The sequence below is a fragment of the Cuculus canorus genome, chromosome Z (genome assembly GCF_017976375.1).
Source record: "Cuculus canorus isolate bCucCan1 chromosome Z, bCucCan1.pri, whole genome shotgun sequence".
NCBI classification, from domain to species: domain Eukaryota; kingdom Metazoa; phylum Chordata; class Aves; order Cuculiformes; family Cuculidae; genus Cuculus; species Cuculus canorus.
Genome location: NC_071441.1, coordinates 475,023 through 588,080, shown reverse-complemented (window position 1 = coordinate 588,080; position 113,058 = coordinate 475,023). Strand labels below are relative to the sequence as shown.

The following is a 113,058-nucleotide window of genomic DNA, read 5'->3' as shown; positions in this document are numbered from 1 at the left end:
AGGGAAATAAGATTTTTGTCCTCTCTTCAGTGCAAAGGAGAAGAAAAACGAGTGATGGTTTAATCTTTGCAGACATGCGGTGTATAATACTGAGACTGCCTGCACACACACATACCTCTCTCTAGTCCTGCAACACGAAGCGCAGGAACAAAGGGTGCAGTGGGAAGAGATCGTCGGAGCGAAGGTAATTAAGGCTCAGCTGCAAATGACAGTAGAACTATGTGGCATTTTCAGACACGAATAAATCTAACACCAATGAACTTGAGGTTTGTCCTACTGCCGGGACAGAAGCGTTGGCAAGGGATCCAAAAAGTCCTTCCCGAAGCTGTCCATGAGTGTCCAGAGAAGGGACACGAAGCTGGGGAAGGGGCTAGAAAACAAGTCTTAGTAGGAGCAGCTAAGGGAACTGGGTTTTTTTATCCTGGAGAAGAGGAAGCTGACCTTATCACTATCTACAACTGCCTAAAAGGAGGATGTAGAGAGGTGGGTGCTCGTCCCTTCTCCCAAGTGGTAGGTGATGGGATGAGAGGGAATCATAGAATCATAAGGTTGGAAAAGACGTTTCAAATCATCAAGGCCTACCATTCCCATCTGCCACTAAACCATGTCCCTGAGCAACTCATCCGTCTTTTAAATACCTCCAGGGATCGTGATTCCACTACCTCCCTGGGCAGAGCAAGAGAACAAATGGCCTCAAGTTGCTCCAGGGGAGGTTCAGATTGGACACCACAAAAAATTTCTGCATCAAAAGGTTTCTCGGGCCCTGGCAGAGGCTGTCCAGGGAGGTGGTGGGGTCACCATCCCTGGAGGGATTTAACAGACAGTTGATGAAGTGCTCAGGGCTACGGTTTAGAATCATAGAATAGTTTGGGTTGGAAAGGAACCTTAAAGATCACCCAGTTCCAACCCGCTGGCTGCCGTGGGCAGGGACATCCCCCTGGATCAGGGGCTGCCCAAGCCCCATCCAGCCTGGCCTGGAACACCTCCAGGGATGGGGCAGCCACAACCTCCCTCGGCAAGCTGTGCCAGTGTCTCACCACTCTCATCATGAAGAAATTCCTCCTTATGTCTAGTCTAAATCTGCCCCTCTCCAGTTTATACCCATTGCCCCGTGTCCAATCACTACAAGCCTTTGTAAACAAGTTGTTTGTGTTTTTTTTTTTTTAATAAAAAAGTTTAGCAGTGTACAGGTACGGTTGGGCTCGATGACCTCACAGATCTTTTCCAACCAAACGATTCTATGATCCTATGACTCTAAACGTTTGCTGCAGCCTCTATCCTCGCGCTCCAGCTCAGCTGTGGACAGGGTGCCCTGTTCTTTGGGGGTGTCCCCGCTGTGTGGGGCACTGATTGGTGCAGGTGCTGCCCTGGCTGCTCCGAGAGACCCCAAAGCGGCGTCTCCTCCTAACAAACGTGTTTTTAAACATGTTCGGGCATGTGAGAGAACATCTTCATGCCTTTTGCTAAAAATAGACCTTAGACGGTAATTTTTCTTAGCGTATATGATACATAGGTCTGGCGGGATTAAACAAAAGGGGGAGGGTGGATGGCGATCTCTTTATTAGCGGTCTGCAGCAGCATTAATTAAAAATGGATTTCCTATTTTAGACAAACACTAATTTATTGGTCTTCTGTCCATCTTGTAAAACATACACAAATACAAAGTTGTAATTTCATTTAGCAAGTGGGCAGAAATTAAGGCAAAAAAAAAAAGGCACTAAATCATACAGCCAGCAGCAGGCTCTTTCTGAAATAGGGATGTTTCCAACCTGACGAGACAATATGAGTTAAGCGGTCCTTTTTGCATCCACTCATGGGAATCAGCTGCTGTGGATAGGCGAGTGGTGTTGCTGTAATTTTTGCTCCAGAAATAGATAAATAAAACCTCGCTTTGGTAATGATGCAGTACGCTGTGCAGGCTCCTTCCCTGTAGAGTCGCACACAAAAGCTGGGAGGGAGAGAGAGGAGCCTCCCCTCTGAATTTTGTGATCTGAGGAGGTCTGTGAAGATATTTTACCCATCAATTGGCAGCTGTGGTTGGAGAAATGACTCTTCCATGGACCGTTGCTTTCAGAAATTAAAATGATGGTGTAACGCAGATAAAGCAGAGGCATTTTTGCAATCTCTCCCAGCGACTGTTCCTTGGCTAGTTAACAGACCATCTATTCAGAAGCAATTTTCTTTGGGCTGAAATTATGTGCTGACCGTAGCAGATCACTTCCCATAATACCCCTTCCCCCACCCAACGCTAAATACAAACTGTCTCCTACTCACTGTATAATAATGTGAAAATGACTGTAATTTCGCAGATGAGAAGCAGCCCAAAGTGAAACGTGTCTAAACAAGAGGTCGATATTGAAAAATCAGCGCCATTATCTAAATCTGAAAAATACATACTGTAAAGAAACAGGAACAGAGATCCACAACTACGTAGGCTAAACAAAAGTGGTGCTGATCTCAAAATTTTTGCTAACCGCTGAGTGAAATCACCTAAAAGTTACCCTGTGGAACCCGTGATTTTCAGTACCTTCTAAGATTATAGATTACGTTCCCGCTCCGAACTGCAGATGTCCATCCCTGGGTACCGCTGGCAGTGTCCGCTGCCACCCCAACCACCACACTGGCTGGGAAGCGGCCCTAGTGAGGGCAGGGAGGCATTCTCAGCAGCATTTCTTGTTCGCACCGCACACGTCCTGCCATGTTTCTTTTCCGTTTGTAATCACTTAAAAATTAAACGTGATCGAGAGCCTCCTCGGCAATGAACTTTACCTGCTAATAAACCCTTCATTATCAGCCCCTGAAGGGGAAGCATTTTTACACCAGGAGCAACACAGCGGGTTTTCTCTGGGCTGCTCCCAGGCCTCCCAAGGGAGCGTGTACTGGTGACTCCGTTGCTGGGCTGGAGGGGCGATGGGAGCCTGGTGACGGTGACTTGATGGCATCGCGGAGCAGCCTCCCCCCACCTCTCCATCTGGCATCACCACAGCCAGCAGGTTTAGGAGGTTTTACTCCTCCACCATCTCCCCACTTATCACCACTTTGATGGGGACGCGAACGCCCGTAATTTGCTCAGCTGGACCAAGTCCAAAGAGATGTTTTCTCACCCTGTCACGGGGCGCAGGACATCCTAACTGCCACGCTTTGACTTCTCGCCGGAAACCCTGACTTGGGCAACGCGTGCTTCTGGCAAGAAAAATATCCCTTATCGATTTTCACAGGGAGATAATTCCCAGTGAGATCAAGGGAAAAAGAAGGGGGGAAAAAAAAAGGAAGGGGGGGAGGGGAAGCAAACCGTGCTTAAGGGCATGAAAAAGAACAGGGTCCAGGACAGCCCCCCCTCCGCCGTCTGCGAAGGGTTAAACGCAATTTAACGCAGCGGTGTAGCATAATGGCTCCCGACCTAAACAAAAGGAATGATTAAGGGGGATATTTTCGAGCTACACAAAGCCCGATAGGGAAGATTTGTGTTACTAATTCCTGTGAAAGGATGTTCACGTGGTGGTGATACGGTCGCTGGCATTCACAGCTCGGTGCGTGCGGCGGTAGATCAGCAGCCTGGAAACAAAAGGGTTATTTTCTACTCCCCCCTCGTCCCGACAAAGGAGGGGCGGGGGGGGGGGGGGGCCGAGGAAGAGAATAAACCCCGACCTGCCTAACTTAAGCCATATTGTAAAAAAGGACCACGGAATACAATAACGTGAGAGTGAATGGAAGAGAGAGGGCCGTTTCGGAGGGGCCGCATCCCCCGAGTGCTGCCCCGGTGTCCCCCAAGACAGGGTGCTCCCGGCCCCCAGACCCCTCCCCACGCTTGCTTTTTCTCCTCTGCTAAGCACAAAAATAATAGCCCATGTGCATCACCAGCCCTCTCGCTGGCTTCAAGCTGTTCTAATCTCGAATGAGGAGGCATTTAAAAATTATGAGTGAGATTCTAAATTGCCTCTTTGAAACCGGCACAGAAAAAAAAAAAAAACAACATTCATCATCGCTTCGAAAACTGCCCTGAAATTAAATTAAAACGAAATGAGGGAGTCTTCCTCCCAACGTGTGAGTCTTGGCAGAGAAGCTCTCCACCTCGGTTTGCTATTTTTCCCCTCCTCCCTCTCTCTCTCTCTCTTTTTTTTTTCCCTAAGCCCTAAATGTTATATGGGATAATTGAAATGGGAAACGTGATTTGTATCTGGCTGCAGCGGGAGGTGCGGGGCGAGAGGGGGGTGGGGGGTGGGGGGGGTGTGAGCCGCATGCCCCTGTGCACAAGCCGTGTGTGTGTGTGTTTCTGTCTCTCGCCGGCAGGCAGGAGGAGCGGGCGGACCAATCCGAGCGCTCGGTTTCATAAAAGCTGGGTTCCGATTGGCCGGGAGGGAAAGGGCATCGCGAACAAAGAAAAGTGGCTCGCAGGTAGGGGCGATCGGGTCCCGCTGCCGTGGGGCAGCGCCCCAGAGGTGCCCGCATGGGTTCTGCTCCGCTCCCGTCCCTTCCCGCACCCGCTTTTATTTTCGTTTCTAGAAAGAGAGGAAGGTTCATGGTATCTGGTGCTCTCTTCTTCCAAACACAATAAATTTGTTGAAGACATTAGGGTTTGGTTTTTTTTTTGTTTTTTTTTTTTTTTCCCTAAAATAAAAAGCGGCTGCAACCAAAACACACTCAATGCAGTTAGAAGGAAAAGGTCAACTCCATCCAATACAGACCGTAAGTACGGTTGCGTGGTGTGTCTATAGCACTTAGAGGGGATTCTTATTTATTTATTTATCTCTGCAAAGGGGAGCGTTTAGAGTTTTCGGGAGTTGAGATAATTAGATTTTGGGGGGAATTTAAAAAGAAAAAAAAAATCCCACAAGCAGGATGAGTTATTTGAGGGAAGCAAGAGGGTGAAAGCACTGTAGTCACACAAATCATACCTGACGGTGCACTCGGGGGGCGTTAAAGCCCTGCGCCTTTTGGGGGGTTTAACTACGCAAGGGGAGAAAATAGAAAGCGACACACTGGAGGGCAGCCTGCCTGCCTTTCCCCTCCCCCGGGGAAGGAGCCATGGGGCACGGGCAGCTGTCACACCGGGACGGGTGGGAACTTGGGGGGATCGCCCCTGAGGCTTCCCACTCCTCCCAGCTCGGGATCCCAGCCTCTTCCCACCCCAGCCTTGGTGTCCCAGACGTTTCCCACCCTCAGGTCTCCCAGCTGGAGAGCATGGGAAAGCGCCCCCTCCCCCTGCTGCCCGCCGAGATGGGGGTAAAAGCAAAGGAGTTCGTCCAGTGTTGGAGGCGAACGACAAAAGTGGTGGCTGCGAGCATTTCGGGTGTCGCAGGGCGCGTGCTCCGCGGCCACGTGGGGGGCAGCGGCGCTGGGAGGGCGGTCTGTCGGTCTGTCTGTCTGTCGCGGTGCGCTTTGGGTTGGTTTGTTTCTTTTGTGTGCGTGTGCGCGCGATGAGACTTTGAGCAACCTGACCCAGTGGAGGGGGGGAGAGCGGAGTGGAACTGGGTGATCTTTTAAGGTCCCTTCAAACCCCAAGCCGCGACTCGGCGCGTATTGGCTCCGCGAAGGCTCTTCGCGCGAGCCTGCGTGCTTTAACGACCGGGGGGAGCCCCCGCTCGCTCTCGCCACCCATTTTTTGTTCTCCCGGCAGCCAATGGAGCCCGGCAGCGTCACGCGGTTGCCGGCGAGCGCCCCCCGCCCCCCCCCCCCGCCAGCATCCCCCGCCCCCGCAGCGTCCCCTGCATCCCCCTTCTGCATCCCATCCCCCCTCGCTCCCCGCCCCCCCATCCCCAGCCACCGCCAATTCATTACGGCTTTTAGCTTCCCATCGCCGGCTAATTAAAAATACTAAGCTTAAAGCTGCGAGACTTGGGGGAGGGCGAAGGATGGAAGTAGGGCTGCGGGGTTTTTGCCGAGACAATAAGGTGGGAGCGATCTGTCCTGAAAAAAAAGGTCGACTGCTTTATCTCTTTGGACTCTAATTACTGAATTACTTACCGCATGACTGATTAGCCCGAGCTCCTAGGTTTTTCATTACTATTTCAATTTGGAACTCTGATCTGTGCCTGTGCTTTTGCGCTTGCTTTTTTTTTTATTTTATTAGTATTTAAAAGGAAAAAAAAAAAAAAAAAAGCTGAGTTGTTGTGTCTTGTTCGCCCTCCCCTTCCCGAAATCTTATCCCTGGGAAAATTTACTCCGTTGGAGAGCACGCTGCCCTTCCTCCACTCCCACAAAATGTTTTGATAACCGGTTTATCAGATCAGTGATTCCCCCCGCTCCTCCTCTTCCTCGCCCCCCCTCTCCCCGCCTCCCCCCCCGTTTCCCCTCAAGTTACTTCAAGAAATCAGATCTGTCAGGACGGGCGAAAAAAATGCCACTTCCCAACTAACAGGCGGAATCCAGCCCAGATTTTCAGTCCTTTCTTCTTCTTTTTTTCCTTCCTCCCTTTCACTAATTTATCCCGATGTTAGCACATTCTGTCTTGTAACACCCGGGCGCCTGTAGGTTTGTTTCATGGGATCATTACTTACTGATCAGGATGGCTCCCAGGTCCGGGGCTGAAGACGGAGTGTGAAGTTGGGGATACATTTATTTTATTCTATTTTATTTTTTATTTTTAATTTACTGTGATGATTATTACCTCTCGGTGCTTTTTCAGGAAAAGCAAACAAACAAAAATCTGGTCTTTGATGCTTCAATTCTGAACGTGAAATATTATCTACGAGCTGGTAAAGTTGTGAGGCTCAGCATTATTTTTTTTTCCTTTTGATTTTTTTTTTTTTAAGGAAGGAGAAAAAAACCCTAAACAAACTAAAAAAAAAAAAAAAAAAGGACTTCTGATCCGTGTGCCAAAGTAGGGGGAGATATGTTATTGACCGATTTATACTGGCTGAGATGATACTTGCTTTCTACTTCTTGATCACTTGCTCTTTAAGTAAAATGAGGCACAGAGTTGTTGCTGAGACGAGTGGAAACAGCATTTTGATTTGCTGGTTTAATTAAAAAATGATAAAGGATTAAAGGTAAGCATTATGCATATATATGTATAAATATTTCGACAGTCGACTGTAAAAGGGAGAGATCCCTTTAAAAATCGTTTTAACTAAGCTTTGTCAAACACACACTCATTTGCGGTCACTGAGGCCACCTTGGTGCAGATCACTTAAAGTGTATGTCTTAATCAGTTTCCTGTACAGTCAGTAATACTATATTTAACAGACCTAACAATTGTGTGACCTAGGAGTACATTAGAACTGCTTTTTAGAACTGTTATCTTGACAATATTAGTTTTAAAGGAAAAAGACCTCTTTTATTTCTTTTCAGTTTTTTTTTTTAAGCTATGGAGTTTGATGTTTTCAAGTAAACATTTCTGTTTGCAGGTTGTTGTTTTTTAACAGAAGCTATATTGTGACTAGGAAAATTAGGTTTCCCACTTCCCTTAGCACTCCCTCACCCCTCAAGAGATTAAGGGGGGGTAAAAGATAATATAGGAGAGTCACAAAACTTCAGGGGTCTGGTTTAAAGCCACAAAATCCATGGAATGCAGCTAAGAGTGAATCTGTGTCCTTCCTTTTCTCCCTTTCGAGCCTAGGTGGTGGTCCAAGGGGTTGGATTACAACATGTGCTCCAACAGCTAGGCACCACTTCTGAGACTGTGTTTCCTGCGCTTTGTGGATTTAAATCATGTTGTTAATTTTTTCTTTCTTTTTCTTCCCCCCCCCCCTTTTTTTTTTTGTGGCCATGACTTTTTTAGAGAGATTGTGGATGTTGGTATACAACTAGATAAAAGATGCTTTCTGTAAAAGCATCATGGCCACAGCCTCCGGTTTAACAAACTTAAGAAAAAAACGTGGCAACGGTGAATGATTTTACTTCCCTTACCTTGCCCCCCTTTTTACTAGTTGTATTATATTCTGGTAACACCCAGACAAGAAATATTTGACTTTTCCCCTCTTTACAGGACAAGGTGGACATAGACTGAAGGTTGTGAACCTAGACACACCTGGGGAGGAAGACAGGAAGAGTTGAACTAAAGAGAGCCCAACGGAGATAAACGAATGTCCCCACATCTCCAAACGAAAGTTCATCGGATTTTTACTCTAGAGACCTCATCTTCAGGATGTCATTGAACATTTCTACTACAGGAAAAGGTGTGGATCCAAATGCGGTTGACACTTATGACAGTGGCGATGATTGGGAAATTGGTGTTGGGAATTTAATAATTGATTTGGACGCCGATTTGGAGAAGGACAGACAGAAATTTGAGATGAATAATTCTACTAATACCACCAGCAGCAGCAACACCAGCTCCAAGGATTGCGGGGGTCTGGCTTCCAGTGGGGCTAATGCTACCTCAGCCTTAGCTGATGGCCTAAAATTTGCTTCTGTTCAGCCCTCTGCTCCCCAGGGGAATTCCTCTCACAAAGAGACTAGCAAATCAAAAGTGAAAAGGAGTAAAACTTCTAAGGATGCTAATAAATCTCTGCCTTCTGCTGCCTTGTATGGGATTCCCGAGATCAGCAGTGCTGGCAAGAGGCAGGAAGTCCAAGGGCGCCCTGGAGAGGCAACTGGCATGAATTCAGCACTGGGTCAAAATGTGAGCAGTAACCCAAACGGCAATAATACCACCACCAGCAACACCACCACCATTGCCTCTTGTGGGAAAAACAAAGAGGAGAAACCAGGTAAAGCCACGGGCAGCAGAGGCTCCAAGCGGGATAAGGATGCGGGAAAATCCAGGAAGGACAAGCAGCACGACCTGCAGCAGGGCCACCCCAACAGTGGTGGGGGTGGCAGCAGCCAGGCTCCCCCCGGGCACCTCTATGGCTTCGGGGCCAAGGGAGGCAGCGGTGGAAGCAGCAGCCCCTTCCACTGCACCTCCTCTGCTGTGGGGGAAGTGAGCAAAAGTACCCCGGATTCAGGGTTAATGGGGAACTCTATTTTGGTAAAGAAGGAGGAGGAGGAGGAAGAGAGCCACAGGCGAATCAAGAAATTGAAAACAGAAAAGGTAGGACAAAGCTCCTCTCCACCTCTTCTCTTGTGTCTCCCTGTGTCTGTAATAAATGTCCCACAACTGTGTGTTTGGCTCCTGTGTCCTTCTCTCTGCTGTGTATCTGTGACAAGTTCTTCCTCTTTAAAGAAAAAAAAAAACCCAAAAAACAACCCTGAGACCTCTCCCCTAGACAGAAGATATCGTGTTTTGAATGTGCTGCTCTTCCATATGATGTCCTCTCCCTGCCCTCAGCCCTAGAGAGCGTTTCTGTTTTGTCTGTTCCTTGTGATCGCACTCGCCCAGAAGGAGAAACCCTGAGATGACCCTGACTGAGCTGCCCTGGGTTTTCGCAAAGAACAGCAGTGTTGGTGCTGGTGGGATGGCACGTGTTTTCCTAGGGGGGTGTGTAGCTTAGGTCCAGGAGCAGCGGGTCTTGTTGTATGTGCTGACACTTCTCCACTACACTGTTGGGGATTCGTGGACGTTCGTCTCCCCAAGCCTAAAGGGATCCCTCTCCCCTCTCCTTTGACCCCACTGTCTGGCGTTGAGACTGTGCTTGGGAAAGGGAAACGGGAGGCATTGGCAGAGTGCTGGGCTTCGTGGACGTGTTGGTCTTCGTGGAGATGCAGGATGCTTATCGTGCTGGGGGCTTCTGCGGTAGAGCATCCCAGAGGCCACAGAAGCTGGTGTGGAGGAAGGAGCGAGCAGACAGGCTGTGCCTCTCATCTTCAAGAAGGAGGAGGCTGGGAGGAGGGGGATGAACCGTGTGATGAGGTGCGTTTGTGCAAAACAGCTTTTGGAGCAGAGGGGAGCAGTTGGTCTCCTGTCTGGGAGCGCCTTCCTATCTGAGCCCTGCTCGCTGTTGGATGTGAACTACTCTTTTGTTGAGTGGTTGAAATGTATGAAAGAAGTCAGTTGAGGGTGTGTGTTTTTCTTCTATTATGTTAGGAAGGACAGTTTCTGTAAGAATAGATGGCCACAACTGTGTTCTTCAGGAAGGGGGGAGGAAGCGCTTGGCTTTTGTTAACCGCTCGTTCAAGGAGGTTCTGGTTTTGTCGGGAATTGTTCTGTCTGTAGGGCAGAAGGCGTCTTCTGGGGGACCTGGGGGTGAGCGCTGGACGTCCAATGACTGCTACAGGTTGTTAAACAAAGATAACCTGGTCTGCCTGAGGAATAAAGAGGGCAAACACTCCCCCCCCCCGCCCAAAAAAAAAAAAAAAAAAAAAAAGAACAATCTCAGGGTGTTAGATTGGGGCTTTATTGTCAGCTGTTGGTTTTAAATTGCCTGCTTTTACAACTTCCCTGACAGAGCATTCAGTGATGGGAAAACTTTTGGGTCGGTGTTAACTGTACGGTCTGCAAGTGTCTGGGAGGGCTGGAGGTCTCGGGAAAAGTTATATCTTTTTACGACCTGTTACTGGCTTTTTTTCATATTGTCCTGTTGAAGTTTTTGCAGTATTTAAATCTGCTAGAGGATTAGATTTGGGTGTTTGTGACGTCGGGTATTTGTTAAAACTGGAAGATAATTTCAAGGGCTTCTGTTCAAGGCAAGGAACGAATTAAATTTCATATTGTATGCATATTATTGCTTTCAAGATAGCATATCTGTGGATGAATTTGAATGAGCCTTGTGAGCTTTTCTAAATGCAGATGAGAAAACCAGATTGCTGTAATTCATGTATGTTTGCACTTTGATTTATGAAAGTTCTGTTTGCAGCTGAAAGGTGTGCTAAAATCTCATGGTTTCTTTATTAACTTAGTACAGTTGCCACTGGTCTTCAAATTGCAGTTCTCTAATCTGTTTTAACTATCTAGATAAATTGCCCTAATCCGGTCTTCACAATGGCTGTGGTTAAAGAGTCAGAACCATTTGATTGGATTCAGTGGCTGCCTGGAATGTGGGAGGTACTGCCCTTTTGCAACCCCCTTAGCCTTTTAATCTCTCAGCCAAATGTTCACATTCAACAATTTTGTTTAGCTGGCAATCTGAACATTTCACTATCTCAAAGGCTGCTGTCATGGCAACAGAGATTAGAGGGTGGTGTGGTTTCTCCCGTTTTGGTGTTCTTTTCACTCTCTAGTCACGTCACACAGGAAATTGTATGAAGGATCCATATACATGCAAGTCGTCTTACATGCAACTTAAATTGAATAGCATGCAAATTCAGAGCGAACATGTACGGAGCGGTTGAGAGGCAGTGGTACACTTCGTGTTGTGGCTGTTGCTCCAGGAGGAGGTTTGGAGCTTGCATTTCCAGTAACAGCCACTGCTGTTGGCACGCACCGACTTTCATATAGGCTTTACACATCAGAGTCGTGCAGCATTGACCATTGTCTGGCACAGTGCTGTACTTGATTGCTGTCTTAAACAACATCTCTTAGTGTTTCTCTTCCCCTAGGAATGTTCCATTCTAGATATATAATAATAATAAAGCACGTTGTCGACAGCGGTTGCAACCTTAAGCCCAGCCTGTGTCACTATTAGTGTCTTATGTTTGTTGTTCTGGCTTTTTTCCCCCCAAATGTTCAGTCATCACTAGAGAGGATTAAAGAGTCTTAAATTCCTTGTTTCTTGCTTTGTCTGTTTGTACGCTAGAACATATATGCCATACTTGCACAAAGCACCTTGTGTCTGTAGAGAAGTATGTTGTTTTTCGAGCCTGCGTGTTGAAATGTATTTCCAGTTATGTTGATGTTCTGAAAGGCATGTTTTATGAATTTGGATGTTGCCACTTAGATACAAATGAGTTCATGCCTGCTGATTTGAAATCTATAGGTTTTTGTATGTGGTATGGAATACAATATTGCAGTTGTTTACTATTTGTGGAAAGCTTGGAGCAGATTCCCAGGAGTTGTAGTCACTGTTTAGCTTTCACAGCACGCTTCAATGTCTATTTTTGGTCTATTTATTCTGTTTCCTTGCTGCAGAAAGTCATGTAAAACATGATAAATTGGATCTTATGAAGGCTAATTAAATCAATGACTGTGTTCTGCTGACTCTTTTATGCAGAAACCGCAAGTATGTTGTAAAAGTCGCCACTCCCCTAATATGTGGATGAAGTCAAAGTATGCTGTAATTCTAAGATGTTTGAGCTATATTCGTGCAGCCTATTTTGTGGTTAAGCCACCAGTGACATGTCTGAATAAGTAGCTTTGACAGGTAGGCTAACCACTCCTAAGATTTTTGGTGTTAAAACCTGTCTCCATTTTCCATTCCTCATCCATACTGTTTTTAGCACAGTCACTGACTGTTTGTCAGCACGAGCTCTTCAGCTGTTTTAGCTAAGGGGTTTTTTTTGTGTTTTTAACAGCTGTTTCATTGAAAAGTGCTCAGTGATCTACAATCGTTTGTTTTCTGTGTGTTGCAGGGAGACTTTGCCATTCAAAGAGTCATAATTTACTCTGCGATATGGAAAAAAATTGTATTTGAGGTATGAAAATCAGTATGTTTATATGAACAAAAATACAGAAGACACAGCTATAATCAGAGGTGTCTAGTTGCATTTTTTAGATGAATCAGTCTCGTGATACTCCAGGATTGAATTTTTGTCTTTTGTTAGATTATTGCTTCTCACTAAGACTGCATTTCACATCTGAAAGTTGTCTTCAGCAAATGAACGTGTTGGCTGGTATTGTTTGTTTTTATCTCCCCTTTTTTTTAATAGTGAGATTGTGTTTTACACCTAATGAGGAAACTCTGTGTGCATTTTACCTATTCATGTAAATCATTTAAATACATGCTTTGATTAACGATGTTATGGAGATATGCTTTTCATGTACTTTTCTTGCTGGCCTTGGGTGTAGTTTATTCACTGTGAAATAAAAGGGCAGAGAGGTCACTTGCTGTAATTAAAGAACAAAGTCTATTGTTGTTTGACAGCAAACTGTTTTGAAAGCTACATAAGGGATTTAGCTGTTAAAAACATTGATAACTATGGGTGTCTAACAATAAGCACAGCTCAAGGTTCTTAAAGTTCTGTAGTGCTGTCTAGTAGTGTGACGGTGCTTTTGGAGCTGGGTGAAGAGGTGTTGCCCTTTGGCCGAGGAAAGCTTTCCGTGTGAACCTGCTGACCTCTGCCAATACGTATGACCAGATCAGCTATTGAATTCCTGTGCAAAGAAAGAGTTAGCACAGCGCAATGGAGGCTGGTCTAGAACATTTATAAAATAAAGGAGGGAAGCCGATAACCTTACTCGGAACTGCTGGAAAAATATTTCACCTTGGGCATTGGTAATTTTACAATTTTAATAACTTCATAAATACCCAGTAAAAAGGAAAGGATTGATTGTCCAGATGTCATGAGGTTAACCACGTTCTCTATGTTAAAGGGCTTCCCTGCAAGACTGTTTTAATTATAGCTACATAAAGACTTGTTTTTCCAAAGTAGCATTTTATAGTCCCATAAATGAGATGTATGTTAAAAGCACTAAGCAAAATCTCCCGTAACCATAGAGGTGTTCAATAACCAGATTCAAGTAACATGGAAAGTACCATCTGTTCCTAGTTTCCAGCATGAAACCAGGAATTGAATAGCTGAGATTTGCTCATATTTTTCGACTCTCCTTTTTTTTTAAATTATTATTATTATTATCATTATTTTGGAAAGCACTTTATAGAAACTTTCTGAAATGCAATAATATGGGAGAGACTGTGAAAACACATGTTCGTACATACAGTTAACCAGTTCCACTTTCATTTAAAGAGATTTCCAGAAGTGATTCGCCTCCTGCAGGTGAGCACAATGAGGGTCAGTTCTTCAAAGGACTTACTATTTAGGTAGAACCTGAATTATTCTGTCAGTTTTTCCCTACGAGGTAGAAGGAAGGGGTGGGGGGAGCCCCTCAGAGGATAACTTTAGCAAGCTCTTATCAGTCACCTAATTGCGTATGATAAAACCATTGACTAAAATTTTCCATGCAGAGGCTTTTCTGCTCTTCAGAGAAGTGTGCTAGAGTGGTGACTGGGGGGGGGTGGTGGGGGGAAGGAAGGAAATGACGCTTTAAAAGATAACGGAAAGTTCTGGACTGGTAGGCAATGAGATTCTTGGCCGCAGCCTACCAGCCTCGCATAAAACGCCATCCGCCTCTGTCTGAGGGCTTTTACTGAAGCTAATGACTGGTCTTGTGCCGCCCTGAGATAAATGACATTATCTCTGAGTGGTCTGACAGGAAACAGACATGTTAATGGTTGAAGCTGCGGGGAGGATCTGCTGAAGCTCTGACAAAAGAGTAAAGCTGAGACCCTTGTTTGTGATCATTAACACGTAATCCATTCCAGCTCTTCCTACCAGGGCCTCGATAACTGGAAAGCTATTTTATCAACAACAACGTAAATCATAAATCTGAAACGTGTGGGTTTTCTTGCATGCCTTTTTCTTCTTTGTCTTTGCATAAAAAACCTGAATGATCTCGTGTTTGAAAGGTGGCATCTGCGGGCTGCGGCGCGTGCTGCAGAGCGCGCCCTGCTTTCTGTTAATGGGACACAGCCTTCGCGTGTTGAACGCACGTTCTCCTTTATTTGCTCTGTGTTAACCATGCGATTTGCATTTGGAAAAGTAGGCTAAATGCTGTTACTTCAGTGAAAGCAGACCTTGTCCTGTGCTTACTTTGTAAAACAGGTGTATTCAAAAAAACCCTAGCGGTTCACAGCAGTGAAAATTCTGTTTCCTTAGATAAAAGACGCTTGAAATTAGGCGCTAGGGTGAAACATCATGTTACCCATCATAAACTGTAAATTTGATGTTGTACAGGGCTGTTTCTCCCTCATGCTGTGGATGTCCAGGTATCCACCAGCACGCTCCGTACCTGCCGGCCCATTGGACAGCCATCCCGGGGCCTGTTGTGTGCTCTAGACCATGGTCTCCATGACCAGTAGCTGGATCTCAGAACATTGGAGTATGTCATGCTGCCTACCCAGGCCTTCTCAAGTGGAGTGCTAGACCGCATGCATCCTACTTCTTAACTCCATTGGGCAGGCAGGGGAGCAGGTGTGCGAGTTATGCTCAAAAAAGTGTTGGGCATGAGTTTAATAATGGGCATGGGATTATATCCCGGCACCTTTTTCTTCCCTCTGAGGCCACTAAGATTACACATGTCTAAAGGGTTCCAAGATCATCAAATGTTGTCTGCGAAACAGAGGATGAAGCTTGCCGGAACAGAGGGTATAAAGAAATGGAGCTGGGGGATACAGCCCAAGTATGCTTAGAATTAGAATTCCCTTCAAAACGTACGGTGTGTCTTGACAGCCTCTGCATGTGTGCTTACCCTTGGAGCGAGGTCATCATTGCAATGCTCATTATGAAGCGTTCCTTTTGTTTATGTAGAGTAAAAGAGTAAAAGAAGTCTGTCTTTATTCGCATCCGATGTTGAGGTATCGGAGACATTTTAGAAGCATCATCAGGATGATGGTCTAAGAAATACAAACATTTCTGCTAAAAGAAACACCACCTTTACTTCTGTTTTGTATAAAGACGTATATATTTTCCATCAACCACCTTTGAAAAAAGATAAGATTACTTCTGCAACTTCTTAGGCAGCTTTGAGTCATTGCCATACGCTCCTGTGTTTCTCAGATATAGTACTTACTTTTTGAATGGCATGTCAGCTACATGTTGCAGGTTTGTTCCATGGTGTACAGTTGGGATTGCAGAATATAACCTTGCACTGCTGTCAGCTGAGATCCTTTGTACAGGTGATCAACCACCAGGTTATTCTTTATGTAATATGCTTAGCACTGTACCAGCTTTATATTGCACTTACATAATGATCTAACGTACATGGTGATATTTCAGTGGGTTTCCTGAAAGACTGGAGGGATTATCTGACTTCTTAATTGTGCTTACAACAGAAATGCGTCCTCCTATGAGTCCTCAGAGAGGGTCACACCTGTGGATCTGTGGATGCAGGATTACCTTGCAGTCAAAGGACTGACCGTAGCTTTGCTGAAAACTAGTATTTGCTTTAGTGTTTGCTTTTATGTGTCGAGGCATAATGCTTATTTCTTAATAATAATCACAAAAGATATATTAGTCTTCTAAAAAAATAATTTAGAAAAGTTTGCTTATATGTCGTCTTTTTTTTTTTTTTTCTTCTTTTCAATCTTACGAACTTTTTTCTCCCCTTTGTGCACCACAGGTTTTCTGCCCAGTGGAGCTTTTCTGTGGTATGGTGTTTCACCAAAGTGAATAATAATACCAGTTATCATTTTTTAATTTGCTTAAAAATATGTTTGAAATGAGATAATTTTAATAAAGCTAATTACCATTTTTCATAGCAGGACTTGAGGGGTTTTCTGAAAATGAGATTTTAAATCACTCATGGGTTTTTTTTTTATTATTATTATTACATTCTTGAATTAAACCCACAATTTACTGCAGGCTATGAGTAGCCTTTTGGGCATATATGCAGATCAGACTGTGACTTTTGATTGTGCTGTAGCCACGGTTTCAGTAAGCACTCTCTATTGCATTTTCTCTTTTAATTCTGACTAAATGGTCTTGGCAATTGAAACAAAACCTTTACATTTGAATGAAAGATTGTAAAACAATTCAGAGTGACTTGACTGACAAGTAAGTTCTTTGTAATTTTTTTCCCCCTTTTTGGAAAAGCTGAGAGAAAATTCAAGGGACTGTGAATAGGTAGTTTCCTTTGAAACCCCTCTTTTCATGTACATGTACACGTACATGATATTTATGCTTCTATATAAGACTGCTCGATTGAAAACTTAAGTGAGTGCATAAGGTAGGTTGCATGCAATGAATTAGAATTGATGACTGCATGTATAGGTTTTCCTGCTCTAGGGTTGGTAAGGTGTTGATGATTCTGAAAACTTAAGCCAACATTCCAATTTAAAAATTGCCTTTTAGTGATGGAAGTTTATAATATATGTCTGCATTTCCTGTAAGCTGGCAAATCCTGCTAAATCTTAAAACAAGGAGGCAACATTTCTGCCATCTACCTGTAATATCTTGGAGGCTATTCAGACAAAAGCCATTGGGAATTGAATGAGAAGCTCTTTGTTTCAGTAATTCTGAAGTGAAGACATGCTATGTTGAATTTTATGTCCTTTATGATGAATGTTCCTCAACCATTTTGACTTGACAGTCTTCAGAAAAAAAAAGAAAAACACCGAACATTTGGTTCCCTTATTATCTCCTCCCATCTTCTTCTCCCCATTTTTGGGTCTTCCTAGCATAAATCTTGCTATTGGAACACCCCAGGTTAGCTGAGGGGTTCATCTCATGAGTATCTTCACCTAAGACTAATATCCTCATGGGGCCGTTTGACATATGCCTATAGTGGGATGTTAATACCATTTTTTGCAGTCAAAAGAGCAGACTAAAATCTGTTGACTGTGGTTACTCGGTGTTTTCAAAACACTGGTATTCTAGTTGTTGAATTATCTTGTCATGTTAACCAAGAAGCAGATGGCATTATGCCACAGAAGTGTATATTTACTTAAAGGAATTTTAGAGGGTTTGATGTGCTTTCTTTTTCTCTTATTTCCCTGCTGGCGTCTTTTTATTGAAGGGTAACATGAGGAGACCTAGTAGCAATTTTATTGCTTTCCCATAACAGTTTGAAATAATAGCTTGGTCTTTGGTTGCCAGTCAAGTTTCTACCAGTCAGCCTGATTCTGTTTTTTATCATGTGGTGGTGGAATATAAAAAGTGTATGTTTGAGGTTTTCCCTCAGAAACTGGTTCTGTTTTTTTCATTCTTCAGTTAGCAAAAGAAGACTAAGACTCAATTGGTCACACTTTTGTAAACTTGTGGAGCTCGCCTTCTTCATTCTGCTAGAAGAAAGTGCCATGTTTACGTTTAGTTTCCCAGGAAATTTTGAGGCACATCTGGCCTCTTCAGCTGTGTGAAGTTTGAATTTGCACACATTTAGTCATTTGCGTTAACCATGGAGTTTTTTTCAGGAGTTTTGTTTTGTCTAACCTGCAAACATAAATTCACTTTATTCACATGCTGCCTTTATTGATGAATTTCAGTGGTGCTGTACTATCGTAGAAACATACCCGTCACAGGAGTGGTACCGTAGGTGTCTGTCATATAATCGTAGCTTTTATAGTTTTCACTGCTTTGCTCGATCAGTAAGAAGAATGAAAAGCAACTCGTAATCTCCTTTCTCATAGTGCACAGGGCCAGACCAAATTATTTTTGGATTTCCTGCCACCTCCTTGGCTGATTTCTGTGGATGGCTTAAGTTAAAAGCAACAATAATGTTTGAATTGGAAGAGTTTGCTGTTCAGGTTTTCATTCTTCGTGGAGAACTGTTTATTTGTGTGTGGTTTGCCACACTACATAGCTAGTACTATCGAATCTGTCCTTTATTATGGGCTTATAGCAGTGCACTGATGGAAGTAGTTGCATGTTTTGGGGCTTTATGTTCCTGCCAATTCTTCCTTTTCGAAGGAGGGAAATGAAACTAAATCTATATGTCTGCAACAAAAGGTAATAGAAGCAAATACAATTAAAAATGGACTTCATTAGTCAGTTGAACTTCTAGCAGTTTTAAATCTAATTTAGTGCACGTCCAGGGAGTTATTTAGATTGCACTGATGATAGGGATCTAATATTCCAGTGGTATTTCTGGATATATTGAACATATTTGACATGAAGTTCTACTGGTTAATTTTTGCCCTCCATTTAATGTTAGGCAGTGTATGTATTGCACTAGAGCTCTGGAATTTGAAGGAAAAATACTGATGCAATTTGAGAACAATAAAGGTGGTTGTTCCACAGCCAGTGTTACAAAAAAAATAAATTCGTGTTCTTGGCTGCTTCAGTCAGTAGTAAGATGCAGTGTCATCTAATAGCGTTAATAGTTGCTGTATAAGGACAGCGTGTGTATCTCTATCTCTCTATCTCTCTATCTCTCTATCTCTCTATCTCTCTATCTCTCTATCTCTCTCTCTCTCTCTCTCTCTCTCTCTCTCTCTCTATCTCTCTATCTCTCTCTCTATCTCTCTATCTCTCTATCTCTCTCTATCTATCTCTCTATCTCTCTCTATTTCTCCATACTATATACATACTATATTTCTATATACACACTTATATCTGTATACATATATATATCTGTATATATATATTGGGGGGAGGTGTCTATGCCTGCGTACACATACACACGCATATGAAAACAGACCTTCTGCTGTTTTAAAATCAGCAATTGAGTTTTGGCTAATAGTCTATATTTACCTTTCATGTCCAGATCCTTGAACAATCTTTCCTGTGATGCTGCACCAGATGCCAAACACCGAAGGAGAAAGCTAGCAGCTGTTTCCGTTACAGCATTGGTACATTAGCTTGTACACTTTGTTTTCATTTGTATACGCCCCTTCGACCTTTCTTAATCACCTCTAAAAAAGATTTTTCCCTCCTGCCTCTGATTTATCTGTCTGCAGAGTTCTGTGTTATTCTTAGCCTGAAAAATATAAAATCTGTGTGATTCTTTTTTACTCTGAAGAGCTTAATGCTTTGACTCTTGCTTACAGTCAGCGAAGCCTTACAGTCCTTTCTCGAGTCAAGTGAGTAGTTCATTACATTATGTCTGTGTAAGCCCTACTGGAGACGAGTCTGGGTTACAAACCCAAGCCCAGTATCACCAATTTGGTTATTCTCGTATGAGAGGCGACTGTTTTAAGCTGAAAGAGGGGAGGTTTAGTTTAGATATTAGGAAGAATTTCTTTCCTGGGAGGGTGGTGAGGCCCTGGCCCAGGGTGCCCAGAGCAGAGGTGGCTGCCCCGTCCCCGGAGGGGTTCCAGGCCAGGTTGGATGGGCTTGGAGCCCCTGATCCAGTGGGATGTGTCCCTGCCCGTGGCAGGGGTGGGACTGGATGGGCTTGGAGGTCCCTTCCAACCGAAACCATTCTATGAACTTGAGCCACTGTGTGATTGATATTTACACACTGCCTGAACAGTGTTTTGTTCATTCTTAGTCTTTCCTTCACCATCTCTCTGAAAATAATAGTTTCATGGCTGTGTGCTGTTATTGCTGAGATATGACTGAAAACTGCGTGCAGTACAGTGAAGCACATTCATTTTCATCTAGTACCCGTTTATTGCCTTGAGCACTGTAAATCTGTCAGCTCTTCACGATGCTTTCACCTCTTTCTTCATTTGCTCCAGCTTCTAGTTTGACAACGTTCCCCTGAGGCAGATTTCTAATCTGCTTCCAATTAGTTGCAAAATGTGACTCAAATTTCCACATTATGGCTGCTGTTTTACTTGCACGCATACATCTAGAAACAAATTAATGCTCTTGAATATTTATTTTTGAGCCTTCAGGTTTACTTCAGGAGGAAGAGTTGCCAATTACTTTCAAACTACTTCCAAGATTTACATTTTTCCTTAAACTGAAATATTTATTATAGTTTTAAAATGCCTCTTACTGCTTAATTTTTGCAAAACCTTTTCAGCCGGTTGGTAGTTATTGATGATAGCATTGCATGTGGATACATTTGAAAATGAACAATGCTTCTGATTAAGGTTAAAATTTGCTTGTGATCGCTGTGCCAATTCAGATGACGAGGCATTTCTTTTCTGCAGGGCTAGCACAATTTTGCTTTTTTTTTTTTTAAGGTTTAACTAGTTTTTCAGGACAAACATGCTTATCTGCCACCTATCTGCCTGCCACCTATCACCACGTGCAACTTTAGAAGTTGTTATTTGGCTTGGGGGAGGGAGACAGACTCATTTGGTCTTTGGTGAGTCTTAATAGGTGTAGCTAATTAAAATCTGCATGTTTTTGTCCCTTTGTATTTGTACTTGCGTGTGGGTGCATATACATGTGTACGTGTGGCTGTACCTTTAAATATTTTATATAAATTGAGTTTTCACGATTCTCTTGTAGTGATCATATTCCTGCAAGCATATGCAGGAATATGGCCTTTAATGTCGTATTCCTTGGGGAAAAATTGAAATTTTGAGTGGAAATCTAGACTAAAACTCATGGAGGGGACTAAAATCAAAATCCAAGCGGGAGTCTGAATTTCACTTCTTGTTCAGGCAATACCGGCTATCAGGGACTCTGTGACAGTTCTGCTTTATTGCCTGTCCACCTCAATGCCTTATGTCTGTAGTTGCCTATATAGAGAAACACAGTGTATTTAATTCAAATATACCGGTAGCTAAATTTATAGATGCAAATCTTTAGTGGAGCTTAGCACTCTGTGGCTTGGCAGATTGATGTCAGCTGCCGTAATAGAATTTAAATAGGCTTGCAGAATTTCATTGAGAGTATATTGCTAAAGTTGATATTGCTAAGTACCTGTCATTTCTAAATGAGATTTACACATGTACATTTAGCTTTTCATTTACAGTAATTCACTTATTTAGAGACACATTTTAAAAACTATTTCATTGTCTTTACTGTCCTACATGGAGGTGGTAGCCTGGTAGCCCCATGTTGTATGTGCAGACATCTGAATGAAGGCAAACACACACATACTGTGCTTTGGTTCATAGTCCCTGAGAACTTATTTTCCACTAAGAACAAAAATGTGAAAATAGAGGTAAAGGAAAATGATCTTGATGTTATTTTGGTTTTTTCTTGGGTTTTGAGTAACTTTCTAACTCCAGAGATGAGAAACCTAACATGTTATTTATTTCTCTAAAGGTTTCACTCAGTCTAGTAGACTCTGGTGATTCACAACATCGTTTTATAAAGAAACAATATTTGCAAACATTGTGAAATTTTGCAGCAGCATGACTTTTTTTTTTTTCCCCCCAAGTACAACATCAAAGTCTTCGAGGTTCAGCTCTGTAGCCATGGTGAATTGCAGTTCCTGTGATTGTCAGTTGTTGAGAAAACAGTACACAAACAATTAAAATTGGATTGAAACGTATGTATTTGTAGCCTACAATAACTGACTTAAAAGACATTCAGAGTGTCTGTGCTAGACCAGGCTAGCACACTAAAGAAAACACCCCCACACATCCACATGTATGGGTACACACACACACGCAACCACACATTATTAATTTTTCAGGCAAAGGCCACAGTACTTCAGAGAAGCTTTTGTTGATAGCTTATAGTTTTATAAACTCTAAATGAGCTTATTGCCTTTTAACCAGCACTAAATAATAGAAGAACCTATGGGCCTCCACACTGGACAGCAGCCAAGCGGCCAAAGAAAGGAGGAAGAACTGAATGGTTTACTTGTAGAGCAAATCATTTGTTTACAGATTAAGACCTACTTGGTAGCCAAATCCTATGGACAAGGAGGTGAAAGAATGAGGCACTAAGGTACAGGAAATGAGCTTTATATTTTGTGACTAGGTCCTGCTATTTTTGCCTCCTCCTAAAGCAGAGGGAAAAAAATGAATTGTTTAACAGCAAAGACTGAGCAAAGTGCGCATATTAAGTAGGAACAAAAGGGTGGGAGAAGGGAAGTATTGATGCACTTTACAGGCTGACAGGAACCTGACAACTGGAGCTCCTTCCAGCTAAGGGGCACCAGTCGGTGGCAAAAGGAGCTGCCCTATTTTGTTTTCTGTCTGAATGGGGTGGGGGAGAAATGCCTCTATTAATATGAGCAAACATAATACATTTTCTTGAACCGCTCTCCCTGAAATGCAGTTTGGCTTGGTCACAAGACCTTTTTTCCCCCTCTCTTTTTTTCTCTTTTTTTTTTCTCTTTTTTTTCCTCTTTTTTTCTCTTTTTTTTCTCTTTTTTTCTCTTTCTTCTCTTTTTTCTCTTTTTTCTCTCTTTTCTCTCTTTTCTCTCTTTTCTCTCTTTTCTCTCTTTTCTCTCTTTTCTCTCTTTTCTCTCTTTTCTCTCTTTTCCTCCTCTCTCCTTTTTAAGTGCAAGTTTTTCAAATGGGCCTTTGTTTCACTATCTTAATTAATTACTTGACAGTTCAAATGGTTAAGAAGTGCTTATGGTGCCTGCTTTATTGTTGTACAACATTTTTTTAAAGACCCACTTATTGGTGCCTTGTAAATTTGAAGATATCATTTTCATGAGTCATTGGTTTAAAGGTCAAAGTCAAGAAAGCATTGCAGCAGAAGTGGAGTGACCACTACAGTAAAGGTTGTTTAAGCTTCTTCCTTTGAACCTCTTCTTTTTCGATAATTTAAAGCTTTTCAAAACTTCTACCATTTCAGCTGAATTTTGTGACGTCTTTACTACAATTTCATATGAAATTAAAATGAATTTACAAAACCTGACTAGGAAAAATTTATATTAGTGAAAAACATATCATGGAACAGAAAACTTTTTTTTCATACGGAACATCCCTGCTGTGCCACTAGGTTGGTAGGCAAAGATTCCTTGGAAAATGTGTTGTGACTGTGTGAAAATTGGCCATGATTTGATCAGATTATGAACCTTCTGAAGAATATGTTTGGCCTATGGAAAACTGACTGTAAATATTCCATTTTCCATCTTCAGTGGCCATAGTAACTTTACATGAGGGAGGGAGTAGGCACAGCTGAGTTTGGCAAGTTGTGCCTGGTCATTTGAAATCATTACAAAATATGCATTTAGTTTGATCACCTTTAAGTTTTAATGAAATGGACACTGAGTTTTTTTATCTTTTTGACTAATGGCAAGCTTATGTTAAGAAAAATAAGAAAATTACGAAAAAAAGATAAGTTATCAGTTGTCCACATTTGAAATGTAGTACAGGAATAAGAGAGTGTACATTTTTGTGTCCATCATATCCTAAAGTTTCCCTGAGGGGACAGGAAAAAAAGTTAATGAGCTTCTAGTGTAGCCTTTTAAGTGCTTAGCAACTCTGTGTTTTTTTTTCTTTTCATATTACTTCACTGAAATTTACAGACAGCATATAAAATGTTACTTTCTTATTGCATAGAAACAACCATGGAGAGTGTCCCCAGTACATTGTGCTATTAAAACCGTTTCTCTCTCAAACTGTAGTCTACTCAGTAGAAACTCTAACAGCAGTATTCTTCTTAATAGAGTGCTTTTTCTTTCTTTTTGTTTGCACTGTATTTCCCTATCCAGAGAATAAGTCTATGGTGAAGTGCATGTAGCTGTATTCACAACTAACAGGCGGGTTAACCAGCTGCATTTAGAGGCAGAATCTGGTTGCTTTTAAATGAGTAGCAACATAAGCATTAACTTCTCTGCAAGGAGAATGGTGCTCTGAAAGTTATGTGAGAATTTGGTCTCTTATATGCAGTCTAATTATATGGATATTTGTGTACGTTTATTTCCCCTTGGTTTTTTTTTTCCCTAGGCAATGGGTTGACTGTTCTGTTGGAACATTAAACCAGTCTGTTATTTGATATCTATTTGGTAAAATAAGAGTTAACATCGTATTTAAAGTGATTGAAAGTAGTGTTTTAAGTGACCCTTAAAGAACTTTACATTATGTTCTGGTATTGTGATTTTGCTCACATTGTACAGTTTGTATTATGTGACTGGCAGAGCTATAAAATGATTCTGTAATAGGAAATTTGCAATAGGAAATTTTAAGGCATAGACTCCTCCTGGTAATATCTTTTTTTGCATCTACTTAAAAGTACATAATTTTTTTGTTGTTATTGCTTCTAACAGATACACAGATGGTCTTCACCCTGCAGGTTAAAATGATAGCCTTGAAATAATGGGTGAGGTTTCATAAATTCTCAAGATAGAATTATTCTTTTTTGCAAGTATAGGAGATTTAACTATCAGTAGACGAATTCACCGCAGGCTAAGTTTTCCATTTTTGATCAATGTAGTGAAGTATGTCATAGGAAGTTATCTTTATCAGTAGTACCATATCTGAATGTTCATAGAGTAAATTAACTTCTCAGTCGCCTCTGTAGAGTAAAAAACAATAATTAATGAATGTTGCTCCAAATCTGGGTCTCAGTAAATTCAAACTTAAATTGGCATTCTAAGTCAGCAATTTAAGATGAAGAAATGATTTAATATCAGGATTTTGGGTAACTTGGTACAGGTTTAGTTTATTTTTTGTTGTTGTATTAGAAGCCAAGGGGCTGGTAAAATTCTTAGAAAAAGGAAGTTGCTGTCATGATTTTAACTTATGAAGATAAAAATAGCACTGGCCAATATTTATGGTGGTGTAAGAGCTCCTTTTCCTTATATTATGTTTATCCGCTTTTAATTATTTCAAGAAAAGCCATACAAATATATTACTTTCAGAACTGAGTGGGAGGCAACTCTAGATGTTTTTCAGTACTTAGAAATTTTCAGTATTTTGCAGGAGGCAAACCTTTGATAAGTTTAAATACAGAGGTCACAGTACACTTTTCTGTGTCCTAGTTGGCCTGCATTTGTATGGCCCATGGGTGTGTTTGATCTGATCTTGCTGCTGCTACACAAAGGAGTCACTGTGTTTACCTGCTGTTGTGAATAAAAACCAGCTCCATGCATGAGGAGCATGACACCTTTGTTCATTCTCATACTTGAAGTATTTTCAGTGTTTTGACTTAGAGAAGGTAATCTGATCTGGAAACTGAAAGTCAGGATACCAGGTTTTTTCAGGTAATTAGGCTAATTTGTTTTAGTTGTTACTAAATTTGTAAAGCAGTTACTGAGAGACTAGGCTATGAGCAGGGAGGAAATATTAGTTATTTTGAGACTAATTGACTCTCTTTTTAAACTATAGCTTCATTTAAAAATAAACTCGTAGCCTACTTTTGAGTTGAATTACTGCATTTATCCATCTGCGTTATGAGAGCAAACCATCATTACAGGCTTTTTGAGTAGGGAAACATAATTTCTTCAGTTTAAGTTATGCTGTACTTAGAGAAACCAGTACCACCAAGAATCCTTAGAGCTCTACAGAAATCCTTTGATATCTGTATGGGTTTGCCAGCGTGGATGTGAGCTATGATAAATCTTGTTTTCTTGATTTGCAGACACAAGAAGTCACAGTTTTGCTCAATTCTCTCACAAAGGTTTTGCACAGCTCTCTTACAAAGGCATATTTGCAAATGTCTTGGCTGTGCTGTAGCCTTTGCATCTGGATGTGTAGTGAAGCAGTTATTTGTGAGACGGGTGTTAATGGAGCCGTGAGTGCCAGGACCAAACTGGTAGCTGAGTGCCAGAGCGTGCCTCAGCCTGCAGGTATGGGTGGAACAGTTCTGTTAGACTTCTGAAAAGAAGACTTGAGCTGTAATTTCTTGTGGGGTTCTAACAACGTCTACCCAGAATACTATCAGTACTCATCAGATGAGTACTTTCTCATTTTGCCCTACTCTGCTCTGTGGAGGGAAAGTTACAATCATGTGCTTTGTCTAACCCGCTGTCCAGCTTGGCTGGGATGAAAGGTGAGGTTGCGTGGGCAGTGTGGAGGGAAAGGCAGTGCTCTCCAGAACAGGTGAGGTGGGGCTGATGACGAGTAGCTGGGTTTTATGGCCTCCTTTCAGTTTAGCCCAGTTGCAGCTCTAACAAGATGTGCAGCTCCAGACTACATGTGTACAGTTTATTTGGGCATTTAGACTGAAAGTTGCAATCTCCTGGTGAACCAGAGCAATCTATTAAAGAAAAATCAAGAGAAATGAGCACTGAAAGTCTTTTTACTCTGTTTTATCACATTGCCCGCTTTCTTCATGAAGGCCATCACTACTTTAATGGTAATCCTTTCTCCTCATTTCCATGAGATGAGTGATTATTCTTACTTTCATTTGCATTTGTGTGATACCAATTCCTTGCATTTTAATCTTACCTTGTCGTACCTTTTTATTTTTTTGTCTATCTTGTGCCATATTCAATGTTAGTAGAACAGGTGGAATATGGGGAGACCCTCCTGTCCTTTTGTCAGATCGTAAACATAGTTAAATCCTTTTCCCTGATGTATTCTGCCAGTTTCCACTGTTGTTTCCATGGACTTATTAACCGGTTACTGAGGATAGAAGATAGAAGTATTTCCAGATTGATAAGAAAATGTGTTGTGAATATGCAAAAATGTGTCTCGAGGGTAAGCTGTATAGCTGGAAGAACTCCATGAAGGCCTTCCTTTTTAAAAAGCTTTCATTAACCTGAAGGGACCATGCCTGTAGAAACCCGATTGATGAAATTCTTATCACCTTTGCTGTTCTGTCTTGGAAGTCTCCATTCAGGCCTCCTCCTTAACTACATTTGACACTCCTCATCTGGCTGTCTGGTGGCCAGGGGCTCTGGACCTAGCTAGGAAGAAAATCACAGAGAGCAAGAAGGATGGGGCTTATAGATATAATGGTAGGAGCTGGGACTGAGTCACTTGTAGAAAGAGACAAAGATACTTAATATATGAGGCAAACGAGCACAGTAACAACAAAAAGAGTTTCCAGACTGTTCTGCTTTGTTTAGCCTCATTAAAAAATCCAAAGAGTTGTATTAATAAGCCACAGGATATGTGCTTGGCAGAGTTCTATAGTTGCTTCCATGTAATTGAGCTTGAAGAATTTCTGCATGATTGCAGAAAATCTTTTGGTGTGATGGGTGTAGCTGTAAATCTTGTGGATTCTGAAAGTGGGGGCTCTGTTTGGTTTGCCCACAAAATCTGTGATGAGTTTAGTGGATATTAAAGTTTCTTTTGATTGTCAGTTTCAAAGTACGTTGAAATAATGTTTGTTCCCAAGCTTTCTGATAAGTCACTGCATATTGGTTAATTAATGGTGTTTATAGCATCGGCATGTTGTTCGATAAGCAAATCCTTGATGTTAAATAAACCATGAGTGTTATAATTTTAAAGTACAGCTATTTGACCTTTTAAAAGAGTGGCTTGTGTGCTGCCCCGTGCCACTGTTATAGAATCATAGAAGAATAGTTTGGGTCGGAAGGGACCTAACCCTAACTATTCTATATTAAAGTATTATGATGAATTAGAATCTATTAGAATGAGTTAGAATGTATTAGAATTAACTAGAAACAAAAATGTAGTAGTATGTTTTCTCTCTAATGAAAATAGATGTGATCTCTTCCCTGTGTGTCCTTGCTGTTAGAGTCGAGGTGTTGTCAGTATTAAAATTGGAGTTAACTGCTCCTCCTCAGTCATCACCTCTAGATAAACTTGATTTTGATTGTAACTTCACAGATTAGCAGTTCCGTACTGCCCATATTGCTCTCCAAAGCACAAGGGTAGCCTAAAATGGCTGCAGATTATGATGTATGGCTGCTCTTGTGAAGCTGCAGCTGTGTATCCCAAAGAGGATGTAACCATGCAGAATCGCTCTTTCAGATGGTCATTAGCGCTGCGTAAGTTCAAGCCTCTTTTTTCAGATAGCATTTGTTGTTCCTCGGTTCTTCGGCTAGTATGTGATGGCAATGTCATTTGCCAAGCATTGAACAACAATGAATGTTTTATTGAAGTACAGTAGTCTGAAGCGGTGCTTTTTTAAAGCTGTTTAACTGCTTAGTTTTCGTTTGACTGCTTCTTTTCATGCAAATGTGAGTGTAGCAGAAAAAGCCAATACATCGTCCTCCCTTGTGCTCGTGTGATGTATTGGACTGAGCTGAAGGCTTGCGTGTGGGGGAAGGAAACAGCGTAATTTGTCAGAGTTATCCACTGGCATCCTCTCCTACTCCAGTTTTACTGATCTTTCTTAATTTTGCTTAACACACGCAGGCTAAAAAAGCAGAAAGCTTTCTGCGTGGTATCTATGAAAAAGCTAGCCGTGAAACAGTCTCTTGCTTGCCCCCAAACAGATGGAAGACCAAATTCCAGATTTCTTTTATGTGAATGAAAAGAGGAATTAGGTCTAAAAATTTCAATGCAAGGTTATTTAGTTCTTCCGAGGATCTCAAAGCACTTGGAGGCATTATGAGTTAATTTCTGAAGGGCAGATTTTTAATGTGGTTAACACCTAACACTGTGGTAAGATTTTTGAACGGTCTAGCACCTACTTTTACCATTATGAGAGTCTGAGGGAAAGCCATGCACCCAGTGTGCTTTGTTCTTTTGAACATCTGGCCTCTTGTTTTGATTTGTGAGCTATTTTGAAAATCTGGCATCAGTTCTGGGGTTTGAGTTCTAATTAAATATAGTACACAGTCTGGCCGTAAGCTTCACAATACCCAGAGGGAAGGAAGGGGGCTGGGGAACTATCACCATTTTGTAGTCGGTGAAATTGAGATGGCGAGATCATAGTGTTACTGAAAATTGCTAATATATTTCCATACTGAATAGCTCCACCCATAGTGTCTCTCAGAGTCTGAATTCAGACCAAAATAAATGTGTCTACCGTCTCGGCATTCTTAGGTTTTGGAATCATATTGCAAATTATCTGCATGGGAATGAGCTGTACTATCCCATAAACACTGTGTATCCATTCTTACATTATCATTGGACTCTTTTAACATGATTCTATCGGACTCTTTTAACATGATTCGGGAACATGAAATAAAATTCACTTGTTTAGGGGCAGGGCAGGTACTGTGTTCTTTCTGTGAAGCAGTAAACAAATACTCAAAACTCGAGTGCTGTGGCAGTAATTAAACAAAAAAAAAACCAAACACATGGTGATTCTCTTTTAATTATAAATAGTATCATAAGCAAGTGGTCAGTCTTCAGGAGATGCTCGGGCTTCTCCAGTTTAGGGCAGCTTAAATACCTGTTTCTTTGCTGTATAAGAGTGAAGGATTTCCAGGATCAGGCCTACTATGATCACAGAACCCCGTGTTTATCTGATTCTTTTTGCCATTTTTTCTGTATGGAAGAGCAAGGTTGCAGCGTAAGAATGTTTATGAAGTTCTTTGCTTATGTTCAAAAATCCACCCACTCTGTCTCTATATTGCAGTTGTCTATGTGTGCTTTTTTTCCAATGTTTGTGTGTGTGTGTGAGCCTTTTCTTCTTTCTCTATACTCAACACACAGGCAGTGCATCTTTAGTTATCTTTGAGACAGTCTGTTCTGCTTGGCCATTAGTTACAGTCATTCTCTACTGATAAAGGAAGCTTTGTTCTCAATACAGTTTTAACAGTTACAATATCAGGCCCTGTCACATAAACATTGTTGACATCAAAGAGACTTTGCAAGCGCATGTAATTTTGCAAAAATACAAACTGAATTGCATTTCAGCTTTTGTATTTCTGGTGCCAAAAAGGAAAATTGACTAAGTTGGTTTTAGTGTCCAACAGGAGTGAAATTCCAGAAGAAAACAAAAGCAATGACAAGAAAATGTCAATTCTTCCTTTTTCAGTTACCTAAAACGCTAGTAATAATGCAAGCAAAGTAGCTCTTTTAATCTGCCAGTGGCCCTTTAATGTAATTTAACATTGATACAATTTTCTACATTTTCAGATGGAGTAGCTCTCTCAAAATTGAACTATAAGTATGCCATTAAATTAAGTATCTGATAGTAGAGGTTTTGAACTACTTTGTTTGCAAGTGGGCTTTGAACTAAAGTACTGTTACATATTGAGAACTGTTGTGTGCTTTTTATATTTTATTGTTGTACAGTATTTGCTGTAACCCATTTAAGAGTCAGTCCAATAAGAAAGAAGGGTAAGGTAGCAGAGGTGTAGTAAACACTGGTTTAATTTTTACAGCGCAGTTCGTTATACAACTATAAAATTGTGTGATTAGCTAAGTCATTAACACTGCCTTAAAGCAAACAAGTGTTTAGAGCTTGACACACTTAGTGCTGAAAACCTTTCTAACAGTGAATTTCAAAAGTAACCTGTGTTGTTTGGAATAAAGATGCTGCTGCTGTGCATCACCAGGAGCTCTGTGATAGGGCTATCATCCAATTATTGTATTGTAATGCATTCCCTGTTTTACAGCACTGGTGTCTGCATCACTTTGGCAGTTCCCCGAGAACTGTGCCATGTAGAACCTGCAGAGCATTTGTACAGGATCTTCACGAAAACCAAGTTAATTGTTATGTCCTGCCCTCGACTTTATGAAAGTGATTCTTTTCACTTGCTTTTAATCCTGCATTTATTGATAATGTGTTAAGAGGTGTAGTAAGAGCCAGTGTAAGAGCCATTAGAGTCAGTTGAAGTCTCCACTTTTCCAATAGGATCCCCATGATCCATGGCTATGTTAGGTCTTTACACTTTTAAATAAAAAATTTCAATTATGATTTAAGAGATCTCTAAGTGCCTGGTGTGAGGCATCTCAAAAGTCCCAGATTTTTGTACACAGACTGCTCAGTGCTTTTTTCAAAATGATGTCTATAAGTTGGAAACTTACAAAATCTTAACCCTGTTTTGAATACACTCTAGAAATAGATAAACAGACTCTCTCTTTAATTTGCTAGATAGTGGGAGGCCACTCCTGTCAAACTTGACTCACTTGGCGCATTACGTCCAACATTTGGTATTAGTTTGTATTTGTTCTTTCAAATTTGAAAACAATGTTAGAGAACGTTTGGAAGACAGATTTCCTGTCCCAGCCAACTGAACAAAAACATGGCCTCTTAATAAATTTAGCTTCTTTTCAATCCAAAATTCTTTTTGTTTTTGCCATTATCAGCTGCACAATGGTTGAATGACTTTCTTGTTTTGTGATGCACTTATGAAGTTACTGCTTTGGAAAACATCTGCCTGTTAAATGTCTTTCCAGGTTAGCTTTTAAGCAATTGAATCGCAACATTTCTATTCCTCACAGAATAACAGGAAAAGAGAATACCCTGAAATTAAAAGTTTGAGATGGCTGTTATAGCATGGTGGGTTTTTTTGGAAACATAAGAGAAACACAACCTTTTTGGATATATAAAAGAGAATCTTTTATTTTAATACAGTGGACATATTCCCAGAACATGTCTAGGATAAGATAAAAATATTTTTATATTTATGTCAGCTGCTAAGCCGCAAGCAATAGATCTTTAAGGACCTGGTGTGTTCCAGGCATTGCCTTTGCTGTGGGAAAATAAAGAAAGTGCAAACCTAAGTGAGAAAGGACTCTCACAGACAGTATTAAACTATAAAACATCAGTGTGAGTTTAAGATGTCACATGTCTCTGTCAACAGTTGCCATCTCCGTGGCTGTGCTGGCAGAATGATTGTGTGAGGGTTGTCTGTCCCCTTCGGTGCAAAGCATAACACTTAGCCTGTGGTTCCACCTCTGCAGAAACCAATTTCAAACTGAGCTGTCACTGTCACACTTTCCCATGGACCCTGGATAACTAACTGGCATGTCAAGATGAATCCCACCAAGTTGTGGGATTTTTTTTTTTTAGCTAGGTACAAGTTGTCTACCTATTATTGCTGTGGGAGCACAAGGACTGATACAATACTGTACTCTTAGTTAAAATTGCCATTACAAGTGTCCCTGAAGCTGTGAAAGCTAACATTGCCATGGTTACTTGAGCAAATAATCTGGAACTGACATCTCTTTACTCCAGCTGATGACTAAAGGAGCAGTTCTATAATATGAATCTGCTGCTCAAAATGCTTTCTACCTGTGAGTCCTTCCATGTGTGATTATGACCCTCTTAGTTGTGTCAATTTGACTAACAATATGCTGTCCTTCAGGATGAGATGTATGTGTAATATTCCAGGTAAAAACAGCTGAAGGGAATGAGTGTCTGAAGACCAAGGCAAAGTCGGAATTTATAAAACTGGCTCATCTGACAAAGAATGTCTGTTTTGGAGCTGTGCCTAGAGGTGTCATTTTCACATTGCTGGCTCTGGGGCAGCAGAGATGAGTCTGTAAGGTTCCTCCTTCTTGTCCTGTCTTTGCTCAGACAGCACAGTAATTGTTGGCAGTACGTGAGGTAGTTTATATACACGTAGCTCTGGAAAGCCCCCACAAATAGATTTATCTCTTCCAGTTAACACATCCTAAATACCATATTGGTAGAAATGAATGTACGTTGTTTACAGACAAGCTGTAAGACATTTTTAGACCCTTGAGTAGAGTCCAGACAGGGTAATTGATGACCAGACAATCATTGGACCAGGCTTAAAGGCTATCAAGTTAATACTGCTGCATTTAAAATGCCCGCAATAGGTTGTTTGAGGTCCATCTCAGTAGGCACTTTTACATTTGTATGGAAGAATGACTGCTCTCTTTGGAGGTGTATTCTTGTCTTGTGCCCTCCTTGATGAAAGCAAGAGGTTTACAACTATGAGATTTTTTTTTTTTCCACACATTTGAAGACCAAAATGGACCTGAAGATGATTTGGTAGTTTTTCTGCTTTAGTTTTTCCAAGTCATTAGTGAGACAGAGTAAATGCGTGTCTTGAAGGCTAGCTAATTTGTCTATAATAGTAAACAGCTCTGGTTTTGAGGGAGGGAAAAGCCATCAAACACTGCTGTGCATGGATGTTCATTTCCAAATATCTAAATAATGATTGAGGTTGCATAATTGGTACATTCAGGAAAGAAATGCATAGAAGTTGTTGCCTTTATGCACTAAAGCTTTTGCAGCCTTTCACAACTTCCCATATGTTAATGAAAAACATTTTCTCAGAAATTGGCAGCTTTTTGCTTTGTAGCTGATGCCAGCTTTTTTTCATGGACCAGTTCAAGGCAGAGCAAAGGGAAAAATGCCTTGTTTTAGTGCATGGATTACTCTGACAAGCTTTCACATTGCCCCTCCTCTTATTAATATTCTTTTTGATGTGAGCTTGTAAAACAGAGGATTGGCTGTTAATCTCTGGGATCTCAAGGGCTTTTGGCAGTGGCCCATAATTGATGTGTTCACATGGCTGTTGTCAGACTACTAATGATTAGACAGCAGTGTTATCTCCCAGCTAAATCAGTGTTGCTTGTAAATCACACTTGATAAACTGCAGTTTCATTTCTTCAAAGAATCTGTACATGTCTATGTAGTTTGATAGAACTGCCAGAGTAATTTCATGATTTCATGACAGCTTAGATTAAGTTTATTTTTTATTTCAGTTGAGCAAAATATTTGAATTTCTACCAAGCATACAAAAATGTTGCTTTTTGTTTGTCTTTGTTATAAGCTCATCACGCAGTGGATAGAATAGAAAGGGTATGTACAACTAGAGCAGAGAATAGGAGGTGCAAGTAACTGCAGAATAGAAAACATGAAAAGTGGGGTACTTGCACTGCTGTTTTCTTTTGCTTTCTTTGAACAGAAAAGAAGCTTCGTTTGCAGCAGGTGTTGATCACACTGTAAAAATAGTCTATGAGACAGTGTAAGAAAGGAGGAAGCTAAAGGTTAGATTGATATACTGAAATGCAAGGTGTTTCAACAATGGTGTCTGGGATTTTCTGGGTGAAATAGGGTCCTTTGCATGGCTCCATTATTTCTCAGCAAGACAGAGATGATAAACCCTTACTGAAACTCTGAAAATGTAAACTTTTTTTCTGTGTTTGGGTGCTTAAAGAGCATGATAATGAGGATCCCAAGGTACTATGGCAAAATCAATAGGGAAAAACATCTTTGAGGAAGGGAGGTGAGAACAGAGATCTCAAGGTGACCTGCTTCTAAGCCACGGAAAGGACAAGATGTGGCTGTCTGCTCTGTGGCCTGTAATCAGATGATTTGGTTCTGTTTAGTGTAGATGTACTCTTAAAAGAGAATTAAAGGAACACTAAACCTGCGTTTCTTCTCTTTGCCAAAACTGCACGACCTTAAACTGAGGCTGGTAGGTAAATAAATTTATAAAGGTGTTCCCTGCTGACTCCAGTTCTTATATTTGCCATCTTACTGCCAGCTTAATTCTTCAGTATCATTGTCACGGACCATCAGACTATTTGCATCAGTTTAGAAAAAGGAGGAAAAAACCCCCTGCAAATAACAATAGAACAATTTGAAGGGAGTAGGTATTATCAGTTTTCCTCCTCACAAGGATTATTTTGCTCTTAAAAATCTTACTGTACATATTTCAGATTTTTTTAGAGCTCTTGAAAAATTATTTGAACTGCTAATAACTTTTCTCCCTGACAAAACAAACATTACAGTCCAAATTCTGCCCATGGTAATGCTTCAGTGGAACTACTCTGAATTTACATCAGAGCAAAGGTGTACACCAGTCAAGAGAAAAGAGGCATAATAAATTGGCTTTCCCTAAGATATTGTAAACAACTCACACTGCATTTGAGAATAAAGATCAGATATTCAACACCAGGTAGTTGCAGGGATAACTGAATAATAGTGCCTCAGTTCCTTTTTCAGTAGAATTATCAGAGTGAAAAGGAAAACTGAAAGGTCATTTTAAAAGTGTGACTTGCTAAATAATCATGAATATATATGTCCCATTCATAAGAGTAATAATACTGTCTTGTTCTTTAAATGAAACTAGCATACAATATACACACATACAACAATATACATACAACAACCCTATGCAGTGCTACAGACTGGGGGAAGAGTGGCTGGAGAGCTGTACAGAGGAGAAGGACCTGGGGGTGTTGGTTGGCAGCAACTGAAGATGAGCCAGCAGTGTGCCCAGGTGGCCAAGAAGGCCAACGGCATCTTGGCTTGTATCAGAAAGGGTGTGACCAGCAGGAACAGGGAGGTTATTCTCCCTCTGTACTCAGCACTGGTGAGACCGCATCTCGAGTACTGTGTTCAGTTCTGGGCCCCTCACCACAAGAAGGATGTTGAGGCTCTGGAGCGTGTCCAGAGAAGAGCAACAAAGCTGGTGAGGGGCTGGAGAACAAGTCTGACGAGGAGCGGCTGAGAGAGCTGGGCTCTGCTCCCCAGTGGAGAGGAGGAGGCTGAGGGAAAACCTTTCATTACTCTCTACAACTGCCTGAAAGGAGGTTGTGGAGAGGAGGGAGCTGGGCTCTTCTCCCAGGTGACAAAGGACAGGACAAGGGGGAATGGCCTGAAGCTCCACCAGGCGAGGGTCAGGCTGGATGTCAGAAAAAAAATTTTCGCAGAAAGAGTCATCAGGCACTGGCAGAGGCTGCCCAGGGAGGGGGTCGAGTCACCTTCCCTGGAGGTGTTTAAGGAACGGGTGGATGAAGTGCTTGGGGACATGGTTTAAGAGGGTGTTAGGAATGGTTGGACTCCATGATCCAGTGGGTCCTTTCCAGCCTGGTGATTCTATGATTCTATGATTCTGTGAAATGTCTGTACTAAAAATTTGCAGGTGGTGATCTGGGCATCTTCCCAGGACTCTGCCAAGTGTTGGAGTTGACATACAGTTTTTCACATATGCAGCCTTTGGCAGAAGGGTATTGCTGGCAGCTGTCAAATGCTAATCTTTCCCACAGTAAAACTGTGTATGTAAAACGAGTGAATGGCTTTGGGAAATCCCAAGCATCTGAGCTAGAACAGAAGATACAAGAGAGGACAAGGAATTTTCCTTGCCTGTTGTTTTGCACCATTGTTTCTGCATTAGACCCTGCTCAAAGCTTTGAGTTTTCATCATGATCTTCTTTTGTATATTAACGCTTAAAAAAAAATTAACATTACTGTATCTGCAGATGTGGTGTAGATACAGTCACATGGTGTCTGAAGAGGTTTGGAGGTCTGCGTGCAGGAAGAACACGTCAAAAGATGGGGAGTTTGCAGAACTGTGTGTGTGGTACAGCAGCTGATGGGAGCGACATAGTAGATCTTGAATACAAGGGGGAAATTTTATTCTGTTCCTTTTAGTAAAAGATTAGTAGCATAGGAATAGTATTAGGTGGATTTTTTTTGCTTAATAACAAATATTCAATATCCACTAAACAGGGTGGATGAGGCTTTGAGCAAGCTGATCTAGTGGAAGGTGGGGTATAATCCAAATAGATACTACTTGTGTTGCTCAGTTCAACAGAATTACATGTCAGGTTTTTCATCCATACTGCAATATTTATAAAGCATAGGTGAATTTTATTATTCTCAAACATAGAGTTTTAAGTCTAAAATTTGGATGAAATCTGAATGTCCTTCATCTGTCTTTCGTATTCAAGCTGTTGTGATTCTCATCTAAGCTGGCCGAAATAAGTAACTTCCTTAGTGCCTTTGACTTTCCTGTATGTTGAATGTAAGGTTTGTCATAGTTTGTCTGTCCTATGACCAAAATTATTTTCTACTTCCATGTCTTGTAGTATTTCTTGCCTATTTTGTAAGCGCACTCTCCAAGGCACTGGCCTTTTCTTCCAACAATATGATGTAGAACATTTGTTTGCCAAAAATGCCTTTATTAGATAATAAGTATGGGTTTTGATAAGTAAAATAACTGTAGGTAATGACTGGTATTTCAAAGATATAATTAAATCATTCTCATGTAAAAAAGAATACTAGTTTATTTAAGAAAACAAAGCATTAGTTCCGTTAAAAATGGCATAAGAAAGCTTCTGGGTGGCCTCTTATGTGAATTCAGATGTAATAAATACTGAATTGAGATTAAATTGAGATTTTTTCAAATGAAATGACGGTTCTTCATAACTTATGTTATATGGTAGAATAACAAGGAATAGCTTTAGTTTTTGGATGTGTAAATTCTTCATGGGGTGAGGTTTGTAGCAAGAAGAGATTTAAAAATCGATGAATTGTCTAGAAATGCAGAAACACTCCTGGAACATGCAAACATTTTTTCCATGTCACATTCTCCCACATTTGTTTTCTTCCAAAGTAGTTTCATTGATTTCATTAGAAAGAGATTAGAATGAGGTCTTTTGGGGTCACTGTTGCTTTAGAAAATAAAGGTGGGGGCAAGCAGAATCTATATGAAAACAAGGTAATCTCCCTTTCCCCTTAAAATCTAAAGAATACAATTTGGAGAAAGCAAAACTTCCATATAGGGCTGAATTTCTTTATTTCTTGTTTTTACTGTCAGGCATAGTGATTCTGTTAAGTATTAGTTCATAACTGTAAAGAACTTGCCAATGTCGTTTTCAAGGTTGCAGGTTAATTCCAGTCTTTACATTGGTGTCTTTTTCTAGAGAAGAATTTAGTTTTGCAAAGCATCAGGCTTTGTTTTTAAGGTATAGACTGGAACAGGGTTTGGATCTTCTTTCTACATTCTTTCTACTAGTATATGTTCCCACTGAGAATGCTTACAGTAGATTTTTTTTCTCAGCTTTTAAAGCAGTGCCTTTTTGGATAGGCTTACCCTGAGCCTTAAACCTGCTGCTCTGCCTTTCTTCAGGCTGTTTATTGGTAGATGAATGAAATGGCTTTTGGCATGTAAATCTCAGAATCACCTGGTGGGTGACACTGCAGTGGTGTCTGACCCTGTTTGGTCTTAGATTGGTAGGCTGTGTCATCATTGAGATATATCCTAAAAGATCTACCTTCATTAATAAGGTGGAACTACACATACATTCACGGTTATAAATGTGGTAGCACACTTTAATGGGTCACATCACCTGTCCTGGCTGCATGACAGCTCTTTTCTAGTTTGTATTTTGTAATTTATGACAGAAACATTTCAGCCTAAGATACACATTCACTGAAAGTTTACAAAGTTGCAAAAAATGAAATACATTGAAACAGAGAACTTTTATTTGATAATGTGATAAAAAAATTATCTTTTTAAATCTCTGAGAAAAGTGATTTTATTTTGAATGCAACTGTGAATGTGCTACTGTCAGGTAAGTACCATGTCAAATAGGGTCATAGGTGTTTTTGGTTATCGCACTCTTTTTTCATCGAGGTGAGTTTTCCATAGGAGTACATAGAATCATATAATAGTTTGCGTTGGAAGGGACCTTAAAGATCATCGAGTTCCAACCCTCCTGCCAAGGGCAGGGACATCCCACCAGATCAGGCTGCTCAAGGCCCATCCAACCTGGCCTTGAACACCTCCAGGGATGGGGCAGCCACAGCTTCCCTGGGCAACCCGGGCCAGTGTCTCACCACCCTCATGGTGAAGAAATTCTTCCTAATGCTCAGTCTAAATCTGCCCCTCTCCAGTTTATACCCATTGCCCCTTGTACTGTCACTACAAGCCTTTGTGAACAGCTCCTCCTCAGCTTTCTTGTAGACCCTTCGGGTAGTAGAAGGTCGCTGTAAGATCTCCTCAGAGCCTTCCCCAGGCTGAACAACCTCAACTCTCTCAGCCTGTCGAGACATGAGAGACTGTCTCATAAAGAGATATGGATGGTTGTAATAGTAGTACATTGAGTACACTGATTTGGGAAGTCCCCTCAAATCTGTGTACCATCTTATGTGAGCTCAGCATTACCCACTGGGATATCTCTTGGGTGACAGGAAATGGTGTACAAAGAATGCAAAATGTTAATACTTTAGACCTAATTTTAGAAACTTTACACTGCATCAGGAAGATGAGTTTTGATGAGCAGGACTCAATTCCAGCACTTAAGGTGCGTGATTAGGAGAATCCAGCTTATTAGAAAGTTTTGCCTATATCTAGTTAGGATGATACTTCCTCTCTTCTATGCCCTCTTCCTTGTACTGACTAATGTTATAGAGCTACCAAAATGAATATTTTTTGTCACGTTCACATAGAGGGATGTTCCGTGGAGCACTGTCTACATTGTTTGGCAGGCATTCTTCATTTTCTGTGAGCTCTCTACTACTAAGAGCCATAGCTCCCAGATACAGTCAAACACTTGGCAGTGGAAAGCTGCCATCAATAACGCTCCAGCTTTGTAGCCTTTGTCACTAATCAGCTCTTAAAAGCTCTTGGAATTAGGTGAATGAAGAAAATATTGCTTGACTATTTCTGTCTCTTTTTTGGAACTCTTTGATTCTGTGTATAAAAAGAGCATCTATGTAAATAACCTTCCTCAGATTTAGATTTTCATTCTCATATTGGAACCTCTTGTGATAAACAGCAAGGCTACTGCTCAGTATACACCAACACCTGGGAATAATCATGCAAAAATAACAGTGAGAAACTGCAGAGCATCTGTTCTTGACATTAACTTTCCTCAGTTTGACAGCCTGCCACCACCAGATGTTAGTCTTATGTGCCTTTTTTTCCACTGGAGATGGCGGCCTTCCTGCCTCTCTCTTTGCCTCTAATAGCTTACATCAGTGCCCTTTGGAGAATTCATGAAAACAATTGTGTCACCACAATGGTCAGGAAGAACCACCACTTTGCTGTGCTGACGGTTACCATTATCAAAAAAGATGGGGTAATTTTAAAGCATGGAAAACTGGAGCGATACTTAAGCTCAGCACAGTTTTTTTCTTATGAGTAAGGTCGTATTTGTGCAGAGAACAAGAACCTTGGGGACCATATATATCCACTTAATTCTCAACCCAAGGCTTGGTGTTTTAATTCACAGAGCAACTGTCCCTTTTACTTCAGTAGCCACTTTTTGGCCTTATTCTGTGTTAGTGTTTCTAATGGAAAACATAAACGTTTTAATAGCAGGTCTAAATAAACCAGAACGGAGTACAAATATTTGTTACAAAAACCGTAGTAGGGTACACTGTCAGATCCATACTTTCAGTCGCTCCTCTTCACTGTTTGTAATACTTGGAAAATGGAAGACATATCTGCCAATTTAGTCTACATTAATTTAAAACACTGGCTAGTTAAGTATGATAATAGCAAGCGTTTTGGTTTTTCTCTGGCTTTGTGTCGAGTGTGTGTTATGGAAGGAAGAGGTACCATGTGTAGCAGGAGGTTTTGCACAGCTTTACAAAACACCATTTAAGCTATCAAACAAGCCGTTTGTCAGCATTTCTTGGTTTCATAAAGGGATGTGGCTTAGCTTTTCTTAAGCACTGGGCTCTATTTACCAGTGAATTACTGATCTTGGTTCTCTTCTGGCTTCAAGAAAGATACATTAAGAACTCCTCTAAATTATGCCTGGGGCACGCATTGACCTCACTTCATTGACAGAGCCCTGTCCTGCAGTCAGTGCCAGGTCACAAGGCTCTGTGCCATCCAACTGTTTGCCTCCACTTGGCATCAGATGGCCAGAATTTGTATAGCATAGAATCGGTGTCCTCTCCATATGAGGGATAGACAGTTATAGTTTAATGTTATGCTATTAGATAGTGCAAGTAACAGCTGCTGGTAGGGGTCACTTGATATTTGACTTGCTTGTGTCCATTCAAGTCTGCTGTCCAAAGCGTTCTTGCATGTGCTTTAACTCTGCAATTGCTATGGCATAAAGAGAAGAATAAAGGAATCATCACTTGACTGCGTTGCTTTTATGCCACAGGAACTCTGCTTTACTCAGTAGATTTTTGCTGCTATTAGCAGGTTTTTACTCCTAATGGATGCTATGAGAATTCATGTTTTGCTCTGATTTTTTTTTTTACTTTGTTCTGTCTCTAACCTGAAGATTATTTTAGTCCTAAATAAAAAGAACACTCCCCCAAAGTGAGGAAGAGTTTGGATGAGAAAGTGGTTATAAGTCTCTCCTCTTTCCTCCCTAGTTCTAGTGTAATTGAGATCAGAATGCAGGCTCGTCATACAAAAATCATATAAAACATTTTTGTTAAATATTTGACACACTTAGGGCTGGTGTGAACAATTAAAAGTGTTGGCTCTCAGTTTGTATGTAGGAAGGACGCTCAAAGCAAAAGAATAGTTACAAAGGCGAATTGTAACAACTGTTAAAATTTCTTTGAGTTCTTTTTAATTTTGGCTTTCGATTTTATATTCTCATTATGAAAAGCAGCCATGTGATGAAGTGAGCTGATCTGTGATACGAAGGATATATAATTAAAGGATAATACTATTTTAGTCCTTTCTTCCTATCCCCATTTGCCAACTTGGCTTTAAAAGAAAGCAAAATTAGCTGTGATCCACATTAAGATACGTTTGTACTAAACCTAGATGACAGTGTACAGTGACTCGTTATGTCTTTTCTGTTAAATGTCCTTATGTGGTCCAAAATGAAAACCAGCATAGACTTAAAGATGTTTGATCATCTGTTTGAAAGCAGCAAGAAGGCAGACTTTTTTTTTAAATAATTGGTTTGAAGAATTTCTTAGTGTGGTACCTATAATCCAGTAGGACAAATACACACGAAGTTTAGGTGGTTTAGCTGTTTGAGTGCACACATGCATATCCTCATTTAGCTGTCTTCCATGTGACAAAGGACCTTATGGCCTCAGTAAAATATTGAGAACCCTTTAGGACAAATCTGCATACAGAAAATCTGCTAGTGCTTATACTGGAAGTCATATGGGAATAATAACTTCTTCAGTTCATATCTGGTTATTGTCTCTGTGTGAATTGTCTGTGTACAGACTGATTGTCTGGTGAGCTGTACTCTTCCAAATGTGCATTTTAGAAACCCTGAGAAATTAGATGGTTTGAATAGATTCTTGTGAAAGTCCTCATCTATTGCTTCCAGTAGAAAGATGTAAATGTTATCAGTAAGCTGTAGGGAGGGTGATCCTGATGTATTTTAAATGATTGGATGACAAGAGATTATATTTGATGCCATATGGATATTAAAATTGTTCAAAGTGCTAATTTCTTTATGATGCACATGAAAAAATGGCATTTATATGTCTTTGTACTGTCTTTATAAATGTTTTTCTTTAAATAGAAAATGAAGTTCCCAGTTTGCAAAGCTAATTTCCATCCACAAATCAGTCTCTGTCAGCGCCAAGAAAAAAGTGGCCTTAATCCTCTTGTTTTGAAAATTTATTATTTCCTATTAGCAGTCTATGACAACAGGGAATTGTCTTGTAGAAACTTAGCAGTTTGCCTTGTTTGGCATGATAGATATTTTTGTACTTTGTTTTCCATGTGCAGCATTTAGGCTGATGTCAAAAAAATTAAACTCATAAAACTGAAATTACCCGTGATACACCAAATCCCTACACCAATTGGTATATACACCAATGCATACACAAATGCAGTCTCAGCAAACTGGGGTTTCTTTTTTTTTTTTTTATTTTATCTTTCTTTTTTTGAAATCTCACAGCACCGTTATAGTAAGTTTGTCTGTTGTTTTCAGGTTGATCCCCTGTTTACAGTGCCTGCACCTCCACCTCCGATTTCCAGCAGTATCACACCTCAGATTCTGCCTTCCTACTTTTCCCCATCTTCATCCAATATTGCAGCACCAGTCGAGCAGCTTTTGGTACGGACTCGTTCAGTGGGTGTAAATACTTGCGAGGTTGGAGTAGTAACAGAACCCGAATGCCTTGGACCCTGTGAGCCTGGGACCAGCGTGAACTTGGAAGGAATTGTGTGGCATGAAACTGAAGAAGGTAAATTGTTTTTTCCATTAGGTTTGTCTGCGAGATATGTTAATGAGGAGGAGACTTTGCTGTATCTGCCTGGGCACTAACAAAGGGGCTTGCTAATGTGTGGGGACACCACCATGTACAATGGCAGTCAGAGCTTTATAGCTCAGTTTTTCTTTTAAAGCAAATGACAGTTTATTTTATTATTTGAGCAACTATTTTTCAAGAGACCTACCGTGTAATCCCAGTTAGCAATAGAATCATTTCCTGTTGCTATATTGAGAAAAGCATATGAAGAAACAGCTAATAGAATAGCATAAATGTGCTGTTTGGAAGTACATCATGAAGGGCGTGTATGTGATGAAAGTGGATATATGAATAGTTTAGATGAAAACTTAAGAAGCTGAGTATTTTGGAATTCAGACGCTGTGATCAAAACCGCCACCATTATATAACAGCAGGAGCCCAGAGACCCCACAGAAATTCAATTTGATGTGATTATTGTTTGCATTTTGGTTATTTGAAACATGATTTAAGAGGAAAGCATTCTTGCTCAAAGAGATGTGTTCCATCTGATAAAGAAGTACTATCTAAACCAGAATGATTTCTTTAATATCCTTTGAAGGCATCTGGCCAAGTAGGAGCGCCGGAGAGCTTTGGGGAATACTCAGTGTTGATTTGCTATGATTTAGTACAAAGTAAGTAGGAAGAGGGTTATGCTGTGATATGCAGATCTTTTTCCATTTTGGTTTTCAAAAGCTCATTATTAAAATAACAGCTTTCTCCTGTTATTGCTAAAAATACTGCATGTGTACCCAAAATTTCTGCAATTTTTGATTTAACAATAGCGGATTTCTTCAATTATAGTAGCGTGAGAGTCTGTGATTGTCCTTCTGTTTGTTTTGAGGACTATTTAATTTTTAGTGATCTACCTCCCTCAACAGAGAAAACAAGATTATTTACAAAATGATATAATGAAAGAATACAGCAGTGCATTGCTTCATGATAAATCCCAACATCCTTCAGACATACACACAATGGCATTTGGTCCTTTGCAGTGATATATAAGACCTCACCAAAGTGCTTTACGCTGTCCTCTCAAAAATCAATGGAGTTAGATATACTTGCTTTTATATGCTTACATCCATCCATCTTTCTCTCTGTGTATGTCTACGGCAGATTCATAAGGCAGATAGAGCCTTTTAGATTGTTTTTAAAGCTTAGCATAAATTCTGTTTTAAAATATCCCGGCAGAGATGACTGTCCTTAGCAGCTCCAGCATTCCTTGGCTAGCCTGCATTAACCAGAGTTGGAATGTGTGGGCGTTAACTGTGTTGATATCAAAGAGCAGTAGCTCTTAATAGTGTTATTCTTGCTGAATAAACTAAACTTCTGACCCCCACTGAATTTAAGAAGCCTGCCTTGTTAAAGGTTTGGCACCAGAAATTAAGTATTAAAAAAAGCTCATTCTGGTCAGGATGACATTCCATTTACCAGTTTTTCTCAGCACTCTTTTGGTTTTAAAACTGATATTTAATAGAAATTAACTCCCTTAACTTTTTCCTACTTTGTCTAAAACAATTTTCTGACACAACTTGGAGTTCAATGACGGCATGTTTGAGTGAAATGGTTTTGAACATGCCTGCTTTCACAGCTTTACAAATGCTGTTCAGCAACACTACAACTATAAGTAACTACAGTAATAGATAAAATGGGCTTTTAAAATACTCTAGAAATACAACTAGCATGTCGATTAAGAGAATTGAGATTACTGATGTGATTTTATATTGTTTGGTTTGTACTGTGCTCTTTGTGTTTTACTGTTTCAGACCCTGCTGAAGAAGAAAATAACATAAATTTTACTGTTTTTCCCAGTTTTCACAATCAACACAGTATTATGAAAAATGAGTTCCTAATCATCATTTTTGCATTTTAATTAAGTTTTGACATTTGGAGCACACATAAATGTATATATTTAGCCGTTTTCAAATTTTCTGACATGTTCATGAAAGCAGCTCTATAGCAGCTCGCATGAAGCCATTTCTGCCAAATTTTAGAAAACAGGTTGCAGATGGGTCTTCGAAGATCATCAGATACTCGTTTTCTCCAGATACAATTCGGATTTTAATAAGGCCAGAACATGACCTTTCCTAATGTCGTATCTGGAATACTCTTTTCTTTGTAATTGGTGACATCTAAAATCATCTTGATGTCCATGATGACCAACTGAAATGCAAATTTCTTTTGTGATGCTCATGTTTCTTTCATATTCACTCCCTTCACTGCTTGCCAAAATCTAATACACATGCAAACTGACATCTATCTAGCTGTCTATGTATCCCATAGCTTTTTAATGTAAAAAAAAAAATCTAAGAAGATAAGGTATGAAAATTTCTGACCGTTTCTTGTGTTTAGCAATATTTTAATTATTTTGTATCTGATTTAGCCACTCTGTAAAATGAATTGTGAGGTCCCTAGAATGGGCTTGTAGGATGTCTGTGTACTCTGTAGCATATGGGAACGATGAACCAAATGTGCTGCTCAGCAACCTTCATATGCTGCAGTAGCTAGCTAGGGGAATGCAAATACGGAAAGGATGTAGTGATCACAGTTATTATCAGAATAGCAGAGTGAGTAAGGAAAGATAAAATCATATAGTTTAAGTAGAACTCATTATTAAATGTAATATATGCTTCATAGAGGAGAAGGCATATACTTCAGAATTAATGTTTTGAAGTTTTTCAGTATCTGAGATAAGCAGTTTTCTTTCAGGAATGTTAAAAAAGTTGTTGTGTTCCATTGCATTTGTTCTTCAAGGTCAGAAAAAGGACAGTGTTTGGTTTTATTATTCATGTTTTTAAGATAATCACTCCAAAGGGGAAGGGGTGGAAGCAGCGTTGGGTTTCAGACAAAATTGTGGCAGATCGAAGAGAGTGTTGTTAACTGCAGCTCTCTTCATTTATTCCTTGCCAATCTAATCAGTTGGCTTGATCAGCAGATTTAATAAACAAGATCGTTTTTCCAGAGTCTTTCAATCTGAAGATGTGTAGAGGGAGGCTGGCATCTGAAGTCTGTCATGTGTTATTACAGGGTTTTATAACTAACCTAGCTGGTTAGTCTTATAATTGTCTGAGACTGATGGTTATCACGTGGGCATTTCTCAGTTACTACTAAGATGTATATTGTTTAATTTCTACATACATGTATACGCTGTAGGCATTTTCATCTGCATAATGACCTCGTTTAGATGGGACTTGATAATGTGTCCAAAGTGGTGTTAATGGCTGTAGAAAAGAATATTCAAGAAACTACTTGAGACTGCCCTTTACCCTTGGAATGAGAAATGGTTATGGGCAAGTAAAGAGGAAAGTTGGCAGCTGATGCAGTATTTGACACCAGAAACAACATCCAGTAACAGTGAACGTCCTTCACAAAAAGCAGCTTGGTAGTGTTATTGGAATGTATTTTTTTGTTTGATTGGTTCTTCCGATACCCCAGGAAACCGCTGCTAAAAGTCTGTATTTCTGTACTGAGAAATAAGGTTTATCTGGCATCAAGTACTTGCTAAATCATGTGATTATCTTCTGCAGAAACAGTTTTGAAGAGAGCAGTAATTGTTTATTACTGCCTTGAGGAAATAAAAGTGACCCAGAAAAAAAGGAAACCACCAACCAACTTTCTGAATTGCTTAGAGCTTGCTTTTTTGTTTTGTTTCTCACACACAGTTGCCCTGGGTCATGTCCTGGTTTTGGTTCTGCATCTGGTAGTAGAATCTGCCTTTAGATGTGGAAAGAGCTAGTTCTGATTATGTCTTGCCTGCTTGAACACTGTAGGAGACAGCTATCCATAACATTCTTCCTCTTCATGCAGTTTGGGTGCAACTTGCTGTTCTTGTTCAGCAACAAATAATGGGGAAATCGAAAGTGTCATCAGTATTAGCTTGTTGATCTTTATGACTTGAGACTAGTTGTGAAATGTAAGAAATAGAAATCTGCCGGATCTCAGAAATCTAATGGAATTACCTCCAGGGTTTTCCAGATTTATCCTAGCGTCAGTTCTGTTACCATTTTGCAGAAATTTTCAGTAGAAAGGAGAACGTTTAGATGACAAAGAGGGGTGCTGGTACTTGTTGTGTGTGGGTTTCCCAACTTACCACATTTGCTACTAATATGCATAGATATTTTGAAAACATATCTGTTGCACAGAGTTGACTGTGTTCCTCCCTGCTTTACTGTGTGGTGGTACTTTGCAAAAACTATTTCAAAAGAACAGTGTGTTTTAAATGCTTTTGGTTATATATGTGTTCGTACATGGATGTATAAATAAGGATGCATATGTGTCTATAGAATTGGAAGAATGAGAAGTAGTCTGACTGCCTCTGATTCCCCTCTGCAATTTTTGTGGTTTAACAACCACATTTTTCTGCTTTCACAAACACGAAGGCATGATGAAACAATGAAACTTGTAATGTTGAAAGCTGTGTAAAATATGTAGGTAAACAAATGCAGAAATTAGAGATTTTAAAAAAAAATTCTTTTATCAAAGAACCTTACAGTAATTCATAGAAATTCATATACACATGATTCAATCACTATGTTGTCTTGAGCTCAGGCAAGATTTATAGGGACAGGTAATATCGTTTATTAAACCAAGTGATAGAGTTGTAGAGGAAGGTAAGCCTTCTGACTGGGTGTATTTCTATTCTAACCTTTCTGTGTGATATAGACCGTTTTTTTGCTGGGTACAAGAATCAGTGATTTGATATTGTTAACCACCATATTCCACTCAGAATTGAAAGATAGTGGGTATTTTTATAGGACAGAAGCATAAAGATATCCACTGTTCAAAAATCAGGCTTTATTACGTCCATATTACAGACCAGAGGTTCATTTTTTTGGCTAGCTATATTGGTGGAACACCCAAAATCCAGCTTTATTCTACTGCCATGTGAGTCATCTGCTGACTGGTATGAATGTCAGCCAGTATCAAAATGTCATCTCTTTAGAAAAAGCCTATACGTATGGTTATATTTTGAGACGTTATGTTTAATTTTTCCTCTTTCTGCTGTTTGTGATATCAGACCCAGTAAATCGGTGGGCTTAAGGAGGCCTGTCTCATGGTATTATCTAAGGCACTTGAAGTCTGACACCTAGTATATGTTATGTAGAACCTTGGAGCAAAAGAGAAATGGGCTACATATGACAATGGGAAGATACAGGCTTGCATAAAAAAATGGTTATGCTACTGTACAAAAGCAGTTTGGGAGATTGTAGTTTGTGATGTACACAGACTATCTGAGAAAGGTTTTAAGAGTTTAATGTTATAGGATTCAGACTGTGAGAGGGATTTAACTGTAAGTACACTAAGGTTGTTGGGTCTGAGGGGCCTTTTTAATCCCTACAGGTTGCCTGACTTTATCATGCATGTGCTTGTTTAGGGACATACATTCTGACATTGCATGGAACTAGCTTCCACAGTATTTCTTATGAATTTGTTTGAAACATACGATGCTGGCCAGTGTGAGAGGCAAGGAGTGGGCTACATGGACTGTTTGGTCAAAGCCAGTGCAGCAGTAATTTAATTTTGATACATTTTATTTCTATAACACAAAATGTTCGTGCCAAGATAACTAAAAGTGACTGGGTTTGACTGAATCGTAGAATTGGTTAGTTTAGAAAAGACCCATAAGATCGTCAAATCCAAACATAAATCTAACACGGCCAAGTTCACCACTAAACCATGTCCCTAAGCACCACTTCTACACGTCTTTTAAATACCTGCAGGCATCACTTGCCACTTGGGAGAAGACCAACACTACAGACTCCTTTCAGGTAGTTGTAGAGGGCAATAATGTCTATACTCAGCCGCCTTTTTCTCCAGGCTAAACAACCCCAGACCCCTCAGCTGCTCCTTGTAAAACACTCACACAAAACTTTCGGTTTCCGAATTGGGCAACTACTTGTAGTCTATTTGATATTGTTTTCATCCAAAATAAATGAAAAAAAAAAAATAGTAATTTTAGAGCTAAACCTCCAGGTATCCACAGAAATCCCTTAAAATGGTTTTACACCATCGTGACTGACTCTTACAAACAAAGTGTACCATGGTTGAGTTGATGTGGCTTTAATGAGTTGCCATGAATCAGCTGTACCATGATAACCAAACCTTTACAGGCCCTTTGTTCACAGTAGATAAATCATGTCACTACAAACCACCTCAGTGAAGGTGAAATGCAAAATAGGTTATGAATGTTCCCTGCTGATAGAGTGATACATCAGATGGGAGGTTTTTTGACCCCCTTGAGTTTAATTCTGGTTCTTTTCTGGAAAAAAAAGGACAGTTTTGTAGATGTTCACTTAGTCATTAATTTAAATAGTGATTTAAGTTTAAAGCTGTTTGTCTAGGTGATGGAGTGCGTCACAGACTGGTGAAGACCTGCTATAGAAACAGAAATGAGAAAAAGGAGGTGAAAACAGAACCATCACTAACTTCCAGGCTTCCTTAGTACACCAGAGAAGTCAAGCTAGTTCATCACCCCTTCCATTCTTTCCCAACACCATTGCTTCAGGAGATTTTGGAAGACCGCAGACCACCCCTGGGAGAAAACCACTTAATAAATTTGTGTGAAGATGCTGTTAAATTTGGTATCTAAATGTCAGCGTTCTCCCTTGAAGAGACACAGTCTGCGGGGTCTAGCTAGTGCTAGCCCTACAGCTTTGTTTAGAGAGGCTGCTGCATGGATGGATGCGTGATGTGTGATGTGTTTACTGCCTAGTGCTTGTCTTGTTGCTTCACCCTTATGGATACAGATGTAGTGCCAAGCAGAGCATAGCCGCAGTACAGCTGAAATAACTGACCAAAAATACACAATGTGTCTCGTTTAGCCAGAGGAGTAAGGGGCAGCTTATCTAAAGGGGTCTTGGAAACGCCACGTTTTACAGCTCAGTGAGACGACTATTAGGGCAACTCTCTTGGTATAACTCAAAGCAGAGAATTTAAAACCTTTAACACATTCCAGGCGCTGCTTACATAAAAAGCTGTAGATTTCCAGACTACTGGAGAGGAAGACTCCCTGCGCTGCTTGTACATACACAGAAAATTATCCCTTTGACAAACAAGCGTGTGAGGGCAGGGAGAGTGCATAGAAAAAGGAAGGAGGATAATTGAGATTGGAAACATTTGCTTGGAGCTATTTGAATGTGAAACTGAGCCTGCTCAAGCAGTGAGGTTATGAACACTAAAGGGATTGCTTTAAGAGAAGCAACAGTTTTGAGCATTTAGTGCTCAAAAGCAAAATCTCAATAGCAGCAGATTGCTTAGAAGTGAGACCATTCCAGTACAAAATACTTGCAACATGTGGTGTTTGGATTTGTAGATAGCAGGAGGGAGATTGCTAATGAAGTAAGTGTGTATGCGTGCAAGTGTTTTCTTACTAAATAAATACCACTGGAGTAAGGAATGAAAGTGCTGCTGAAATGATATCTTTAACTGGTGCGGTTCATGGATTAAAACACTTATTTAAAGACGTTCTAACAGTCACTCTAATTTTGTACGTTGTTTTTAACTATTTAGGACAAGCTATGGTCTTCCAGTTTTGTTACACTTCGAAGTATTGATGGTCTTCTGCAGTGGTGAATGAGAGGTTCTCTTGGTTCCTGGACTGTATGTTTTCACTAACAGATCAATATAAATTTCATAAAATAATATATATATATATATATATATTTTTTTTTTTTTTCCCCTGTGTTTCAGGCTACATAGCAAAAAGCTGCTTTTGGCATTGGGTCTAACTTGCCTGTATAAGATCAGGGGCTGGCCTAACATCTAGCTTTTATTTTTTTAGAACCAGTGGAAACTTATATTTTGTCACCCAGAAGGCATATTCATAATTGTTTCCAGTTATTACTTGTGTGGTAGTAACTAGCTTCTACTCTGGAACTCCGGGTCACAAAAGGCAATCCAAAAGCAGAAGTAAACCTCAGTTTAAACATTTTTAACAGGAGAGTTCTTTGGCCTTCGAGGTTACTAAAAGATTACCACTTATATTTTTGTTCTGAAAGAGAGAGACGGCAAAAGGTAGAGGTGGAGGGTAAAGACAAAGAATATCAAAAACCAAAAGCTTATGGCCAATAGCTTTCTTGATTTAGACTGAAAAACTAGGTCTAGATTTACTAAACCTAGTGTTACAGTGGAAACCACAATTGAGGTTCATCAATTTTAAAACCCCAAATGCTATAAGATTTAGGGAAAAAAAACCCGAAACCATCTGAGATAAAAAACCCAGAAGGCCACTATTAGAACACTTTGCTTTAATTCTGGGTTTGGGGGTACGTGTACTTTTTTTTTTTTGTCATTGTAAGGAGGATCAGCTAAAGCAGAAGCACTTTTCCATAAAAATTAACACTAGTTTGTTATTTACTAGCTGCAAATTTAAATCTGAAAGAATTTTAAACAGGATATAGCTATGGAAATAAAAGGCCATAAAACTAATTTTTTCAGGGCAGAATTTACTACCCTTGTTACAGATTTAATCAGAATAAAAAATATTTAAGAAAAGCCTTATTTTTCCCTGCTTTCTTATTTGTTTAATAGATGTCAGTTACTTCTCAAGCTTAGTTGGGGAGTTTACTAGGGCTTTGCTTGGGGTGATAGTCTAGTGAATTTAAGTGAGTTTGCTTTGTTTCAGTTTTGTTGTTGTTCCTGTATGAGCATTAACAGCCAGATCAGGCCATTGCTTTTTTTTCTGGTGACTTAGCCAGTAATATAAAGATCTCCATTAAAATAAAATGGAACCAAAATTACTTGTTAGTAGATGGCAGTTCTGTAGCCGGCCCGTAACAGTAAGGACAAGCGGTGTGAAGCATCTGTTTCAAGCGAGGGCAGTTCCAGATCAATCTTCAGTTATCTAGAGGTGTTTTTTGTTCCCCAGTCACTTAAAACTTCTGCATTTAAGTAGGTTAAGACAAGTAATTATGTCTTACTGCCTGTTTACTTTCCCCTACAGTGCCCTAACCTGTACTTCTTAGCCCTGCATTCATATAGAGGTGGCTTGTGTGGGTCTTTTAAAGCCTGAGGCTATGTGAGCCCCTCTAGTTTTTTCACACAGAAAGAAGATTTTTCACACAGAAAGAAGAGTCTCGGGTTTCACTAAAGGAGCTGTTTTCCTTAGGGAAGAGATAAGCTGATGTTAACTTTTAGCAGAGTATGACTTCTCATGTGTGTTACATATTTGTATAGAAAGCTTACTTGCTTAGGTTATTCTTCACAATTTTATTAAAGTCCTGAAATTTATGACTGTAGATTCTGTGGTTTCTGAGAGACTTTTGCAATGAATTAATATGTGCTTCTTGAGAAATTTTGTTCAAACCACTGCCGATCGCAGGGAAGCCAGCAGAAATTCATCAGCCTCCAAGCCAGTTTCATCCAGAAGAACCACTAGCTATTGGTAGACTTAATTTAGCTTCAAATTAAGAAGCATCACGAGTTACAAACCTGAGCAATTTAAAAAAAAAAAGTTTCCTGGGTTGCAACAATTCCCTGTTAGAGACCAATACTCAGAGGTGATAGAACTTGAACCAAGGCCAGTGGCAGCTGCTAATGTTCATTACTTAATGAAAATCAGATTATTTCTCTTGAATTGTGAAAGAGAGTATGACGTTTCAGCACAGTCTGTATGCACTTGGAAAGGGTTTTCATTTTTCTGTTGTTGTATAAGGAAAGAAAAAGTTTTCCTTGGTAGTCTTCTGAAAATTAAGACTTCAGTATTTTTAAGCACGTCAGACCTGTGTGACTGTGTGACTCTTAAGTGGCAGTGTAGTTTAGTTATAATCATAGAATAATTTAGAAAATCATTAGAAAAGACCTTTAAGACTATGCAGTCAGTCCAGCTGTAGACCTAACAGTGGTAAGTCCACCACCAAGCCATGTCCCTAGGTACCACATCTACCCATCTTTTAAATACCTCTAGGGATAGTGACTCCACCACTTCCCAGGGCAGCCTGTTCCAGTGCTAGATGACCCATCCAGTGAGGAAATTTTTCCTAATATCCAATCTAAAACTCCCCTGGTGCAAATTGAGGCCACTGACTCTCATCTCATCACTTGTTAGATGGGAGACGAGACCAACACCCGCTTCACTACAGCCTTCTTTGAGGTAGTGTAGAGAGCGATAAGGTCTCCCCTCAGCCTCCTCTTCTCTAGAATAAACAGCCTCAGTTCCCACAGCCGTTCCTCGTAAGACTTGTTCTCCAGCCACTTCCTCAGCTTCGTTGCCTTTCTCTGGACACACTCCAGGACCTCAGTGTCTTGTAGTGAGGGGCCCAAAACTGAACACAAGGTGTGGCCTCACGAGTACCAAGTACAGGGAGACAATCATGGCTCACGTTTAGTCAGCTGTCAACCAGCATCCCCAGGTGCTTTTCTGCCGGGCAGGTTTCCAACCACTCTTCCCCAAGCCTGTAGCTCTACAAGGATTGTTTTGACCAAAGTGCAGGACCCGACATTTGATCTTGTTAAACCTCATACAATTGACCTCAGCCCATTGATCCAGCCTGTCCAGAGTCCTCTGCAGAACCTTGCTTCCCTCGAGCAGATTGACATGCCTGCCCAGTTTTGTGTCATCTGCAGACTTGCTGAGGAAGCACTCAATCCCCTCATCCTTATCATTAATATAGATATTGAACAAGGCTTACCTTAACAATGAGCCCTGGGGAACACCACTTGTGACCAGCCACCAACTGGGTTTAACTCCATTCACCACAACTCTGTGGGCCCAGCCATCCAGCCAGTTTTTTACCCATCAGAAGCCAATTTCTGAGCTTTTTCAACTTCACTAGTATTTTGTAAATCCGAGCAAGGGCCCCATTTCTTCCAGAGTGGAGGGCTGCCTAAGATGGGAGTGAAAGGTCTTGGGTTTGAAACATGGTGACATAGTAGTTTGTCCTTAAACTTGCTAGCCAGAGTTTGTTAGAAACAAATTTAGCTAAGAAAGTGATCAAACCTAGTTCTGGTGGAGAGAGGAAAAGCAACAGTGAAAAGTGCCTTCACAAGGGCTTGTGGAAGGCTGGGAGATCTCCACAGTGCTTCTAGCTTCTGCTGATCCATCATGTGAAAGCAGAGGCATGCATTGAACCACGTGGATTTTGTTTCAGTCAGGCTCTTTTGGAAACTTCCCACAACAAATCTTCACATGCAATTAGTAAAAATAAGGAGGTAGGTTGATTCTTGAGGGGACAGCGTAAATCTGTGCTTGGTTTTGCTTCAAGGCCATGGGAGGTGATTGGGTTACGAATGGTTCTGTTGGTCTAGACAAGCAAGTGACAGGAAACAACTTAAAGAAAATGTTTTTGTATCCCCAAAGCTGTTATGTTCAAGGAGCACAGTTAGTAATGCTGTTGTGAAAAGAAATCTCCATTTGGACAGACAGCTTGATGCAGGCAAAGCTGCTAATTTGTTTTCAGCTTCAAGGAGATTTAGAGTCTTTGCATCCTTGGCAGTAACATGCAATGTAATTGTTTCCCTTCTCCTTAATCTTCGGTCTAGCTGCATTGGCTTAGTGTAGCTGGGAAAGACTGGAATGTTGACTGAATTAGCTGCACTGGATAGCTTCTCCAACAGGTGAGGACAAGTTGCACATGGACTCTTCTGACTTTCCAGTATGTGAGGAGAACACTTGCTGTTCTTTTCATGATTACTTCTAGTCGCAGAAACCCTTTTGTGCAGAAAGGAAAATAAATTGTTGGGCATGAAAAGGAGGTGACAGAATTAATGTTCTTACACTGGCAACATTACTCAGTTATTACAGGCTCCCTGTAAATAACAGCTTTGCTTTCATCTATTTTCTGCTTCTTTCTTCCATAAAAGTAATTTTGTAACCCTACAATTTTTAAATACTGTGCACCAGGAGATTTGTTTGCATTCCTATTATTCAGTTTGGCAATGTTTGTGGGCAGCAGCTGCTTACACTTTTGGAGTGTGTTCCATTAACATACCACTGGTATAAACCTAGCTCAATTCACCAAAAATGCAATCTTCAGGGAAGGAATATAGCATATCATTGAGCAATTAAATTATTTAGTCAGTCCAGTGATTAAGCTCGAGTCAGCTTTGAAGGGTAAATTCCATTGCTGGGATACATTCTTGGCTATGAATGAATGCATGCCTAATCTTTCTTTGAACCTTAAGATGCACAATAGACACAACAACTCTTGAGTTGAACTCCTGACAGTAGGCTGATTTATGGGCAGCTGCTGAAAGTGCTCCCAGTCAAATTATTTTTTCATCTATGAAGCAGAAAGTTGTAGCATATTAATTACTGTATACCATTGCAATGGTAGACAGACAAAAGCTGTAGAAGCCTTTACTATGGGTGTTTAATTTATAGATTAAAATAAAAAGTAATGATTTTGTCATGGTACACTGCCATAAACTGAGAATCACTTGTCAGGGCTCCAGCAGACAAATAGCTGAAGGCATAATTGACCTCAAATACTCAGCCAGTCGATCTGTCTAAGTTGCCTCCTGTTTAGCAAAGGCAGCAGCAGGGATTGTGTGTGCTCCGCGGTGCCATCGAGTTCACAAACCTGCACAAGCCAGCACTAGTTTAATTTACATTAATGCTGTGATTGCAGGTGACCAAGGATCTGACACACGCATTTGTTTATACCCTCTGTGCTCCAAGGGCTTGTAGCCTGAAGCAAAGGTCTGGAGTGGATGTACAGGAGGGAGTAGCATCACAGTACATCGAAGTTTGGCAAAGTTTATCTGCTGGAGGGCTCAGTTTGCTCGAAGGATCAAGAGAAGTCTGTTTTGTCATTGGCGGTCTAGGCTTGGCACCGTACCTTTTCAATGCTGGGGGAGGAGGGAACCGTTCTTGTCTCAATACCCATTTCTGAGTTATTGGGTCTACACTGCACAGTGCTAGGAGGTTTACTGTTGTAAAGCATACTGCATTATTAAAATAGTATCATGGAATTTTTTTTTTAGGGAGTTCTTCTGAGAATTAGTTGCAGAAGGAGCAATTTGATTTTATTTTCTTTCAGTTAACAGGCCAAGCAGATGGGAAAGCAGACCTGGAGTAGTTTTGCTGGCTTGCCGCCACAATTCTGTAAATTTTGATTTGTGTGGATATGTAACAGTTTTATTTTTCCCTTTTTGGAAATGTATGCCTGTAAGTCTTTGGGAAATTAATCGTTGGTTTCCTGTGAAATGTGCACTTGTAAAACAAATGTTGTAGCAATGTGCCATGCAGACCCTGTGTTGTGTCAGTTAGGAAGTGTGACATCAGCAAACTCCATAGGCTGTCAAAGGCTAAGGCACTTTTCAAAGCATCATTCTTTCACAGCTCTCCAGAGGAAGGATTAAAAAAAATGACACAAACTTGAACTAAAGTTCAGTACAGTTTTATTGTTTGTCTTTGTCACTCAAAAGCCACAGCATTCGTAGTTCTACCCAAATGAGATTTTTAATGCCATTTGATCTTACACTATTTTGTATTTCAAATTAACAAGGTATTCAAATTTGCAAAATCTGTGTTACCTTAGTTAATACACTTAGTAACACAGTTAAGTGTGAGTTGATCAAAACTTGGAAATCTTAAATGTAACAGTCCACTGGGGGAAAGATGAAAAATACAACTCACATTTCACCCTTGGTCTGTCCTCTTCACTTCTTGCTACCCCCTGCATCTCCACACCAGAACGAACTGGAAGAAAAGAGTTACTTAAGCATTTACTAGTATTGATGATGACATTGCCACTAATTACATGCCAAGAGAGCTACATGTAACAGTAAAAAATGCTGGGGATTTAAGCACATGACTGACAGTCTGGGTCATAGTTCTTTTTTTGTAGCTTTTTCCCTGGAAATTTAAAGAACTGGGATTCTCACTGTTCAGCATTTGAATCTTTGAGATCAAAAGGCCTTCCCTTCAAAGAGTTTCATGTTGTTATTTAAATGGTAATTGGCTCTATCCTCAGTTTGACTGTGAGCATTTTAACTTCAGTAGGTTTGGGATTTTCATTATTTTCAGTTCTGTGCTTCTAACGGAGGAGATAATTTGGGGAATGACAAAGATTAATTGCAGATTTGGAAGCTAGTTACTAGTGACAAGGGTTGATAACTTTTGGGAAAGCACATGCTATTTGAGCAACACATGTTCCATAATGAATGATTTTGCTGATGTAATGCTCTGTCTCTTCTTTACTGGTGACTTTTAAATCTGGAGCAGTTCTTCACTGACAGGTGAATGTTTCTGCATAGTGCAAGCTGCAAAGTAGATCCAAATTAGGGATTTGCTATTTGCCTGAAAACTTTCAGTGCAATTCAGTACTTGCTGGAGAGAAGGTTATGGCCATGAAACACTGATTTCCAGCAAGGCAGTGCTTGAAGAGGAGGAATCTTTGGTGAATACGTCCTACTGTAATCTTCAATACTTTTTGGTGCAGAAATAGTTATGGTCCCATGATGGATTTAGGAGACAGAACCAATATTTTCAATTCCTATTCACTCCTTGATGAATTGGACTTTGGTTCTTGTCTGGTAAGGTGTATTACCTTCAACTGTCAGTGTGATTAAGAAACGTGAAAAGTGCTGTCCTTGTTATTCAGGAAAGGCTATAGTACTTTCACCAACAAATGTATTGCTATATGATACTGCTTACATTGAAGTAAGTAAACTGATGTTGAGGAGAATGACATACAATTATATTCCCTGTGTTTGGTGACTTGGTTTTCATTCTCTGGAAGCAGGGGAAAAAAAGAAATAAAAACCCAAAAGACCCTCAGGTATAATTAGTACTATAGTGGCTTAATACAGGATTAAAATGTCTTCCCGCTAAACATTTAACAAGAATGTGCTGGCCTGGGTCAGAGAATGGAACAGAAGAATGTTAACAGTTTTCAAAATGCAACATTTCAATTTACATGTGTAAGGGAAAGAGGCATCTGAGGAGTCTGCAGAGGGGTCTGTGTATTGGTGACATAGCACCAAGGACTGAATTAAGAATCTCTGGTGTGTTTTAATAGTTAGACATATCTTCCCATTCACGTGTTCATTTTCTACTGGCTTTAGACCACCCAACATCACATCTAACCTGCAGCCATTTCTTCCTGCAGTCTCTTTCCTCCCTTCCCCCAAACGTATGCTGCCTGTGTATTCATGTTTTTGCTTTCTGTTCACGGAGGTATCCAGCTGGGAAAATATAGTGTGTACAATACTTTCTGCTTTCAACTGACATTTCCCATAAATTGCAACAGAAACACTGCTATCAGTAGCTTAATAGCAGGTAGAATACAGCTATACATATCAAGTCTCAGCAGGATACAGAAACTACGGTTACCCAATTTCCAAAGAGAAAAGGTTGGGAGGGAAAGTTTTTATTTAAGAATAACTGGGGAGAGGGGGTGAGAAACATTCAAAATGTGTTCATTGAAAGCTGTGATTTTGGAGAAAAGGCTTATAGGGGCTGATTCAGTGGCTTCAAGCATTTGCTTTTTGCTGAATTGTTGTTTTAGAAGACCTCACAAGAGGTTTCTATTATAAGCAGTGCAAAAAAAAGCAGTGCAACAGTTTTTTCTCGTTGGTCTTTAAAAAAACCTGCCCTCCAAAGCCATTCCTTGAAATACTTTTTAAAAAAATACTCAATGCTTAACTGCTGTTGTAGTATGAGGCGTTTATGACAGAAAGTCTGAGTCAACTATAGTGCATTTGTGCAGAAAGTAGGGATTTGGTGGAAATGTACTATTAAATAGTATTATATTCCTTATCACAACATTTAATCAGCTTCCATTTTGCCCCCTGCTCTGCTTAAACCCAAATCTTAACTGAAGAAGGTCAGTGTAGGTTAGAAAATAACTTCACAGCACAGGTTAGAAAATAGGTCACAATACTGAAATAAATAAATAAATAAATGTTATTTAGGATTTTTTTATTTATTTGGGTTTTCGGGGTTTTTTTGCTCGTTTTTGGGAGGACATTAAGTCAGATAAGATCTTGTTTGTCACAGGCTGGTCTATCTTTCTGATCATGGCAGAAAAGACAGGAAATAATGATCTTAAGTTGTTAGAAAAGCATTTCTAACAGCAGGGATAATAAGGTTGTGGAGTAGATTGTCTCGCAGCTTGTGGAGTCTTCTGTCAGAGGAGAACCTATGCAAAGATTTTTCAGGATCGATGCTATTACTGCTTCAGAAGTGGTGGGGCTGGACTGGATAACTTCTTTGACAAGAAACCTCAGCTCTGTAGTTCAATGTTTCTAAGAACAGAATAGTTCATAACTGATTTGATTGCTTTTTACTTGTCACATGGGGATTTCAGGGGAAATTAGGACACAATGTGTCACCTTCCATATTTTTTTTCTATTTAAAATTAGTTGAACAGCATCACTGAAATATTTAAAAATGGCAGTAAAAAGGAAATTGTTCTGCCTAAACCAGGGCTATATATAATTTATAGCAGACATCTATTAATCAAGGGCTCATGGGAACCAAATATGAAACAGAGAACAACTCTCCTATGGACAGCCTAGTGATGAAGAGACCAACTGTTGGATCTATACAGCTGAAAGAAAGAAGGAGAGTGTGCAGGTACTCTTTGCTGGAAAGTTACCCCTGTGCTTGGCTTAAACTTTAATTTTTCATACCAATATCTAGCTAGTAAATATCTCATAATTTTGAAAGACTTTTCTCGAGTAATGTTTGCTTTTCTGTAACGTAATCTTTTAAAGCTGTCTTATGAGGAATGAGGGAAGGCAGTGTTCTAAACATAGTACAGCATATTGAGATCCAAGAATACCATTGAATCTGAGTGAGGCACATAAATAATGCTAATCTTCTTTCTGTCAGGACAGCTGTTGGCTTCAGTTTGGAAATTAATACAGATAAACTGCTCTTCTCCAGTTTTCAGACTATTTTCAATGGAATATTTTTCCATCGGTAAATAATAGCATTTTTGGGGTTTTTTCCTTTCTTTGAGGGGTATCAGTGGGATGCTGAGTTTTGCTTGGAGAGAAGGAAAAAAAATCTCTTCAACATCTCAAAGATATGGCTAAGTATATTTTATTCATGGCATCTACAAGACAGTTGGCAGCCAGCCATAAAGAGACAGAATTTCACTCTTCATCTTTCCGCTTTTCTCTTTCTTTCTTCAGTATTTCCTACCACCTACTGGTAAAAGTATTTAAGATTTTCCTAGTTATCTTTTTCTTTCCCTATAGCTGACTTTCCTGTGACAGAAAGAGAGTAACAGTGAGCTTTACCAAAAATGTCCTCTTTGATTCATCAGTCATTTAGGTTCTTTCTGCAGCTCTTCCTTGCTTTCACGGAGTTCTATGAAGTCTAAAGGTCACAGAATCACCAGGTTGGAAAGGACCCACTGGATCATCGAGTCCAACCATTCCTAACACTCCCTAAACCATGTCCCTCAGCACTTCATCCACCCGTTCCTTAAACACCTCCAGGGAAGGTGACTCGACCACCTCCCTGGGCAGCCTCTGCCAGTGCCCGATGACTCTTTCCGTGAAACATTTTTTTCTGATATCAAGCCTGAACCTCCCCTGGCGGAGCTTCAGGCCATTCCCCCTTGTCCTGTCCCCTGTCACTTGGGAGAAGAGCCCAGCTCCCTCCTCTCCACAACCTCCTTTCAGGTAGTTGTAGAGAGTAATAAGGTTTTCCCTCAGCCTCCTCCTTTCCAGGCTAAACAACCCCAGCTCTCTCAGCCGCTCCTCGTAACCCTTGTTCTCCAGCCCCCTCACCAGCTTTGTTGCTCTTCTCTGGACACACTCCAGAGCCTCAACATCCTTCTTGTGGTGAGGGGCCCAGAACTCAACACAGTACTCATGGTGTGGTCTCACCAGTGCTGAGTACAGAGGGAGAATCACCTCCCTGAACCTGCTGGTCAAACCGTTTCCAATATAAGCCAAGATGCCGTTGGCCTTCTTGGCCACCTGGGCACACTGCTGGCTCATGTTCAGTCGGCTGTCAACCAGCACCCCCAGGTCCTTCTCCGTGCAGCTCTCCAGCCACTCTTCCCCCAGTCTGTAGCACCGCACAGGGTTGTTGTGACCCAAGTGAAGGACCCAGCATTTGGCCTTGTTGAACCTCCTGCCATTGGTCTCAGCCCAGCAGTCCAGCCTGTTCAGATCCCTTTGCAGAGCCTCCCTACCCTCCAGCAGATCCACACTTCCTCCCACCTTAGTGTCATCTGCAAACTTGCTGAGGGTGCACTCGATGCCTTCATCCAGGTCATTGATAAAGACATTGAACAGGGCTGGACCCAGTACTGAGCCCTGAGGAACCCCACCTGTAACTGGCCTCCAGCTGGAGTTAACTCCATTGACCACCACTCTCTGGGCCATCCAACCAGTTTTCAACCCAGGAGAGTGTGCGCCTGTCCAGGCCAGAGGGTGACAGTTTCTGAAGCAGAATGCTGTCAGAAACTGTGTCGAAGGCTTTACTGAAATCCAAGAAGACTCCATCCACAGCCTTTCCCTTATCCAGGAGGTGAGTCACTTTGTCATAGAAGGTGATCAGGTTATTATGGCAAGATCTGCCTTTCGTAAACCCATATTGAGTGGGCCTGATCACCTGGTTCTTTTGATTTGAATGATATGGTATATGAATACATATCATATATGATGTGGTATATGAATGATATAGATCTGATATGAATGTCTCAATTGGTCTACCATATGGTTTTGTAAAAGAACAGTCTCTACCCATTTGACTTTCTAATCATGAACTTTTTTGTCAGTGAGCAACCGGCCTGCAAATACATTACATTTCGCTCTGTCTAGAATCTCTAAATAAAGAAGAAGTTTTCTCATGGACAAGAAGAGAATAATCCACACTTTTATTTTGAGTAAAAAGTTTACTAATGTCCCATTGAGAATGCCTTGAAGAAGGTATTTTCAGCCAATAGCAACCTGACTTTTGATTGTGCCTTCTACAATCTCTAGACAGGACAGGTGAGATGGTGGAATCAGAAAAATAAGCTTAAAGCGGTTTTTTCTGGATACAGATTAATCCTTTATGTCTGCAGCAGCTGTCATTGTGAATATCTGAAATCCAGAGTACTTTGGAAAGTTCTGTGTGCCTTGCCTTTGCTTTTAAAAGCAAAGACCAAAATCAACTTAAATCTTTCTGTAAACATTCTGCTTTGACTACCAAGAGACTTTTAATTACATAGATGGGAAATCTTTTGGAGGAAAGAAACTGTCTTTTTACGCTCTAGATATTTCTGATAGTCTCCAGTAAGGTAGAGCCTCCTATCCATGGATGTCTATACTCTCCTTTTTGGTAGTTCCCAAGTGTACTAGAAGTGTATATATCTGACTCCTAAAGACACACATATCAGAGACAAAAACAGCTCTTAATCTTTCTAAAACACTGGGTGTTGTTCCATGAAATCTAAAAGTACTTGAAATAAACTCAGACTGCCATTTTGCATGGAATTATTTCTGGACTACCATAAAGGTTAGCTACTGAAAGAGTCTTTTGCTGTAAGGATGTTTTAATTCCACTTCCCAGTTTTTCAAGAAGTAGTGGGACTTTCACTTTTCATCTGGCTTTCACCAGATTCACCTTTTGTCATCTGTCATCTGCAATACTGAGTCACATCTTTGCACTAGTCAGTATGTGATTAAAGGTACTACAAAATTCTCTTTTCTGAAAAAAAAACCCAGAAACTTCTTGAAAGGAATGAATGTTAAATTCTTCACTGTATAGGAAATACAAATTATTTGGGCATTGTGCTTATACCTTCAGGACCCTTTCAGAGTAAACAAAATGTCTATATTAGTAGTCTGTGAACTCTTTGGAAAGAGTGCATTTTGTGATAAAACAAATTCAGATTTTAGTGTTCTCAGAAATAGTTCTCAGTCACTAAGCAGTTATATCAAGAGAGGAAAAAAGTGCCTTTTCAGAGTAGAGAAGCAAAAAGTAGAATGAGTTTGTGGAATTGAAGGAAAGTTAGAATGGGTCTGCTAGGCAAAAGGGAATCTTTGCCCAAGACATTTTTCCATAGTGTTCCTTCAGTTTTCAAAACCTTAAAGTGAAAGGGCAAAGGTTGCAGCTTTCTACCAGCCTTCCAATCCTGTCAGCTGTACAAACCACGGAAAAAAATGATGTTGTGTGTTTCCTTTGGCGTAGCTCTTCTGTATCCTCCAGACTTCCTCTTTGGAATCTGAGTCAGTTCACCAAGCGTTTTTATTTGCCTGCTCACAAAAGAGGTTGTTTCTGATTGTGCATACTGCATTTGACTCTGCAAGTAAAAAGAAAGCTCCTCTTAGGTAGGATGCTAACTGGATCTGTGCTGTCAGTAATATGGTGAAGAGAAAAAGATATAGCCTCTACTAATGTTTTCTGTGGACATTTGTTAAAAACCTAGTTTACTGTCTTTTTTTTTTTTTGAGCAGTCCAGTAGCTGTTTTAGGTGGTTTCAGATCTTTGTTATATATATGTGTAACAAATATATAACTTCCTGTTATTGAATCTGTATTTCTTGAACCTCCACTGATGTTCTTTGTTTCGAAAGCAAGGTGTCCCCCTTCTGTGGAGTTTTCATAGGTCATCTTAACATTTCTTTATCAAAATGACGTTTGCAGAAGCTCTTCAACCAGGGTCTCCCAGGAGAAAACATCCCCATACCATTGGGCAAAAGTCATACTTCTGTTCAGTTTCTGGAAGAGGCAGAAAGACCTCCATATTCTTGTCTCCCCGAACAAATTTATGGGCTTATCTTGATCTCTACTACTCTTTTCTGTCTCCGTCACAGAGTAGGGTCCTTGAGAAACAAACCCAGCTTCTGTAATCTAAGTAGCCAGTTGATTAAAATACCCAAAGATCATTGGTGGAACCTCTGAATGCAGTGAAACTGTGAGGAAAAGGTGGCACAGCCTCAGCTGCCTTCTGGGTAAGGAGAGAGGCTTCTGCTGAAGATTTAAGAAAGGCAGCCAACTGTCATTTCTTCCACACTTTCCTGAAGTGTTACAAACTTCTTGTTGTGGCATCTGTTGTTACTGCATTTGGTTGTCTACTGCTCAGAGATGTGCTCCATCAACAGAAACCTATGGGAGGAGACATATGGAGGTCTGACCTTTTCCCCATTGGCACCCTTTCTCTGTCAGCGCTGCCTTCTTTTCCTGGTGAATTGCCCGGATTCTTTGTGATTCTGCCTTCATCCTACTCTCCAAGCAGCCTAATCTGTTGGTTAATGTTGCACAGAAATTATACGGGAGAGAAAAATACAGTATTGTTTTTGCTCATTACTTCTGTACTTTCAGAAGGTCGCTTTCAGGTGATCTTGGTCTCCTGAAACACATAGACTCCTCTTTATAAGGCAGGGAGGTGGCTTAAAAGATGATAACACCCATACAAATAGTATGGAGAACCAAGAACAACGGAGCCGTCTCTCCACACAGTTGTTTCCCAGCCTGCAAGAAGGGCAAGTATCAACTCAAGTGAACGCCCACAATCTCCAGCGGTGTAACCTCATCACATTGGCTAAATGGAGCAACATTCACATGTTAGAACTGAGAGAGCTAGATTTTGTAGAGGTTTGATATGTCATGCTGGTATTTCATGGAATGGGAGGTCCATGTGATGTATGTAGATTTTTCCATGTAGTATAATGATAGCATCATTTCACTTCCTTCCTTCCTTCCTTCCTGACAGAAAACATTAGCTGTGGTGGATTAGCTGCTGTCTGAGCGGAATTTGTTCTGGCAAAGGTGATCTTATATATATATGAAGTAAGCTGTAGTTTTTGTATTAGGAGACAGGTCAGGAAATAAATGCAGTGGAGGTTTTGAAGAGAGAAAACAAAACGCTTCCAGAAGCCTTGCTTTTGTGGCCTGTCAGAAGCAGCTTTCTTCATGAGGTCAGAGGGAACATAAATGACAATAAAACATGCAGTGAAGAGTTGTACTTAATCTGACTAAATATTGCGCATAAAGTCTTTATCAGTCCTTTCTGCTGCTGCAGGCATGTATTTTCAGACATTCAGTAAATTTCCCCTTCCCTCCCCTATTGCTCCTATTCAGGGGTTGCAGAAATTTGAATTAGCTGTCGTTGTCAGTATCATAAATAGGGGGTTAAGGGTTATACTGGTATGATCTGGTGACAGTAGCCCTAGTTCAGACATCCATTTCTTTCTCTACTTTATTTCCCTGCTGGTTGCACTAAATTGCTAAGCAGAATTCACAGTGTAGTGGTGATCGACAAACACTTATAGCAAAGATGGGAAATGAAAATGTTCCTTCCCAAACTTTATAAAGAAATTGCAGGTAAGGAGTGAAAACCAGAATGGTGCTCTTGGGGCTTTTGGTCAGTGTATGTTGCCCGTTCCTCCCTAAGTCTGTATAACAGAATGAAGGGAAGAATTTTCCTCATTAATTCATGTGACAAGTTAGTGAAACAAACCACACAGCTTGTACTACCAATTTTTTATTGCTTCATAAATTTTATTGAGATAGAAATAAACCAGAATCCACTGTGTTTTAAACGGAGTCAGTATGTGTTTATTGACACAGAGGAAGCTCATCTGTGTTCAAGAATAGATCTGTTTTCTGTTAGAAAAGGCTGCACTTCAGAGATATTTTTAATACTATCATGTATTAACTTGACACATCAAGCTTAAAAATCTGTGGTTTGGGATTTCTCAATTTAACAACAACAGTTTTTCAACCTGATTGGTTTTGTGATAAGTGGTGAAGTATCAAGAAAGAGGTATCAAATTATAAGAAAACCACGTTAAGATGCAGCAGATGTGCCAAAACCAATAATTGTTTTTATGCATTTCCAAAAACTTTTCAGCACTGAGTCCGCATTAGGGCTGCTGCCATGTTTACTGAAGCATTTGAACAATGTTTTCCTGCTCATTTAGGGAGGAACATAAGCATGGGTGTATTTCATTGTGGCAAACATATTCAAGAATGTCTTTCATTTAAGCTGTATTATTCATTAAGAGTTTTAAGCTGCCCTAAAACATATGGAACGTGCAAAGCTCTATTTGGATGCTTCAATACAGATAAGTCTGTATTTGAAATTGAAGTTTAATGAGCTGTGACTATCTGAAAAATGAAAAGGTATAGGCAGAGCCCTTGAAAAGTCACCCATTTTTTTTCCTCCATTTTTAGAATAATGATTGTACAAGGTGGGATTTGCATCTCTGAGCAATGAGTTAAATACCTCCAAATCTCCTTGAAATCAATTTTGTGTGATCACACATGCAGATTGAAAACCATGACTCTGAGATTTACGTTCTGTGAATAAAATTTACGTTCCCTGAAAAGCAAAGAAGGCTGTCATTTCATGGTTCCTAACCCTCATTGTCTGTTTCCCTTCGGTACACACAGGCACAGTGCGCCTGCGCACATGCTAGAGGAACAGCTTTTTGCTCTGTCGATTTTGTTTTATAAAAGCCCTGTTTTCTTTATTGCCTTTATCTATTACATCTGTAAAATTTATTTAAGCAATGACAAATTTCTCTTTTGGGCCTGGAGTCTAAAAGAATAACTACTGTCAGGCTATTGGCAAAAGATTTGTTGGATATGACTGTTCATTAAATTGCAAGGATCTATGGGTGAGGCTAGCTATCTGAAGCTGCTGTGAGTAGGTGGGTTATGGGCTGTACTTAGTGAATATACATCATCAGAGAGACAATTGTGCTTCAGCAGCCTCTTGTTTTCTTTAGCTAAAATGGGTGTTGATTTTGGAAAGCTCAGCAAAATCACTGTTTTTCTAAATCAGATATCATTCATCCTACAGAGTATGCATGAAAGACAACATTTAGGTTAAATATAGCAGTTACTTCTCAGCTTTGTAAGTTGACAAGAATAGCATCGCATTTATTTCCCCTTAGAAAAATGTTCGAGTTGAATGCAGTGCCTGTGAGTGAGAGCTAGTGACAACACTGTACACTTGCATCTTTATACACTGCAAGTGTACAATCCAGGGTGCAGCGCTTACCTTCTCACATTACGTTGTCAGTTTTTCTCGGCCACCACTATGCCCTTGTAAGGGGCATTTATAAGAAGGAAATAAGAGAACATTCATAAGAATAAAATCTTGAGTTATAAATACTGTGACTGTTTGATTCACAGGAGCTACGTAAATAAATTGAAAGGCCTGCTGTATTTTATATTTTATTATGCTGCTCCAGCACTATCGGTGCTTACTGCTCTGTTTATTCAGGTGTCTACCTAAATAACTGTGAAACTTCATGTTCAGCAGAATTTGAAAACAATCTCTTTGATGGGCTACAAATTATGAGTTCTTCTCATTGTTCAGGGTGTAAATAAGTTTTCAGCTGAAAGCCAGGGAGGGAGTGGAGTTTTCCATTTGAAACAAGCTTTTAGTCTGCACTTGATCTCCTCTGATTTTGTATGAAAAGCCACATTGGACTGAATGACAGCTGAAAAGGCAAGCTGCTATATCAGGGGATTTAGCAGAAGGAAGCTGCTGTTCTTTCAACCAGCAACTTCCCAGAAAGCTCTTTGAATCAGTTCAGTCCAGTTGTGAAGTCAGTGCACTAACAAATATGTAGATGAAACAGTTTTATTCAAAGTACCTCTCACTGTCTTAGTTCTGATGTTCAGGTTTAAGAAAGTAAATAAATATTCATTTGTGCCTGTCAATTTCTCTTCTCTAATTTAAAATGAGATTATCCTTTCCTAAGAGCTGAAGTTATAATGGTAGAATTGTCTAAAGGTATAACTAAGTTAATTAAAAAAAGGAGGGAGGAAGGGAAGAGAAAAAAGAGCCACTCTTCTCCTTCTGTTTCTTCAGTATCTAAGGAAATTTGTCTCTGGAGTTACTGCAGTTGATTTCTGCTGGTTGATCACAAATTCTGTCCTATCAAAACATGTCCTTAAAAAAGTTCTGGTTTTTTTTTTTTTCTTGTTCCAGTTTAACTTCGATAAATAGGAAGAAGACACAGAACGCTTCAGCAACTGTAAAATTCTGTCATGTCACATAATGTTGAAATTCTTACAGAAAAAAAGGGTTTCCTGCCCATTTGGTGATAGCACATTATGCCTGTAAATGAACTGTTGGTGGTAGTAAGATTTATGCATGCAACTGAAGTGATACTCTGTTGTTTAAAAATAGTAGTAATAATTAAAGGTGAGTGCTTTAAAAGACAGAAGAACACTAGGGAAAAATAGTTACGTCTTTAGTTCTGAAGGTGTTTTTCCATTTTGACCACAACGTGATATTGACCTCAAATTGCTGTAGAGTAACTAAAGAAGAACATACCTGTTTGTCCACTGTTAGCTTAGCACAATTCCTCAAGGGATGTTTTTAATCAAATCTGGTTTAGTCACTGGTTTTCTAATACACAAGCTATATTACAGAACATAGCAACAGTTGTGTGACAGTTGTCTGCAACTGAAAGGTTATTTTTCTTGGTGTGCATAAAATTATCTTAAAAATCTTTCTTGGTATGTAAAGATGATGAGTCTAGCTGTTTGAATGATATACCTTTCTTTCATGCAAGTGTGTATCTAAGGCTGATCTTTGTTACTGATGATTATTAGCAATTAGGAATGTGTTACTTTCGGAGGGAAGGCTTTGGGGCCATTGTTGTACAGCTCGGAGTCAATAAACTCTGAGCTGCTCATAATAGCCTTTTCTTCTTATTGAAGCCTTGGACTTGCCCTAACTTCATCAGAGCAGAGGAAAAAAGAATAATGTGAACAATAGGAGCCGTGAAGTTTGACTTAGGCCTAATGTGAGGAGGCTGTAAAAGCTGTCAGGGAGCTTGATTGATTGGCTCTCAGGCTGCAGTCCTCAGTGCAAAGCAATAATGTTCCTGCCTCCTGTGAGAAGGCTGGATGTGCCACCTGGGGTCAGAGCTTATCAGCCTCAGGGGCCAACATTTCAGATGAGGCCAAAGTGCAGTCAATAATTTATACAGAAATTTGTGTGTAGATTCTGGAGTAAAGCAAACTTTATCTTAATATTGTTTGTCTGACCAAGGAAAGAATTAAGTCATGTCTGAAAGTCCAGTCTCTTTTTTCTTTTTCTTTTTGTGACATGGGAGAATAGTCTTCCAATACTGAAATATGTGTTTCCGTTATCATGCTGGTTGTTACTTTAATGAAGGAGGGCATGCCTGTGATGATCCTTTGACGGAGGTTTCATTGCCAAAGCAAACTTAAAGATTTTTTAGCTGATTACATTAGGATTCCTAGAACCCTAAGATTTTTCTTAACATTTTATGCAACTCTGGTCTGTCCTGAGTGCCTAAATACTTTTGTTTCTAAAACCATGAGAGTCAAAGGTTGATCAGGTCGAGTGCATGAAAAAGCCAAGGGAAGCTGTAGTAGTGGCATAGATCACAGCAGGTCGGGGAAAACTAGCCACGCTTTATTAGCAAGTGGAGAAACTGGGACATCCAGCACAAAGGACACTTACAGGAAAATTGTCCAACCAGTCACTGCCAAGAGGAGAGAAGCCTAGCAGAACGTGTACTGATCAGTGATGGGAAATCGGTTTGCTGGTATTTGCAATACAATATTGCATCAGTATTGATGAATAGCTGGAATAAGCCGGCTGGTTAACTAGATGTTTTACTGGTTTATCCGCTTGGGAGGTAATTTAAAACAGAGGAAAGAAAATCACAGTGAACTGCTCTGTAGAACTTTGACACCTATTGAAGTTGGTTAGTTGATAAGCAGCTCACTTTTGTTCTGTCCCAGTGAAATGACTACTTTGCTTCAGTAGATGCTAACAAAGGGCCTTTTACCTTTCTTCTGTTCAAGGAGAACACTATTAGCCATAGTTCATTAGGCTTGTTTACCAAAAGAACTGGTGTGTTACTGAAATACTTGTAAGTGTTCTGGGCATCTTCCCCCCGCCCAATATAGAAGAATTTTATAACAGGAAGGACAGCACTGCCTGCTATTTTTTAAGGAAGAGAACTAGTTTGTGGGAAAAGAGCCGTGAAAATTATGTAGCACTTGGACTTGGTAGTGTGTAATACTTGTTTTGTGGTTTTCAAACCTAGAAGGTGGAGTTCTAAGCATAGCTTTTGTTTTTAATCTGTTCACTATAGCAACAAAAGACTTTACAATAAGGTTACCCCAAATTGTAAACTGAAACAATTGTATAGAAAGAAGAGCCTCAGATGTGTAAGGTTCTCTGCCTGATTTTCTTAGAGAAAAAAGTGGAGTGGTGGGCTTCACGTACTATATTTAATTGATTCCTTTTTGGTGCGTAAGTGGGAAAGAGGTAGAAGAGACAGAAGTGCTCATTTACAGTTGCAGTATTCGTAGGACTGTAATGTACATTCCATGCTTGACTCTACACCAACTTTAGCATTATGTGTTTTGCTGTGAAGTTTCATGGTAGAGTATTAATGTATTAAGATGTTAATAGAGTTTATCTCCACAAACATAAAAGGTGTGTCACTCCAAATTGCATCAACTAAATTAAAGACGGAGAGGTACCTGTCTCCTATTAGCTGTAATAAGAAATCCTGAGGGAATTCTGCAAAAGAAATCCCAAATGTGACTTTCTTTCTCCTCCTTTTTTTCTTGAAGGTGTCTGTCTCAGGCGTTTACTTACCCTTTTCCCAGGCTGAGGACAACGAAGTCTTTATGAAATGAGTGAAGCTTAATACAGAGAGAGGGAGAGAGAGATCTAAAATGCGGTTCAGTAGATTTCAGTGTTTTCAGTCACTGCTTTAAATTCCAGTGAGTGGAATAATAGAGAAGTTATCATGTCTAGTATCTGCAGTTGGCCTTTGTAAAGAATGGCTTGTTAGGAGGCTTTATGATTTACTGAGGCCACAGCTGGCTGCCAGCAGAGCTACAGGAATGTGTTCTCTCTTGGGCCTGGTGGCTAGAGATGAAAAGGATCCAAAGCTGGCACAAAAGGAAATAAATGCTTTGACTTTAAATAAAGCATCATAATTTATAAGAGGTTCTGCTTCTCAATCCCAGAGAGGTACATGGATCAGCAGCAGCTCTTTGAGGTTGAGCAGAATTGTCTGCCTGGCTCGACTGTAATTCTGGTATCTGCAGCCTACAGATTTGGAAGTATTTTCATGGTTTGGACTTGGAATTGTTTCTGTATCCATGCTGTTTCTTTTCCAGAAATTCTCTCAATTGTGTATTCCTTCCTTTATGTTTCATTAGATGCTCTAGTGTCTGATAAATAATTGTACCACTGTTTACACCTGGCAGCTCTTTATCATGATGTAGAGCACTGGGGAACTAATCACCAAAGACACCTGAAGGTTTATAGGTACATTTTGTCATCCGTTATTTGCTTAGTTTTTATTCTTCAAGTGAATTGTTCTTACAGTAGCAGAGTTCAGAGCTGAGACAAAATTCTATTGCCCTAATACTCACCTTAGGAAGAAAAACAAAAATGTATAAGCTTCTTGAAACGCTGGGTTTGGTGCGGGTTTTTTGTTAGACAGATACACACACATGCATACACACATAAATTTATACTAGCTTCCCTATTTCTGCAGCTGCTTCTCAACAGCAGTGTGCAGATGAAAACAGTATTTCTGTGGTCTGGTGTCTGAGATGAAGAATAGAAATGAGGCAGATAATTATTAAAGGAAACCCTGAATGCTTGTCAGGGTGAGAAAAATTATTTTGATTTTCTCTTTTTGGTCTTACTTCTTGTATTTAAACAACAGTGCTTTTACCAACACTCCAGGCATGTTTTGCTTTGCTATTTACTTGTTTTTAAAGTTGAAAGAGTTTGGAAAAGAAATAACTGGCTGGAGAGGTCCTGTAATTAATACAAACTGCAGGAAGTGAGTGTGACAGATGAGTTGAAAAGCCCTGTGTTCTCTTGCTTATCTTAAGTGACACATGGTCCTAGAGTACAAGCAAAAGCATGACTTCTTTTTCTTTTGCTGTAGTAGAAGGCAGAAGAGTCTTCCTGTGTTCCACAGGGCAGCAATATAGGAGCTGAAATAACATTCCTTGAGAAGTGACTGGGAAATCTAAGGAGTTACAGAAAACATTTTCCTCTTCTGAAATTGAGACTACATGACATTTTTCTGTGTCAGGCTATGTGAATCACAGTTATGATTGCTGAAGTAAAATAGAAAAAAAATCTGCTAGAAACAAAACATTTCATTTCTGAAACAGATTTGGTTTTCTTCAGAATACACAGATGTTTAAATATTTTCAGCTTGTATTTTTAGTGTCAGCTGAAATAGAGTAAGACTGCAGTTTTATTCACAAGTTTCAGTAGAACAGTGAAGTGGTTCAGTTATTCTGGCCAAAGAAGAGGTAAGGTTTGTACAAAACCAGATCTTTAGTTGTGTTCTGGAGGTCAGAAACTTAGGGTTAGATTATAATAACATTAATTGCACATTTTCCTGTAAATATTGCAAACATGCGGTCTGACATTCAAAAGGTATAACAGCAGTTTATCCAAAAGTTTTCCTAGTCCTGTCAAAATCTAATCACTTTGATATAAATCTGACAGGAGAAAATTATCTTGGTTGCTGTGGCCTCGTAGTTTTCAAAATCCCCATTCTGAGTAGCTTATATTTTAGTAGAATTTACAAGCCATTTGGGACCCAGTCTGACGTACTTTCTGGAGTATTACTGAGTCCTTTATTAATAAAGTTTTTAATGAGTGTAAAATTTAGGGTTGTGTTTGTTTAGGACCATTTGCTTTTCTTTCAGCTCTCCATTTGCATTTAGAGTTTGCTTACTGGTTATTTATTAGGCAGTTTGTCTTTAGAAGGCACTGAAAAAATTATACTGGCACCATTATTATAACTGATAAGGGGCATCAACTCTTTGATTAGATGCAGCCCTGTTTTCCAGAACCAACCGTCCTTTAGCCTTTCTGTCATAGCTTTATCCAAAGGCACTACCGTTTTGGCTCACCTTCAGCAACAAGTCTTTCTAAAATGCTGTTTTGTTTTATATTAAACTGGAAAAGGATAATGTTACCACGGAGGCAAGTAAAAAAGAAGAAACCAGAGCTTTTTTTAGCTGACCATTCAACTGAATATTGACCACCTGTCTTCACAAGAAAGAAATAGATGGTGGTGAATAAGCTAGAGTCTAGTTTTCCAAGAAGCTCAATGATTTTCCCGAATCAATACAGCACATCAGGCTTCAGAACAAAGGCTGCAGGAGACATGACAGTGATTGAACTGGCTGTGTGTTCATTTGTGTATTAAGCACACGGGATCATGGGGAAACGGGCCTTCTTCAGTTATTTCAGTGTTTATCCTTCTATATGCTCTGGGATAAACCTCTAGATTATGAAAATATATTAGGTTATTATTAGTGGGATGAAAAAATTGTCTTCTTGATGGCTCAGCTTGATGGCTTCAAAAAGTATTCCTGACTGTATAATTGCTGCTTTTTTTCTGAAGGCAAATGCGACTATCTAATGCAAGTCCTAGGAATATATGGGGGGTTTTTTTTGTATATCATTTAAGCTATTATACAGCTTTTTCAAGCTAGGGCGGTGGTTGCTACTCATTAAATATATTATACTGATGATTACATAATGAAGGGGGAAAGAAAGAGCATGCCGTTTGAATGAAGTATCCCTGAAATTTAGGTTAACATTACTGAGGACTTATTGGAAATCACATGGATATGAACTGAGTCTTTTATGCTGTTGAAGAAGCTGCTGTAGTTTATGTGGCTAGAATAATGCCAGTCTGCTTTAGCCACCAGCAGGGCAACATTAACTAAAATAGCAGGTTTTAGCCTCTCAGCCCTTTAACCTTTAAGCCTACTGTGCTTTTATAAAGTCCTAAATTAACACCACAGCTAAGCGTCTCAAAGGTTTATGACTGTACCAGCAATCTTTCATTATGCGTCTTTTCCTTAATGCTATCCAGTCTTCTCAGCTTCATATATGGTATTTGTTCAGATAAAGTCCAGGTTCCAGGATGACTAATTGCAGATCTGTACTCCAGATGGTTTGATTACAGGATGTGGTTAAAGTGACTTTTTGAACATTCTGCAGAGCAGTAGGGGTCTTTAAAAAAAAAAAACCAAAACAACAAGGACAAAACCCAAACAAAACAGAAAAAAAAAAAAGAAACAAACCCCCAAATCCCATACCCATAACAAACCAGGCTCCCCAACACAAAAAAACCCCACCCACCAGTCTTGCCTTTCCAGGCCACCTGACAGTCATTACGTTCTCAGGCCTGCTGATGTTGATGTCTGTTACATGTGCACCTGCTGTAGATGTAGTTAAGTACTTGTGCCATGCTAGACAGAGAGTGTGATTAAAGTAGTAAATAAACTGTATGTCTACTAGATCAGTATTCAGTGTAGAAGACTTGACTTTATACGTAGAATGTTTACTGTTAATTTTAGATTACTTTCTTGATGGAAGCAATCATGGAGAAATAAGGCATTTGCATTACAAGTCTAATATAAACATTGCACTAGGTTTTTTTATGCCTGGATGAATTGCAGGTGTGTATGTGGATCTGGGATTGATGATGATGTGGTGGATTTTGTGAGGCAATTGAGTTACACCGCTCTTAGAAAACCAGTGGCAATGAAAAATCTTAAGATAATCCTAAAATTATAGATTTTCACCTTGTGGCTTTTTGCACTTTGTATACTTTAGTTGCTGTTAGAATAGAGATGTCAAAGAGATATATGTGGGATTAAAAAATTTGCAGTGCCAAATGCAGAGTGGTACACGTTTAATCCACAGTGGCAGTGTACTCACTGATGACAGATATGCTGTGGTTTGGCTTTTCCAGGCACGTTTGTGTTTGTGCGATTTGTACTTGGTAAGACTGAGACAAAAGACAAACAGAATTTCATTTTCAGACAAATTTGCGCATTCACTGATGATAAAGATAGGATGAATTGCTGTAATGTTATGTCAAGTGATGATGTGATGCATTCTCAGTACTCACAGTTGCATCTCAACCTTAGAGACCTGCTACACCACAGGAATGTTACTATAAGAATTCGTCATTTTAAGCTTTTTAAGATGTAATCTTATAAAGATTACTACAAAGCATAATCACTTATAAATGATACTCAGAATAGCAAAGGCAGTAGGCAGAACTGTTAGCTGAATGGGAATTTTGAGCAAGTAGGACTCCACTTATGTTTAAACATAAGTGGCTTTTGCTGACTGAAAAGATTCCCAGCTTTGGAAGATAGTTCAACTATTCTTCAACAAATCGGTTACAGAAGTGTTCATGTAGACATTGTGCAGATACTTTTGGCCAGATTCTCTAGTAAGAACAGAGGGAACAGCTCTTTTTACAAAAATGAAGGCATATCCATTCAGCCGTTCAGATAACAGATCTTTTGAGTTTTCTGGGAAAATAGTCAACTTGAACTAAACCAGATTCTCATAGCGATTGCTGTGACCTGAACACAAAAGCAGCCTCTGCTGTAAACATTAAGTCAGGTTTTCCATCTGATTAATTGAGTAATATCTACTTATATTGGAATTTGAATGTGTTTGTTTTGTAAAGCCAGCATTTTAAAACACTGAGGCTTGTGTTGAAGATACTATTGTGATAATTCGATTCTTAACCACGTGATATCAGTTGCAAAGTTTTGAATGCAGAGCATTAAAATTCTTGGCTTATGTTTACTGCAGAAAAGCAAGTGAAGAAAGCAAAATGATAGCTATATGTTTTAGAGGACATCTTTCAGTCTTTTGTTCTTTATGTGAAAGACACTTCTGCAATAGTGTATTGTGTTAGATTTGACTAGAACCTTACAAGCTCTCTATTTTTGTTTTCCAGTCTAATAAGCCTGCAGTTGTATGTTTCCCTAGGGGTCAGTCCTACCTCCCCTGTTACTTAAATTCTCTTGACCCATATCTGTGATAATCTTTGAAGATTAAACGAGCTACCTTTACTGCTGATTCTGTGAAGTCTTACCTGTGGCTGAGTAATGTGGTGTTCATTAGGGAAAGGAAATTTATTCCTTGCCACAGTTATTCTAATGCAGCATGGACATTAATCTTCCCCCTTACTTACATACCGGGGGCTTTGCTAAGACTAACAAACTTAATGAAATGCTAAAAGTAACTGACTTTAAGGGAGGAACTTACTTGTGTTTGCTTTTGAAGTATTGTCTCTCTTACCCTGGAAGGTCATTTGAATGTCTTATAAGAATTACTGAATTGTGTATTGATTTCAGGGTTTTTTATTATTGCACCTATTCCATCACATCTACTTTGTCCTCTTTTCTTTCTATTAATAGGTAACAGACTATTCCTAGGGGTTTTTTACATAAATTAATGAATAAATAAAATGTACATAGAGACAGACAGGACTACAAATACTAAGGAATGTGGAAACTTATTTAGGAATGCATCTTGATTTAAAAACAAAACAAAACACCACCACAAAAACTAGAAATTACATTTTAACAAAAGGATAAAGGTGAACTAGCTGAGGAAAAATGAATGGCACAATTAATTTTCCTGTAATACTCCCTGAGAAGTTAGAAAGCCCTCCTTGCCTTGTACATTTAGGAGGAGATTGGACAAAACACCTTTAAGTGGACAGTGGGGAGCAATTGTGCTGCTGCAGGGAAGTGGGCTGCATGACATAATAGAATTAAGCCATGGAAAATACCCGTGATTTTCTCTTGGACTGTTATGGGGTCACAGCCGACAAGCTGTTAAAGTGGAAGGAAGTCAAGGTTACCAGAAAAAAAACTTTCTAATCTCTCATTCTAGTGTGTGAGTGCCAGATGGCAACATGGCTTGGAGTTACTTGTTGCAAGAAACCCACTGGCCAGTAGACCATAAAGTTGGTGAAGGGTTTAAAAGGGCCACAAAGTTGATGAAAGGTTTGGAGGGGAAACTGTATGAGGAGTGGCCCTATAAAGGCCCTTGATCTGTTTAGTCTGGAGGAGAGACGGAGACCCCATCAAAGTCTACAGCTTCCTCACAAGTGGAGGAACAGGTGCTGATCTCTGCTCTCTGGCAACCAACCAGATAGGACCTAAGGGAATCGGGGACAGGACAAGGGGTAATGGCCTCAAGCTCCACCAGGGGAGGTTCAGGCTGGACATCAGGAAAAAATTTTTCACAGAAAGGGTCATTGGGCACTGGCAGAGGCTGCCCAGGGAGGGGAGGGAGTCCCCTTCCCTGGAGGTGTTTAAGGGACAGGTGGATGAGGTGCTGAGTGGCATGGTTCAGGGAGTGTTAGGAACGGTTGGACTCAATGACCCAGTGGATCCCTTCCAACCTGGTGATTCTATGATTCTGTGAATGACAGGAAGGTGCACCAGGGGGTGTTTAGGGTGGATTTTAGGAAAAGGTTCTTATCCAGGAGGCGGTGGAGCTCTGGAACAGCTCCCCAGGGAAGCAGTCGTGGCACCAAGCCTGACAATATTTGAGAAGCATTTGGACAACGCCCTCAGACACATGGTGTGAATGTTGGAGTTGTCCTCTGCAGGGACAGGAATGGGACTCGGTGGTCCTTTTAGGTCTCTTCCAACGTGGGACATTCTGTGATTCTACTAAGTATTTCCTCTGTGGACATGCTGATGCATTCTCCTTTTTGCCCATACGTTTGAGTAGCCACAGAATTTTCCAGACGTGGCATCTGCTGTCCTGGAATCCACAGGCTCGGCTCTGGCTCTTGTGGAAGCATGCTCCGTCCACTCACCTTCGCCCACCTAACACTCCGCAGGCACCATGCAGACAGCTGGAAGTGCCGGGGGTGTCAGCGCAGCAGGGTGAGATGCCAGCCGTGTCCCACCTGGTCTCTGCCCACCAATGTCAGGAGCCAGAGCTGATGAGGACGTGGGCCAGTGGCAGTGGCCAGTGGGAGTGAGGGCAGCCCAGGGCAGCCCATGCCGCTGGGTTCTGCTTCTAAGGAGACGAGGGAAAAGGATGTTTGTTTTGATTTGGGGCTACCTAGTTTGCGTAGGTCATAAAAACACAGCGTAGCGATTTAACCCTGATCCTTGCAGGCACTGAGAGCCTGGCTCTGAACCTGGGGGGGAGTTGTTTGTCTTTCGTCCTTCAGACCAGTTTGCCCATGTAGGAAATTCTGGTCACCTTATCATCATGGTAACTAAAATCCAGACGGGGAATGATTTTCAGGTCTGCTATAGAGAATTTTCAAGGAAATTCCTTCTTCCCTGGTACCTCTAGTAACAACACTTCAAACACTTCCCCGCTGATAAAAGATCCCTGAGGAAGCAAGCGGCTGTTCATGTGTTTGCTTTGCCTTGGATCATTTTAGTGCAAAATTAGGAATGGCACTGGTAAGACAAAGTAAAACCTTCTGGCACGATGCCATTATTATGTGCCGCAGCTAGAACAAGGGAAGTGTAGAGGAAAAACAGCCTGGCAGCTGCAAGGCAGTGTCTTCACGCCTCTTGTGAAGCATTTTGCATCCTGCTTTTCTTTGCTGGGTAAAATGTACTTTTTTATTTCAGTGTATGTTCTAATGAGAAGAGATGGCTGGTTCAATAATACTGCCTTCTGTTTATCTGCAGAAGTTAAACAAATTAAAGGGATCATTATGCTGGCTAGTTCATAAACATGATGATAAATTATGTGAAGAGAAGTGTTACAGGGCAACCTGGAAACATTTGAATCACATCCTCACGCTTATTTTATTGCTACTTAGGGCATCTTTACCATTCACACATTCTACAGGATGACACGAATAAACCAAAATTAGAAGTCTGCTTTAGGTAGGCAGATGAATTTACATTTAATAAAAGTCGTAAGTGGAAAAGCAGTTCAATTACGGTACGCTTTGTAAAGGATTGCTGTTTCTGTGCCATCCTATTACAATTCCTATTATCGTATTGCAATTCCTATTAGCTTTGCTGTGTGGTTGCAGTTTCATGTCTGGTCCCTCATTTTCCAGAGAACAAAAAGCAAGGCAAATTATACATGTTTTCATCTGTATCTGCCCACCAAAACTTGCAATGCATACGTTTGTGTGTTTGGATATATGCAATTTAAAATAAATAGAAACCTCATTATCATATTGTTCAAAGCAAAGCAGATTCTTCTCAGTCAGCTACTGATTTAAACACTGTAACTGGTGCTTAGTTTATGCTGGCTGGCTGCCAAGTGAAAGCAATTATGTGCAATAATAGCAAAATTAAGAGGTGAGTGTTGCTGTTTTACAGCAGGACATGGTAAACCCCATTTCCTTCTGTCAGCTTTATCTTGATTACACACATAGGCACACACTCTCTGTTACACACATACACGTGCGCACACATGTTCTTGCTCTTTGTCGTTTGCTGTCTTTCCTGTGGGTTTTAACTTGAGGTCACTGAAAACAGAAAAGACAAAGCATATAGACCACAGCGTTTGAAAACAAGTGAGAATAAAGCTCTTGCTTTGTGGGGAAGGGAAGGAAAAATGGGGAAAAAGCACAAAACAAAAAGCCTACCCCAATTATTGTTCTGACTGTGATAATACTTTGTTTTTCTCCCACTGGCAGGTGTCCTAGTGGTAAATGTTACATGGAGGAACAAGACTTATGTGGGAACACTGCTGGACTGCACAAAGCATGACTGGGCCCCTCCTAGGTAGGCAATTATTCTGAGTCTGTTTTTTCTCTGCTGTTGTTTTCACGCCCAGTCTCTGTCAAGAGACCGTACAGAGATTAATAAAAAACAACTGGTTGTAATTGAAAACATGAACCAGTGAAAAGAGTTATTCTCTGTTCCACACTGAAATGTGGGGTGGAAATTTTTATTTCCTTTTGTTTTGTGTTTTTGAGAGGGAAGGGAAAATACATGGGATTCAAACAGAGGGCAATTAATTTAAAGAATGTTTCTGTAAGTCTGGGAAAAAAATTCTTTCCATTGTTCTAATTAGGTGCTCCGTTCTTCCCATTTTTCTGCTTTCCTTTTGGGATTGTAACAGTCTCATTTGGAAGAAGGACGTCTTCAGTTTTAACATGTATAAAGGTGCTGTTAGAGGAAGTGGTGGCTTTTTGGTATTTATGCAGTTCACAGCTCCTGCTGATGAAATCTGCTCTTGTTTTATAGGTTTTGTGAATCACCAACAAGTGACCTGGAAATGCGCGGGGGACGGGGCAGGGGAAAGAGAGCAAGGTCCGCTGCAGCTGCAGCTGTACCTGGGAATGATGCAAGTTTTGCAGAGTCCAGAGGACTTCAGAATAAGAATCGAGGTGGTGCCAATGGAAAGGGGAGGAGGGGCAGCCTTAACGCAAGTGGGCGCAGGACACCCCCAAACTGTGCCATGGATGAAGTCAAAGCCAGCCCCTCATCTACAAACAAGAGGAAAACTAAGCCTCCCATGGAGCTAGATTTGAACTCCAGTTCAGAGGACAATAAATCTGGAAAACGTGTTCGTACTAACTCTAGAAGCACTCCCACCACTCCACAGGGGAAACCTGAGACTACTTTTTTGGACCAAGGCTGCTCTTCTCCAGTGCTGATTGACTGTCCTCACCCCAACTGTAACAAAAAGTACAAGCACATTAATGGACTACGATACCATCAGGCCCATGCACATTTAGACCCAGAAAACAAACTGGACTTTGAGCCTGACAGTGAAGACAAAATTTCGGACTGTGAGGAAGCATTGAGTAATGTGGCACTTGAATGCAGTGAGCCAAGCACAAACTTGCCAGGCTTTGATCCACTAAAAGCACCGACATCTCCTTCTTCCATCACTACCCCAGGCACTCCCAAGGGAAAGAGAGAGCTGACCAGCAATGGCCCTGGTTCAGTTATGAGTTCCAAAACGGGCAAGAATTCTGGCAAAAAGAAGGGTCTGAACAGTGAGTTGAACAGCCTTCCAGTAATTTCCAATATGACAGCCACACTGGATAATTGCTCAGTAGCAGATGGCAATTTGCAAACAGAAATGCCAAAACTGGAGGCTGAAGGGTTAATTGACAAAAAGAGTTTGGGTGATAAAGGCAAGAAAGCTAACAATTGCAAAGTGGATAAAAACCTTTCCAAACTGAAAACAGCCAGGCCCATTGCCCCAGCGCCAGCACCAACTCCTCCCCAATTAATAGCTATACCTACTACAGCCTTTACAACCACCACTACAGGGACAATACCGGGACTGCCGTCTCTAACAACTACTATTGTTCAGGCTACACCAAAGAGCCCTCCGCTAAAACCTATTCAACCAAAGCCCACAATTATGGGAGAGCCAAGCACTGTAAACCCAGCTCTCACATCACTTAAAGACAAAAAGAAAAAGGAGAAGCGAAAGCTGAAGGACAAAGAAAGCAAAGAGACGGGAAGCCCTAAGGTGGATTCTAAGCTGGGAAAGCTGGAGGATTCAAAAGGGTCTGGGAAAGACTTATCGGGACATTTTTTAAAGGAACATCTCAACAAGAATGAAGTGCTGGCTAATGGACTGTCAGAGTCTCAAGAGAGCAGGATGGCCAGTATTAAGGCTGAAGCTGATAAGGTTTACACATTCACAGATAATGCGCCCAGCCCTTCCATAGGGAGTGCCTCCAGGATGGAATGCAGCACTTTGGTGAATGGACAATCTGCCATGGCGCCACTGCACGTGTTGACACAAAATGGTGCAGATAACACAGCTGCTAAAACCAACAGCCCTGCTTACTCTGATATTTCTGATGCGGCTGATGATGGTGGCTCTGACAGCAGGTCAGAGGGCATGAGGTCAAAGGCCAGCTCTCCATCGGATATTATTTCTAATAAGGACGGTGTTGTAAAAGGACATTCTTCAACCACAGCACAATTGGCTCAAGCAAAAGAGTCCCATTCTCCCTATTACCATGGCTACGATCCATATTATTCCCCAAGTTACATGCACTCTGGACAGGTCAGTGCCTCAGCAGCTGGGAACAGCAGTACCTCACAGGGGCTGAAGGTCAAAAAAGAGGCTGAAGAGGAGGCTGAAAAGAAAGAGAAGGCAGAGCCATCAGATGCCAAGAAAAGCGAAAGCACTTCCTCTAATTTGCAGCCACAACATCAGTCAGTAATTACGCAAAGACACCCTGCACTCGCTCAGTCACTTTATTATGGACAGTATGCTTATGGGCTCTACATGGACCAAAAGTCCTTAATGGCTTCTAACCCTGCTTACAGGCAGCAGTATGAAAAATACTATGAGGACCAGAGACTAGCAGAACAGAAAATGGCACAGGGTGGGAGGGACTGTGAAAGAAAGAATGACCCACCGTTGAAGGATATTGGAAAGGATGACAACAAGCAGAAGAATATTCCATCTGCCACTATTTCAAAGGCCCCTTCAACTCCAGAGTCCAGCAAAAATAACACTAAAATAGGGTCATCAGTCTCTAACAAAGGTGAGGAGACAAGCAAATCACAGATCCTCTCCAATCACCAGCAGCAGCTTCAGTCTGACAGTTTCAAAGCCAAACAAATGGAAAACCACCAGCTCATAAAGGAGGCTGTGGAGATGAAATCTGTTATGGATTCCATGAAGCAAACGGGAGTAGATCCAACCACAAGATTTAAACAGGTGAGCTCGCAGGAAATGGAACAAGAGCACCTTGATTTATTCCTAAGTCATGTGAGGTTTTGTCCATGATTCTGCTATGTTCTTCTGCCTTTGCAGCCAAACAAGCTCCACGATCCTTTTTTTTCATGCTGGATAGTACCGTAGCCTGTGAATAGACCAACAGACCTTTCAGTTGATGTGTTTGAAAAGCGAGGGGGTGGGGGGGAAGTCTTACAAGGTGGTGACAGAACTCGGCTTAAGACCTGAATAGACTATTTTAAATTACATGCATGAATAAAATAGAATTAGATTTTTTCTTTCAGATGTAAATTCTAAGCAATTTACTTAGTTCAGAAATGAGAAATCTCAAGCAAAATAAGCAGCTTTCATTGTGAGGACTTAAAGAAGATTTGAAACATGGTTTGAAGTGTTTCTTTTTTTTGTTAAATGACAGTTGGCATTTACTAAAGATGGGTGAGCTGGTTCTTTGAAGAGTGGCTTGAAGCTCAGCTCTTTATCTTAACCCAAGTTGACCTTTTTGAAGCAGTTAAGTTCCCCTTCTCTCCTCAACCAACCTCAAGTCCCTACAGACCTACACAATGGATGAAATCCTTTCTCCACTGAAGTCAGTGATAGTTTTGCCATTGACTTCAGTGGAACCAGAATTTCATCCCGTGGCTTTGTGCTGACCTTCCTTGATGTCACATTGTCTTCATTCAACATTCATTGAACCAGAGCCTCAATACTTGATGCTTTCATGTTGCGGTGTACAGTACACCCCAGACTTCACCCTTATGGGCTGTCCTTTAAGATACATGGAGTCAGGTGAGTGGAAGTTTGGAAGCTCTAAGGGAAGCCCTGAGCAGAAGGAGATTTCTGCTGATTCAGATGAGTGTTTGAACTAGACTGTCCAAGTGTCTAGTAGTGTGCCTAGGCGTCTGTTGCATGTGCAATAAGTGTGTATCAATTTGAGAGTGTTTACAATTAGCTCTTGCATATGCTGTATTAGAAATAAAAGTCTTCTGTTACTGCTCAGTACTGATTTGGTGTGTGTAGTCTTGTAAAGAACCCACCTACCTAATTCTGTAGTGTGTTTGTAAAATTCTCTATGTAATACGTTATGCAAAAATGTATTTAAGATATCCTGTATGTGTTCTTTAAACTGTGTGGTACTGATACTGTAAATATTCATCCATGTGTAATTTTATGAACTTGAAATAAGATTGTCAACTGAAGAAATCTGCCTTGAAGTTTGACTTCCACCGGTTTCTGGATATTTGTAACATTAGGGGCAGCATTAGCATCTTTCCAGCTTGATCAGTTTTTCAGGTTCATTGTTCCAGGTAATTTAAGTGCTCTGGCATATCATTAACCAGCTTTAATTTTGTGGTTCACAGATACTTTTCGCTCTCTAGTGGGAAAATCTCTCTGTGGACTTCAATTAAAATGTTTTATGAATAGCATGGTCTCAGAACTTTTATACAATGCATATGTATTTCATGATCAAACTATTTAAAGTCATGAAGAAGGATATAAGATGAAGCAATTGAATTAAATTTTGATTATAGTCTCTTGCTCCTTCATGGGAATATTAGTTTGACTTTGAGCTCAAGGCACTTTGTAGCAAGCAAACCTCTCCTCTATGTAATAGGGATATGTTATTAAAACAGCTATTAAAAATACAATAACTGAAGTATGGGAAATACCAATAACACTCTTATTTCAACATGTAAGTTCAGAACATTTTTTTTTCTCCTCCATATTAGGATCCAGACTCACGAACATGGCATCATTATGTCTATCAGCCCAAATACCTTGATCAGCAAAAGTCAGAAGAACTTGATCGTGAGAAAAAGTTAAAAGAAGACAGCCCTAGAAAAACACCTAACAAGGAAAGTTCCCTGCCTAACCTTCCTGTCTCATTAGCAAGCATTAAAGAGGAGCCTAAAGAGGTCAAGCGTTCTGATTCTCAATCAGTGGATGAAAACAAGATAAAAAATGATGATCGAAAGACTCCTGTAAATTGGAAGGACTCTCGGGGTGCTAGAGTAGCAGTTTCCTCACCGATGAGTCAGCATCAGTCATACATCCAGTACTTGCATGCTTATCCTTATCCACAGATGTACGATCCCAACCATCCAGCCTATCGTGCAGTCTCTCCTGTCCTAATGCACAGCTATCCTGGTATGTATGCTGAAATTTGCCTTGCACACTAGTTAAGATTTACACCCTTTAAAGCCTGCATTTTAATATTTCTGTTAGTAGCTAGAGTAAATTAGAAGCTTCATGGGTGACATTTGTTTTGCTTGTACTTCTGCTAGGGAAAGTTCTGTGGGTGAAACTAATTTAATACAAGAAGTTTCTTTTATGAACACTCACAGTTCCCAGCGACAGTTTTCTCAACCCTTGACAGTCTGCTATTGCTGTTAGACTGGGAGGTAGTTTATTGCCTATAAAAATATTCTATAGCACTTACTGTCAGAACCATTATAGTTACTATTCCTTTCAGTTAAAGAGGACTCATAAATGTCTGAAATGGCTATCAGCTCAACCTCTTTATAACCTCCATTCATCAGGGTAAATTAGGTGAAGAAATTGAAGAGCAAAGATGCCATTTGATAGTCGTGTGATCCCTGTTTGATATTATCCTCTGTCCTGGCATCCTGTCTTCCCACCTTCATATAACCAATATGTAAAACCAGTAACTTGATGTGGTATTTATCGTTTACCTGCAGGGGCCTATCTCTCTCCAGGATTTCATTATCCAGTTTATGGGAAGATGTCAGGGAGAGAAGAGGCAGACAAAGTCAACACCAGCCCAAACATCAATGCAAAATCAACAACTGAGTCCAAAGCACTGGATCTGCTCCAGCAGCATGCCAACCAATATCGCAGCAAGTCTCCTGTTGTAAGGCTTCATCCATTGTTACTGAAGAGTAGTACATATGGGAAAGGGTAGAGAACATCATTTTAAGAAGCACTCAGTCTGGCATCAAGCTCTGAATGCATGATTCTTCTTTATAGTACTGCTTAAAATGAAGCAATTTATAGTCAGGAACCTATAAACTGGAAGTGACATATTTCATACTCACTCCCTGTATTTGCCAAGAAGCCACACCTTCCAAACAGCAGATCAGCAGCCCCCATTTCTGAAGATTTCCACGTTAGAGTAAATACTGTTAATTTACTTTCAGAGAAGTTGGTGCCAGTTTTGATTGTGAGCAAGTCACCGACTCATTCTGTTTTCAAAGGGGCTTTTTGCTATTCAGGCAGGCTTGACCCTCAGAGTGCATTGGAGAGGGCTGATGTTCATTTACATCAGCTTTCAGCAGCTCAGGTAGGTTGTTCAGGCATTGGCGAGTCAGCCAAGTTTAAAGGGAGCCTAAAACTAGACATCATCACCATGCCTTCAGCTGCAGTGTGTTTCTTCAAAATCTCTGTGTCTTGGAAAATCTTCCATTTGCCAGATACACCAGCTTTAGATTAGAATCAAGTGCAAATAATGCAGTAGAAATACTTCAGAAACAATAAGCTTCATCATTTGAATTCAAAAGGTTGTTGCCACGTAATGGCAAGTGTAGTTTTGTTGTGATTTTGCCCCTTTTAAGGTTCTCACATCAATTTTCTTTAACTTTCTTATACTAGCCTGTGGAGAAATCAGCAGCTGAGCGTGAACGGGAAGCAGAAAGGGAACGAGACCGTCACTCTCCTTTTAGCCAGCGGCATCTCCATACGCACCATCACACACATGTTGGAATGGGTTACCCCCTTATACCTGGACAATATGACCCATTTCAAGGTGAGCACAAAATTTGGTGGGATTAGCTTTGCCTTGTGGAGTTGTTACCTTGACCTGGAATTCATGTTTATGTGAATAATTTTGAACAGAGATCCCCGTGTTAAATCAGAAGTGCTTTACATTTAGGGAGGCTTGACAATTCACAGCATAGACAAACAGCAAATGGATATCTTCATGCCTGAGAATTACTGAGTTCTATTTCCAAAACTGGGTGTTAGGGCATTATTAAAGATGTACCGGTTAGGCTATCATTCGCATAGATGTTTTGATTCCTACTGCAAACTGACATTAACTGGCCAAAAGGCAGTAAAAAACCCAAAGCAAACAGACTTCTCTTTGTATAATTAGAGTTGTATGAGCAATGGAAGAAGTGTAGTGAAGACAAAAGCTTTTTATACCGAACATATTTTATGTACAAGGCGTTGCAGTCACAAGGGTTTGAGCTTGTTATAACTTGACCGTCTGAAAGAAGACTCTTTGTATTTTGGCAAATGCAGTGCACAAAGTTGCAGTCAGGGAAAAGGCAGCACCGTAAGACACAATTCATTCTCCCTACGTTTTATACCAGTCTTTGAGATTTCTTTTCATGCAGCAAAGTACATGCTATCACAACTGGTGGCTAAATGACATTAATTCATTATGTTCATTTGGTGCCTCAGCGGTTATTTTCCCTGTGTAGAAGTCTTGAAATTTCTCAGTTCGACTCAGTGATTCCACACGCCTTTTGGGATACATTATGCTTGTTCAGTAGGAAAACTGTAAAAACGATAAGTTATTATGAAAGTATTGTATTCTGAGCAGCTGGCATGTCATTTCTGTAGTTCCTTGTGACTTTTGATTCTTGTTTCCTGGTACTTATTATTTCTCCTGAGCTTCCTATTCAAGAACTAATACAAACCACTTAGCGTCATGTGGTGCAGTACTTGGAAAGGAATACAATAAGTAGGAATGCTGTATTTTCTTGTAAAATGCCTATGAAGGACAATTGAATTTTACTATATGAAGGCATACTAATCGTATTAGTCAGACTGTCTTAACACCTTTGCCAGAAATATTTGCCACTTAAGTAGTGTTAAAACCCTACTATGTTCTGATAGTGAGTTTTTTGTCTGTTTGCCTTTGAGAGGCTTTCTATCATTTCTCTGAGCACAAAATTCCATTTAAAACCAGAAGTACATCAATATTCCTTCATTTCTTCTTTCCCTCAGGATTGACCTCTGCTGCCCTTGTTGCCACTCAGCAAGTGGCTGCACAGGCATCTGCATCTGGTATGTTTCCTGCACAAAGAAGGTAAATAGTCAGTAAATCTTAAATTGCATATCTTAACATAGAAAGGAAAACATAGATTTTATAGCCTGATGGTCTGAAATTCTTTGTTTTTAAGAACGTAGGAAAACTTGAGATTAATTGTATTTTTATTCTCTTTGAGGGGACATTTTGTCCTTAGTTTTGTCATTTACAGATCATTAAGGAGTCTGTATTCTGAGATTTTCTGTAGACTGTGTTTTAAGGATTAGTATTAAGATAAAACAAGTGATTATGAAACGTAATTTTAGATCAAAATTTTTTATAAAAGATTTAAAGTTCATGTTCAGTTACATCCATGTGCTATCAAGAAAACTTATGATTTTATCTATACTGCAAGTCTGCCCAGTTTGCTGATTTTACTTTCAGAGAGGTTTGCTTGGGAGTCCATTAAAGGTTATGTCGTTATTTAAGTCAGATACCCATTCTGTGCATTTGCTTCTGGGTTATTTGCTAGATTTTCAGTAGAATTTACTCTTCCGCCATTGTCCTGACTCTTCAAAAGGAAAGAGATTCTTCTCTGTTATAATGACCCTATCTTAAGGGAAAACCCCAAAGCATCCTTAACATCAAGGCTTCTTTCATAGCTGCCACGTCATGCATCAGAGTTCAGTGTATTAAATAGTATTGTACCATTTCATGGTTATGAGTGTCTTTCTGAAAACCAACCCTGAAAACAAGTGGCCGTGTAAGGCTCTTAACTAACTGGAAGTATTTGAGTAAAAAAAGTTTCTAGCCCTGAAAAAGCTGTTGGATGCTTGGATGTCAGAACCCAGAAGATAAATCCCAGCACGGGTAATTAAGGGGGAGGATGAGGGCATGGCTGGCTGTTCTTCATTCTTGAGATTGAAAGTAATGTGTAGATTTCATTTCATCATGTATTTCAGGTACAGAAAAAAACTAGGAGGGAAGGACACTGCGTACTAAAACATTCTTCTTTCTCTTTTCAGAGAATAATGACTTTGGGGATGTACACTGTCATGTGACTGGATCACATGAGGAAGCGCTTTATTACAGACATCAGTTCCATGGTGTTAATTTGAAATGCCTTAATGGCAGGCAAAAACCAGTCATTTCATTTTTGTAAATTGCAGATTTTATCACAGAGTAACAAATGTTGCTGTAATTAGACTTCTGTTTTTATATATATATATGCGTATATATATATATACATATATATATAAAAATATATATATATTCTTTACTTTTTTTGTATCAGTACCAAGGCTCGCACACAGGGTCTGCTGCTAAGTTGCGAACCACACAGTAAAAGAAGATACGTATTTGTCATGTTTAGAAAGCGTTAACTGCAAAAGGCTGTTTGTTTCCTTTCTCTTCTTTCTTTTTTTTCCTTTTTTTTTTCCTTTCCAGTTGTAAATAAATAATGTTATGTATCAGTGTGCCTGAACCTTGCATACCCTTCATATTTCCCACAAGCTCTCAGAGAGGCTAACTGTGACGACACTTTGGTACAATGTAGATGTCTATTTGGTGGCTCCTATTAAGATGCATCAGTGTAAAATGTTACTGTATTCACTGTTTCATTGTAATTGTGTATTGTGAAAATATACCTTTGGAAGGCATGGGGATTCTAGTACCACAAAAACTGTGTTGTATATAATGTATAGATTTTAAATGGAGATAATGAGCATCTGTGAATAATGAAATGTCTTTTTTGATAATCTTGAATGGCAGATAACCTAACAGCCTGCATACCAGAAGACATCTGTGATTGTTCTATTACTTGAATAGTCCTGCAGTCTTTTTTTTAATGTTTACAATTACCGAGTTAGAAGAGAGACTTTAATGCCATTGCCTGGTTACTTGTTTTATGCCGTAATCTAGTTTATTTTATGTAAAATGTATATTGAATGCTTTCATTTTTATACCTGCCTTAAATAATTTGGCAATCAGAATAAAGAAAAAAAGTAGGGTTTGTGCTTTCTTCGTGTCTATGGGCCTCTTGGAAAGATGCTGTTAGGTGTGGAGAGCAGAGGCTGCAGCTACCATTGGTGTGCCCGAAGGTTCTCCGGGTGCACGGTGACTGGTGTGTCCCTGCAGCCATCCCTTGCCTCCCTGCTGGGCCCGTGGTGCCATCCTCTCCCAGCGGGTGACGCGGGGCCCAAGGGAGTGCACCTCTTTGAATTGACCCCGATAGGCTCTATAAAGGCCCATAGTAACACTTCGGATCGTATTAGTAGAACTTAAATCTCTAATATTTGTTTTAGAGCGGCTCTGTGTTCTATAAATTTGAGGCAATTTTTCTCTGCTATATCTACATTGACACCCCTTATCCCCCCAAATGAGTAGATGCCTAAAACAGAGAACCTATTTATTAGGAAAAAAAAAAGTTGTTGCTGTGCTTAACCTGCATTACCACAAAATAAATATTTTATGTGGTTTTATCATCTGTTTTGTTGCAATGTGGTTAATGCAGTGCACAGTAAGATGAAATCATTAATTGTGACACACGAAAAAATCAGATTTACTGGCCAGGTTTTTGAGGCTTTAACTTTTGTCCTTTCCTGCATATCATGTTTATGTTAATTGTCACAACTGGGGTTTTTTTAAAGCTTTTTTTGGCTTTGTGTACGTTTTTTTGACAGGGTGAACTACTGCAAGTTAAAGCTTGTTCTTGAAGTCGGTTTCATTTCTTCTACCTTGTGAATACATAATACAGAAGGATGAATTAAAAATTCCCAACAGACAAGCACACTTGGACTTTTTATATTACTATGATGAATCTGCCGTTAATATTGCTATAATTGTTTTATTTTTATAGGCATAAAATCAGTTCCCTTAGTGACTAGTTATAAGGTTTATTGATTTTTACTACACATCATTCATCTGTGGCTTACTCTTATTGTCTTGTTCTGAACACATTCAGAAGTCTCACAGTGGTGACATACTACAAATTAGCCTCATAAAAATGGGAAGGAAGGGGTGTTTTCTTTGAAAAAGGGGATATTGTGAATGCAGGGCTCTTGAAATAATAAATGCCTTATTACTTCTATACTAAAGGCTCAGATGGCTTTTGTGTTGAAATGTACCATTGATTTTTTTTTTTTTCAGCCGAGACCATTAATGCTTCAGCAGCAAAACAGATCTTATAAATTCACACTATCAGTGACTTTGTGTGGTTTGAGTGTTGTAAGTGGCTGGATTGAATTACTCTGGTTGATACAGGGTGAGCAAGAGTTAAAATCCTAATTAATGCTAAGATTTATTACATCCTTAAAGTCTGTAAGAGGGACTAACTTCCATTGCCCTTTATTGTCTTTCTGCGATTAAGGTTATTGTCTTCCCTCTATCTTTATGGCTTGCCTTTTGGTTTAACACTTGCCATGCTGACCTCCTTAAAGGCTGTGCAACAGTGAGCGTGACTCCCTAGTTCAGCACTCCTCAGAGACAAAGGGTGTACACCCATATGTCCTAGCATTGATTGAGACAGCCATTTCACCACTGTGTGTGCATCCAGAGGATAAGTGAACTGAAGCAGTGATATGAAAATGACATTATACAAACCTGGGAAATAGGAGCTGCAGAGGCTCATCACTGGAAAGGGAGAGGCAGCCGAAACAGCATGATACGGACATATTTACACTCTGCTACACTCTCAAAGGAATGGCTTGTATTTTTTGTTACCTCCAGTAACACCTCTACTATTCTGCTCTTCTAGCAACAACAGGTCGGTGGCCCTGCTCCTGTCTTTCATCCAGATGTTGCTGGATGTCTTGCAAAGGAGAAAAGGGGCTCATGCATTGCATTTGTTTGGGTTTCTAGCCCGTCCATGGAGTGCAGCTAGAAAATGAAAGGTCTGTCATTGGGAGCCCATCCCACAGGCCCAAAAAATCCAGCCAGTGAGTTATGGCCTCTGTGGTGCTTGGCACTGGGAAAAAAACAGACGTGAACAGAGAAGGGACTGGGATTTTTTTGAGTAATCCTGTAGCCCTAGAGGTTGAAACAGGACAGGGGTTTAACTGACTGAGCTAGCTGGCTACCAGCGCTAGACTAGAGCTGGTCAAAATAGGGGCTAGGAGTGACATTTCTTTTGTAAATTTAGGTTCCCTGGCAGCCACAGGGGACACCTAAGAAATCACGGAGATAATTCTGTGCTGTGCCATCCCCTCCTTGCTTTTGAAGGCTGCGTTGGTTGGGCTTAACCATAGGGTCATCAGTCCCTCTTGTTTCTCTGACAAGTGCTGGCATGACAAGTGTCCCCAAAGGACACAAAGTTAGAGAACACTACAATCTGTCCTAAAACACACCAAGATTGTTAATAGCACGGAAACTGACATAAGCATAGAATAGATACCTCAGTGCCCTTCTGCAGCTCTCCACCTTGGCTCTTCTCAGGAAACCAGTGAAAGAGCAAGTAGGGTACCTAGTTCTTAGGTCCTTTTGGCATCACAATCTTGTCACTACCTTTATCGCAACTGGCAGAATTATTGTCCTCATCTTTCTGCCCTTTGTCGCTCTAGTGTTTGCTTGCCTTTTTTTCTCTCCCCTCTCTACCCTGCTTGCCCACTTAATAAGCTCTTGTACATTAATTTGACATCATCAGATCTCACTCTGTTTGTGCAGCGAAAAACCTTCTGCATGTACTTGTGATCTCAGCCCTTGATTAGTTCTCTCCCTCTTTCCCTTCATCACACTCCCTTCTTTGACCTGTGGATTTTTATATATCTTATGCTCTCTATATCCTCTCTTCAGCTTAAAGTGTTTGGAACAAAGAACAAGTCTCACGTCAAATTCATACAGCATAGTTCATATTTATAGTTCCCTCTGAATGACAGCGATAGCATTTCATAGATGGTAGCGTAAGATGCCGTAAGAAGCTAGAGTAGACCATTATTAACAAGAAGCTTAAGATAACTGACAGAAAACATTGCAGTTTTAAAGGTATTTTGAAACCATCTAATGCCTCAAAAATTGGGAATGATACCAAGCCCACTTAAGAAGTATGAAGCTGTATCTCCTTGTATCAGAGGGAACTGGAGACATACAGTCATTTATAAGTCACCTTTGTTCTGCTTTAGAAAGAGAGCCCTGTTTCTTAATTTGTTTCAGTTTTAGCCTTTTACTTAGCTTTCAGTACTGAACACTCTATAGCATTATTATGAACTACAGTTACCCTTGATGTGATTTTGTTTCTTAGGTCAGTATGTCCTAAATTCTTGTAGCTTTGGCCTTTTCTGTAAGATTTTTTTTTCCAAGGGAATCCCACTGTTGATTGTACGAATAAGTGCAAGAGGTTTTCATTCAGGAGAGAAGTCATCAGCTGAAGTTATACATGTTGAGTGGTAGGAGGGTGGACAGCACTAAAATCCTCACACTGGCTGCTGGTTATATTTGTGCAGCATATACTAAATAGTTCTATCAACATCAGTAGTAACTCTGAAACTTCTTGTCTGGAATGACAAATTAGCAGACTTAAGGATTTAGCAAAGGTGATTATTACTTGCAGCCTGAGAATGTTCATCATGCCAAATACTTGTTATTCTCCACTATGGTGTTTTAGAGAAGCATTTAGGGATGCTGAAAACAGGTTTTGTTACTGACAAATAAGGTCTTGCAGACAAAGCTGGTACCTCTAGTTCAATTCCAGTAGCCTCATAGTCATTTCAGCAGAATTCTGCAGTCATTTTTGGTGGTGTAATGGTGTGCATGATTTCCATCATCTCAGTTTGCTGATGGTAGAATAGTGCTTACATATTGCTTTGAGCATAATGCTATTACGGGATTTATTTCTTCCTGAAACTGAATGGTGCAGCAATGCCTGCTGAAAAGAAGAGCTAAATCAAGAAGCAAAGATTCTCTGAAAGCCCGTTTAAATCCTTAGTACAGAAGACTAATTTTAAAGCATACATTTTGACAGGTAGAGTGATTTTAATTGTTCTCAGGGCCCGGAGGGCACGACCAAGCCTTGCTGGCCCTACCCGGTCTCCCCTCACTGCTGCCCATGGGCCCAGGACTCCCTTTCAGCTCAGCATGCCCTGGGCTGAGGCTGTACCGCAGCTGTCTTGCTCCCAGACTGGGGTTGGTGGGACGGGACCTGCCAGTCCTCGGGGCTTCCAGCCCTAGCTGTGCTCTCGCAGTTGTGAAAAAGGATGTGCAGTCTCTGGTCTTACAGGACTTTGGTTTAGGTTGTTTCTAATAGAATAGTATGCACTGGATGAGCTTCAGTAAGACCCTTAATAATATTTTCTTAATTAGACAAATAAGATGAAAGAGAAATGTTGTCTTTATATGACTCTTGCAGAACGGTGGAAATGAGATGTGGAATAAACCCCCTGAGGTTTTCTAACTGAAGAATTTCCTGTATAGTTATCAGGCTGCCATGAAAAGAACCAGTCCTTTTTATTTCCTTTTTTTTTTTTCCACCTTTTTCCTCAATAGCATAAACTTGTGTTTGAGAGTCTTAAGTGACACTAGAAATAACTTGAGGGAGGAGGGGAATTTTTTCCTCTCACCATCCAGTGTGGATGACTGAAAGGGACAAGATTTGCAGTTAGCTTTAAAAGGAGCTTATATACATATGCTCAAACTAGGCACCTTCCTTACACAGAACAGGTTTCTCCTTGATAACCTCTGCATTTTCAGCAGTGGTCAGCTCTGCTTCAGAAATGTGTCCCTGACTCTTTCCATTGGGGCTCCATGCTCCCCAGAAGAAAGCAGAAGGAACCAGATCAGGGCGAGCCTCAGAGACTGCTGAAATTTCTGCTTTTCCATTACTTTCATATGACAGAGCAAGGCGCACAAGGAACAGTGGCGCTGCGTCAGCCACTGAACAAGTGTAGGTGACTCGTCAAAGGCTGAAACTGGGGACTGCAGTAGCTCCTAGAAAAGAAAGCTCTTACACTGGACAGGCGGATCTCCTTTACGCAGCTCACATGGAGCAGATGTGACTGTCCCGAAGCGCTCTGATGCTTGCCACAGGCTCACGTGCGACTGGCTTATGTACTGCCATCTCAGTATACTCTGCCTTCTCCAGTGGCACAGGTCAGCCACACCAAGAGACAGTGTTTGTGATCCAAAGAGTGGTGAGAGTTATTCCATCTGAGCAACTTACAGAAGATGAGACAGGATAAAGGATGAGGCAACCTTAAAGCTCAAGCATGACCTTCACAACTTAGTCTTTAGAAAGCACTACACCTGTCCCGTTACTCACATGAAAATCCTCTTCCCCAAGGGAACACGATTTCCCTTACTTTCAAATGCTGTATACTGTACACCGTATAAGAGCCAGTATTTTCTGTTAACCATGTGAAGACACGAGTAAAGAGGAGTCCCTGTCTTTTAGAGAAAGAGAACTTTATTGCAGAGGAGAAAATAATCGACCAGGAGACCCTGTGTAGCAAACCAGAAGTGTGTGTCTCCAGTTACACTTCCTCTCTTGGCAGTAAACTGAAACCTTTGGTCCTGTGCTCTTTCATTGTTTATTGTCATGAATTAGATCAATTCTTACGTTCTGTGAGGGCCCAGTAAAGGGCAGTATTAGATTACTAGCCACCAGTACAAAGGACCCAGATCCTCTTATTAATTGGCTGATAGGTGTTTAAGAAGCCATCTTGAGTATTTTTCTCTGAAATAAGGATATTTCCATTCATGGGATACTTTAGTTTTGTCCTCACCAGATGCTTTTGGTTTGGCTGCTATATTTTTAGACTTTACCACTTCATCATGCACTTCAACATTCTTTAAAAGGACAAAATTTATTCCCAAATCATTCAGATTCTTGGCAGCATCTGGTAGCAGATCCGAAGGTAAACAAATTTCAGAACAAGTCACTGTTTTCATGGAGACAGCATTTTCAATAACACAGTTACCACTATTAACACACACCAAAGCTCATTTGACGAGTACACAGTGATCAGCAGGATGAGAACTGAAGATCTGGCTAGGTGGAATTTGAAAAGCCAACATGTGACACCGGCTTCAGGAGAAGATTTTATGATGGTAGCTAATGGCAGTGAGACATGCAAACCACTTCCCCACCTCCCTTTCACATCCCCTCACCTGCCTTTTAGTTTATGCTTTGCCCCAGCACTGGTATCTACTATTCATTACTTCCTAATGATAGTGTCAAGGTCAGATGCTCTACTTGCATCACCAGTTGAATAACTCCTATCTTATGAAACCATCAAAAGCAAATTGCTAGCTAATCACCAAGGAAAAAAGAGTTGAGGAACAACAAATGCTTCTGTAACCAGTGCAGCTAATAAAGCTTACCAGTCTTCTCTATGGAACTGCTCCAGCCTCTTGCACCATACATTTTGCCACAGGTAAGATGCAGAACACCTTCAGCATCATAGCTATAGTAAAAAAGAAATTGTTTTTATAATCTGTTCTTAGGGTAAAGCTATGAACAAGGGAAACTGAAATAATCTTAGGTCATGGTTCCTGACTGCTAAATCCGTGAATAATCACAAGAACGTGTATCTTGGAAGCAGTCCATTATATGTATGTATGTAGCTGTAAGTGTTATGTGTCTCTACTATATACACACAGGCAAATAAGGAGTCTGGATTTAAGAAAAGCTGTGGCCGTAGTCTTTTGTAATACTTCTGGGCACCAACAAACAAGGAATTTTTCTACTGTTTAATAATAAGCTAGTTAAGATACAAAAAAAAAGAGCAAGAGATATTTTTCAAAGTTCTGGGTAGTAAGAATATAATAGTTTCATTATCTAAAGTTCAGTCACAACAAGGACAAAAAAAACCAAATCCCTCTTGTGTATGCCGAAGAGCTTCTCAGTTTTGAACAAAAATCAATATAATATTCACACTAATGTTTGCTTGCATAAAATATTGACTGTAGTCACTGGTAGCTTTACATGAAGACTTAAAAGCAATTGTGATTGTCCGAAAGCTTCTAATTGTTTTCCCCCTTTCCTGAAAGAGTAATGAGAGGACAACTAAAAAGCAGAACTATATACTTATTTTATAACTGGCACTAACAAATTTCACCAATTACAGAGTCCATTCTGTAGGCAATGAATGTGTGGCTCCCAATTAATCTAGTGTACCTCCAGGCAAGGTCTAAATCAGCTGGATACAGCTAAAGCAATTTGCACACAGCTAAAAGCAAATTGGAAAATAAGTGTTCCACGCTACTGCCCATCTTTCCAAGCCAAATACACAATCAGTATTCTGGCAGCAACACTCTGCCATGTTATTTGCAGCTGTCAATTTTAATTATAACAATTATTGATTAGTTGGGAAAGTGAATAATCTAATGTTCAAATGAGGCTTGTGCGGCTGTTGGGGATCCTTTTCCCTTTCATGCGCATGTACATTTAGCATTAGGAAATATCAAACAAAGAGCTTACCCGCACCACAGCGCTGAGCTCAGCTAACTATCGCTGAAGTTGTAGTGGTGATTTTGGTACAACAAGCATCCAGTTTTAGGGTTCACCAGTCTGCTGCATAGGAAGGTTGATGTGAATTGAATTAGGGCATGAGAGAACTCAGTTCAGGAACAGAGGCCAATCCTTCCAAACTTGGGCACCTAAAATCAGACTTCTATTTTTTTTATTTAACCATCCAAATGAGTGACCTGTTCTCTGTGGGAAGGAAGAGTGCTCCTGTTGCCCATTGACACCAGCTATTTTGCTTGCCTATTTACTTTTAGACACAAGCTGTTTCTTCTTGTAGAACAATGCTTCTCTTGGAAGAGAGAAAAAAGGAAATATCCAACCCTAGCTGCACTAACACGAGTTTTGTTTCAGCTAAATAAATAGCTGGAGGAGGAGTACATCCTGATGTGAGCAGGGTTACAGCCACAAAGGCTGAACACGAACTTTCTGAATCCAAGTTTTTAGTACAGGCTCATCTCCAATGCTAATCAAATGCCCTTTGTAGCGTTGCTGAGGACATGCTGTTTCCATCTGAAGCGATCCAGCAAGCACTCAGCTAATAATTACTGTACCCCAAAGAAGACCTTAAAGTGCGCTGCAGACTGCCTCTGCTGAGGCTGGGAGAGCAACAGGAGAGTTTCCTTCATGTCTCCTGCCTCTCCCAAGTTGTAACTTCTAGAAGGCAGGGGGAAGAACCATAGCAATTTTAACCCCAGGGCTTTGGGATGCTGTTGCCATGCTTGCTCCGTGGCTGAATATACCCATCACACTGGGGCTGCCCTACATCTGCCCGAGCCAGCGATGCTGATGGGAGACAGGAGGCACAGCTGCACCGTCTGCCCGGCTGCTTCTCACACGGACGTGTCTTTCTTTACAAAAAAAATGTGAGGAGGGCAGCTGGTGAGTAGCAACATCCTAAAGCTCTGAACTATAGCTGAAATCAGATGAGCAGGATTGGACCCAGGATCACAACATTATCCATTTACCCACTTTGAGTTTAAAGCACTGTGCTAAGTATAGAGGACAAAAATAAATAATGCAATTTTGCAAATAATGGCCACTGGATAACTGGCGTAGTAAGCAGTGTTACACTGTTGCTCAGAAACTGTAGATGGATGTGAAAGTGGGAAGGTCAGCTGCTGCAATTAATTATCAAGCAAGAATAATTTCAAAGACCTACACAAGTATTTAGCCAAGCAACTCCCACTGTATTGGCAAAGCCTGGGACAGCTAATGATCTGCTTTGAAAATGTGAGTGAATGTGCCCTTGAACTGAACAACAAGATCTGTCTGCCTAATCAGGAGCCAAAAAGGATGTGCTTACAGTGCCTTATACAAAAAACCCCAAAAAATAACACAAAAAAAAAAAAAAAAAGGAAAAAAATAGCAAAGACGTAGGAATGAATCCTGAATGTGCCAAAGATGGGAAGGCCTGCATCTGATAACTGCACTCTGAGAATAAAAAATAGAGGAAAACTTAGATAAATGTGTATAAATGTGAGATCATCTGGTGATCAGATATACTTTTTTTATACATGTGCACATGTACACGCACAGTGAGTGCAATACTGTTGTCTGACACGCCTCCTGCTCTGTCTTTTGCCTTTCTGAACTCTTTTGTTTAGAGTTCAAATTATTTTACCCTACCGACCAAAGCTCCCAGCTTGCTCAGCAAAATGCTACATGAACACACTGACAGACAGAGACCTTGACCCATAGTTTTCCTTCTTCCTATCTTTCACTTTTGTTGCATTGAGGAAAAAACCAACACCCTACCTATAGCAATTTCCTGTTCAACAGTATTTACCACTACGGTATCCTTGTAATAAAGAACCCCAAAAATTATATATTGCAGTCCTTTAATCTGGTGTTTAACAATGTGATTCATAATTTGTTAGGCCATAAATTAATAATCTCACAGCTTCACTATTATTTAAAATATAGTATTAATATTAAAATTGCTGTGCCTGTCCATAACTTCAGGACCAGAAATGTACCTCAAAGGAGCCTGCTCCATCTGCAATAAGCGCTTTTGACTTCAGATTAATATATTTTCATTTGCCCGGTCACCCTATGCAGATGGAGCAAGCCTCAAACCACACTGGGTTAAGTAGAACTCCAATTAGGCAAAGTTATTTTTAAGTTCTGGAGGGCACAGGGTCAGCACACTAGAGAGGCTTAAGCACCTAAAGATGTAGATAGATGTCTTATGCATTTTCAGAAGTGCTGTCACGCTGCAATCAAAGGGAGTTAGGCATCTGGCAACTATCTCGTGAAATGTATTTTGAGATTCCTGCAAAGAGCCTGAACACTTTCGGAAATTCAGCTGCTTTTGCCATTGCCAGGTTCAGCCCAGGTAGCAGAAGCCCCTATTTGTTTCAATTTCTCACACTTGTCATCTCAGGTCTGTTTAGCTTCATGGCCAAGATTTGTGCAGTATCATCTGGACATGCTTACATTGCTCAGGAAAACACACATGCATCAACTATCCCAGAAGTTCCAGGCTCTGGAGAATTGCTCAAGAGGCAGGAGAGCCGATGGCCATGGATGAGTCAACTGTCTCACCATGACTCAGGCATGGTGTGAGGGCCTACTCACTCAGCACTCTTATACCCTAGGTAAAAGAAAGCCAAAGAACATAAACTCAACCACTTTCTGGCTAGCTCAGTCATCAGTAATAACCACAAGCAAATGTGGAGAGAAAAGCGAGAGTAGGGAATGTATCTAGGCTTATACTCTCCATCTTCTAAAAATTTTCAGCCATGGTATTTTCTACTGTGATTTTTCTTTACAATAATTTACAATTTTTTTTCCGAAATGCTTGTTCAATACCCCCTTGAATTCAGTATAAATTTCCTTTATCTACAGTGTCCTCTTTTGCTAAGGAGTTTCCCATATGCATTGTCCATTCCATAAAGGCCCTGTGTGTGTCCTGGCTGCAGTCTCTTACCTTTGTTTGATCACCCTGGATTCTTATACTCGAAGTAACAGGAACCATTTTTTTCCCTAGTCACCTTCCCCGTATACCACTTTATAGACTTTAGCGTGTTCCACATTTTAGTCATCTCTTTTCCACACTCGACTTTCAGCTGCATCTGTGCCCACCCACCCCAGAACCTGTTAATCATCCTTGTCATTATTCTCTGAACATTTTCTATTTCTAATACATGCTTTAAAGTTGTAGAGACCAACAACTATCTTTTCACTGTAGAACAGCCCACTTATTCCTACCTTTAACTTCCTGCGTTTTAGGCAGTTATTTTTCTTATACCTGTTTTTGTGCTGGTGAGTTTATTTAAAAGGCATAGATGACAAAGGTCTCTGTCTAGAACCTTTTGGAAAGCCAAGTAGACAATACCATTGGGGCAACCTGGTTGAATCACGTTTTTCCATATCCTCATTGGTCCCCTGACTGTCAAGAGGTTTGTAAGGCAGGACTTCCCTTGCCAGAAATGGTGCACCACAAACAAGCCTGGTAGTGCATTTCATATTTGTTTCCACCATGAAAAGGAAGTAAAGTCACTTAGACTTAGTGGCACTTCAATATTTCAATCTACTCCTGTGACTTGTCTTGAGATCCTATAGAGACTTGGAGAAGGAGAGATGAGACATAATCTTTAGGACACTTTTCAGGAGACAACTTAGGAAGGTGGGAAACATGTACCCTCTCACATATTTTATTAAACCCATCCCATATTTTATTAAACCCACCTCCTAGGTCTGCTCTTAGAATCACAGACTAATTTCTACTGGAAGAGACCTGTGGAGTTCTGTAGTCCAACATTCAGTTCAAAGAAGGTTTGATTAGACCAAGTTGCTTAGGGCTATGTTCAATTGGGTTTTAATGATCTTCAAGGGTGGAAATATCACCCCTCTCTAGCCCTCTGTTCTAGTATTTCACGGTCTTCACAATGAAAATTGCCTTTATTATACCTGGTTGAAATTTCTCATGTTTCAACCCATATCTTTTGTCTTTTCTCTTACCTCCACCTAGGTTTAGGAAGAGTCTGACTTCAGTTTCTCTACATCCTACCAGTAGGCAGCTGTAGACAGCAGTCAAATCTCCCTTCAGCTTTCCCTTTTTAAGGCTCAACAAACCTAGTTCTTTTTAGCCAAAAAGATGCAATGCATTGGTTTGACAGCAGCAGCACGTTTCAGTTCTTGTTCTCAGTAATGAATGAGACAGGGCCATTGTGCAAGTATTATCCACATGGAGCTGGAAGAAATTCTTAGCAAGTTTTTTAATTAGGTAACTCAAAAACAGGTGGTTAGATCTAAAGAGTTGCACTAGTAGTTAGTGACCAATAATTCCTGAGGCACTGGAAGAATGATGCAATATGTACAGTACGTACCAGGGCAGAGACCTTATGCAGTACAAAATTCAGTCTTGATAGAATAATGACCCCAGAAGGGACCCTTGAGGACTAGTGGAAATTAAAGCAATTCAGGATGCTCTAGCTTAGGCTGAAGTGATTCCAGTACTGTGATCCATCAGAGTGGGTCTGCAAAGGCCGGTTGAGGTTTTGACTGCTGGTTTACATACTCGAGATCTTACAGCCTTCAGCATCTGCATGTGGCTGTTGTTATTCCTGTGGCTTCTGGAAGAATCATAGAATAGTAAGAGTTGGAAGGGATCTTAAAGATCATCCAGTTCCAACCCTTCTGCTATGGGCAGGAACGTCCCACTGGATCAGGCTGCCCAAGGCCCATCCACCCTGGTCTTGAACACCTCCAGGGATGAGGCAGCCACACCCTCCCTGGGCAACCTGTGCCAGTGTCTCACCACTCTCATGGTGAAGAAATTCTACCTGATGTCCACTCTAAATCTGCCCCTCTCCTGATCCTATTACCATAAGCCTTTATGAATAGCCCCTCTCCAGCTTTCCTTGTAGGCTCCCTTCAGGTACTGGAAGGTCATATAAGATCTCATCTGAGTCTTTTCTTCTCCAGGCTGAACAACCCCAACTCTCTCAGCCTGTCCTCGTAGGGAAGGTTCTTCAGCCCTCTGATCATCCTTGTAGCCTCCTCTGGACCCATTCCAACAGCTCCATCTCCTTACTTTGAGGATTCCAGAACTGGACACAGTATTCCAGATGAGGTCTCCCAAGAGAGGAAGAGAGGGGCAGGATCCCCTCCCTCGCCCTGCTGGCCACGCTGCTTTGGATGCAGCCCAGGACACGATTTGCCTTCTGGGCTGTGAGCGCACATTGACAGCTCATGTTGAGCTTCTCACTGACCAGCAAGAAGGACTGGGACTTCACATTAAGGAGGCAGGAGGAACCTTCCCCATGGTGCTGGGTGTTTGTTCCTCTGTCTAAAACTGTGATAGATACTACACCACACAATTCTCCTCTACTATTTTTCTATTTTATATACATACACTGCAGAGTGAGTAACGTGGGTAGGTGACATCAGACTTTTCAGTCTACTGGTGATACAGAGATTCATTGGTCAGTTACTCCACAGAGCACATTGAAGTACATTTCTCGGAGTTTCACTACGGTGCAAGGTAGATAAAGGCAAATCAGCTGAGTCTGTCCGGAGAACAGCAAAAAATCATTCCATAGCAGCTGCTTTCATAGAACTCCTGCTATTTTGATAAGAAGTTCAATTGGCACCTCACATGAGACTGAGCACAGAAAATCCAACATTGACTGCTTAGATTGCAATCCAGATCTGAAATCTAAAGCATTCAGAATGAAGAATTTTAATCCAGGCTGTTGTATTCTCACATCTACATTCCTTAAAATTACTGCAGTTCTCTACCATTTCCAAAAAAAGTGTGTTAAGTGTCAGACAAGGAACAGAGTTCCAGATTGCAAACCAAGCTCCAGCTTTTACTGCAGATACATGACAGCAACTCAGAACCCAGCGCTGACTCCAGACAGCATGGTCTGCCCGAACACGTATTGGTATCTTTTGCAGGAAGCGTGGGTCAGTCCTCCTGTGTTTGGTATACATTTCAATGGCCTTTACACGGGCAGCTGCTGTCATCCTGGTTTGGCTCGTCCACAAATTCATTTTAGCCACTATAGGAGTCCTGTAAGGCTCTTAGGCAGGCAAGTGTACAGAGCTAAGTATCCACAAGTCTCCTTTAAAAGTATATTAGTATTCATGGGATGCATGCGTGAAGAAGAAACAGTTCTGCCTACAGGGACCAACTAAATCTGATCCATTAAATATTTCCAATGTCAAATACAGTATTTTTTTCCAAACTGCTTATGCTTTTCATATGCTTTTGTTCATCTATATTTCAGAGATAATACTAAGACTCTGGTATAAAGCTTCATCTTGGTTTTCAGAGATAACAGTGCTAAAAATGCAAAACAATATCAAGCAGATCTGGACAAAATGAAAAATAAATAATAAAGAAAAAGAACAGGGGAGGCTTGACAATATTACTGCTGAACGTGACCTAACCTCACCAATGCATCCATTTCATAAAAGCTTAAGTCTCTTACAGATAGGTTTGTAATGTGATAGAGCATAGGTAAGCAGTTTTTTGAAAAAGATGAGAAAATTGGATCTGATACAAAATTTAAATGAATAAGTGCTCATTAAAAAGCTTATTGTTAAACCTAGTTTCACAGTAAAGTATATTTCTTCCCCTTTCTCTTCCTCTTATTTCTAATGTGTGACATATTATATGTAAATCTACTTTTGAAATTGTGTATATATAATTATATATGCATATGTAAGTATGTATACATGCACATATATATGTAAAACTACATTACGGGTTTTCAAACAGCTAAATACATGTTATATTATCAAAAGCACAAGTAAAATGATTAACAAAATTCTCCATAAGTGCAGAAGCCTGATTGAAGGCTATTTTTGAAATAAACCAATGGGGATTAAGGAGTCTCATTAGCATATGCAGAGACCGTGGGTGTAGAAGTGGCAACCTGCTGTTGGCTGCTGGTCCAGTGTGCCACCCGACACCGGCCTGTGTCTGTGGCAGGTTTCCTTTCATGCACCAGAGGCAGTAAATTGCACCACTCTCATCGGTGCAATGAGATAAACCATCCCTTCTGGCATGAAAGGCACTGTGAGCCGCTGGGAAGGACAGCAGAGAGCACATGCTGGTGGAGATCTGTGGGGCTGAATGACATCTTTGGTTGGTTGGGGTCTTCAGTTGGTTGAATGACATCTTATAGGTTTTGGGGTGTCTGTTGTGTTCTCATTCATCACTATTTCTAATTTATTTTAATTCCTGTAACGTGACTAACTGTCTTTCAGCTCTTACTTAGACAGAGCTCCAGAGAGGTCCTTCCACTTTCTTTCCTTCAGGAGTAGGACTTGTTCTGGGGCGTTGCCAGCCAAGGGCAGGATTAGGGCAGCAGGGATGGGATTTTCTTTGTATGCGCAGCAGCCTCCTTTGGCATACTTTATCACCCATCTCCCAGCCATCTGCTCATCATGTCCACTGAGAGTATGGATCTGTTAAAGCCGCACACATTTTGAGAACCAGCAAGGTTCAAGGGGATGATAAAATTGTTATGGTGGCCAAGTTTATCTTGGTTTTCTGACCCTTCTTTTTACTACTTTAGCTCCATTCTTCTCTCAGCAGGTGAATTGTGCAGATTTACATTCGCTGTGTCAGAGAGGGCGACCCCCCTAGTTAATTCAAATTCGCAGTCATGTCAAGGGTATAGAGGCAATTTGGCCCAATGGATCAAATGCAGTCTAAAAAAAACCTTGCTATTCCCACACAAATTAATAGAATTTAGTTTCACTTCAAGCAAGGCTGACTGTGGTTCAATGGCACTGAATTTCAAAGATTTGCATTGATTTGCTAATGAGAAATTTACACCATCATTTACTTGTCTCTAAATTTGACCCTTTCACTTCAGCTTGAATTGATGATTACTGTGGGAACAGAAGAAACTGGACTCACTTCTCTGGAGTGAACATAATTCATTGAGCAAACTATAAAAGAATTTGAGGGCAGAGTAATCCAAGGATTAAAAAAAGCCGCCAGACAAACAGCAGCAGCAAGAGTGTCTGCCTGATTGCTTATCACTGTGACTAGTATGTGGTCACTGGCACTCCTAAATGCTGGGGAGCTGCCCCTTACCCTTAAATTTCAATATGCTATCAATGAGGGCAGTTGTACACAGATCTGATTTTAATAAGCCCTGGAAAGATAGTTTAAAATACAGCTTGCTTCCCTTGACTCCTCTGGGCGCCTGGACTGCTGAGGGCTTTGCTGCAGGGGTCTCGCTGGGAGCAGGGCAGCAGGGTCTGGGAACACCAGGCCCGCGAATGCCAGCTGCAGCGCGGGAAAAGCCTGCACGAGTCATGTCCTTCAGACCCAAGTCACAGCGCAGACATCAGGGGTTCGGAAACGGTTCACAATGTGGCACTGAGCCTGGCTGCATGGCTGACCTGCTTTGACTAAAGGAAAGAAAGCCCATATTAGCATGTGAGCAAAGGAAGTCAAAACGATCTCATTCATAGAGCTTTCCTCCATTTATGTAAGAGGAGTTGGCCCCCACAGAGCAGCATGTCTTACTCTGGGCCACACAGGACTGTCTGCCGAATTTTCCTTATTCTTAACCTTCGCCTCTCCGTGGAACTGAAGTGCATGACGAAGCTGGGACGCTGCATTCTTCCCTTATATCTTATCTACAATGGCAAGGATGTGGCAGGGTTTAAAATATTTGCACACCCGTAGGAGAGTTTAAATGCACAGATCTGTTCTGGCATCACTGTCTCTGAGACGCAAGGATTGACTGGCTTGAAAATATGCATCTCTGCCAGAGTCCACATGTAGCAGGCAGCCACAGCCGCCTACGCTTAAGTGTAAGCTATTGAGTTTAAATTAATGATAAAAAATAGCTTCTAAATAATAGAAGTCCCCAAAGCAAAACTTTCATCTAATACTACTAATTGCCTTTGAATTAGTTCTTCTCTATAATGCCACATTAGCACAGCTGCGCATTAATTATTGAGAAATACTTAAATCATTCGGAAGTAAGTAATACAATCATTTACTACTTCCTTTAGATGGGAAATATCTCTTATAATATGTAACACTTTTAAAATCTTTATTATTTAAAATAACATCTTTTATTCATCCTTTCAACTTACATAGTTGTGAATTTTGGGGAAGGCAATGTTGCTATTGAGCTGCAGGTTCAGAAGCAAAGTATATTTTAAAAGTACATTTTAAACTAATAACTAATCCTTTCTTGAAACTATGCCTCTTAGCAAAGTGTGTTCCTGGTATTTTGTTGCTCTGTTTTTGGACAGCTTAGTGAATTTCTTCTTAAAGGAGTCTACCTGAATTGAATTTATTATTTATGACACTAATAAATGAAGTATTAATAAAACTGTATTGATTGTGCCAACATGAGTCTTGAATCTGCATCACTGTTGAACAGCTAATATTCACATTCCTCTTGAAATGATTGCAGCCTTTTTGTGTCTTTGTGGCTATCTGTACATTGCAAAATATTAAATTACTTTATCTAAAAGTAAAGGCAGGGATATACCACAGTAGAAATATATTAGTGACAATTTTATTCCTGCACTATTATATTATTCTAGCAAAACTATTTCTTAGCAAATAATCAAAATAAGATTTTGTTAGATTGTAAGATTTCTTCTGTGAAGGTCTATGCATTCAGTTATCTACTCTATTGAACTTATCAAACAAATATTCATCCTGTCTCCTGGGTTTTTGGGTTGTTTCTCAACAAAGAGATCTTAAAGTGCAACTAAAAACATGCTGGCCTTCGTAAACAAACACACGCAGCCTAACACATTCACAAACAAAACTCCCGAAGTATAGAATCACCAGGTTGGAAAGGACCCACAGGATCATCGAGTCCAACCATTCCTAACACTCCCTAAACCATGTCCCTCAGCACTTCATCCACCCATCCCTTAAACACCTCCAGGGAAGGTGATTCAACCAAATTCCCGGGCAGCCTCTGCCAGTGCCCAATGACCCTTTCCATGAAAAATTTTTTCCTGATGTCCAGCCTGAACCTCCCCTGGCGGAGCTTCAGGCCATTCCCTCTTGTCCTGTCCCCTGTCACTGGGGAGAAGAGCCCAGCTCCCTCCTCTCCACAACCTCCTTTCAGGTAGTTGTAGAGAGTAATAAGGTCTCCCCTCAGCATCCTCTTCTCCAGGCTAAACAACCCCAGCTCTCTCAGCCGCTCCTCATCAGACTTGTTCTCCAGCCCCCTCACCAGCTTCGTTGCTCTTCTCTGGACACACTCCAGAGCCTCAACATCCTTCTTGTGGTGAGGGGCCCAGAGATGAACACAGTACTTATGGTGTGGTCTCACCAGTGCCGAGTACAGAGGGAGAATAACCTCCCTGGACCTGCTGGTCACACCATTTCTGATACAAGCCAAGATGCCATCGGCCTTCTTGGCCACCTGTGCACACTGCTGGCTCATGTTCAGTCAGCTGTCAACGAACACCCCCAGGTCCTTCTCCTCTAGGCAGCTTTCTAGCCAGACCTCTCCTGGCCTGCAGCACTGCACAGGGTTGTTGTGCCCCAAGTGCAGGAGCCGGCATTTGTCCTTGTTAAACCTCATCCCATTGGTCTCAGCCCAGCGGTATGTGCATATGTTCTCCAGTCTAGTGAAGGTACTGGTGTTACAGGCACGCAGGACCTCAGCATGCTTGTGTGCGTGGGCAACATGCTATTGGACACGCGCACTGGGTGACTGGGAGATGAGGAGATGTACTACCATTGGTGGTTGCTCTGATATATGTGCTGAAGACGTTCTTCACAATTTAGGTGATGCAACTTTTCTTCTCCTTTTCCTCTATGGTTCTCCAGCTGTTTCATGAGCTACATTGCAGGATGCCCTAAGACCCAAATGAACCTCTAAAGAGCCTCTTGGGGACTAAATGAGTTATAGCAGCATCTGCCTCTACTGTGCTATTTTGCATAACTTGTCCTCAAGTGCTACACACAAATTTTGGAATCACATCCTTTGTGTTCTTCCAATATATATAGAGTTAAACTGAAAACAGTCACAGAAAATCACAATTAGATCAAAGCAGATACACATCTAGGCCCTTACAAGCTTTACTACCGTCCCTGGGAAAATTATGGCACAGGTTCTCTCGTAATCTCTTATATCTATATAGGCACGTAATGGACAAGATTGCAACTGGGAAAAGCTAACACAGATTTACCAACGATGAACAGTGCATGACAGATCTGGTCACCTTCTGTGGTGAAACAACTTGCTCCGTGGCGAGCAGAGAGCTGAGGAGAGCACCTACCTCGATTTTGACACAGTTTTTGGCACAGCCTACCACAACGTACTTGCTGATGACCAGTTAAGGTATGGACTGGGCACATGGACAAAAGGTGTGCGGAAAACTGACTGAATTAGCTGATGATGGTCAATGGCTCAAAGTCAAATTATCTGCCACTCACAAATAGAGATCACCAGGGTGAATAATGGGACCAGCGGTACCTAGTATCCTTATGATTCACCCAGGTGATGGGACTGAATGCACTAGCTCCAAGTTTGTGTACGGCACCAAAGTAGGAGGAGCTGTGCATACACAGGAGGGAATACCCACTGCTTAGAGAGACATTAACAGACTGAATATTTGAGTCATAAACAGTTATATGAGTTTTAACAAAGCTAAATGTGAATTCCTACTCTCGCGACACAGTAATCAGAAGCAAAAGCACAGGCTGAGGTCTGACTGGAAGTGTTCTGGGGTTTCTGATGGGCACCAAGATGAACATGAGATGGTGATGTGCTTGGCAGTGTGGCAGGCGAGTCCTGGGCCACATTAGGCCAAATTTTATCCCGGTCTTGATACCAAATTGAAATCTGGGTAATCATACCATGCTTTCCCTACAGACTTGTCCTTTGTAGTTACTTGTTCCTTTCTGGTGCCTCTGATCTTTCTGTTTCAATTCTGGACTCTTGTGGCACCCATTGTGTCTTCCTCTGGGTTCTTTATTTCATGCTTTTTGCATCTAGTTCTATGAAAACCACATTTTTTTGACTTATTAAGATGGTATTTTCCCACATAAAGTTTACATCTTCAGGACAATATTCCCATTGTGATAAAGTCCTTTAACTCTACAAACTCCGTGTTCACAAATATTTGGATTAATGTTGGAACTATGCTCTTTCCCCCAAACTGTAGGTTTCTTCAGGTGAAGAATGACTGCATAACATTCAAGTGTTAGATGGATTGTGAAACTCTTTAGCTGACACTCTTGTAGGACAGGATTATAGGGGACATACAGAAGGAAATATGAATGTTGTCTCTAATTCACGATCCATCCATGAATTTGCGTGTCTTCTTATCAGAACGGATGGAAGGCACCACAATATTGCATAAATGTAAAATCTGTCATCAGAACTTTCTGACAGTAAGTGAAAGATTCCACACAGCAATGATGTTTTGTTTTGATGGAAGAACTTGACAAAACAGACAGAAGAAATCCTCCAAAATAGACCTTATAATTTTGAAGGGGGCAACCTATTTTTCACAAGATCATATCGTGTATACAAGAAATAGAGATGGTCATGTCTTTGTAAGCACGGAGGAATACAGTACATTTTTAAACATGTCTAAGATTTGTATTTAGTTAAGTTCTAGATTCAAAGATTTTCTAAGAATGCCCACACTCTTCAGCCACAGCAGGGATTTCTGTGTAAGTACTGCTATAAATGTTTGAAAAACTTTAAAATCACTGTTTTCAAGTGGAGACCATGGATAACCATCCGCTCCGCACTTCGCGCTTTAGGGAATACCCTATAGCAAACTGCAGTGTGGGCTTGATGAGCAGAGTATGAGGGAGTTATTTCATCTTTCTGAATGCTTGTTTGGGTGTTGGCACTATTTAGCAATGAGCACTGTACCACTGGAGCACTTTGTTCACTCTGCAGTATTGATCTGAGGAGATCACTGTACATTTTGGATGGGACAAACATTTTCCAAGTATGCGATATGCCACTTCTAGTGTCCATACATTAATGACGAAGTAAGGATTGTTTGTCTGCATCTCATTTTGTCAAAACACTCCGTATTTTAGACTCACTGCCCGTGACACTTTCCTTCTTGATTGTTTCATCCCACTTGTGCTATGAAATCAGGTACGTGATTCTTTATATCCTGAATGTAAGAGTTGAAAAGAGATATTTTTTAAATTGTCTTTGCCAAGAGCAGTTATACTAAGCTAATGGAAACCAATTGTCTTAGTCCTTCTCTGAGAGCTGAGTATGAGCCAGGGTATCAAAGTGGTGAATAACCAGGCAGGGGTGAGCAAAGTTTTACCAGAAGATGGATATCTTGTCCAGATCTGCCTGCCCTCTATTCCTATTTCGCTGATGAACTGGCCCTGGAAAACAGGAGAATAACAAAGAAGAAGAAAGGAGCGTAGCTGTCTCAGTCATAAATTGAACCTGCACAATCACTGAGGAGGGGGTGATAAACTCCGGTCTGTTTATGTATCTGTGTGTTTTGTGCATTGTCCAAGAATAAACTGTTTCATTTCAAAAATTCTTCTGCAGATCTCGTGTGTTCTTTTCTTTAATGATGGTTTCCAAGGGGAACACTTTTGACCAGAAGGAAAGAAGAGGTCTTGCAAGTCTATATGAACTGCCAAGGACACTTCGTGATGGGGAACCTCTGCACTGTCCTGGCCAAGACCCTCATTATCAGGGAGAAGGAGGCTCCTGACAAAAATACACACCTACAATACACCCAGGTGGCTCACAGGTAGAAAATAATTAGGATAATTTATGTGGGAAGCAACAAAATCCTAACCCTGGCTAGACTGATTCCAAAGCATGGGATAACACTCGGCTTGTGCTGTAGTGTAAATAGAGCAAGATGGGGCAGTAGCATTTTTGTATCCTCTGGAGCAGGACAGGAGGAAGGACTCCATGAAGAATGACAGGGCAGGAGGCGCTGTACGTTGGATAGGAAAAGGTGGAAGATTAGAATGTGTGGAATTCTGATAATGAGAAAGAGATAAAAGGAGGGATTCAGTGGCAAAAAAAAAGAAGACTTTGTGGACAAAGCATAAAGAAGGATGGATATCGAAAGGAAGATCAAGAAAGAAACAGCAGAATGCAATGAAAAGAGACAAAAGAAAAGAAAATAAGAGAACGATCATAAGAGGAGAGAGAAAGATCATAGATGAAGAAAGACAGTTTGGGTCAGTGAAGGGTGCTGGGCAGGAAGGCAGGAAGGGATGAATGGAAAATAAATGTATTCAGAGACAGAAGAACAAACACAGAAGAGCAAGAGAACAACATGCAGAAAAATAAAAAATGAGATATATAAGACAAAAATGAATGGAACTAATTAGAGGTAGAAAAGAGAAGGAGGGGGAAAAACACAAAGAGAATAAAAGGATAAGTAAATAGTCAGAAAAAATGGACAACTGATTTTATCTGAGTTTATTTGTTTGTCTGTATTTAATAGTCTTTCTGTAAGAGGCATTTCTTCCTAGATTTTGGTGTTAAAAGCAGTGAAATTTGTAGGAAAGGATATCCTATAGGAAAAGAAAAGTGACACCCCCACATTAATTATTCTAATTATTCTTTCAAGTGGAATTTAATTCAATTCGAGCTCTTTTAATTAAGAGGCCAAAGAAGACCTTGCCTCTTTTTGAGTCACAACTGTGTTACAAGCCCATTGTTTAAGTCCATCTGAAATCTGAGGGTCGCATGCCCTGCTCTTTTAAACACAGCAGACTCACCAGCTTTTTTTTGAGATGTTTTGCTTCTTTTCTGTCTCTTGCTCGTGTACTTAGTGGAGAATGATTAAAAACTGTGCCCTGTTAGAACTGTTGCAGTGTTTAAACAAGGAAGTCTCTGTTTATCTAAGAGAATGGGGAAATGGTTATCTTGACAGATTATACTGAAAAAACAAGACAGCCGCAGTCTAGCACAGATGTCCAAATTTGCCACTTGGCTGATTTTTTGAGGTCCTCTAAACAAAACTTGCTTGTGTATTTGTGCCTTTTCTCTGTTTGACACCTGACTGAGGAATGTGATTAAGCACTACTGCCAGGGATTACATGTCTCTCATGGGCAAGTGTTCACAAAGCTGAAGTTTCCTCATATCTATCTTACTGTCTCATAGCTTGCAAAGGGAATACAAGAGAAACATCACAAAATGGAATAAAGTCCTTGCAAAAAGGTTGATTTGTAATGAAAAGGCTGCTTTGAACAGAAAACCACTGAACTTTTTTTGGAGTGGAGTTTTCTAGTGTCTCCATTCACTTAGTGACAGAACACGTGGAAGTGGGAAACATTATTTGTCTGTGAAATTCTGAAGCCATTTGTAAGACACATTACAGCCTCTCAGAGGTAAAGATGACATCCTTACTCAGTCTGAGATGATAATTTTCTAACACATTTAAGATGCATGCTTCACTTGGTGAATCCATACAACTGTCTACTTAGACACTTTATCAACTTCCATTTAACATTATCATCTTCAATGGGTGTCCTCACATTACTTCCACAATAGAAAAGGCACTTTTAAAGCCATTTCCATTTTTATTTCTTTAAACCCTTCTTATCAGTAAATAAAATTTTCCTCCGTTCAATTAACATTAAGCATAAACAACAACAGTGATTCAAAAATAAAGTCCAACAACCTACAAGAAGCGATCACTACACTGTTCAGGCTTGTGTGCGTGTAAGGGCTGGTGTTTGAGTAGTGTCACATGTGAGAAATGCTTTGTTTTACATGGATGTTCTGTATATTACATAGGTTTTGGACATATACATAGTTTTGGTGCATGCCATAAGGCCTCAGATAAATGTCAGAAATCTGGGCCAGACTCCAGAGAAATAGCAGTGCATGGTATCTGAAAATGGAGATGTATAGATATCTTTATTGTGATTGTCTTTGATCCCAACCTTCACAAGCACTCTGAGGAATTTAATCTATGTACGTCTGTGTGTTTACAACTGTTGGTTCTAATTATGAGTAGTGAATATACAGTCAGAGTGAGAAATTACTGAAAACCGGTTGATCAGTTGTTTGGACTCCTATTATCACACTGGTGTTGGATGGGTATTTTATAAAGCACCTGTGGCATGGGGATTATTGCTGCTCTCATGTCTTCTGTCATATTACCCTAAATCTACAGCTCAAGTATATATTAAAGATATATATATATACCACAAATATGAGGTACCTGATAAATACATGATATACGATGAAAGCAAATTACATGGTAAAAGTAAAAATGGGGCTACTTTGGGACTCGGAATTCCACACAGCCAAAAATGACCCCATAAGCAATTGAATTTTACGACTTGTAGAGTTGTTCTAGGATTTTGAAGAGAGATTACGATACTTGCTTAGCTAATAATT

The 113,058-nt window shown here is 40.4% G+C and overlaps 1 protein-coding gene and 1 long non-coding RNA gene across 6 annotated transcripts; one reads left to right on the top strand and one right to left on the bottom strand.

Annotated features, from left to right (window-relative positions):
* Positions 1 to 4,543: 4,543 nt before the first annotated feature.
* On the top strand, positions 4,544 to 90,349 carry ZNF608 (zinc finger protein 608). Of its 5 annotated transcripts, none has more exons than XM_054054991.1 (10): positions 4,544 to 4,686; positions 7,928 to 8,974; positions 42,621 to 42,876; positions 79,269 to 79,356; positions 79,822 to 82,273; positions 84,019 to 84,436; positions 84,988 to 85,160; positions 85,898 to 86,051; positions 87,260 to 87,341; positions 88,307 to 90,349. In XM_054054991.1, exons 2-10 carry the CDS (start codon positions 8,087 to 8,089, stop codon positions 88,311 to 88,313), a joined length of 4,518 nt encoding a protein of 1,505 aa, XP_053910966.1. In that variant the 5' UTR covers positions 4,544 to 4,686; positions 7,928 to 8,086; the 3' UTR covers positions 88,314 to 90,349. The 5 variants fall into 5 exon arrangements, with proteins under 5 accessions (XP_053910966.1, XP_053910967.1, XP_009555813.2 ...); XM_054054992.1 differs by lacking the exon at positions 4,544 to 4,686 and adding an exon at positions 5,326 to 5,383; XM_054054990.1 differs by lacking the exon at positions 4,544 to 4,686 and adding an exon at positions 6,399 to 6,989.
* Positions 82,330 to 96,813, bottom strand: LOC128850497 (uncharacterized). Its single transcript, XR_008447909.1, has 3 exons — positions 96,688 to 96,813; positions 95,589 to 95,671; positions 82,330 to 82,418 (listed from the first exon to the last, which is right to left on the bottom strand). It is a non-coding gene; the product is annotated as an uncharacterized LOC128850497 (long non-coding RNA).
* Positions 96,814 to 113,058: the final 16,245 nt, after the last annotated feature.

Excerpts from the sequence above, each read along its gene's own strand:
- ZNF608 (XM_054054991.1), top strand. The coding sequence starts at position 8,087 with ATGTCATTGAACATTTCTACTACAGGAAAAGGTGTGGATCCAAATGCG. Across the intron at positions 8,975-42,620 it reads AGAAATTGAAAACAGAAAAG|GTTGATCCCCTGTTTACAGT; the intron begins GTAGGACAAAGC and ends TGTTGTTTTCAG. Across the intron at positions 85,161-85,897 it reads ATCGCAGCAAGTCTCCTGTT|CCTGTGGAGAAATCAGCAGC; the intron begins GTAAGGCTTCAT and ends TTCTTATACTAG.